The following is a 107,693-nucleotide window of genomic DNA, read 5'->3' as shown; positions in this document are numbered from 1 at the left end:
GATGGATTTTCTTTTTTTCTTAATAAATGACAAGAAATATCACTTTTGTTAAAGATTCCACCACTCTCTGAAACTCTTTGTGTTTCATTTAATTTCATTCAAATAAAAATGAAACTTCTAAGAGTGCTGTGTGCTTTGAGAATTTACACATCATTTATTTCACCACTGCTAGTTCCTTGATTCAAATTTAAATTAAAATCTGCGTGAACACTGTGTAAATTAGACTCCATCGGTATGTAAAATATTGATTAGCAGATCTTTAAAATACTGTTTTACAAAATCCTGCTGTGCTGCTGATGAAGGACCTTGTTTTAATTCATCCACATTATGAATGGATTCTTAATTTGCCGCCAGGCTTTGCACAGTTTCCTGACCCACCTGTTGATAAAATCACTTTTCCGAGCGCCTGTCTTGAGACTTAAAACTGTCCCTGTCTCTCCCTTCACTCCACCCTCCCCCACCCCCGTGTGGGTGCACACGTGGTGTGGTGAAGGGACCTCAGTTCATTCACACAATTGCAATCTAGGAGTTATCAGCTCCAAGGACAAGCAAATAAAAGCCAACCTGCCAGTCCGGGGACATTTTATCAAGACCTGCTACCCTCGATCTGGTCACAAACAAACCAAGAGCCACCTCTTCTCTAGATACTCTTTATAAAACATTCCACCAGCTGGAAAAAAAAAGTCATGAAGTGCAAATGAGAATTAATATTAACTCTTGAAGAACCGATCATAGGAAAGTTCAGACATATTTCTTTGGTTTTCTGTTGAAGATAAGACTGTTTAACAGTCTGTCCATCTCCCACAGGCCTTTGCTTCTAAGTTACATCACAACGCTGACCTTAACGAAACCCTGACGACAAGTTAAAGCAACAACCTGAGCCAAAAGTGGATGATAATAAGTTGAACACATGACCCTCCTAAATTATGTCTCTAGTCCTTTAGTAATGACAAAATTAGTTCAAGATTACTTTACTTTATTAGTATAAGATTACTAATATTTAATAAAACTGTGTTTGTATTCAGCGTCAATGTCTATGCAGACTCTATTTAATCTAATTAGACTAATTAGTCTATTTGGTCTTTTGCCTCTCAGTCTGAGGACCAGGGTTTGGGTTTTCTCATGCTTTTGAAATCTTAAATGTTTTTAAATAAGAAGTTGTCTTAACTCTGAATCCTTTTTTAGCTGGAAACTTTCTTATATTCAACTTTTTTTTTTTACATCATTATTATTATTATTATTATTGCAAATTTCAAACAAAGGGACTTCATTTTTCTCAGATTTACCAAGCTTCTCCACAGTCTTTCCACGAACCCGAAGGCGACTGCAGAAGCAGTTGGGAAGCAGCAGAAGCAGTTAATGTTGGGAGGTTTGGAGGGTGAAACCCGAGCACAGTGACACGTGTCAGACCTCCAGTTAGAGTGATGCTATTTTATCATCTGCTCTCAGTAACAAAATTCAGCATTAAGCTCATCCTTTGGGACACTGGCTTATATTGTAGCCTATCTATTAGGCATTTACTATCCATTAACTACCAAGAGCTTTCGCACATTCATTGTGTTAAGTAATTTAGAAGTGGGACACTTCACTTGAATAGAACTTGTTTTCAACTTTGGTTTTAGCCTATGAGGGTCTTTTTTTTTTACTGGCTTTAGGCCAAACTCTGGCTGCTGCTGGTTTACCTGGTTGGTAAACAACCATAACTTATTATGTCCATAACTTATTATGTAAATTTTCCAGTTTGTTCTTCTGTCATGAACCCATCACCCAGGTGTGTCACATTCAGCTCAAGGTGACTTTCAGTGAAACTTTGGTATTAAGGCCCTGTTGCCTCACAAGGGTTTTGGTCTCCCCCTCCTCCACCCCTCACCTTCTGCTTCTGGTCAGGGTCGATCAATACTTCCCCTGTAGCTTATCACTAATGTAGAACTGGCTGTTTGTCCAAACCCTGCACTGTCTACATAAAGACTTGGACGGGACAGCATCAAACCCAAATGCACCGCATACCACCTCGTGAACATGCAGCTCAGGATCATACCACTGGACTTTTAACTGTTTGGAGAGACTCTGAGACAAAGATCGCTGGTTTGAGAGGGAAGGAGCAGAGAAAAGAGAGAGTAGCTGGGAGAGTCGGGAGCAGGAGAATGACCCCCGGGTATGAATGAAGGAATCTGGAAAGAAGATCCACTTTAGGAATTTAAGGTGAGTTGGTTGTCCTGCAGTAAGCCTGAATAAGAGGTTTTTTTTTTGCTTTTTTTGTTTTTTTAACAATTAGAAAACAAAACTGCCTTTTTAAGCTCAGAGATGTTATGTAATACAAGCAAAAAGCAGAAACAATGCAGAAGAATTGAATCTAATGCGATGTCTGAACCAACTCTGTTTTTTAGCTGTGTTCAAGAAAAATCATGCAAAAATGTTTGTTGTATGGAAAGAAATGGGTATCACACAGGTGTTTTTATGTTTACACACACACACACACACACACACACACTGCACACAGCTGCAGCCATCCCCACAGTCAATCGAAAAGACATGACCGGACTTTGGACACTTTGGAAGATACGCAAGTGTTGCGTATTTACCCTGCATTATTTTCTATGTTTTTACTTTCTTTCAAAATATTGATGGGCCTTATAATTAAGAACCAAGTGAATCATAGTTTGCTGTCATATCAGCCTGACCTGAGTTTTTACAGCCCGACCAGAAAACGCACACCAACACAATTTGTATTTTAACATTATCTGTGTTTGTCTCTAATTTGTTTTCCTCTCCCACTTTACCTCTCTCTGTTGCTCTTTATCGACTTAATATGTCACCAAACTACTTTTTTTCCTTATTCCACCAGGTTATCCATCCAGTGGATCGTGTTAACAGCCCATCTGTCCACAGTCAGTGCTGTCCTCCAGAGCTGTGGAGTGTGACAATGGTGTTTGTGTCCTCTGTGTCAAACGCCATTATCACACTAAATAGCTACAGTGTGAAAAGAACCTCAGTATATTCCTTCATTTCCTGCTTTATCTTGTTGAGTTTAATTTGTTTTGCAGCCTCTGTATGATCTTTATTTGCTTTTTTTTGGAGACTTGTCATAGTTCCCTCATTCACACCTTAAAGTCTAAAAAAGGTGTCCCCGTCTGTTGGCGCTGGTGGCTGCAGAGGAGGACACATGACACCATACAGCAGGGACTTGGTGTAATGTGTCCCCGTGATCTCGAGCCTCTGAATTTGACCCACTGGCTTTTACGTTTGAGGTGCTAATTTGCTGCTGGAGATGTTTTTCTGTAAGTATAGATAAGAACAGAAGACCCATTTGTTTTCATGTTGTGACCAACTTCTTCAACATGTAAACGGGTCATCCGATTCAAACACGTGCACTGCTTTGTTTAATGATGGAACAGTTGTCTCCATCTATGCAAATAACCCCAATAAACAGTGTCTGCTTGTTGTCTGTTGCTACAGAGTGCACATTTGCAGAATAATGCCCATAAATACCTTCAGTTCTATGCACAAATGCAAACAGATATTTACATATTCGCAAGTATGGCATCGTGAAAATCACGATGCCATACTTGCATCATTGCACCCATTACAGGACATGAGAGTCGATGGTACTTCATAAAAAAAGAAATCAAAGAGCATCTTCAGCCAGCAACATCTCTTTAATTACAAAGATCCACACACTAGCTGTAGCCGCACCCCGAAGAGCCATGTCAGCAATTTGGGTCAGAGATTTAAAAGGCAACAGTGAGAGTAGGAGGCTTATTACACAGAGACCGTTGGAGCCTGCAATTAAATAGCTAGCATGCTATTGAGATCGTATGGACCATATATGTAACTATATCTGGCTCTTGGAGAGGAGCTACAGACTTGGGCAGGAGCTTACAGATCCTTGAAATGATGCCAGACCTTTGAAATCAATCTAACAAGCAGTACTGCCCCTGATAATAAAATAATAAATCAATAAATCTTCACATTTTTCAGTGAATACATTCAAAGGCATACTTTAGGTGAGCTTTATGTGTACAAAATGTTTTTGTGTTGCTTTTAGAATATAAACATGAGCACATCCTGAATCAGCAGAGTCACTTGATGAACAAACATAATCATTAAACTGAATATACACTCATCGGAAACCTCTGCAAAGCAAACACACGACAGTTACCCACTCATACTGTCATCTGAACCTAAAGCAACACACATCCTGTACTGTGTTGTATCATACAGCCTACTCGATAGACATTTCTTCCAATCAATTAATTAACAAGTTCATTAATTTAATGAACTAATGAAAACGTCACAGAAGTAGAAAAACAAGAACAAAAACTGCTCTCTTATCAATAAAGAAATCTCTAAGACATCACAGTTCACCACTAAGAACAAATTCGTCATTTTCAAGTGTTTGTTAAATCCGTCACAGTTTTCTCCAAACTAACGTTTCCTCCTGGAGATTATAAATACTCTTGCATACAGAAATCTTCACTAAAGTAAAATATATCTTTCAAATGTTCAACATGAGAAGAAGCAAAAAAAAAAAAAAAAAATCTTTTGAAACAACAGTCACTGGTTGATAGACGATAGCTTCCTTCAGATTCAAAAATGTCCGTCTGTCTCCTCCATGATCTGGCCTGCTGCAGCCCAGAACTTTGGCCACCTTTCTGATCACTCTTGACATACCAAATTCTGCTTGATGAGGTCCACTGTGAGAGAAGAAAACCACCAAAAACATTCAAGAACAATGAAACCCGTCCTCCTATTAGGACTTGCCCTTCACCGTAGGCCCGAATGTTTTCTTCTTGGGTACAGCAGAAGGTTGGGGTTTGGGTTTCAGAGAAGATGGAGGCTTTTTAGCTTTGGGCTGCAGGGATTTGAGGCCCAGGATTTCACAGAACTTGTTGCACTGGTGCAGAGCTTTGAACTGGTCAATGAAGGAGGTGGCACAGTTTCCCTTGAAGCCTTTATATCTAAAAAAGAAATACATTATTAATACATCAATTTGCATGCATAATCAATTTACTTGTATTATTGGTCTCGTAAAAATACTCACCCTTTCTTACATGTGGCTATTCCCACATCAGTGAGCTTCATTCCAACTCCTGAAAGCCATAAAAGTCAGATATTTACTACCTTAAATCATTTTGCACACATTTCAAAATATGCAATTTTTCATGTTTTTCCAACCTTGCATGTCAGTAACCAGCAGGTTGCCCTCAGTCTTATCGTAGACCCAATGCTGGAAAGCACAACATTTCTGTCCTGCCTCCGAGTCACGTCTCATCAAGTTGATCTCTTTGCCGTCCTTGACCGAATACTTGACAAAGTCACCAATCAGCTCCTCCTCCAGTGTGGCGTAAGGAATGTCATTGGATGGACGGTGAACCAGGAAGATGGGAATGATCCTAGAGGAAGAAAGAAACAAAACACCGTGAGCTATGAGTGTTTCTCATTATCATTAATTAATATGAAGGCAAATGTGCTGCAAGAGTCACTCACTCTGGGATCTCTCCGAAGGCTTCAACAGACTGGGCTGCTGTGGTGTACGCCTTGATGTATTCTCTTGCAGTGTTTTGGACCTGACACTCCTACAGAGCAAAAAAGTCAATTGCAGTACAAGTGCTTTCTGTGTTGCAAGGTTTCTGCACATGATGAGGCTGGTAATAAAAGACATATCGTGCAGCAAAAGTTTTGACAAAAGTATTGAATTAATTCGTATATTAAAACATAACCAGGTGGCTTTAGCTGTCACACTTTGTATTTTATGTATGTTTTGGTGCACAAATGCCAAAACCTTCCACACAGGTTCACTAAAATATACGTTTTAGTGGTACTTTGATCCATAATTTGTGTATTTGATGCATATGTAATGTAATTTGACTTTCATAAATCAAAATAAATTGATACTGCATGAGAAACAACAAAAAACACTGTAATTGTGTTATTCTTATATTATTTTCATCATTTCATTGTATTTCCATAATTTTGTGGCAAAAAAAGTATGTTGTATGTGATTTGAGAACTTTGATTTGAACAAGAACTTTTATGGAATATACTTTGAATGAGTAACATCAGAGTCACGTTCGCACCTCTACAGCCAGTGTAAAGTTCTTCTTGATGAGCTCTTCATTGTTCTTGGTCCCATAGCTGATAGCATTGTGTACTTTCAACACACAGGAGTGTCCAGGGAGTAGCAGGGGTATCTGACCCCCATGCAGCTTTGTCCTGAAAGCCCGCCGGTGCATCCCTTCCCCAAAGTGGATCTTTTCAGTGATGATGCTGACAGGTTGGTTCTCTCCAAAGTATTGGTCAGATATGAAATCCTCTTTGAACAGTAGCCTGGAACACTGGACATCCTCTTCTTCAGCCCCCACCTCTGCAGGTGCAGCTAGAAATAAAGAGACAGACACAATGTGCTATTGGTCAAGATCCAAAATAAAACCAAAAACTGTGACATGAAGTGGTGAACCTTCAAAACTCACTTGAGATGGTTTTTGGGGATGGAGGGATGACAATCTCACTGAGCACTGTAAAACAGAGAAGCAAAAAGATACACACCTTTTATTTAACCGTATATTTTCTTGTCCATATTCAAGATGTAGCTGTTAGCGTTAAAGTCATGTTTATACCTTCATATGTGAGCAGGTAATCCAGGCTGACTGATCCATGTAAACTGGTGAGCCGACACTGATACTTGCCCAAGTCTTTGTGAGAAGCGTTGGAGATGATCAGCGACACTCTGCTCTCGTCCCCTGCACTTCACAAAGAGGTACAGTGTCACAAAATGCATCACACAAAGGCCACCAATCAAACCAAAAGTTTTATCCACTATGACACTTAATTGTACACATTAAGGAGATCCAGAGTCCTTCCTTTTACCAAACACACCAGCTGTCTGCAGGCATTTATTTTTGTTGCTTCTCTTCTTGAAGAATGTTCATGTCGACTAGTGTTATGCAAGTGGGTGCATCTATAGATAGTTATAGACCTATGGAGAAGATACACGTTACATAATAGCAGCTATGACTGCAAAAATTTGTAGATGTAAAGGAAGCTAAATGTAAAACTCTGTTGCGGCAGTATTGCATAACAGATTTTCCGCCTACTTTTTCCGATGTCTGATGCTAAATCTTACTGCCTGCTTACAGTGAGGATTCCCAGCTAAGGTGAAAGTGGAGTTGCTCATTTCATTTGAAATAGTGAAGTTACAATTTCATTTAAAATATATATAGATATCCATATTCAGCTGTAACACCAATGTTGCAAGTGAATGTGAGAAACTCAGCAAAAATCATGAACGAACATTTCATAGAGAATAACAAGAGATACATAGTTGAATTACAAAGCTCAAAGAAATCGGAATAACATTACTGAAGTAGTCAAAAGTAGTTGTTCAGTGGTCACTAGAGGTGAAAAGATTGCATTAGGCAATGAATGTCCAGCCTCTGCCCTTCAATTTGTAATGCAGCAGCAAACCTGACCAAACTTAAATATTGACCGTATATCAGCATCTAATTTTAAATCAGATCAAATAACAAAATGATTGATGGCGCAGATGAGGAGCTGTGGGAGTACTTCAGACAGAAAAAGGCGAGGAGCCACTGCTTTAGCATCACTTAGACTGGAGGGGCATCATGGCGGTCAAAGATCATCTGATTATGGGATTTAATGTGAAACTTCTGTATTAAGGTGAGGTTAAATGAGAGAAAATGCATCGCAAAATAAGGATGTAAAATTAAACTGAATACCTTCTCTTGATCTCCGATAGGACGGCGCCGTCTCGGCTCCAGGTGACAGTGTGGCGGGAGAAGACGGCTGCAAACTGACACCACAGGCACAAACTCTGAGGGTCTCCACTCGCTGCTTCTGCCTGAATAGACTTCACCACCTTGGGCTCTGCAGACATGATCATATTCTTTTATTATTCAGTGATGAAGATTTACTTTCCAATGCAGAGACAAAAAAACTGCTTTTGTTTTGTATGGATTATTTTTCAGCAGAAAAAATGTTCAAGGTTAGTACCTTACCTTCCTTAGGTGGGATTTTCTGTTTCACCACTTCACTATACGCCTTCTTAGGAGTTGCCCCGGCATCTACTTTGGGCTCCTCTCCCTTTGCTGGGATCGAAACGTCTGGCTTCGGAAGTTTAGACTCCAAAACACTGACAATCCTCCCAAACTTATCCTTCGACAGGCGTCGTCTTTTGATATCTTCGCTCAAAGGACTGGTGAACTTTTTAGTCTGGGTGTCTTCATGATCTTTGTGATGCAGAGGTTGCTCTCTATGGGAAGCTTTCACCTCTGGTTGCTGGGCTTCAGCATCGCGTGACTGGTCACCATCTTTTTGAGCTTTCCCAGCTTTAGCAACCAGCTTGGCCTCAAACATATCAATCCTTCCTTTGGCAGTCTTTGGTTTTGCGTCATTCGTCACTTCGACTAGTGGCTCCCCTACACTTTTCACTCCTGCTGCATTCTGGGCAAGTTTCTTTTTCTTCTTGCCATGTGGCTTGCTTGGAGGCTTCTCCGTTGCCACAGCGGTCTCAATCGCCAATTTCGCTTCCTTGTCCTCAAGCCTGGTGGAAGTGTTCTCACTGGTATGATTTTCTCCAGTAAGAGAAAGATTTTCTTGCTGTTTGCAGACCTGCTGGGCTGAAACATGGTGAGACAAAGTCTCCTGTTTCCTGGAAGCAAGTGATGCATGATGATGACCCGCTGACTTGTCCTTTTTGGAGCGTGCTTTGCTCTCCGAGGTGGACTTGTGAATTCTGTGAGGCATCTTTTCAGCTGTTTCCTGATTGAACTGTACGGCTGAGGCGATGAGTTTTGGAGCCCTGGAGACGAAAGGGTCATCAAAATCTAAAGTAACAATTGCAACGTGCTTCTCCTCTGAGATGATGAAATGGTCTGCAGGGATCACAGTCAGGTTTGAAAGTTCTCTACTGAGGTCATTAATCTCCTCAGTTACTGTTTTTCTAACAGTAAAGGAACACTCTGCAGTGTTCAAGTCCAGATGTCCCTCTGGTGAAGGGACAGCAGAGTCTATTGTATCTTCACTTTTGTGAAACAGCTCCTCATCACCTTCCAGAGAGTGTTTGTCAGTAATCCCATCTGAGGTTGGCCAGGGAATGCAAGGTTGTACGTGATCACAACAAAGGTCACTGGCACAAGTTGTGACACAAGTTTGATCTCCTTTCAAACTTCTGCTTGTCCGACAGATGAGGGAGGAATCGATGCCGAGGGGAGCTAAGGGCATAATAAACTTGGGACTTCCCCACTGTGGCTCCAACTCACATCCTCTGTCAAGGTCTGGTGAAGTGTCAGACGACACGTGTGTGGGAACACTTATATGGAGGCCAGGCTGTGTGTCCACACCTGGCACGTGTGAATCTGTCGGATTGTGTGTCGTTAGGAAATGAAGATCTGTCGAATTTTCAGTTGTTTCAAGATCAACCTCAACTGGCCTTTCAGCTTCCTGCTCTGCCACCAAGCCAGGCTGGGGGATAGCATGTTCACCTGTCACTTCACGCAGTCCATCTGCAAAGGGCTGATGATGAAAATGTGCAAATATTAATAAAACTGTGACATATTTTTTAGGTAATCACATATTTCTAAGAATGTGATATTTCCTCATTAGAGTTTTGAGCTTCTTCTGCCTTGATCATGACTGCTAGACTCCACTGAGAATGTATGATAGAAGACTGTGCTGCATATATGTAATAATACTGAAAAATACAGGCTTAAACATCACTAAACAGTTAAAGACTAATTCTGTAGATACCATGTTGTACCAATCTGCCAATTCAGGTCGTGTTTTCTGTCCAACACATACCTTTCTATTGAGCCACAATGCAGAAGTTTACAAAACACCATGCTGCTATATCCAATCCCACAGTCCATATGTCCTGCATGCAACTGAAACCTATACAGTCGCTGTTATAGACAGGAGCTCCAGCTATGCCTTCCGCATGTAAGCCAATCAAAAGTAGTTTCCAGGCCCATGGACCTGTTGGTGTCCTGGTCCTGGGTTTTTAAAGGAGATGCGGTGGGAATGGGTGTGTTAAAGGGTACATACAAGAAGAGAGGCAGAGCAGGAGGAGGGTCATGTTTCAATGCTCAGCTGTGCAATCTCTCACCCCTCCACTCAGACACGCCACGGGTGCATGCTATTATCATTTAACTCTCAGCTATTATTAGATGCCATTTCTGTCCATCTGAAGTTTTCCTCTCTGGCACTCTTATTACCTTCAGCACACGCTGCTGTCAGTCTTTGAGATGAGAGCCAAAGGACTTAGCCAGTAATACAGAATCAAGCCTGGGTCACAGTCCTTGGGTGCAATGGCTCCAATCCAAAGCAAGGTGACAATACTCGTGTGGTATGATGTGTGGTGACACACATGGATTTCAGTCTCAGGACTACTAGATGCACCTCCTGACTGGCTATCAATGCTGTAGGTATGACAACACCGACAAGGGCAGGAGTGGGAATGTCTCTTAATGTCCTGGCCATGTTTCCAAAACCTGTGACTGATTTATTTTTTGGCCAGCACGACTGATATGAAGGTGATGGCTATTATTCTCTCTATCACGAAGGGTAAATCTTTCCGTTATCCCCCCCCCCCCCCTTTCTGCCACACACTTAAGAATAGGTGGTGTGTGTGTGGGGGCAAGCATACGTGTGTGTATGTACATGTGAGACAGAAAAATAAAAACATTCATTCATCTTTCATGCCCTTCACATAAAGCTGAGCACAAATGAAAAATCCACCTGCTAAACACTTTTCTGAAGTGCACGGGAAAATAAATGAATACAACTGTATATCACAAGTTATCTTACCTCCTCAGTTATTCTCTCTGCGAGGGTATTTTGTCCCTCCAAATCTGTATCCTCTGTTATTTTCAGTATTATTGGGTCTTCATTGGTGCTGATGAAAATGTCTGTCTCGAAGGACTCAACATATCCACCAAAACGAGAAAGGTCCAGATCAGCAGGAGAAGCGGGCCCAGGGATCACATCTACACTGTATCCTCCAGGAGAGGCCACTGTAGCACTGGATGATCCCATGGATGCGCACTGCTGTGTGGGGCACGCAGGCAGCTCAGCCTCCCTGCTCTGGTTTTCTTCTGGCTCCTTTTCTCCTTGTGTGGTAGGTGGTGTATCACACAGGGATTGGATGCTCTGGGAACCCTCTCTGTCTTGGAGCTCATGTCTTGTAGCTTCAAGGCACAGAGGGAGACAGCTCTGCCCAGTGAGGACGGCGCTCTCTGAGAGGTTCTGTGCCTTTAGAGGATGATCCTGGACACCCATGAGTGGCTGCGACTGTGCCCGCACTGCTGGCTCTTGATCCTCTCCGTCTTTAGATGTCTCTTTGTCTATATGAGTGTTTACCTCTTCTAGTGCCTGTCTCAAAGCATCTATCTCAGCCCCTATCTCTGTGAAGGCAGCCGTAAGGTCCTCTGGTGGAGCTGTGATGATCCCAGTCCAGTCTGACAGTGCGCTTGCCCAGCTATCTACTGATGACCACCTCTGAACTGGTGCCCCCCAACCTATAGTGTCATCGTCAGACCAGCCAATCCCTTCACTACCATCAAGTTTGTAACCTGACACTTGTGTCTCTCTTGTGGAAAAAGACAAGTCATTGGTGGCTGTGGGGCCTCCTTGCAACACAGAATGACCTGTTTTGTCCCTATCTTCTTTATCTTCACTTGCTAGATACTGACATGCATCCACCCACAGTTCAATGGGGCTGTTGCTGCGCTGTAATTGCGGGATTAAATCAATGACATCTGCTTTCCCTCGTCTAGCATCATTTACTGACACCAAGCCTGCCTCACAGGCATCCACAGCAGGTGGACTTGGCCTCTTGTGTTGGCTCACGTCTGACTCATAGTCCAGCATAGCTTGTTCCTCACTAGAGCTGTGGTGACATTGTGTCATCATATTTTCTGAATCACACATCAGGACATGTGTATCACAGTCTGCCTTTTTTCCACCTGTTTGAGATAATGGCTGGTATTCAGGGCATTTAATCTCCTGTGGATCAACATTAGGCGTCAGGATGAAGTTCTCTGTCTCACTTTCAAAGATATAAAGGTCTGACTCAGGTGCCATAGCTGTTTCACTTGCTAAACTATCTGACTGATGTGATAACGACCTTAACAGAGAAGCGGATTCAGTGTGGTCCGAACTGAAGCTGCAGCTGTAGAGAGGCTCAGTGACAAATGGCTCCATCAAACCCTGTGAAGATGCTGACATGGGACCTATAGGTTGAGGTGTACTATTTTCTTTTGTGGGAGGAAAGGACAGGTCTGGTTCTTTAAAGTAAAACTCAGATTTGGCTAAGGGGGAAATAAGATCATGAGAAAGGTGATGTAAAAGAGGTAATACAGGTTCTGATGAGCTAAAATAGCTACAAACTGTGCATTCATTATCATTTGGTGCAGGCTCTGAGCAAAGTGACGAACACTCTGACATACTGCATCTGGGTGACAAAGGCTTCACACCATCTGAGTCACTGCTGATCCCCTGAGAGGGGCTTTTGGAAGCATTTGATTCGTCAGTGGGATATGAGACAGTCTCTGTTCCTGTCTCATATGTAGACAAAGTGTTTTCAGCGGGACTGTGCAGAAGAGAAAGAGAGTCCAAATCCCCAGTTTGAGTCTCTGCAAGAGGCGGTGGTGATCGTGTTTGGTCATCTGTGCAAAGGAGAGACAGATCCACTGGGATTTCCATGCTGCTAGAGAAGGTTGTCAGCAGTAAGACTCATGGTGTAAAGTTCTGTATACACACTGTTTGTGTCTATCTTCTGTGGTGTCATTTCCACCTCGGGTCCAACTGTATCCTTGGGTTATTAGATTCAGTACCTGCAAAACGAAATGTGACATTACCGGGGAATAAAAACAGTTAAAGGCAAAAGGTCATGTGAGTGTCTTCCTTCTTGATTTGAAGTATGTGAAGTAAGGCCTATTATCTCCCTCTAGCTGTTTATTTTAGTTGCAGGCACTTAGTGAAACAGCACGTTGCATCTATTTTAGAAGCTTTTACAAGACACTTGACATACCCTATCAACAGGAAGCTTTCCTGTTGTTGTTACTTCCGAGCTGATAAAAGTGCCTGGGAGTCGTGTTGCCCCCATCTGCAAACTACAATCTCCATTTTCTATTGTCTCACACAGCACATATTACACTAAACTATTATGTGGGATTACGGTGTTTGATTCATTCAGGAATCTTATCCTGTCACTATTCACCAGATAAACAAATCCAAGAATAATGAGTTTACAAGCCCTTAAAGCTGAAAGCAGTCACACGTTGAGAGAATTAGTTGTATTTTTTCGTATTACTTGGTTCAAAGGGCCTTCATTGCAGTACATGAAGGAAGGTTAAGGATGGCTTAGTTCTTTGCTTTCATGATTCCTCGTTTTACCTTATTTGCAAAAAATATTCTTCTCTTACTTTGGACTTAAAATGAGAAATACCATAAACCACCCAGATGAAAGGATGATGTAAAGATACATGCAATGCAATTAGAAAAATATATGTATTTTGCATTTCAGGTTTTCCTGTTTCAAGTTAGCAGTTAAATTTAAGCACATTTGAAGGCCATTTGTCAAAGAATCTGGAGATCTAAAGAAATAAATTATTTGGTTCATATAGAAAGCTATCAATACTTCCCTCAGCCAAGCTCCAAACATACATAATACATAACATACATAACATAATTTGGCAAGGCATTGTTAACATCTTAAAATGTTGGTAACCCCAATGATGATACACCGGCTGAGGATTAATCCAGTTCTTTTAGATTACTACGCAATTATTTAGGGATTCAAAAACTGAAAAAGCACAGCTCTGACTTAAAAGCCCATATCTTAAAATTGCATACTACAAGACAATGTGCAGAGGCCTGACATGAGGTGTTGAAAGTGGAGGCTTCAAAACATGCGCCCTGATATACAAGATTGCAGCAGAGGAACTGGTGGCACAGACACTGGAAAAATACCAGCGCATCTTCACCCATGACCTGCATTTGTCAGATTCCTGCTGCAGTGAAGGACACCTAGCAGAGCCGTCAAACCCAAAATGTTTACTACGGAGTACAGATCCTAACTTAGTAACTCTGTTGACAAACACCTCCAATACAAACAAATTTGACACAATATTCAGGCTGCAGAAAAACAATAAAACCCAGTCAAAATACTAATTTTACAGTTAAAAGTTACTAAAGTTTTACAAACGTTTTGGTCCAAGTGTATGTCAGTAAAGGTACTCATTTTTAAATTTATGTTTATCTTAATGAATCCAGTTTCTTCGATCACATTGATGCACTACACTGACTCTAAATTTAGATTTGATTATCATATGTATAATAGCCATCATATCAGAGTTGCGACCAGACCAGATTTTACAGGCTCTTGAAATTCGAAATTGAACAGAAATCAACCTTGTTTGTAGGGTTGACTAGTGCATGAAATAGAGCTTTATCTGGACTGACATTATACAACAATAAATCTGTCTGCACATACGTGACTGAGAGCAAGAAAGTGTAATTCAATGTCATCCTGACTGTCCGTGCCAAAACATACCTAATACGGGTCACACAACAACCCAAGAGTCTCCTGAATCTTTACAGCCTCTTGTACACCACAACTTGCTTGAAAGTAAGCAAACAGAGTTAAAAAAATACTAACACAAGCTGGTTCTACATGTAAGACCTTCTCAGCACTGACAGCTGTAAATAAGCAGAGCGAAAACTACACTAATATATGCTAAAATCCATTATACTGGTAAAACACTTTAAGGAATTAATTCTGGTGCTTGACAAAGTGTATCATGCAGCACAGCAGAGTGTGTGTGTGTGTGTGGGTATGTATGTGTGTGTGTGTGTCAGCAGTGCTGTAACTGTGTAATTAACAACACTAGTCATTTCCAAAGAAAGCCATAAACAAATGCCTCGCACCTAACAGGTGAATCACACATGATAAAAGTATTATTAAAACAGTTGTCATAGCCCTCGAAGGGGATTTTCAGCCATGCAAGTAGTACGTACCCTTTTCATAGCACTGTGGTTGAGGTTAGACTTATGATGTAGGACTTCAGTGTGAGCTCAGGCAAAGCCAGAGGTCTGGGGGTGTGAGTCTATTTTTAACTGTTGTCCCCCCCGCAAGTACAAAGTCAGTAAACCTGATATTGTAGACATGTGCCGATCTCGAACATTTAACACTCTGCATCTATATTTACAGACTGTTTCGGTGATGGCCTACTTTAAAGACTGAGTTTAACTTGTGGTTGTGAAACAAAAGTAATTGGGAGACTTTTTGAGCGAAATAATGAAATGAAAAAATGCTTTTGAGTAGTAATCGGTGTTTAAACAGTAGTGTACTTCAAGAAATATATCAAATGTAAGTAAGCTTGTAAATTATAAATTAGACTTTATGTGAACACATTCAGCAGACAAATCTCTTATCCACTGGCTTTCAGTAGGTGCAATGAAGCAAATACAAATATATTATAATATATATCTAATATTTTATAATGTTTTCTAATAAAATAATGTTCAACAAAGTCAGATCGCCCTCTGACATGTTTACAGAGCTAATCTGTAAATTTGAGGGTTAAAGTTCTGGCAGCAGTAACACTGTAGTCTGGCAAAGCAACAATTCCCTGTTGTCAGTTGCTGTCAGTGACCAAAACAACATAATGAGGCCAAACCTTTCCTGGCTTTTTTTAGTAGTCAATTATCTCAATTTGACATGACGATGATTAAATGTGGCTTTGCTTCTCATTTAGTAATTACTCAGCTTGTAAGAAGTGAACACAAGCTAATCCACAATGACATGTGTGGTTGGTCGATTTGCAATCATTTAAATGGTTCAAAAATTTAGTTGAAAAGTGATGATGATTCACACGACTGTGCGATGATTTCGATTGGTAATTAAAGGAATAGTTTGACATTTTGGACATGAAGAAAATTCTCTTTCTCTTTTGGTCGGTCTTTTAGTTTACTTCCATGTGTATCTTTTAGAAAACAGTTCAATAAATGCTGTTTCATAATGAACAGTGAAGGACAGTTTCGTAACCAAGCGTAGGCCTAATTTACGGCTCTTACATAATTGCTCCTGTGACAGGTGAAGAGACCGGATACTTTCAGTGCTTTAAAATCACCACATTGTAAATAGTGGTTTTAACAACAGAGGCCCTCCAGTTAAACAGCAACATTTAAAAAAAAAAAATAACTAAATTGATAAAACTGCCAGACTATTTATGATTTTTTTACCTACTACTTCTCTGACACGCCTTTATTTTGGCTACACTGACTAATGTGAGTGTGTGAGTGTAGCAAACCAGTTTTATGAATGAACCCCTCCCCTTCCCACACACACACAGACACACACACACACACACACACGCACACTACAAAAGGTTTATAAATACAATAAACATAAGAGGATGACGACACAACCTTTTAAATGATGTTATGTCCTTTTGCTCTTTCTTTCCGTGCTTTTATGTAACACTGGTGTCAGCTCACCTGTCCTGCCTTGTAAATCTACTCAGCAACAGGGGGAATATTATTGGGCAGTTGGTGTGTGTGCCTGTGTGTGGTTGGAGTTGTTGTGCATTAATTTGCATTCAATCCTGTTGTGTTTTCTTTAGTTTAAAGATATATTTCAGTGCAGGTTTATTGTAGTGTGATTACATTGTAAGCTTTAGAAATAAATACACTGTGATTAGACCACTGAGATAAAAAGTTATTTACGGAGTCATTAAGCAGCGCTTGTACTGACGTTAATTCAGCAGAACTTGTTATGATGGAGGTATTAAATGATGTGTGTGTGTATTTGTGTCCTCAGACTTAACACATTTACTTTTTTCAAGGAGCAGCTGATAGGTGGGTCGACAGGTGGTCTGGGCAGTGGGGGAGCATAACTACTCAAGTACTGTAATCAAGGACAAATTAGAATTCCTTGTACTTTACTTGAATATTTCCACTTTGTACAACTTAATGCATCTGCTTCACTACATCTGAAAGATTTTTCATATCCTTTCTGCCCAGAGGAAAACCCTGGCTTTGAATGTTTCTGATAAACTGAAGGATTAATTGTTTTTTTTATGGGCTGAGCAAATTCCCCTACTTCTTAAATTAAACAAAGCCAAATACGGTTTTAAAAGTAATGTAATGGAGTATTTACTCGGTGTGGTAATGATACTTATAGAAACAAATAATCAGTTCAGAGATTCATTACAAAAACCTGAGGAATAACCACCTTCTGTATTCTGTATTGCTGCAGCTCTTAAATACAGCTATAAATACAGAATTATGCAACACAAAAACTTCCTGGCAGCAGCACCGATAGCATGAGTGTCTCAGCATAACTCAGTATTTCTTGAACAACACAACTAATTTATTTCTTCTTCCAGAGCAGCAGCTGAAACAGTGTTGTTGTTTAACATCTGAAAATGCTCGAACAGCCTCAGACATCTTACACCATCTTGAGCATGTTGTTGTGGGGTTTTGGATTGGACGTGTCCCAGTGGGTCTTGTAGTCATCGTCAGAGGAGTGTCGTCTTACCAAAGCACGATGTATTTTTACACCATGTTGTTGCACAGTCCACCTCAGCCTGGCGTCTGGCCTCCTTCCCTTAACGCCCCAGACAGCACCAGGTGGAAAATCGTGCAGCACATGGAAGAAGTGTGCGTCATGGCCACGTTTCTGTTATTTGAATTTGGCAGTACTCTTAGACCAATGAACGCACTGTGGCATGAAATGAAACTCAATACAATTGTTTTTTTCTTTTTAAATCTCATGCTGGTGTAAAATATGATACAAGGATGAGGTTTAAAGAATTTAAACATATTATCAACAGCTTTTAAAAACCCCAGAAGTCATTCACAGTAATAGTGTTCTATCATTTTACAGCATCATTCTGGAAGAAATGCCCACATAAGGAGTTAAGAGTAAGCAGCAGAAGATAAACAGCAGCAGAAGGTTCGAGGTATTTCTTCGAGGCTATTGAGGATTGCTTAACTAAATACAACATACGACAGAGCACATGCCCTGCATAACTCAAGTGCTGGGATGGAAATGTAGCTGGACATTTTTGCGTCATGAGAAACTGAAAACCTTTGTTATGATCTCATCAGCTGAGTCAGTGTCACTTGTAAATTCAGACTCACTTCCATGGAAAGTACAGTGAAAATGTGACCCGGGTCTTACACCAGAACGGCGAACAGGAGGGGGAGGACGGCAGAGGAATACAGTGAACTCTAAGAAGCCAATCACACTAGTTTTGTCCGACCTTTGTGTGTATATCTTTATCTATCTAAATCTAATCTAAATTGAAAATAGACTGACAAGTATGTGGAGAAACAGCATATCTTATCATGTTTATGGAACAAACACAAAATGTCTTTATTTGCTGATGACTTCATGTTACACATGTGAAACGTGAGAATCAGTCCAGTTTTCAGCTCTGCTTACCTCCTTTGTGTGATTGGTCTGGATGGAGCTGATTGGAAACTCTTAATATATTTTTCCAATATATTTTCAACATTATCAGTGTGTAGTTTAATTTTCATTAAGTTACATGCAGGGAGTTTTCTACCATTATATTATTATTGTTATTATCCACAAAAGCGAATTTTAACAGGAGCACTGGCATGTAGCTTAGAAGGTACAAGCAAATATAAAACAAGAACAAGGATGTTAATGAGATAAGTCTTTTGTGTGCTGATTTGTCTCTATCTGCTGCTCCATTTTAGCAGGAGGTAGGGCTTCTCAACCAGCACTGTAAACACATAGCTCACCACCAGCGTGAGCACCAGGTGGCCGAGGAACAGGTACATCTGAAGAAAAGAGGAGACATACAATACATTAGATTAAAAATGTGAAATGCCTCAGTGTTGGGCTTGGTGAAAGTGGATGTCTGAAGTACTCACAAAGTTAATGTCTGTGTAGTGGATTGGGGTTTCTTGCAGGCCGATGTAGAGGATGATGAAGACAGGATGGGTCAGATAGCATGCAAAGCTAATGTTGGACAGAGGAACCCAGAACCCCAGTGACAAGAAAGCCTTGATAAAACCTGGAAAATTAGTTGCGCAGAGGAACATGTTTTTTGAACATAAGAGTTTAGCTTTTACCCACAGATCACTTGACAATAAGTATGATTGCAGTTGCTGTATTTGTATCCATATTAGTTTGCTAAATCAATAATTTGGTTTGGCATAGTGTAGAAAAGTAGATGAAGGATTGCTTATGCTGAAAAGATAAAAAAGGTATAATGGGTTATTTTTCTCATATTATGAAATCATTAAACAGCAAGTTACTGTATTATGTATTAATACAAAGATACTGTATTATGGAAGCATTTTAAACAAACATTTAAACAATTCAGTTTTTCCTGGATTTACTCTTCAGACGCTGCTCTAGGTTTACCTCCATAACCCTCCTCACAGGCCAGTATGATCCAGGTCACAGCCAGGGCCCAGAGCAGCCTGTGCAGTCCCTGGTAGAGAGCATGTGGCACAGATGGATAGGCTGGGGTCTCCCTGAGGACGAAGGCCAGTCCGACCAACACAGCCATGAGTGACAGACAGCAGAACCAGCCGAGTGCTGCCTGCCACTGGAGCAACAAGAAGACAGGAGCAGCACATCAGTGTGAAGGCAGCCTAGTCGCTTGTAAGTGTACAGAGTTTGTTTGTCTTGATAATAAGAGAAGAGAGCATATTAACTCTAGTTAATATTTCTATCGACAGAAAAAGCTGTTTGTGGTGCTTGTGGCAGGTAATCAGATGTTCTTACCTTTTGCTTTATAAGCTGATCTTTCTTGGTTGTCAAGTGTATTCCTGTCAAGATCCCTATTAAAAATGGCCCGTATCGTGTGTAGGGTTTTACATAGTAGTACAAGACATAATTCTCAGATGTCCTGCAAAATAAAACGACAAACAAGAAACATCTGGAGTGGCTGGTTTACTTTTACTCTCTTCAGAGACATTCCACTGCAATAAAAAGTAAGAAAGTAAATAAACAAAAACAAAATAGTCCACATCTAAGTCACATTACATTTTATGCATTTGGTTCCTAAGGTGTTCACATTAGTACCAGTTCACCAACACCAACTCTTACAGGGTAGATGGCTGAAAGACTGGCAGCTGCAGGAGTCCAGTTATGACAGCACTGGTCGCAGTGGTGATCAGCAAGAGGCTTCCAGTAACAGCTGCAAATACACCTCTGTTTCTGATAAACCAAAGACAGTCTGATTACAGAACCACAGTTGTTAAAAATATATTTCTTCCAATGTGAAACTAAATTTAGCCTTGTTTTTTCTTCCAGAATCATATGAAAGGACATACAGTCTGTAAAAGTAGACCAACAGGGGAGTAGTGGCGTAACACTGGAAGTCCAGAGACAGGTACCATGTCCAAGGAATACACTGAGGAGAGAATAGGAAAATAAAATATTAAGAAGAGAGTCAAAATAAGTTACTGCACAACATGTAGGTCTGAATCACTGCTTGAACTTACTATCTCATGGACTGGGAGGAGATTGCTGACCAACAGTAAGTTAGCCCACCAGTAAGTCTTACAGTCCATTAAAGTATCTATAAATGGGAACCAGTAGGGTCCCCACTGAACCAGAGAGATGAGGCCAATGGTTAGACACATGATAAACAGATGCAGTGGTTGAATCCTGGAAAGACAACGAGAACCCAAATTTACATTTGTGGTTTCATATCAAACATAAGATGAAGAGCTTCTAAATACATTTTTTTTTTAAAAAAAGATCAGAACTTGATTTGGTGCATCTTTCAGTACCTTTTAATCCTCTTGAAGAAGAAGCTGGCCACCAATCTGGGGCTCAGTTGGTCTTCGGCCCTGTTGATGGAGCCCAGCAGAGACCTTGCACTAAGCAGACCCCTGCAACACAGAAGCTGCTCCAGAAACTGCTAAAACCCATAACTCACCATAGATATGATTTTATACACACCACTGTTTTAAACTTCATGCTGTTTCAATCTCACCCTAGCAGTAAAAAGGTGTCCACAGCCAGAAAAACCGGTCCGCTGATAGCCAGCACATACAGAGGGCTGCTTTCCACTGTTCTCCTCCAGTTTTTGTAGTTATCTGCGATAGAGACAACGCGGTGTGAGGACGCATAAATTACTGAATGACTTGCAAGCTGAATGAGCAAGTGAGTGTTCTCATATACCCAGGTTGTTTATTACGGGGAACTGCGCAGAGTGGCCGCATATGATCCACAACAGGCTGAGAACACGGATGCCATTCAGGAAGGAGTAGCCTCCTCCTGGGATGGTTGAGGAGGCGCTGAGGACACCCTGGCTGGTAGTTTGTAGAGAGAACGTCTGAAGGCACGGGTACACACAACTTCGAGAAAAACACTGCGAAGCATGGCTGGTGCTGCCTGCGAAATACGATATTCAACAGAGCAATGTCTGAATATTGATCCAGTCTGTGTCTTTTGCATTAGGTTTATTATTTATTCATCATCTGTCCTCTGTAGTTAATCTAGTAGCAGAGCATCATGCTGATGACGCACATCATCTGGGAAACATTTTAAACACATTTGACTTACTATTACTTTTCTCCTCCGAAGTGCTGCTAGTAATTTCACTATTGGAGGAGCCGTTGGTCTTCAAGGTGCCATAAAGGTTGAGGCTGGGGTTTAAACAGGATGACTCTGCTGCTGGACTGACCTCTCTGTTCCGCTGCCATCTTATTATTGCTGTAAACAAGGTAGCCGCAAGAGGAACTGCTACCATTACACAACACACAAACCTGCAGGAGAAAAGATATCTGTTTTAGGTAAAGAGAAGAAGGAGAGACATCAGCAGTTCAGTCTGAAGTTACAACATAAGATAAGATAAGACATAAGAGAAAGAAAAGAAGCCAAATGATATACTGACAAGCAGGTGACATCTGATGCATCAGGAGTGATCGACTTGGACAAACAGTGAGTCATGATCATCTCCTGAGCAGACTGATTGACCAAGATGTGAGGTAGAGGAGGGATGAGGGACGTCTGACCATAACGAAGTGTCCCTGTTAAAAAGGTGAAACAAGCCACAGGTTAAACAAAACAGGTATTTGACAGACTGAATGTTAATGCTGCAGTGAGTCTGGTTAAAAAGTAGATTTTAAAATCACTGACCATTCAGCACCAGCATTTGCACCTCCTCTTCTCTGCAGGAGTCAGGAACACAAATACCCACAAAGTACTGGACTGTTCCCTGCATGTAAAAAGAACTTTGTGAAAAATCAAACATTTGTCTGTCAGGATGATATTTTACTGTCTCACTTTGTTTTTTTGTTGTTACCTGCCTGAGGAACACCTGGCAGTACTGTCCAGAGAAGGTGGGACCGTGAGCAGAGCGACACTGCTGCAGCAGGCCAGGCTGGTTGGCGTTGCCTCCTTCAACATTGCTTCCCATTTTTCCAAATGCATCGTACACTGACACACAACACACACACACACACACACATTGACTATTATTGCACAAGGGTTGTGTCAATCTACTTCCTTGATTCAAGAATGATCATTTTGGGGACTTCAAAACCACATACTGTGAATCTTTCTAGTTCCCTTATAAAACTAAATGTTGCTATTTTAGATGACTTTTCGTTCCAATATTTTTACAGAACAAAATTACTCAAAGTAATTACAAAAAATATATCTTATTTTGTTCCTTGTGAAAATGTAGTTTTGTTCTAATGAAAATAGCTATCACGACAAAGATTAAATGATTTTCTAAACGACACGTTTTTTGCTCGCTTCCATATATTTTTTTTTCTCATTAAGTGAAACAGCGCCCCCGTCATTTATAATGGCAGTTCAATGATATTTGATCTGCCTGGTCAAAAACGGTATTGCACCCTTTCAGGTGAAAGGCGTCGCTGGCATCCTGTACTTGATAGTTATCATAACACAATCAGATGCGGTCACTATGATGATATTTTAGAGCAAATTATTTAAAAAACAGCTAGGATGTGAAAAACACTTTTTAAAAGTAGAGTACAAAACAATTAACAGTTTAAAAACATTTAAAATTATAAAATTAAGTAATAAATCATATGAATATCCTTAGTCTACATCTCCTTAATCTGCTGTACTGCGATACTGACAGAAAGGCCTATATATGGATCCTTGTACATTTTGTAGTACTGCACGTATTTTGTTGAAGAAAATACGTGTAAACATCAGTAAAAATTTTTATTAAAATCCTAAAAAGTTACTCACAGGTATAGTACAACAAAGCACTCATTGTGCTGTTTAACATTTACTCAGCTGGCCTGTCTAACATGGCTTCTGATGGCAAAAATGAGCACTTTGTTTAGCTAAAAAAAAAAAAAAAGTTCATGTAACTGGCCCCAGTCTGAAAAAGCCTTTCAAATCAGCAGCACTTACTGTGGACGGCATATTCCCTCGGCCTGTCCTGGTTAATTTCCCAGAGGAAAGTGTTGGTATCCTTCCCGCATCTTTCTGACACCTTCAAGGCCTGCGTGCTTTCCAGTACTACACTACATCCCGCCAACAGAATGAGGAATAACACCTTCCAACCCAAGGCCATTTTGAAGACTGTCTGAGTCTTTTTAGTGCAGCAGGTGTTTAAATAACATAGGAGGGGGACACATCATCATCAGGAAGGTAGCGTGAAATTCATCTTGCATGGGATGTACTGAAAGATTGCTTTGGCAAATGTAGGTTGTCCCCACTTGGTTTTCCATTTCAGGTGCGAACAGGATTGGGTTACATGAGGATGAGAGGACAACTAAAGTAAAAAGATCCTGGCTGTGATTTTGTTACCACACAGGATCAACATAATTAGAGTGCAAGGTTAAAAATGTCTGACCACATTGGGAAAAGAGTAAATGGAAAACCACAGCTACATATTACTACATACACACATTTACAACCATTACATTAGATTTCTCTACGGAGTTTGTTTTTACCAGAACCATGTCTCACAACCTAAAATATATGTCAATCTAGTAATTGAGATATCATCAATGGCCACTAGGGGGTAAGCTTGAAGTAAAAACCTGCATGGCTCAACCGGGAAGCAGTGAGGGGAATCAGACAACACATTCAGTATGATGAGTGTGAAAAGTTACAGTACTTATATCATTACTGGAACTTTTTTTTCTAGCTAGTTGGAGTGAAAACATACAAAGGAAACTGTGCTGTTGATGCACACTGACCAAATCACAGTCTACCAGAACTTATATTAATACACTAAATGATTTTGTTGTGAGTATATGGCAAAACAGTACTCATAGCCCTGTTTTTCCACATCGCATGGTTTCAGTGTCTAATGCTGGGGGCAAACCTTCAGGCAAAATCATCAATCAAATAGCTGTGAAAGTAATAACAACAAACAACTTAGCTGAATTAGGTATCTGCAGCCCCTGTTTGCAGTATACCCATGGATGTACAGACAAGTGGATTATTTTAAAAGTGAATAAAACCTAAAAATGATGATTATTTTATGATTTAGACTTTATCAGCAGCACAAGAATGAGCATGAGAGATCACCAAAGAATCTCTGATATGTTTCCACTGAGAAGAGCTGATGTCTAGTGCAGTCAACACCACATCTTGCCCCTGGCAGGTTTCATCATTTATTGACATTAAGAACAGCTCTGTACACAAGCATCAGAAATGTCTAAAAACAGCAGCAGCAGCAAGACACATTCTAATCGACAAACACCTCACAGACTGCTTCTCACATGCAGTTTTACAGCGCGGGGCAGTTAAATTCTTATTGTCAGAGTAGAAAAGCTCCTATCCAGAACTGAACGACATTTTGCGGAAATGTTTGGAACAACATAAGCAATGAAAAAACAATCTCAGTCACTGTTCATGTAACTGAACTGGTTGTTTTGTATGAATAATTCTCAGTTTCACAGCTACGTTTACATTCGTAGAGGTTTTTCATCAGTTCGGATGTGTTTTTTGTTTTTATTTTTCTCCAGTGTTATTCCTGTCAGTTAACATTCAACATGATTTCACATTGAACCAAAGAACAGAAGAAGCCAGACAGAAAATGATAATGTTGAGGTTAGTCATGAAATACGGGGTCATTACAGCTTTATTTTTATTGTGCTGTAACAACCGATGAACTACACTGTAAAAAAGACTGCTGTTAAATAAAAGGCAAGTGCTTTGTGTCTTATATTTTGAATATTCAGGTAAATAAACTGTTTTAGTCCAGTTGTAATTACAAAGAGCTGCCATATATATATATATATTTATATGTACGTATTAAGACAGGAATAAAACAAAAATTTGAGTCTTTTAAAAAATATATTTTAAAACTAAATTCAAATTTAGCCCATAAATTGTCCTCTAAAGCCTTTTGTCTGATATTAAATGTTTAGCATAATAATCCACAGAACTGGGAGCTTCAAACACATTCACTCTAATTCATCTACTAGTCGAAATTTGTCATTTATCTGTTTGATATGTAATAGATTGCAACTTGACAAGGTGGTATGGAGCTGAAAGCAGACTTCAGCTTTGTGTGATTGTCTGAAATCTTCTGATATATTGTGTAATTTAAAGATTATTGCAGAGATTTTGTTTGAATAGATTCAGGTTGTATTTTAAGAAGACCAGGCTTTATTGTGGAAGCTAAGAGGGACTTGGAGAGAAATATTAGATATCAGTGAAATTAAAAAACTAACATATAAGGAATGCTTTATGACAACCTTATTCTACTTTTAAGTTGAAAAAGAAAAAGAACCTGGATTTTTATGTGTGTATTTTGTCTTTCAGACATTCGCTGGACATTAGCAGCACTGAAAATCCAGACCACTGCTGAGTGTAACAATATATTCATACATTATCTAGTCCTAGTAAGAAGACAACAATGGAGACTGTTTCAAACAATTAAAAAAAACAGTTCAGTAAAAAGATCTATTGAAGCCCTATAGAAACATCTATGGTGTACAAAAAACTATCTTGTTCCACTTACTTAAAGACACATAAAGTGACTTTGACATATATTACATTTTTTGTGTGTACACTGTATACATGTTGTAGTACCCTACATGTACATTTTGTATGCAGAGTAACCACAGCCAGTGGAGATACTGAAGGTTATCTGTAGCAAAATAACAAAGTGTACAAGTTTAAAACAACAGCGTTTGCTTCAGATGGAATGGTTTAAAAGGGTTTTCCTCTCACTTCTCAGCTGCGCTCAGTCTCTTTGACTTTATGAACGCCATCCCATGTGTCCTCATGTGAGTATTCAGGTTTCCTTCCGTTTCAAACATCTTCCCACACACTTTGCATTTGGTATTTGGTGTCCCGTCATTGTTCTCGTCTGTGACGCCCAACTGGTTCTCCCTCTGATTCTCGTCATCGTCCTTGCCCCGTCCGTTGTATCGGGCGAGACCCTGCGGCTCCTTCAGCCGATGGACGATGAAGAGGTGTCGAGCAAGCGAGCGGTGGGAGGTGTAGCACAGGCCGCACTCCTGACACTGGTAGGACGAGCCATCGGACTTGTGCTGGGGAATGTGCTCGTGGAAAGCTGCGATGTCCTCGGTGGTGAAGTTGCAAACAGCACACTTGTGAACTTTGAGGATGTTCACCTTGAGCCTCTTCAAAGGCTGCGAGTCAGAGCCCCTGGAGTTCAAGCCAGGAGGTCCCTCATCCTCTTCCGGCTTTCTTTTGGGGCTGAGGGTCTGCAGAGAAGATCAAAATGATCAGTTAGCAATGACAGAAGTACCACGAAAGACGCTTCAGGAGGAGCACTTCCTTCTGATGTCAGTAGATGTGTGCCACACTACCGTTTTCTTGTCAGGTGAGGGCTCCATGTTATCAGAGCTGACGGTCTTCCCCTCTTGGTCTTTGACACCATGCATCAGCTGAATGTGCTGATCCAGCAGCACTCTTTTAGTGAAGGGCTGACTGAGAGCTGGACAGTTCCTGTCAGAGCGCGATAAAATAACGAGATGAGTTTATCTTCTACGGTTTTCATACATACTGTTTGCTTTGCGTATATAACTTTATTAAAGAGAATTAAAGATTTTCCCTTTGAACTGTGGGTGTATGCGTGTGCTCACGGGCAGGTGTAGACCTTCCGCAGTCCCTTGTGTTTGAGACGGTTGTGTCGACAAAGACTGTGGGAGGAGCTGAACGACTTGTCACACTGTCGACATGGATGTTTCTTCAGCATCTGCAATATGAGGAGAACACATAATACCCTAAAATGAAGGCAGTTATGGATCATGTTTCATGTTTCCATGACTCTCTGGACATTATCTTTTCACACTAGTACACCATGTATCCAAATTATATACAAACAGACAGTCAACTCTGTGGTAGTTTCTGCTCACAGTTGAATGCATCATTAAATAATAACGATACAACATATAATGGTTAGGGGCACTTCCCTGCGTTAGAAACTCTTACTTTTGGTACTTTATGTACATGTACACTGAACAGGACCCCTGGGAACCTGGGAGAACAGTTTCAAACATTCACCTTCCCATGTTCACGCCTCATGTGAGCCACAAAGACCTCCCTGGAAGTGAAGAGGTTATTGCAGTCTCCACATGTGTATCCTGAGCCTGGGGGGTTCTTGAGGTCCACTGAGCAGTTACTGTTTGTTTTCGTTAACGGTGAGGGTGGCGGCTTCTTTTCTCCCTTGTCTTGACCACTGGCATTTTCTCCATCTTTGTTATTATTATTATTATTGTTACCGGGGCTATTGCTGTTCGTACTGTTAGAGTTAGTGGGTTTGGTGCTGAGAGGGAGGTTGATGCCCAAGTTTGGTGGACCCTCGACGGTCTTCAGGGTTCCATGGATGGCCTAGAAACAATCCACAAAGACTCATTTATAACTTAGAAGTAGTAAATGCAAACTAAAATTCTTCTGTATTCTGCACTTTTGCACTTCTGTATTACACATTCATTAAGTCACAGCGAGAGATTTGATTTCAGAGGTAATCACAAGTAAATTTAAAAAAAAGATAGGCTTCATAAAAAAGTGGTTATTAGTATCAAGCGCTACTAAAATAAATGCTTTTTAGCCCACCTTGATATGATCCAGCATGAGCTGTTTCTGTGCGTAGTGCGTGGAGCAGTCGGGGCATTTGAACACAGACACTTTGTGATTGACGATGTGCTGGTCGAAGTGCGTGTAGAGCAGGGACTGCAACGTGAACACGGTATCACACATGGAACACTTGTAGATCACCCTGAAAAGAGGAAGTGCATGTAAATGTTTTCATATGTTTAACATGAAACTATTAAATATTATTTTTCAGGTATCTCTAAACTAATCTAATCACAGAGACAAAAGTGGTTCAGTACACTGACTACTGTCATTTATCTTTAAACTTGGAGCACAAGCAGTGCCAAACCCACCCAGTGGTACACACCTGCTCCTGACCACCTGTACCATCAGGAGTGCTAATGGTGGCCACTATGTAAGTCAGTGAAAGGTTGTCATGTGGAAAAAAACAAATCCAAGATAAGCCACCCTGTCTAAATCCCACAAATCCTGCTACTGATGAAGCAGTGAGGGCTATTTTCCTGAGAAAATGAATTGTACATGGATATTACGTTGTACTGGTGTGTGTCTGTGTGAGAGGTAGAGATTGTAGATGTGTGTTAGTGATTATTTGATAGAAAAATATCATTTGTGTATTCCATATTATTTATATATATATTCGATTTCATTTTCCATTGAATGAAATTTTGTGTACTTTTACACTTAAACAGTGTCCACGGCGTGTTTTGTGGAAACCTACTTGGGCTCTCCTGCCTTCATTCCCGGATGCTGTGTGTGCACATGAGAGTGCGTTCCAGGTGCAGACTTGAAGGCCATGGGGCAGAGAGGACATTTAAAGAAGACCTCACAGTGAGTACTCTGGATGTGGGATTTTACAGTTGCAACATCAGCGAAGATCACACTACAGTGGACGCAGCTGGAGGGAGAAGGAAGAAGAGTTACAAGATTTTAACTGGGTGAAAATCAGTTTTCCTCAGACAGAAGCACTTTGGTGTTTCTAATTTACATTGTTTTTACTCTGTACAAGAAACAGAATAACCAAATTTCCCAAAATGTCCAAATATTTCTTTAACTCATAGGTTTTCATACAAAATTTTGAATGAATGAAAGCACAGGTTTGAATTGCAAAGCTAACATCTATAACATTCTTCAAGTTGAAATTAGAGCTAAGACAGACAAAGGGCTACACACACATAATCATACATGCGTGTGTCTCATTTGTGACGTTTTTACTCATTATTGATATGCAGGGACAAGAACATACCAGAGAGGAGCACAAATATTATAACATCTCAGAATTTAACTTTGACATAAGATTTCCATTTTATAGCATACTGATAGACCAGACTCATAATTGAATCATAATTGGTCAGATACTCATTTTTTTTTAATGGCTTGTGTCTTGGCTGACTTGTGACTGTTCAATTTTTCATGGCAGCGCTTTTAAGTGATATGGGATTGTCAATCCAAGCAAACACAATGTAATAATAACTGTAATTAGAAATGACAGTGGCTTCTTGAAAGAAAAGCAATAACAAGGGACATCCAAATGTGAGTGGAGCCACAAATAAAGAGAGAACGTTGCTCACTGGAAAATGCTAAGAATCTGTTTTCTATCACATTTGACTATCCAAAAAATCAGGGTCTTAACTAAAGCAATAGTTTGGAAATAAGAAACTATTACTGAATTAATTTGCTTTCAAACTTTGGGAACCACATCCAGAGCAGACTAAAATGAAATGAATAATATGATTTTAGTCAAGGTGGACTGACCGGTAGCCGACCCTACGGGTGTAATGCAAGCAGTTCTTGGTGACATGTGATTGGAAGTGGACCGAACGGCAGCTGGCGCCACACTCAGGGCAGATGTAAGGAGACTTGTGCTGGTGGATTCGCTGGTGTGACAGAAAGCTGCACTGATTTGGGAGAAGCATTTGGCAGATGGTGCATGTTTTCTATAGGAACAGAAAAAGGGAGATGAACAACTGCATTTTATCACAGCACTGGAGTGATATTTATGTACATAAACTTGTACCTTCAGCGTTTTTAACAGGGAACCTTTTATTTTCTTCCTCAGTCGTTAATCAATAACTGGGATATTAAAATAATGGTATCAAGCTGTCGAAGTGCTCCAACTGCGTGTCACATAACATTGCTCTTCTGACCTTGCAACTCTATCACACACTATATGGTTTTAGTCACTAAATTTAGAAGAAGTAAGAACTCTTTCATATTCATGCATTTAAAAACAAATTACATGATATTTTGTAGCCGTTCACACATTGTGGACACACACCTGCTCACTGGACTCCAATGCCTGTTGATAGTGCATAGCTAGTGAGCTGTCATCCTGGAACATTTCATTACACTCCAAGCACTTTAGGTTGTGCCTGCTGAGCTTTCTAGCATCATCCTCCAAAGGCATGGCTGCCACTAGAGGAGCACTGCATGGAGATGAAATAACTGCAGTTTGGGACCCGCTGCCAGCAACTTTCCCTGGGATTTGACTAGTACGTGTTGGTGCTTGGGAGGTCGAGGTGGTGCCAGTGATGTTGTGTGAACCTGACGGGGGTGATGTGGTTATCATCTGATCTGCAGGGATAGGTTTTAGGATTAGATGTGAGCACTGCATGACGACCCCTTTGTCCTTGTGGCCCCTGGCATGAGACAAGAGGCTGCATTTGTTGTAGAACACTAGACTTTTGGCACAGTGGTTGCAGGTGACCTCGATCCGCACACTGCGACGTTCATAATGCTGTGTCAGACTCCTCTCGAGAGCAAATGAATCTCCACACTCCAGGCACTTGTAGCCATGTGAGGGTAGAGCTATACAAGCTGAGGTTGGCGGAGAGAGGTTTGGGATGTACACAGGGACAGGATTTATGCTACTCAAAACTCGATTGAAGGCGTCCACTACAGAGCTCTGAGAGCTGGTGAACACTTGAACCCTAGAGACTTTCTTTGAGGTCCGTCCAGCGAGAATTGTCTTCTGTTTGACCTGTTGTTGATGCTGTGGTTGTTTGGAGGAAGACAGGGCCTGCTGAAGATCGCAGACGGCAGATGATACAGTCTGAGGCAGAAGATTGAGGTTACTGAGATGAACTGTCTTTGGCACAAGTTTGGCATTAGCCAGACTGGAGGCAGGTACCATGACAGTCTGTTGCTGGATGGCATTAGCAGCTTTCAAGATGGCGCTGCTGGCACTTTGCACTGATGCCGCAGGGATGACTGTTGCTTTAACTGTGGTGTTGTTAGCTAGCTTCAGGTTTATGACTTGGGAGCCAGCTGTCTTGACTGCTGAGACAGGCAGGAAAGCAGTTGCCACAGGTTTAATAGTCATTTGTTTGGTTATTTCAATTGAGGGGCCTCCCGTGGTGGCTACTACTGTGGTTGGCAGAGGGTGCCTTGTGGGAGATGAGAAAATTGCACTGGTGGTTGCCATGATAGATGGGCTATTCTCTCCTTTTCTCAGACCCTCAGGATCAAACTCTGGTAGAACTCGGGTGACAGTACGCTTGATTTGGCCAGATGAGGTCTTGATTGTTTTGATCCTGACTTTTGGGATGACCGGGGTGGTGTCTGTGCTTGAGGCAGGAGAACCTTTGCTGCTGCCCTCACTGGTGACACTAGAGGGGCTGCCTGGTTGTCTTGTTAGCAGCCTCTTTGCAAACTCTAAGGCTGACTCCTGTTCGTGTGGCTTCTCTGGAGGTGTGGGACTTTCATTGGCATGGATGGATTCTTTCTGTGTTGCGGCAGAATCCAAAACACCCAAGTCTGAAGCACTAGCCTTTTTGGCACTGAGGGCAGCTATGGCAGCAATACAGGATGACAGTTTTGCAGAGGACTTGGCTTTGACTTGAGACATACTGGACACATTAACAAGCCCTAATGCTTCTCCGGCCTCCTTACAGTCCCGTACTTCAGACTTGAGGGCAGTTTCCTTGAGTTCCTCCTCAGGTACATTTGATTGATGGGGGTCATTAGACTTGGAACTTCCCAGAGTGCCATCGTTGCTCTTGTTATGATCAAGTTTTTGGTCTCCTTTTGCTCTAGGCTTTTTTTCACTGTCCACTAACACAGGAGATTTGGGATTCTGGTCCTCTTTCTTAGTACTGGACCGAAAGAATGACTGGCATCCCTGCTTGTCAGGGTCATCTACCTCAATTTTATCATCATCATCAAACTCTTCAGCGCTGGAGATGGGGCTGAACTGACTGAAGGTGGATGATTGGCTCTTAACTGATGGTCCCTCCTCCTTGGGAGCTTTCCATCCATTCTTGATATAATGAGTGCCAGGTGGTATTGTGTTCACAAGGCCATTATGAAGTCCTTTGCCAACAGAACGGGGTTGCAGATGACCATGGAAATGCCCGTCCTTCCCTGATATGGTTCCGCCATGCTCACTGGTGTCAACGTTTCGAATGTTCTTGACAATGACGCTAACGCCAACATCATGTGCCGTTGAGGGGTTGTGGGTCTCATCTTCATTGGTAGTCACTGCACCACTGGATTGCTTGAGCTGTCCATCAGGGTCATCGTGGTGGCCAGATTCAATTGCAGCTTTAGGATCCACCATGTCGGGGATGTCGAAGGCCGCCAGTAGGTCATCAAAGTCTGGCGTCTTCATATCTCCCATGGTCCTGCTCCTGCTCTGATGAGGAGAACACCTGGGGAACACAGATGAGGAATAATGAGTAATGTAACCTGTGTTCACGAGAGATTTTTTAAGTACATCTAATAATATGATGAGTTCTTCACAATAATGTGAGTGTTCTGTGTCATTTGTCGGCATCTGTCGATTAAAAGTGCTTCAAATGACATTATTGTTGGCTCAGCTGTCACAAGGAGTGACACAAGTCTAGTTTTTCTTTTTTCCTAGCAACAACACAAGACAAAAGTGCAAGCTTATTCATGCACGTAGTCTCTAACGGAGACATGAAAACAAGTAGAAATTGTGCCAGGCTACCATTCTGACTACATCAGCAGTCAGCCTTGATTTTCCCAGAAGATTTTGTACTCTGTGGCAGACAAAACTGCGTAGTGCAATCAGCATGTACTTCATAATGATACGGTGAAGCAAAAAGTTGTTGGATTGGATTGAATATTAATATTATTCAATATAATATAATAACAACAAATATAAATAATATTTAGTATTCATTAAATGACATTGAAAACCTCTCCGTAGATCTTAATATCTTAATCTTAAAAATTTCGGCGAGTCTGTCAAAATCTAAAGGTGTAATGGACTACTATACCAACTAATATCGTGCTAATCCCTCATTAGTCCCAAATGACAACAAGAAAATAATATTAATAGGCAATTCATATCGAGAGATGAATTTAAGTTTAAAAAAGAAATTGGAAATATTGTATCTTAGCCAGTAACATACGGTAAATTAAAATTAGTGGTCTCTTGTTAGTTGTTAGTTGGAAAGATTTTAACCATACATTAGTATGTTATTTTATCAAAATTTATATTAGAATATTTGATTAATAGTATGACATTATACAGATTTTTGTTTCTGTGTTATTTCCTTTCCAACAATACTGGAAAAATATCTTTTCAAAATGTAGGACAATTAAAGATCAACTTACTTGACATTTACTTTATTACATATTTATTTTATTTGGGAAGAATCCACAGAATTGAATATTAAATAGTTTTAAAAATGTCCATTTTCATGTGCTTTTATTTTGTAAATTGTCGGGGGATTGACACATAAACATTCTGTTTTGCTTTGCAGTTTCCTCTGTCACCACATGGTGTGCCAGTGCCCACATACAATACAGGCCATGAAATACCATGTTAGCCATGACTCAGTATCACTGCTTTCTGGTGCTTGATGTTTCTTCTACGCATTAGCAAGCTCTCTCCTCCCACATCTTTGAATCACAGTGTGCGTGTCTAGCTGGCATACAGCGTGCACATGTAAGTGTGCACAATTATCCCTAATTTATCCCTCATTCATCCTTGCATCAAGTAACTTTAATTGTTACTGAACTGTTTTGAAGACGAACACTGGGAACCACATGCTGATCCACACAGGGGGTAGATGTGACATTTTGATGACATTAAATGTGGATACAGGGCAATGCATTTTCCTCTCCAATCACTACATGTGCAGGATTGCTACAATTAAACAAATTAAAAAGAACAACAAGTGTGATCAACCTGCGTCATGACCTATCTATAGAGAATTTTTTTTGAATATGTATTTTCTGATATATAATCAGGAGACCAATGGATCTGGTCCAAGTATTTAATAAAATAGAGAAGATGATTGTATCTTTCATTGAACTGGTGGTTATAAGCTGATTTTGGGGTGAATAAAACATAACAACACTACTTTAGCTGAATGAAATATGAAGTATATGAATATGATGACACACTGAAAAGCTCTATGGTCCCTTTTGTCAAGCAAATGTAATTATTTTTTCAAAAATATACCAATATTTCAACATTTATACAGAAAAAAATATTGCTTTCAGTGGGTTGTAACTCTTCAGGAACAAACCAGTTTTATTATTTTTTTTTTTTTAATGAGAGCAAATAAAATATGATGGGGCTGCACCGTATCTGAATGTATGGGTGTTGGGGACGAAAGGCACAGCCAGCTGCTCTGCTTGTACAGTACGTGCAGTTAAACCAGTACTACTCTTTGATCCAAATGCACAGCAAAGAAATCTGCACACACAGAGACCCATCGCTTCGATCCTCATCAAGAAGCAGCAATTCTCAATGTAATCCAGAGGATGGGATAGTTGTAAAAACAAGGTCAACTTATATAAAATGACAGAGAGAAGAAGAAATGTCATGGAGGGAGAAGGCAGGCGAGAAATGCAGTGAGTGGGGGAAAAATGGCTGCTGAGTTGTGTGAAGCTGCAGCACAGAGAGAGAGAGAGAGAGAGAGAAAGGCCTGGTGGAAAGAAGAGCTAGTCACAACCATGACAACCAGAGCAGCCTGACATAGAGAGCAAATGAAGGTTAAATACAGGCAAAGATGAAAAATACACAACACAGAACCCCTCTCCACAACAGCGCTTTAATACACACACATCATTACCACTTGAAATGCCCACACGCAGTGTGAAAGACTGCTACAATCTCAGTGAAGTGAATGTAAAATAACAATGGTGGAAGCATGCAAGTGAATCAGCCACTCCTCACCCTCTTGCCTCCGTCCCTCTCCAGCCACTAGCCAAACCTTCTTTCCTTCCTTCCTTCCATCCTGCAACAAACACAGTCACAACACTACTAACCCACAAAAAGCCATCCACCCCACCCTTTCTGGAAAAAAACAGTCCTGTTTCTTCCCAACCAGGCAAAGGCCCAGAATACAGGGTCAGGTTACATCCAGGGATCTGATGAGTGGTGGTGGTGGTCCTGGTAAGGATCCTCCTTAGTCATTCTCTGCACCACTAGCAGCACACAGACATACAAACAGACAGATAGATCATGCTCCTGTGTTTGTGTGTGTGCGTGCGTGTGTGTCCGTGTGTAGGCTCTAATCTGCAGATTCACAGACTCCCAGCCAGCCACGTCCCACTGCCCTCGTCCCTTCCCAAATCTCCCTGCCCCCATCTTGCTGTGAACAGCGCTGCGTAGCACACCGACATCCAGCGAGCGGCGAGCAGCAGCAGCAGCAGCTGCAGCAGCAGGGTCTGTGCCATGGTAGCCAGTGACTGAGCTGTGACGGGCTGCCATGGAGTAGCCTGGGCTATCTCTATCCCTCAGTGGAGCACAGAGACGGTATTGTTCCTGTCAGCCCTCCGTCTGCCTCAAACCGGTTTCAGCTGGTTCCGGTCAGCCAACATAAAGCTCTGTGCTGCAATACGGCCTCAGAAACACACAGGCAGTAGCAGCGTTCCCACCTCCCAGGAAACACTGCAACGTTTTTTTCAGCAAACTATATTGTCATATAGACTTAGTAAAACAAGAACACATTATATTTTAGACAACATGGGTCAAGGACATTCACTAATGGGGTTGCTTGCACTGCAATGATATTGAACCAGAAAAATACACACAACAGCAACAATGCACACAAAGATAAGAGCTGGCTGAGCATAGTTATCTTGACACAAAACAGTAGAGAAAATGGTATCATACAAGCTAAACAAAAGAAGTAACATGACGAGCAAAATGATGACTGGTGACAGCATCTAAACACTTCCACAGAAAAAAGCAAATCTAGGTAACCATGATGGTAGTAGAAGTTTAATCCGGTACCTTGGCCTGTTAGTCAACCAGATCCCCCAGTGATTTCACCCCCAGACACAGTGGTAACTTTCATGCAGCCCACAGCAGCCATTATATCCAGCACTGTGACATAAAGACAGGGATGGTTAAAAAAAAAAAAAAAAAAAAGCCAACACAGACAATCTGACATGGGCAAACACAGGCCACTCATGCACCTCCCTTCCCAGATTTCCTTGCATCCCCTGCCCACATATGCCCACCACAGAGACACATATAAACATAAACATGCACGTTCCATGCATATATAGAGGTAAATGTGGCATACCCTTGTCAGAATTTTTTCCACTCTGAGAGATATTCAGGAAAAAACAGTCTTCCTGTAGAGGCCTCAGCACCTGCCTTCACTAAGCCCCAACCATTCCAGTCCCCATCCTCCTCCTCCTCCTCCTCCTCCTCCTCCCCTCCCCCTCTTCCCACTCTCCTTCACTGGGTCAGTCCTAGATTTTAGTCCCAGTCCAGGCCTCGTTTTCTCCTGAAGCCCCCGCCACCACCACCACCACCACCAGCACTACGGCCATGCATGAAGGGACGGATGGAGAAAGGGGGCAGTGTTCAGCAGGCGAATCAGGCCTTTTGTCTCTGTCTGTGCAGGGGGGTGAGGGGACTCTTCACTCTGGCTCTGGAGCAGCAGCAGCAGCTGGTGCAGAGAAAGAAGAGAGAGAGAGGGAGACGAAGACAGAGGGAGGTGGGGGAGATAGAGAGGGAAAAAAAAGAAATGAGCAAGAGAGGAGTATAATAAGGCTTGAATATGTACCATATCTTCAGGTTATAGGCCTGTGTTATGTATGACTGAGTGGAAATGTTGGTGTGATAAACAAGTCTTAATGCTGCACACTTTCCTCAAGGGATCAATAACATTAAATATTAATAACATAAGGTATAAATAGGCAAGGCTTCTGTTTAGGCCTAAATGCCAATTTGCATGCTGTGTATGCCAAGGTCAGCTGTATCTGTTTTTATTATTTAAGATGGAAGAGTCATAAACTTCAGTGGCAATACAAATACCCACATGCATTTACATATAATGCAGCAAAGAAAGTAAGAGAAGCTGAATACGTTTAACTCTAAAAGGGTAACACGTGCAGTATGATTTTCATCTGACACATGAAGATCTGCACTATTTCATAAAAGCAAACATGAGCATTCATGTAGCCATGACACATACATAACACATTAACATCAAGGCAGTCAGAAAGTAAAAAGATGAAATCACACTGCAGTGCATGTCACGGATAAAATGGTAAACAAAGTAAGATCAAACTGAGCATTATATAACCTACCTGGGGAATGCAGAGAGAGGCTTTCAGCTGAATAAGGCTGTCTCTCTTTGGCCTGCTACCAGTCCTTCATACATCTGGCAAACCTATAAAAGGCAGCCATGAATGCTGCAGCATAAACTAATTAGCCTTCATTATGATGGGCCATGCTAGATTTATTCATCAGACAATACAAATGCATTTTATACACTGCAAGGCAGTTGGATTTGTGCATATATATCATAAAAGGCCCTCGTGGTGCTTCCTGCCTCTCTACAGTGTGACAGATTCAGTGCAGGCTCAGAGGAGGCTGAGGTTGCTGTTCTCCCCACCCCAAATGGAGACACGGTCACATGACGTCACGCTGTCTCCATTCATGTCGGCTACAAGCTGCTGCAAGCTTGCCATTTCCTTTTCCGTGATTTCCACAATTTCCTGCATGAGATATGCATGAGAATTAGCAAGCATGAGAATTATTATTGAGAGGATTATTGTTCAGATTTGCAATGCTTGCTATTATTTAGCTGCACAAAAAGCACATACTCCTAATATTACCTCCATAATATCCTGTACAATCAAAGGTCACAAAATGGCCTTGCTTGGTCTTATTGTCTTTTGGCTCCATTTAAACCAGTAGTTCCCAGCATTTTTGCATTGTGATCTTAAAATGTAAAATGCAGCTATTCATCAGAAGTTATAAGTGTCGTTCGGTGTGAACATTTCCTTCTCAGAATGTTTCATTTTAAGGAGTTTATAAGTAAGAGGTGAACTTATTGAGTATTTGACAAGAAAATAAAGCAAAACTTTTGAGAAAAGTCAGAAACAAGACAGAAGTTTGCTTATTATCAGTGTATTTTTTTCAAAAATGTCTTATCCTTTATCATCTTGTGACCCCACAGATTCATCCTGAGGTCCTTTGGCTTTCAAACCCCCAGCTTGAAAACCACTAATTTAAACCTTTGAAACTCTGCGGCCTCACTGGTGGCTTAGTCATTAGAAACACATGCTGTACAACCAGTATTGCTCAGACCCACAGTACTTTACTGCAAGTGATTCCAAAGTTTCCAAAGATACCGAGATGTCAGGTTTAGGGAAAGTGTGTCCAAAATGGTGCACAAAACAACCTTCAATATGTCGCTTATATAGCTTTGATCAAGAGCAAATGTAAGAGAAAAGATGGATTTTAAGGGATTAAATCTGTAAACAAATGGAAGTGGAGGTTTACCTCTCTGGTTAAATGGATCCAGCAAGGCAATTGTTGCTTGAATATTGCACATCCTGTAATTAAACAGCCCATATGCAAACAATAGAAACAGTCATTTGTATGCTTTCTCCCTCTCCGTCTCTTGTGACACAATATCAAAGTAAGACAATATGCTTCTTTAAATCCCAGCACTGCCTTCGAGGTGTGTGATTGCACAGCTGCCGGGTGATTTTGTCAAAAACTGTGACGAACAGCAAAGGATGGTGCAAATTGTCCCTTTTTAATTGACACGTTCCGCCTGAAAGGCCTTCCTTAAATGGGTTTAAATTTTCATAAAGCTGGTGTTATTACAGTTATGACACCACCATCAGAACACTTAATGTGTCTTATGACATCTGAAAAGAATGAATAGGATGAATGGAAAATTATTTTCACAGAGATTTTCAGCATGAGACCACATATTGTTCACTTTGTTATAAATGATTATTATATTATATATTAGTTTCGGGTTATAAACATGATTATGTATATATTTCTTTAGTACCTTCTGCAAAAATTATTTATGCACGACTCATCATATAAAAACATTACGTGAGGGCTCCCTTAATTCACCCAACAGTGCCATCTGCTGTCTCTACAACGTCCTGGTTTCTGGTGTTGCAGATGGCGTTTCATTTTTAATAAAACTAATAAAATAATAAAATAAGTGGAATTTTCTCAAATGAATATAGCTTGTTAAACTTTGACAGCTCACTTTATTCAGTCAAACCCTACAATTACAAACTTGCACGTAGAAAATTCTCAATGTCAATCACACTTAATTCAAACTCTCTAACCAATTAGTTTTGGTTTAATTGTGTGGCCTGAAATGATTTCTGCAGTCTCTAGTGCAGGTGATGAAGAGCTGGCAATCAGGCATGAGTGGCTGTCAGTGAACTCATGAGTGTTTGAATGACTAAAAACTCCTTGGCTTCTCAGTGTGCGGTAACCTCATTTTCATGCTTTGTTGTGTGCCATTTGAATCTTATTCATTATTTATTTGTTCACAATGCAAGACTGAATTTTTCATCAGTGATATCCGCCGGTTTCATCATATCAAGGTAGCACGTTTAGAGGTTGTAAATGAAAACATGCTAAATCTTTATCATTGTGTTATTAAATTATTTTTAAAAATGAACTCCAACAGCATCTTTTATTTCAGTGGTACGTTTAATAATCCTGGATTTTAGTGATCCCTCAAGACATTTTCTAGCTATGTGAAAATACGGAGGATCTTGTTGGCTCACATAAAAATAAACCAACAAATATTTCACATGGCACTGCTCTGTGTCCTACCTGATTCTGCCCTTTGACCAAAGGTGACTCATCCTGTTTTGTTAAGGTCATCTCTGGATGAGGATATGATACGTTACGAGTAGGAGATATTCTCTAATATCCTGCTGGGGTGTGTTTGCTGGGCTGTGATCTGACAGAACCCAGAGGAAACCTTCAACCTTTTCAGCGCTAAATGTTACTTAACTGTACGGACTCCTTATCTGTCCTCATCTATTCTCTTCCTCCAGCAATATGTCTGTCAACACTGTCATGAAAGGGATCAGTCAAGTACGAGAATTTCACACGAGTACATGCGTAAGCGCCTCACAGTGTTTACTGACTGCTTAATTTGCACTGTTGACCTTTCCGGAGGGATAAATACACTGTAATAAAGTGGACCGATAAATGATACATATACTTCATTGTTAATTTTTTGTAACTGAGGGCACAGCAGGTGTTGTCTGCAGCAAAAACATTCATCACAATCGTGCACGGCATCTTGTTTCGCAGTTACTGTAGATCATTTTGACTTCCGCGTCATGTTCTCTGCTCTGAAAACAGGGTGATGTTTAGAAAACTGAGCGGATGCAAGTGAGTGAGTACATCTTAATTGTAGCAGCACAGCACATGTCACAATAAAAGCACGCAATCACAATATAACAAATGTCTTTGGGTTGTCTTGAAGTGTGTTATGAAGTCATTCCAGCTTTAAGGGGTTTCTCTCTGTTCTATTTTTGATATACTGGCTTTTTATCTGCAGGTTTCCCTTCATTCCTTGAATAAAAAACATTTGCTACAGTCTATGGTAGAAAACAATGGCTCCTTTAGTAGTAATGATGGCAGCAAAGGAGGAAATCAGGTGATTTGTTAGATTAATATTATAACAAGTCTGCAGAGTTAGATGGTAGATGGATTCAGGCGGATGGATTCCACAGAGAAACATGGGACTAATGGGGGACAACCAATTTAAACACCCAGTGTCGTATTTCTTTATTTAAAGCATTTTATAGTGCCCAAACCCTGACCAGGTTTTTACTGTTGTAAGCATTATGATGAAGGTTCCATAACCTTCACCGGGTACTTACATCAACCTCCAAAAATGAGTTCCCTCAACCTAACCAAGTTGTCTTTGTGCTTAAACCTAACCAAACATTAACCGACCTGCTGTCATTTCATAAAATTGATTTCCTTTCCAACAGTGAATTATAATGGTTTTGGCAGGCAGAGACTGGCAGTCATCCGATCAGAAACTTGTGTTGTTCCAGAGAAAAAACGATTAAAGCATGAGGCTATTGTGGAGTTCCCAAAACACGGGGTCGTACATTAGCCAGAGTCCAACCAACAGCATTACTTGCTGGCAAAGGCCCAGTTTGCAACACAGATTTTCTTTTCAAAATGTTAAGCTTAATGACATCCTCAGGGTTATTTTATTTGCCCCCCCCCCCAAAAAAGACACGATACAACTGACTAGTGCTAATCAGGACAAATAAACATATGAGATAAGTTGTATTAAGTATTTTGTGGCTCCAGTCTCAGTCCACTTGACCGCCTCAAGTGATGTCACTTGAGTCCGTGTCTGTTGAGTCTGAAGGTGAAAAGTTCGATAAATAAATCAATGAGCCAATAAATAATTAATAAGGTTTTCTTTAAACTGTCCATTGTGAGTCCAAAAATGTTGCAGGTATGCAATGCCAAATCTGTGGCACAGAATATTATTATATTATTTTTTTTATTTTACATTTTTTAATTGAAATTTTAAACTTTTTACTTCATAAGATTTGACAGCCTATTAAGATTTTACCTTGAAAAACATTTTATATGGTATTAACATTGCTGCAGCTGTAAAGTAGAAAATATTAGCTTCCCCATTAAATGCTCCTTACAGCATTTCTAGTTCAGTGCTAATAATGCAATTATAGAAGGCTAACCTAATAAGACTGAAAGGGGGCACACTCTGCGTGATAAACGACATAGTTTCACTCCTCATAGTTTGATAGTCGTGAGAGGATTTTTTCACTTTGGCATCACCACTTTTCCTTCAGTTAAACTTCTCCACCACTGGTCATTGCCAACATCTCCACCGATATGTTTGGTTGAGACGCACGCAATTACTCAGAAGTCCTGTCCATCGTGGCGAAATGACGCTGACACCTTCTTCAATCACTCAGCAATCTCTGGGCAAACATTAGCGAGCAATAGGCTAATAATTACAGGCCCTAGATGATAATTGGTCATCATCACTGGTACTGGCAACGTGCTACTTTTAAAAACACCCGCTGACGCACAGAGGAGGCGTTGAGAAGTTTCATCAATAGCCATTTCTATCAAAGGGCTTAGGAACTTCAACAAGTCTGCCACTGGAGCCGGTCTCTCTCGCCCTCCCTCCCCCCCCTTCTGTGATCCTGGTCCACAGCAATAAAAACTGACGATGGTGGAGATTTTTTAAAATTAGATAAAAGCTGGGAAAAAAACTGCGACTGAGGACTACCGCTGTTTAGATCTAACTTTTCTCCTCTCACAGCATGGGCGGAGTGTGCGTGTGTTATTCATGGACTTGCAGACCAGTGTGGCCAGTTTTTATTATACTGGCGGCGATCCCCTGCATGTCGTTCTGCTCAGAGAGTCCTCCAGCAGCTGTGGGCAAAATGTATCCACGAGGCAATCACTGGGCAGTAGGTAAGAGAAAGTTCAAGCTACCAATTACAAAGTCTTTGAGATTTAATTCTTGTCTTTGCCTGATTTATTTGGTGAATTTGCATTTTGTTTGGCTTCAGTGTTGACAGCAAATCATCTTATGGTTACGGCTAATATCGCATATAAATATTTCAGCCATATTTAAAAAGCTTTGAAATTCTGCATGCTTTACAGGACGGTTACTTACATTTTAATAAGGCAGCGATTTGCCTCATTTTGTGCCAGCTCTAATCACTCGTGTTACCTGTTTGTGTCATAAACAAGTAGATGTTTTCCTCAGCTTCTGTTGTGCAGGTGCACAGAAGAAAAATAGTAATTAGATTCCGTTAATTTAAATTCAACTAAATTAAACTTACATACCTCTTTTAGGCTTGCATGGTAGTTAAAAATGTGAATTTTATTTACAGTTTAACTCTTGTTAATGCATCACCCTTATGTCCCTCTAAGGTCATTTGATGGGGAAGAAGAGCATCGAGAGTCTGTCTGAACTGCAGGAGACACACAGTGAGTACCTCAGAGCCTCAGAAACACCTGGACTCACAGAGCTGAACCGGTACAGGGGCCTGATGGAGGCTCTGATGCAACGAAAGAACCAAAAACAGATGACGCCCCAAACTGCAGACAGGCAGCTTTGGAGGGAAGAGGACAGAGACAAATATCTCAGAGAGGTCAGTTTGTGGATTGTGCCTGCCCCTTTAGCTTAATCAGTGTCTGTCAGTTGTTACAGTTTTTTTTTGTTTGTTTGTTTTTTTGGAAATAAGATGTTATAGTTACATGTGTTTCTCCATTTCATCGTTGCATTGTAGATGTCAGACCTGTTTCTTCTGGCAGTGAAACTGCAAGGCGATGACTCCACCTGAATGCAAGAGGAATTCTGTTCATTATCCACCAAAAACATGGCCAGCAATCACATATCCACGCTGTATTTTATTATTTCTTTCTTTTTTGCTGCTGTAAGAATACGCTGGAAACCCAATAGAAGTTTATTTTATCGGTAATTTATTACAAATTACAGTTTTATTACAGACTGCTATGGTTATGAGTTGAAAATGCTTAATAAATTTAATGTTGTGATAACTGAATTGTGGATGTCTAATTGTGGGATTTTAAAAAAAAATCACACATTCACTGTTTTTGTTTGTAAATATGTATTGTAATGCTCTGAGACTCAACGCCACCTGTGCAGTAACCAGTTCATACCATCAGAAGGCGCTCAGCAGCCAAAACGAGAGCATCTTTACTTTTCTCTGTTATGTTTTAAATGACAGTAAAGCATGAAGAGTCGACATCATAATAATGTCGGACTGTTATTAGCTCTCAGCGGTTGCAGACAATAGGAAATCCTAATTGAAACAATTTGGTTACTGGTTAGCCGAAAGAAAGTTTTCTCTTCTGTCCCTTTCCTTCATTTGTCACGGATGATTGGCAAACAATAGAGTTACAAGCCACTTTCACCCCATCGTTATGAGTCTAATCCCAGGAGCGAATGGGATAAAGTATACAGGAGCTAATGAGGAGCAAATGAGTGGGTTGACAAACTCATTGTGTAAAACAGGAGGAGGAAGTCTGGGGGTTTTAAGCTGCCTCTTACTAACACCCTTTATTCTTATTAAACTGAATGATTAAATGTTAAGGTGGTGTGAAAAATTATACCACGAAGGGATTAAATGAAGCTGCGTTTGCAGTATGTGTGGCTCTATTTGAAGCCAATGTAAAGGGCTTTAGACCTCATTCGCAAATTCACTTCAGAATTATTTCTGAAAATTACAGCTGAAAGTGTCAACTGGTTTTCCTCATCATCAGCATTGCATTTAGTGTTAATTTTAAATTTCATTTCTTAAAAATGCTTTCCCCCTCCAAATCCTGTTAGTAGATTTCACCACTAGGGGGTGCTGTATTCAATATTTCGCCTAATTAGTGTAGGCTGAACTCAACACTCTGCAGCGAGATTAAATATTTTTATACAACTGTGATATTGGCAGATCAGCTGCAGGTCATGGACACTTTTCTCCTACACTTTTCTGCTGTGTGTGTCCCTCTGCATCACAGTCATTCCTGATGTGCACACATTTTCCCCATTTGTCTCTTTAATTTCTTTCAGACATTTCTGAAAACCCTGCATGTCTCAAATGTGACAAATTGGCCGGGAAAACTCGATCAGTCGCTGTTTTGCTCGTGGTGTTTCCATAAAAAGTTTATTGTATAGAGAAAATATTCACATCTGTTTAATCTTTCATGAAGATGAAGATCAAAAACCAGCAAGGAAGAAGAATCAAAAATGAGGAGCGCTCTATTTACAAAAGCAGAATAAATACTGAGGGGTGCTAATGGACTTCATATGTTGGTAACGTGATACTGGAAAAAATAAATGTAAAACTTTCGAGGAAGACGAAGGAGAAGAGAAACAATAGATCATCACTGTTCATCAGTGTCATATTTTACAGGAATTTCACAGATTTTCAGATTGCTGCTTATAAACGAAACACTAAGTCCACTTAGTTAGCATTTCTAAGCAGTATGCAAACATTTAATAAGTTGCAAGTAGAAGTACAGGAGTAACAATTTCTCCTGAAGACATACTTACTGCTGTGTTTTTACTATGTTGTCATTCAGCAGTTGTTTATACCTCAGTCTCAGGAAACAGGAGGAGCTGCGGTTGTTGACAAATACCTTAATAAACTCTTGTACCACAAAACTTCAATGTACCATTTATTAAATGTTTATAGCCTATACTGCTCAAAGTGTTACCCTTATAAGTGGAGCGGATGTCTCTAATCCCGGATGCCAACCGGAGATTTCGTTCTTTAATTCTTCCAAAATAAAAATCCTGTCAGCATGAAGATGAAGTCAGTTTCTCAAAAGATGCAGCATGATGTGTTCGTATCCATTTTTGACCTCTCAGCATCACCACGTCTTCCCAATCGATTGAATATGTTCCTTGGCCTTCATTCTCAGTGAGGCAATGCTGGAGTTCCTTGGATCGCCTGAGCACTGGTACACCGGGGGCGGGGGGCACATGGAGCCGATGTGGGGCAGGTGAGGGCTGTGTCCCAGGGCCGGTGAGTTGAGAAAAGAGGCCGGCAAGGAAGAGGGCATGGAAGGTGGAGGAGAAGGGGTGTAAGTACCCGGGAGGCCCTGCGAGCCTGTGATGAAGCCCGGGAGGGACTGCAGGGAGGTGGAGGTGGCGATCGGGGTGGAGAGCCAGGAGTCCAGCTGCAGACTGGAGCCCAGGGAGCTGGTGGGAGAGCGGCTGAAGGAGAGCAAGGAGGAGGAGGAGGTGTCCTGGAGCTTAATGGAACTCACCTCCAGCTTCTCCTGCCGACGCCACTTGGCCCGCCGGTTTTGGAACCAAACCTACAAAAGAAAGTTCAGCTCAGTACACGTTTGTTTCTTTATCCCTGCAAAGGCAACAGCATGCAGCAGCTCATCACCGATCAGCAGACACAGGAGGAGGAGGAGAGACACTTAAACTATAATATTATGTGCTACTATTAAAATATTGTGTGAAGGATGAGAGTGAGAGATATGCGGGTGAAGATTTCAGCTATTAAATGAAGCATTTTGCATTCAGTTCATAATTTTGTAGTTTCTTCCAGTGTTGAATCTGTAATAAAAGCCAAGCCTGAAGCAAGTTAAACATTTTGCAAAGAAATTTGTCTCTCCCTGAAACTGAAGCAGGTAAACAGAATAAGTTTTTGTAATCCAGCAGCACTTCCTCCAAACATAAAACTCGTCCTTGCTGATTGAAACAGTTTAAGCAGCTGCGGACAAAGTAAATGTGAATAATGGAGGAAATAAACGAAGAAAACGTATGATTTCCTGTCAAATATCCCTGCAAATAATACAAGCAAATGAAACTAATATGTCACATCTCTACATCTCTAATTTGATCAACTAAAATTAGATTTACCTAAAATAAATCTTTAATTTAAACCTAGATGGATGTAATTTTGCTAAGATTCGTGGCCTTCCTTCTTCTTCCGGTCTTCAACTAAACATTACAGATATTTTTTTTGTGTGTGTTAGGAGATATGACCAAAAATTGTAACCATTACTTGTTATGAAGCCATAATTAATACCTGTAGGCCTGTGAATACGGAACACATGTTTACACTAATAAAAGCAAGTCGACTGAAGAGGACTTACCTGCACTCGGACCTCCGGCAGGTTGACCTTCAGCGCCAGCTCCTCCCTGCTGTACACGTCCGGGTAATGGGACTTCTCGAAAGCCCGCTCCAGTTCGTGGAGCTGGAAGGTGGTGAATGTCGTCCTGTTTCGGCGGTGTTTCTTCTTGGGGTTTTCATCGTCGGACAGTTTGCCGTCTCGGTCCGGTGAGTCCGGGCAGACGGAGGCTTCAGCGGCGCTACTGGCGCAACACACACCTGCGCCAAGAGGACGAGGTGAGAACATTTCACGTTTTGGCCAAGTTGAAATTTCCTACTGTCAGATTCTCAAAGTTTCAAGTTAAGTATCTTGTGCTTATTTCTTGATTTGTTCATTTGTTTGTGTTTTTTTTACAGTCGCTGAACTTCATGCGCAAAATCCTCAAAATGACACAAATGTCGTTTTCTCAAGTTTAAGATTATCTAAAAGTTAAAAACTTGAAGACTTGCGCTGTACTGAAGCTGAGAAAGTAACATTGACTGATGTGATGCTGAAATATGAGGAAAAACCAAATCCACTTACTGTCAAAACTTTCTGAGGAATGACTTTTCTTCATTGGGGTCACAATTACATTCCGCTCAGCATCTTTGGCCAAAACTTTATCCGCCACGCTGTAGGAGGCTGACTTGTGGAAGACGGTGTCCTCTTTAAATCCCAGTATCGCCTCTATGCTGTGGATGGTAGACGAGTTGTCCCCCGGACTCTGGACGGAGCGTGCGGCAGGAGACAGGCGCTCATCCATCATCACTTGGGAAGTTGATCCAAGAAGCCACATTTGTTGACGAAGTCCGAAAAGAAGGCCAAAAATTACAATTTTTTTCTCTTAAATTTACCGCTGCCCTTTTGTGTTGGACAAAGTTTGAAGTTTCAAATCGTAGCCTGTCAGAGCTGCTGATAAACTTGCGCGCAAGAGACAAGTAGGACCGTCTCGCAGAGTGGACAGAGGGGGCTTTTAAAGCAGCGCCTGGTGTTGCGGGTGCTCCCCCGGCACCCCCGCCGCACGTCAGAGAGGGGACGTCCTGTTGGCCCTGGATTTAGGGGTAACTGTGCACCCATGCAGGCACCAGCGCACACACTCCCTAACTCCTCCCCATCTCAAGTGCATCAGTCAGATGCTGGCTCTAAAGCGACTTACATAAATCTTAAAACCATCTTTCCACTCCTCCAGATGTCATGTTCATGTCAGTCTGTGGAAAAAAAAAGGAGGAAGATTAGGCCCGCAGATTAAGGTACAACAAAATCATAATTACAAGATTTCTGGTCAAGACACAGATTGCAAGATGACAGCTTAATATTTAATCAAAGCGTCAAGATATTGTTGCCAAACCGAATAGACATTTCATTTATTTATTTGTTTTTGGGACATACAGGAATAAAAATCCCTCACCTGGTGCTGCGTACTGAAAAGACACTTGAATACTTTTATAGACTCATCAAAAATCAATTAAGTCACGTACTAATGAGTCATAAGGCACAGTTTCTTTAACCAGTTTCCTGTAGGTGTTTAGTCAAAGGGGGTAACAAAGCCCAAACAATAACAAATTTGGGCTATAACCACTTAACGACAAACAAAGATTGACAGCAGTGTGGTAATCCTGTTTAAGGGGATTACATTATTTTACTCAAAAGAGTTAAAACCCCTAAAACTATTTAGCTTTTCCTAATTACAGAAGGTGACTTTATCCTTTGTTTGCCCGAGAGAAGAGGGGGGGTCAGAGGGGGGAGATGCTAACTGGGCACCAAAAAAGCTGTGGGACACACACATGAAAAAACTTTATTTATGCAGAAGAGCTCTGAAGACGTTTTAATACACCACACAAAGTATGAGCTCAGATTCTTAAGCTGTACCTTATTCAGTTGTGGTGAATGAAGATACTGCAGCACTCAGCAGTGTTCACAGCACCACAATACCAACGAAGAGACGACAGAGACAGAAAATATCACGAAGGTTACTTAAAATCATTAAATTAAAAGTCTCTGTTTTTCAATCCGAGCTGTTATCCGTCCGACAAACACGAAGCTACAGCTTGCAGCTCGTTAGCTTATCTTAGTAGACAGACTTGAACTGGCTCTGTCCAAAGGTGTGAAAACAGTTCACCCACCAGCACGTTTCAGACTCATTAATTAACACATTATGCCTCTTCAGTTCAATTTTACACAAAAAGATCGTTTTGGTTTTTCTGATAGTTGTGTGCTGGACTATTTCTTGTCCTGGAGCAGCGACTCCAAGATAAAACAATGACTGAATGCTGAAACATTTGATTCAATCTTACTATGTTTAATTTAATGTTTAATGTGGCTTAAATTCAAACCTTGAGCCCCAGCACACACAACTGTGGACAGCCACACCAGCCTTTTGCTCTTCAGGAAAGTCTTTCCACAAGATTTTGTCCCTGCTTTCCCACACAGGAAAGAAAAAGAGTGATAAAACGACATGAGGGCAAAGCAAACAGAATTAGGAGAAAACATTCCTCCTATGAAAGGCCGAAACAGGAAGCACCCAGAAGCTGTTATCTGTTAACTTCCTTTCCCTGTAAAATGAAGAATGAGACATGTGACATCGCAAGACTTGAGTTTGTCCTGCTGTATTCTCATCTGGAGAGAGATAAAGATAAAGATAAAGATACAGAGAGAGAGAGAGAGAGAGAGAGAGAGAGAGAGAGAGAGCGGGGGGGCACAGGATGACAACCTTGGCTGTGCTGATCCTATTAGATGGTAATCTCCAGACTTTATAAATCCACAGCCGTTTAAACTTGGGTTCATGTGAAACTCTACATGTTGAGGATTCCCCCACCCTACCCCCCTTTTCCGTCCTTCCTAATCATCCCTAACAAGTGTTTGGATAATGCCCAATTAAATTAAGACCTTTTTTCTTTATTCACTGCATTAGCCCTGATTCAGGTAGATGGGATTAATTGTATTAATCTTAAATGTTTAATGGCTGTACAATAGAATATCAGTGCGGATGACCATTTTAAAAGCTGCTGAGGATTTGAAATGAGATATTTAATACATTTAAAAAGCGTAACAAAAATGAGGATCCTTGATAGCTTAAATGAGTAATAACTGACTTACACAAAAATATGAAGTTTGAATGACTGACATATGAAGGAATTAAGTTTGTTTTTTCGCACTCATTTTCACAGCACACACAGACAAGTTTCATGTAATCAATATACATCTTTATTTTAAACAATACATTTGTGTTCTCAGTTTGAAGTACCTACATATGTTTTATTTGTGTTTATGTACATTGTTTTAATTATATGGAATAAATAACTCAGTTTTTTGAAACTGTGATTTGTGCAAATCTGCAAATGTCTTTTGAAATGTTTCAGGCTCAAGTGTTTTATTGGGATTAAAATGTGTGTGTGGACAAATTTAAAATAAATCAACACCAAAAAAAAAAAAAGAAGCTAAATATCATAATTTATTCAAACACCACATACAAAAAAAAAAAAAAAAAAAAATCTAGAACAACCAGCAAACCAAAAGGAAAGTTGAAACACTCAGACAGGATTGAATTTTTAACTTAAACAAGGTTGGTTTTTATAAGCAAGTCTTTGTGTATTGTTATTTATTTGACTGAAAATCACACTTTTAGAGACTTAACTGTCCCGTTTTACAACAGAAAAAAAATGAACATCATATCACAAATAATCATAATTTTTGAATTAAATACATATTGAAGCCTGTGACTATGAAAAGCAATACTTGACAGGGAAAATCACATGTCTAGATAATTTATCTAAAGAAAATGCCCAAGGAGGAGAAATGGGGCACCCTGGTTTTAATTGAAAGTATTTTCAGTTTATTGCAGTGATAAGTTGTAAATGACCCATTCAGTAACTAACAGGGACACTTAAATCCTTCAGTATATGCAGACTGTGTGTGGCCAGACTTCATTTTTATCAGAGAAAGAGGATTTGCTTTTTTTTTGTGCTTATAATAAAAGTATAAACGTCGTAGGCGGTTTACAGTGTCACAGGATGCTGGAACGCTCACTCTGCAGATCGTCTTGAAGTGTTGGAATTTTCTTGGGTCCTTCCCTTCTCCCTTCCTCTTCTTCTTCTTTTTCCTCTTCGTTATTCAAACCCAGGCGACGCCGCTGGCCATTCACATGACGGAGCACTTCTCCTCCGCTTTGCTCTTCAGCTCGGTGACGGTGGCTGAGGCCTTCTCCTTCAGCTGGTCCATGTCCATGTTCTGCAAGTTTTGAAACTGGCCCATGATGGAGTCCTTGCCCTCCTCCTCTGTGGCGTCCTCATCCACCATCTTGAGCAGCTCCTCGGGCACGTCCACGTCGTCCCCGGCCATCTCGATCATGTTCTCATCCTGCTCGCTCTGCAGACGACAACATCAAGGCAGAAAGCGACGGTGAGAACGTTTTTCCATATTGAGGACAAAGAAGTCTCTGTTTTATCACTTTTGAAGTAATGATTATTTGGTACACAAAATCTTTGAAACATGAAACAGGTCAGAAAGGTTGGAAAAGCTGGTGGATAATTAAATTGAGACTTTATGACATTTACAGCATTTACTATCAAAAAAAATATTCTCCATAACGTCATTTCAGGATAATACTATAAACTTTCTAGTACCAGACATGAAGGAGGGAATTATTTTTTGTTTTCACTGGTTACAACAAAAACTGCGAGTTATTATTTACAGAAGTAAACAACATGATGTCTGACTTATAGGATTAACATACTTTCTGCCTGCCTGATTTCCACAACATACAAACATCATACGAAACACTGTTTTCTCAGAGCACATACCTCTAAACTGCCGTACATGAACCTAATTTGTTGGGTTTTGAATTCAAATCATTCACCAAGCAATCAGGCAAACTTTGAAACAAACAAAGAGATGAAGTCCAGGATCTGTCTTAATCCACATTCAAGCAGCAGGATGTTCAGCTGTCTCCGTTTTCTTCACTTTGTGAGTCTACTTCAACTTTGCTGCACTTTTCTTCACACTTCATGCACCATTGCACATACTGTATAAATGCTCAGTTTAAAGGCCTTCCAACAGACTCAATCTAATCACTTACAATCTGAAACAGTCATGCAATAGTTACCACTGTGACTACTTTAAATGTCAATCTGTGGGATTATCTCAGCCCTGCCTTAGCCTTTCCTCTCCGAATCCCAACGATAGTCTAAAGATATCTTCTATAGCTTTGCACGAGACTCTAATTCCATTAGATTAATTTCCTGTTTCTGCTCAGACGTTTAATGTTCCCTTAAAAAAATATACATACATATATATATATATTGTGTCTGACTCACACTTGATAGCATGTTTGTGTGTAGTCAGCCTCCTACCAGTTACAATAAAAGAATCAACACAACAGGATCTCTTTAGGGGCCTTATTGTTGTTGGAAACCCATTTAAAATGCACATTTCACTTCTAATAAACACACGTCATTTCATTGTCATTTGTTCTTTCTTCAAGCTGGCATGCAATGTAAACATCATTTGTTGGAAATAATTAGATTTGTATGTATGGCCTGCCATTTTCCTCATCATATGTGTGTTGGTTCAATTTAAAAGACAACTGAAAGAAGTGGGCCCTTTGTTTAAACCAGAAAAATGAACAATATGCTGAGACTATTCAAAAGGCCTCCAGCTTCCAAGGTTATCACTGCGTTCACATGAATTAAAAACAAGGCATGAGAAAAGCTGTATTAGAGTTTGCTCTTTTGACATAAAAACACAAAGTTCATCCCATGCATGTTTTCACCGGTAGGAGATACTCCACTGGTATTTATCTTTAAACAACTTCAATTAAATTCCAACATACCTTTTTTGCTCCTTCCATTACAGCTTACTTTCCTTTGACAGTCCCTTAAAATTGTGAAAATGCTCGGTTCACGTAAACTAAAGTAGATGTTGTGAGTTCCTGAAAGCCAGTTCACACAGCTTGTTGCTCCCTAATGAGCCTGGGACACCTGCTCAGTGGCATTTGGCTTTGTAAGACTCAAGGTGCAATATGGGACACACAGGCTAACGTCTCCGGGATGCTGCTTGAACGTCTTTCTCGCTAATCTGTTGGCAATGGCTTCCACCTCCTGTCGACCAAGCTGCAATTGCCAAGTGCTGCTGTTAGATAAAGATGAAGTGGCTATTGGTTGTTCTACCTGCGCAATCAGGAGGACACTTTAAAAGCCATTTTTATAAGGGCTGTCGATCATAATTACCAGTTTTAATTAAAAGACAGAGAACAGGAGAATATGATCTGATGGCAAAAAGGAAATGAAACCTAAAGCAGTTGGTAACACTTTATTTTAACACCTCTTGTTTTGTATTTATAAACACTACTTTGAAATCAGGCGTTGATAGTAACAGATTACATATAATCGGGATTATGTAATCAGATTATGAAAATAAGTAACTATAATCAGCTAAGATTACATTTGAAAAAAAAATGGGTAATTAGATTATAGTTCCTTGGCATCTCTCATGCCGTCTCATGCTGTCAGTTTTGTTAATGGTGACTATCTGCTATGTTTTTAAATTATGCTTCTGAAGTTTTTATTCCTTTTTATTGACATTGAAAAGGGAAGATGAACATTTGTAATAAATTCTCTTCTTGAGTTCTGAGTACTTTTCAAAGTAATATGACCCAATCCTGTTTACTGTAATGTTTTTGTCAACTACTGTAACCGTCTGCATCGATCCATGGATATAATGGATGACAATGTAAACAATCAAGCTAGTTTTTTGATACCTATTTAAATGCGATTCACACAAATAAAAACTGTCAAATGAAAATATATGAATTCCATGACCAGTTACATTTGAATATCACGCTACTTCATCAGATAACCTTGTTTTTCATTGTTAGCCAGCCACAATCCCACAGATACATAATACTATGAACTATAATATGAACTGCAGGGATAAAAACGTTACCTTTGGCAGCCTGTACTTTTCTCTGAGACACACCCTGAGTGTTGCCCTCTCTGCCTTCTTGTGTAAGAAATCTGCATCTCTTTCCATCCTGAAAAGAAACAGAAAAAAATATATAATCACAGCACAGTAACCCTCGATCTGTATGACATCCCCGGTTCCTTTTAATCTCTTTACTGGAAAATGCACAAGTAAAAGCCACAAGAAAATACCAGAAGGTGGAATTTTATAACCTTGTGTTTGTGCATGAGCTCTTGTCTGTCTTCAGTGCATCAGCAGCTCAATGCAGCATAACAGATTTTTCAGCATTTTGATTTTTATGAAAAACTGTCCCCGCTCCCAAAACTTGTGGCTCATTCTGTTTTGCTTTAATTGTATTTGAATCTTGCTTAGACACACATACAGGTATATTTTTGGCTTTTCATTCAACATGGACTATTATTAACCTCCCAAAACTGGTGTAAACATCAAAGAAATCTGTTTCAAAAGTATATGCGTTTTCATATGTTTAGGTGTGGTCTTATACAGCCCACCAAAGTCTATGATAGACCCACCAGTCTGTTAGAGGATGCAGTGCCAGTGCCATGTTTTGCCTCGTCTAGGTATGCAAAACACAAACCTGAATGAAGGTGCAGCATTGAACATAGTATAAAGAGTCCACATAAAGATTGGTCAAACAGAGGACGTAAAACTAGGAGACCAGGGTTCATGTCCTGCATGAAATCAAAAGCCAAACATTGATTTATTTCAACTTACGTAACCTACTTAACTTGCATGAGGTACCATGATCTTTTCCTTAACCTTCTGACTAAACCCAACCAAACTGCATCCTTCAGCTGAAATGTTTCATAGCCAGCTTTATTTGTTAAAACAAACAACCACTAACTTAACCATGGAATGATAATGAGTACTTTTCACGCCTACAGGGGCGGCAAACAAGGCGGACCGGTGGGTCTGTTGCACACTTTAGTCTGATAGCAGGTTGTCTAAGAAGTGTCTTATATTCCACTAGATGAAAACAGCTTAAATATTTGACCTCGTTTCACTTTTGCAGTTTTAACAAGGTGCATCGAAATTCATTTATCTCACAGTGACTCCAATGTTAAGGTAGTGATTCAAGTTTTTCATTTTGAATCAGTTTAACAAAGCTCATTATTTTTTTTGAGCTCTCAGTGTGTTTTCAAGAAGCTGCACTTTGTGACATCCAGGGTATTCCTGCATTTTCAAGGCGAGACTCACATACTTTCCCTCAGCCAATTAAAGATGGGATTATCAGTCCAGACTGAGTCAAGCAGATTTACAATCAAGCCAAGACTCTGCAACTTGAGCTGTAGTGAAACAACAATGCAGTGGACCGAGGTGTCTAAGACATCATCAAGAAACTATGCCATACTGTATTTGTTTAAATGCTTATTCTGCCGGGACAGATTACAGATTTACATGTACAATTTGTAGGAGGAGCATCGAGTCCTTCACATCCGTATAATGTGCATCTAACATTTGTGTGCAGCAGGATTTTGGTTGCTGTAGATCAGAATACGTTACTAGAAATCTACTGTTATGGTTATGGAGACCATTGTTATTTTGTGTTGTCTTTTAAAACAAGTAAAGTCATTTCCCAAACATTAGAGTGGGGCTGGATTAATCTTGTTATGTAATACAGACTGACTGGATCTACTTAATGCTGCAGAAATCTAAAAGAGTTCTGTGTTTGTTATATTTTAAAATAAAATATTTAATGTTTACATAATTTCTTTAAAATGCAATTTAGGAATTTAGTGCATTTTATTACTTCAGTGTCTGCTTTAGTGAAAGGAACTGGAGCCTGACACAAGACTGGTGGACCTGCTGCTTACATTTCTGTTTTAAAAAGTTTTAAAAGCCTATGAAAATAAGTTCATTAGATACTCCACAGAAAATAAACCATGAGTCACAGTATAATGTTTTACAGAAGCATCTGTGTTGATATTGTAGAAAACTAACTGTTTTTTTATGTAGACTCATTGCCACAGTAGTGGCCTCAAATGGTGATCCAAATAAAGTAAATATAATTTTGCAGGACTGTGATGATTTAAATTTGCTTTTCAGTGTTTTAGCTTCAATGTTGCAACACTGGTGTCCTTAAAGTCCTCATTTTTGAGCTGCCATTTAACAATTCCTTACTCAGTTGTTTTCAAAACCTGAAAGTACCTCAAAATGTTACCCACAAATGCTTATGACACAGATACAGATTGTGGGAGTTTATTGATCTGGTCCCACTATGACCTTTAGCCTCAGTGGGTTGTTATGTAGGATATTCAGGAAATAAGACAAGATCCAGTATGGTGGTTCTTCTGCTGTGACCTTCAGCAACAGATGCATCTCTCAAACCTTGCAGATTGTAAACTCGTGACAATTAGAAATTCCGGAGTGTTTATTGAGTTAGGTGTATATTAAAGAATAAAGGTGTGTGTAGTGTCAAACAGGTCAAAAAGAAAACAATGAACGGTTGTAATGCAGTAGAAAACAGCTGGTCAAGGTCAGATTGTACATTCTACAGCCATAAAGGTTTTTTTTTTTCAAATGGTCAGTGGCATCAATTCAAAGTGGAGAAGAGTCTGTGTTGCTACTTACTTCTCCTCCACCAACTGTTTTTGGTACTCTTCATACTCCTCCCGTGTCATCCCTGCTGCTTTGGCTGGATCTGAGGGGGTGGCCTCCTCTTCTTTGTCACCTCCACCACCAAGACCCATTCCTGACAAGGGGTTCCCGATCATGCTCTTCAGCAAGAAAGCCATCTCGAGTTGTGTGACTGTGTACTCAGCGAGGACGAGAATATTTAGGTGAAAAGGATGCTGCTCCCCTTAATGGTGCCCTCCGGTTCGCCTTCCTATAGCTGTCAAATCCAGTGGTAGCTCTCTAGCTAACCTGCTGCTTGACTATGGAGCCAAGGACACACTGATGACAAGCAACAGACACATACACACACACTGACACGCACACAACATTTTGCCTCAGCCATAATCTGGATTTAATCCTCCCTGCTCCGCTATGCTAAGAGGCAGATGGCCTGTTTTCTCTCTATTTTTAAATCATGGAGACCTTTGTAGATGTTTCTCTTCATTAAATTTGACACTTTGATGCTTTCTTTGAAGGAACTACGTGCAGTACTCATCATAAAAGTGGTTTTCGAGGTGGGTGTGCTCAGTTTGGGACCACACATATGCTGCTTCCACCCACTGGTGCTTAATCATATTAGTAAAGTACGGCCCGGCCTGTGTGCAGCTTATACTGCTGAGACCAAGCAGAGTGGAGAGAGAAAGAGGAGCGGGATTAGAGTCTTGTTTATCCCCCGTTGGAGCCACCGTTCATGCTGTGCTATTGTGTGGTGGGAGGATGATTGACGGAAGGATGAGAGGTGGGGAGGAGACAGCTCTCGTTTCATTTCACCCTATCACTGCATCACTAATACCGCTGAACCCTAAAACATTTCAGAAATACTCACCTGCAACTAAACTGCAGTATATTTTGCTAGTTTACATTGAAAAACAAAAAATTAAAAAAATTAATTAAGCTTGAGATCACTCCTAACACTGTAATTCTCTTTCCATCAACTCTAGTGTATGGATAAATAAAATACATGCAAACATGAGGGCACACATGCTAATTATCTTGAAATTATTAGTAGTATTTTGCCGTTTGATGCAACCAAGCAGCAACAACACCTCCTGTCAGCTCCTTTGATTGTGATCTACATTATTTCAAATAACTCCATGCAAAGTTATAAGTCATCAAATTTAGTTTGCAACATATGCCTGCAAAACTAATGAGATTCCCATCAACCTGAGCTGTAGTCTGTGTTGCCTGCTAATTAACTTAAGTTAGCACGACCAAGTAAGATGGCGAACACGGTAAACATTACATCTGCTCAACATTAGCATGTTGACCTGTTAGCATGGCTGTAGGCTCGTTAAAAATAGCATTTTATTTAAGCAGACTGTATTGTCATTTTAAGTACGACATTTAAGTATTTATTCATATATTTGTCAACAGCTAGAACTCTTTGTGAGGCATTCATGACTATAAAGGGTTAATAAACACCTTCTAACACACTGATACCAAATTAATCCAGCTTTTAATGTATCAGTTAGGGATGCCTCACACATACATACAGAAACTTAAAAATGTGTGCAGTAAAGTAGTCTGAATGTCCCTATATTTACTCACAACTACAAAGTGTGTTATAAATGATCTATTGTTGGTATACCTTCGAGGGTCCTAACCTGTAAAAGCAAGGAATATAATAATATTTAGGAACTTAAGGTCCTCATTTCACCTGTCACTTGCTGCTGAACTCAAACAGGTGCACTGCAGCTGCTACACATGACGCAGTGTAGCTGCTAATCATAATAGATGTACAGAAGACATTCAGTCCAGACGCACCTCGTGTCTACTTTATCTCACATGATAAAATACACAGACACAACAGTGTAATTTGTGTTTTTGGTTTATGTAAATTGTTCAGGTAGAAGATTTGTCAGAGTCTGCCACGTTTGACTCAGTCAAACCAGATAAACGGAGGCAGACTTCTGAGTTTTTATCATCAATAGTTCAGCATTATTTCATACAAAATTGCACATTTCAAAACACAGGTTTTTTTGTTGTTGTTGTTGTTGTCGTCGTCAGCTCAGTTTCATGGAATGGGACTACGGCAGGTTTCAACTCCTGAAAACAAAATCTATGGATGTGACCAACCAAAAAATACTGTAAGGAACATGACCCATGATGAGTCTCACACCAGCATTCATACACAGCAATTTACTGATCAAATTAAAAAAATCTGCAATCAATTAAAACAAACCTATTGGACAAAACCAATTTTTTCAAGTACAATAACTTACAATCTGACAGTAATCAAACCAAAAAAAACAAAACAAAACAAAACAGAAAAATTATCAAAATGGACATTCCCTCATTTACACACTTTCATTTCAGAAATTAATTTCATCAAAAGAACTTCTTTGCTGCTGCTTCTTGTTGACTCCTAAAAGAGAAAAGCAAGACAGACACAAAGCATTAGAGTCATTTTAGACCACAAGCACATGCATGGGAGAAAAGCAAAACAATGCTTTCTTACTTGTACATGATGTAGCAAAAGAACAGGACCGACTGCACGACGATGAAGACTGCAAAATGAACGGTGGATAAGCAGGAAGGCATGGCAGGCACCTCGGGGCACTTCATAACCTTCTCAGCAGGATTCTGTATGTGGAAACACGCAGAAGTGAGTTCAGTCAGCTGAATTCAGATCTGTTTTACTGACTACTCCGAGCGAGGCTGCACACCATACCTGAGCGTTACGTTGAACCAGATGCTCCACGTCCCTTCTGACTGTGTGCAGATGTTCCTTGATTTCGTTGAAGTGTTGAATTGTCTCATATGTTCCCATTCCGCCTGTGTTACCCTGGTGTTGGACTGAGCCAATCTGTTTCAGGGAGTCGTAAAAGGAGTTTCTGCAGAGACAAAGAGAAGATGCACTTTAGACGCCTGACAGCCAATAGGCCCTGTGCAAAAAAAGAAAATCAAATATACTACATATATACTACAACTGCTTCCCCAAAGGACTGAAATGAATTATCTTCACTTCAACAGCCTTTTAATGCCTAAAAAATATCTCATGAGTTGAGTGAATTTGTGTTGGGAAACATGATGTGCAGTAAATATACTGTGTGGTATCATTTATTTACAGTAATACAAATTGTCCAAAATTAATCTTTTAATCCCTATTCACTGGAGGCTCCATATTCTCAAAGTTTGAAAAACAGGAAATTACCATCTGATAAAAGAGGTCATGATTGCTAAATTAATCCCTTATAAAAACATGTTCTTACATGATTACAAGTATAAGAGGTTAAGAAAGAGACCACAGAGGAACATTATCTGAAATATGTAATCCTGAGTCCAGCTATGATGCCAAGACAGAATAAAAATGGTGACTAAAAAAGGTTAGTTTATCTTAGATTAAAGACTGGAAAAGACTGTCGGCTTGTTTCTCTTTGAGTTACTGATGGTGGTGTCAGCAATGTGCACACATCATTCCCTCAAGAAGATGTCAAAATATACAATCCAAAACCATAACTTTAACGACTAACCAGCGATAAAATTTGAAATCTGAGCATCTTTCTCATCACTTTCATTTTCATCAGTGAGAGAACAGAGTTTAAACCAAGGGAATGAAGACGCCTTCAGTCTGGATCATATTTCTCCACACAATACAATTTCTTAACGTTGATTACTCAGAGGGAGAAAGCAATAAGTTTCCCTTATCATCTTAAACACATCTAAGACGATTATAAAGAAAAAAAGTCACTGAACAAATGAAGGGAATTCCAGCAGCGTAAGTAGGAAGGCCCTGAGGGGGGATTGTGACAAGAAATCAATTGGAGGTAAATCATGTTTTTTCCTGTGTATGACAGATGTATTTAAGGAATCCTAATCTGATAAGGACAAAATGGTGCTAAGATGTGGCCTTTTCTTGCTCGGCCACATGGCTGAGGTCTGAAAGGATGGACAGGGATGACACATAAACAAAATCTAATTTGTTTCACAGAGAGGGGAAAAAAAAATCTCCCTTGAGAAAGTAAGTGAGCATTTATTAAACCCTACATCTAATCTTCATCTGCCACAAGTGACCCATTTATGAGCAGAGCGCCCTCCTTGGATGTTTGGAGAGTCTGAGATGAAGTCCCGCCGTGAACTCTGTGTGTAAATAGATGGGTCAGGATCAACTGAGGGCTTAATCTACAAAGTAATACTGCTCAGTTGTGCACATTAGCACATTAGAGGGGGCAGCTGCAGCCTTTTTCGCAGCATCTGAACTTATTCACTGTGTCAATCAGTTCACTCCTGTGCACCACCTCATCTTGGAATTGCCACTTGGATAACGTGTCTCTCTTAAAGCTGAATCATCACAGAAAATTCGTCTGTCCCTGCCATCTATACATGATATAATTCACTGAGAGAAGCATTTGGGTAGAATTAGCAAATATGTAAGTGAGAGTCCTGGTCCATGTGATGATGTCATGGGTCAGCAATATAATAAAGAAAATCGTGTATGCAAAGTCATTTGAGCATGAATGTCCTGTTGGATTTGGGGCATACAAACAGCTTGATTCTTTTATGATACATGAGGCTGAGAGATTAATGTTACATAAAATAAAATCTTTAATATCTTGTGATTCTGATTAAGTCTTAATGCAGATGGTGTGTTACAATTAAGACACACAAACTGCACCGAGAGGACAAATATGCCATGACAGAAGCTAAGCACATAAATAATAATAATAATACTAATAAAAAATCTTTAAAAAAAAGGGTGCAAAGTGCTTCAGTAAATAAGACATCTTCATTTAACAGTTAAACACACAAGTTAGAAAAGCTGACAAGATAGAAATAAACAGACTAGTTGGATAATTCATAACTTAATCATTGGTGAAATTGAGAAAAACATTTAAAATCCTCTCATCAATCTAAAAGAAGACTTTTTTTATTTAATCCCATTGCGTGTTTACAATCACTAAGCCCACAAGCACCTTAGACAAGCAGTACAAAAGCACAAATATGTTATTGACTAAATACAAGCTCTAGACATAAAAAAATTACATTCTGTACACCTAATCAGGCTTACTTACTGTTAAGTACCAAAATCGAGCAGTCATTTGAATCTTTTCCATGGAAGGCACACCATCATAAAATCTCTTAAGCTGTATTATCTTAAAATCTGTGCAGACTGAGTCTGTACTAAGGAGACCATTTTTACAATGAAAGAAGAACAAGTAGAAGAAGATTACAGCTGGATATTATATGTCTATAGATACCTATCAGTCTGAAGTCTCACAAATGATGCAATTCTTCATCACAGAGATGATAAATTTCAAAAAGTGACTTTCTTATTCAGTCACCTTTTCGGTTTCACACATAATCTTTGATAAACTGTCTGAAAATATTTGCAAACTTCAACCAGGAAGTCACGTTTTGAACTTAAGGTCGTAATTATGCAACACGTAAAACGTAATAAATCTTTTTCATTTCATCACAAGCAGAGACAAGAAATGAATAAAATGGTTTAAATCCACGATGAAGGCAGTGTGATGATTATCCCATTTGCTGGTGAGGCCTTCAGTGCGACAACGTGACTGACTGAGTGACTGTGGAGGAAGCTGCAGCTGGATTATCAGGCTGGCAGACACCTGTGATGCTGCAGCCACTGCATCCTGAGATTAAATATGAGCTGAGGGATTTAACTGCTGGGATTTCCCTTGTTTTTCTGGAGTATCACGGCTCTCTCTTTATATTAGTTGCAAAAACAACAGCTAGATTTTAAAGACTGACCAAACATCAGCGATAACGACACTACAGTTACTCACCTCAAGTCGTTCAGATTTTTGAGAACCTCCTGCTGGGTGGCTAAGACGGAGCCCAACTGTTGCTGACTGCCAGTGTCCAGCTACAAGAGAAATACAGAATAACAGTGCGACAGTTAAACACTCCAGTGCTGATGACTGATAAAGCTCTTATAAAAAGGTTTATTAGTTTCCTTAACCTGCCATAAAAAGTTCAGCAGGAGCACAGAGAAACAACGTCGTGGTGACAGCAGGGTTTTATAATCCCGTACCCATCTGGTGTGAACCCACGTCTCGACAATGACATGCTCACCTGTCCCGACGCGGCGTTTGATCCCTTTTTGGCGACCTCGTCTGTGATGACAGAAACGTATCGCCGCTGCTCGTCCAGGATCATAGCGAGCTGCCGGTGCAGCTGTTTGATCTCCAGGTGGATCCGGTTCTGACCTTCAAACACCTGACGGATTTCCCGGTCATTCACGCTCTCATACAGGTCCTCAACTGAGAATGGATAATTAACACATCCAAGATTAAATACATAGAAAAAGAAAATCACTTTTCATAAAGGCATTGCAAATGTAATGATTAGACGTGCTGAGCGTATTATGATTTATATTTTTCAAACAATTTAATTTGTTTTTTCTGAATAATACCATACAGATAACATTTTAGTATAGTACAGTTTATGGGTTTTTTTTTCTCCTTTTTTCCTTAATATGTTTTCTATAATCAATTGGAGTCTCATTAAACTAACTTGGCTCTCCTTGGACGTCTGGGTGCTCCTTCTGAAACTCCTCTTTCTTTTTGTCGAGCTCTTGCTGAAAGTTCTGAAATTCCTCCTGGTACTTGTCCTTCTCTTCTTTAGGAATCTCAGATTCAGGTGGGGGCTTCAATGGGAAAGACAAAAAAAAAAAAAAAAGAAAACCTCTCTGAACTCAATAGTGCTTAAGGCTATGTTGTGCACATGCATGCAGCACACAGAGACACACACAGCTACAGAACAGTGAACCACACACACACACACACACACACACACACACACACAGTATTGGCAACAGTTTTAGGAGTTCTAGGAAAATGTGGTTACCGGTTGCTGGCCTGGTTCTGAGAGTCTGAATAATAAGAAAGACAAAACATCGTGGTCATCTGAAGGAGGAGAGAAATTTGGAGTTAACATTTAAAATGATGGAAGCAGTTTAAATACAATGATGAGAAGGTAATGAGAGAGAGATGACGTGGGGTAATAACACAGTAATTACAGAGTTAATTTTCTGTAACAGGAACAGCAGGTTAGAAACCTGAACAACATCGCAAAGAACATCTAATGAATACCATTTTAATGGGGTAACAATGGACTTTCTATAATTACGTTTTGTCAGGCTAACAAGCAATAATAATCTGGTGATACCGATGTAAAATATCTCTACAGAGCAATATCGGAGGTGATGTTCTTCATGAGAAAGATGAGTGATAACAGAACAATAAGGTCATAGTAATCAGAAAAAAGTACTTGCCTAGCAGAATGGAAATGGAACACTGTCTCTTTCTACTTAATTTCTTCTAGTTATTTTAAATCTTTCTTTAAAATACACAGTTGTGACTGTTAAGAACCGACTGGAAACGATGTTGTGGAATAACCATAAATTAGCCTTTATTTTACCTCCACAAGTGACAGTTTAAGCTGAATAATTTTGTACATCAGCTTAAACCGACAAGAAGTCTGGTTTCCGAACAATACTCAGTACTCACACTCAATATTCCACTCACAACTTTAAGAGCAGAATAATACCTGCGAGACCACCAGTGGCAGCTGAAATGCCAAAGAAGCCCTCGGTGGGAATGATCATGTTGTCCACCTTCGTGCAGAACTCATAGTCCTCTTTGTCTGGAGTGAAGCCGTTGTTGATCATCACCTGAGGAGGAAGACGAAACAGTGACGCAGCAGAGCTAAACACGTACTGACTGGGCTGACCATCAAACCATCGCATATTTGATGCTCAGCGTGTGAGTGTTTACTGTGTCTCCTACCGTCAGTGTCTTCTTGTAGTACGTTATTTTGGCTCTGACAGGATACGGTTTGTTGCGGAAGTCTCGTAAACATGTCCCGAGGGCCTGTGTGGTGCCGTCACTGCATCGAAACAACAGGCAAACGTTAACACTCACGGGCATATACAGACAGCGTTGTTCTCCACACAGACACTCGACATGAGCGCCAAAAACTACAGTCTGATCAAAGTTTATTAGATAAATGAATAACATCAATACTTGTGTATGTTGTTGTGAATAGACACCAGACTAAGACAAACTGGAATGGCACTGAAAAAGTGATTTAAAGCTTTCACTGGCCCAGGGGTAGATTAGAAAAGATAGAGGATTATTTACTTTCCAAGCAAATATAATCATATATTCTAATCTTCTTTAAGTTGTTAAAATATGAGTTGGTGACGACATCAGAGCAGAGCAAAAGAAATGTTTACTTACTTTTGGTGGTCGTAAACAAAATTGCCATTGTTTCCCACAACAATTATAGCTGGGTTATTTTTCTGGAATGAAGACGAGGAAAGAGCATTAATCCCTTTTGTCCATCTGAAGACCAGAGGTGGCTTTGCTTTTAGGTAATCTTATTCAAAAATATCAATCCCACACCTGAGCAAAAATATTATTCAAATTCTGATATAAACAGACCTATGAAAGATTTGTTTTGCATGGCAAGTGAATCCCACGAATGAATCAACTCATAACAATATTTTTTGTTCCTCTGACTAAGCCAGTTGATAACAACCAAACAGAGGCCACGTGTGTGCTGACGTGTGGTAAGAACAGACGGAAACAAAGACTGAATACGTCTTCAGCAGTGAGTCTCTACAACCAGCCTGCTTTGAGTCCAAAACTCCCCATGAGACACTTTCAGGAAAACATTAGGAAATATAAAATCATCAGCAGTTATGGTTAAACAATTCTCGAAAGCGTGACACTGATACCAACCTTTCCGTCGTTGTCAAAAGAGTCAAAAAAGACTCCAACTCCATTCCAGCGGTCGGCGGCGCCGTACACCGGACCGTCGAGGCCTTGTGCAGCGGTGAACCACACAGCCTGTTGGGCAAAGAACATCAGTTTGTTTCAGTATCCTTCACAGAGGAAAAAGTCAAAGGCAGCAGCCATGATGATGAGAGTGATTTCTCAGCTTTCTCTGCAAGCGAACAATTTAGGTCACCGGTGAAACAGTGAATGATATTCAAGCATTTACGTGTTGTAAGTGCAGCTATGAGCGGATCTGCAGTCTTCACGTACCGACGCACTCAAGTCTTCCAGAAAGCGACTACAGAAAACATTATTATAAAATGTACACGTTGTAAAACCTATAAAACTAGTTATGCAGCAGAAAAATCTGGACTTTACACAGCAGACAGGAGAATCTTCCTCAAGATGTCTGAGCTGCTCAAAACTTTTGTCAGGTGAAGAAATGCTTGTCATCCAACCCTGCGGACATGACACACCTCCTTCAACAGGTTGTGCACCTTTCCTTCAATTCCAAATTCCTATGTCTGACATGCAGTCTAAATTGCTGTGCGCTCAGTGTCAAACAGCATAACTTATTTAAGTGTTGCAACAGGGAAAGAGAAATTCACAAATGTAAGCTTTATTTCTCACAGTTCCTACCTCAGTTTCGGGAATATTTTTCATTTCTCAAAATACGTTTTAGTCTGTTTACATAAAACATGACGTTGGACAAAAATAGGAAACGTTTACATAAGATTTAGACTGGGAAATATCTGATTTAAGCATAAAGCACAGTAAGCAGTGTACTTCTAGACTGCGCAGCCAATACCAAATGCCATAAGGAGTGGATTAAAAAGTTGTATAGTATAACACACTGCACAACTGCCTAACCACATAACTGACACTGACAAGTTTAAACTCTTCTTACCAAACCGTCGGCTCCCATTCTGCCTCTTCCAGACACTCTAAAGGTCACCTCGGCCTCCCAGTGTTCAAAGTTGACTTTGTTTTTGGTCCAAACGCTGCCCCTCTGACTCCTGAGGGATGGCGTAATGCGCACCTGGTCTGCGCTGGGAATAGCATCTGAAATGAAGAGCAGGGACGGAGAGAGTGAACAGGATTCTATTAGTCTATTCTATAAAATGTCATATAGGCAGTCTACAGTGACAGAGATTTTTTGTGTGGCTTCCACTCCAGTCGATAGCTCCTGTCTGCTAACATGGTATTGTTATTAGGAACCTGCCTTATCAGGGTGTGCCTATGAGCTAATCTTCTAAATGCTTCAGTGCCTGATTCACAAACTACAGATCATTATCTGCAGATGTCTTGGTACGGGTTTGCTCAGGGTTCAGTTCAGTTTCATATCATTGTAACTTGAATAACTTTGGGTCTTATAGAAAACAGACCGAACAGTTGCTGACTGATCAGCAAACCCTGCACTGTTCTCTTACAGTTACCTAATCTAACCGAGCTGTGGTGTACATAGATAAATGTAATCAAGAAGCCAAAAAATCTTTGGGGCAGCTGTGGCTCAAGAAGTACAGCAAACAAGATACAGAACCCCAAATTGCGTGGAAACATGATGGGGTGCTTCATCGCTTCCGATGAGCGGTCCAGCACCTTGCAAGTCATTTTGCATAAATTCCCAAAACATTATCAATACCAAGTTCCAGCTTCTCAGTCGTAAGGTTTGATTGCTTTTTTGTCTTAAGTGACAGTAAACCGAAGAACCTAAAGGCTGAAGATTTTGACCATGAAATCTCAACGTGTCCAGGTTGAATCTAGCAACAGCCTCCTGTTACTTCCTGTCATCTCTATATTGTCTTCTTTCTCTCGTACGATATTCTGTGGTGCCAGAAATTGTGACTGACTTTCTTTTTGGACTAAATGATGAATAATCTTCACTTACAGCCTCAAAGGGAATGCACTGTAATCTCCTGCTGCCCTCGTTGAACGCTCATGTCAGCAATTGGACAACTCAGTGAGTGATGCAAGAATCCAAAGGCCCATTTTTTTTTGCAGGAGGAAAGTTCAGCACAAGTTGCGTGTGTCTGCACAGAGTCCCTCTGCAGACAGGGCCTTTAACGTGCTGTCTTTAGGACACGTATAACATCAAGCTACGGCGCTAAAATATATGCATTTCCTAGTGCAGTTTTGAATGAGCGAATCACACAACTGTTACTTCTTAACATCCTGAACGGAAACACCGTCAAATGCAAACCGAAAACACGATCTACCTCAGCTGGCCCCCTTGTCATTTCGGGACATTTGAGTTGTTAAATTAAAACCAACACAACTGTCCAACACGCTCGGTGATGCTGACAGCTGGATACAAACTTACTGCCAGTGTGGATCCAAAACGGGATATTGCCGTCAGTTTGAGACAGGTGCGGTCCTTTGAAGCTGTATTTGTACTCAAACCGACGATGAGGAGACTCTTCTGCCGTCGTGGCACCCGCGGTAGTATCGGCGACACTGTGGTGAAATATTAACGCTGTGAAGAAAGTGAATATCAACACACGAGCGCTGACAGCCGGGCGCTGCGTTATGGACACCGCCATGTTTCGGTATCACTGCTGACGTAGCGCTGAGTCCACGCGCATGACGGGATGCCTGTAGGGCCAACAGGGCGTTTTCTCATTGGACGAGTTTTGGGTCCTTTTTTTCTTCTCTGTTGCTCGCTTTTCTTCTTCTTCTTCTTCTTCTTTTTCTTCTTCTTCGTTTTTGTAATAGCTGAGGTTGGCAAGAGAGACTTTTTGTACGTGTCCTGTTATCCAGTACATAAATGAAATATTGGATGGAGACATATATTTATAGCTATATACCACTTTTCTTACAACTCACTAAAAAAAACGACATTACCGTTATAACCTTTATTCACATTTTTGACAGGGTGTAGTTATATTCTATGTATACTTGCACCTTCTTTGTTATTTCATATTTGCTCGAAACAAAGGTAATTTAATCTGCCGATTATAAAAAAATTAGAAAGTAATTAAAAATGTCATATTAAGTAGAGATATTAAAAATCACAATCATAGAAAACAAATACACGTAAATTGTTTCTTGGTAATTTGGACAATAGGCCTTTTTCATAGGAGACATTCTGACATGTCACAGTGTAAATAAATAATAAAACTGATGGCTGATTCCATTAAGACGCTTCAGTTCTTGTGGTCCTGATACTTACCTGGTCTGGCTGCCCCAGATTAGATTATATGGAGGCCCAGCGTGTTAGTATGGAGTTTTAAGATATTGACATTGTGCTCACATGTTGCATATTGTCAAATGAAGCTCTTTGTAATCAAATTGATACAAACGAAGAGTAGGCAGTCAGTCAGTCAGCTTGCATCTCTAATGTGGGCAAATATCTTGGCAAATAATAAAGTTGCCATGTTGTACTGAGAAATATGAGATGACAGGATGGAAACACAAGGCACAAAACACAGAAAATCATGCAGTCAGCAGGGATGCAATAGCAAATTTTTGCCCTTGGGACACCCAATAGGTTAATCTGACATACACAATGAAAGACCCCAAACTATCCAAATAATATTTCATTATAGTATACAGTATTTGTGTAGTAGAACATGTAAGCAGATGCCAGTAATGCCAATACCAATAATACACAGACAAACATACTAATACATACTAATACTGACAGCCTAGGCTGATATTTTTAAATGCTAACACTCTGATTAACGCTAACGCTAATACTGATAGTAAAATAGTAACACTAGTGGTGATAATATTAATACTAATACTAATTTACTGTGTACAACCTTTGAACCTTATCCATATCATGACTACACCTTACACAGATTGTAACTATCAGGTTTATGGGAAACCTTATTAGATGATCTGAAATAAACAAATAATCTGAATTAATGATCAAAAGTATGCAAGCAGCAAACATATCAGGTGTGTAGAAATCCACACAGAGGTTTCAGTCCTTTCAGCTGCTGCGTCACATGTGTTGTTGTGGACCAACCTTTAAGCTGGAATGAGGTCAGTGAGAGGTTAGGTGACGCGTTTGCTTGCTGCAGGAGCTTTCACTGCAGTCTGAAAGCCTCAGTGGGAGACGGGACATGACACAATTATGTGCCACTCGCTTTCTATTTACTCCCACCAGCTTCTTCCTATTGCTTCAGGAGGTGCAGCATCACTTACTGTGAGATCCTGTGATTACGGGTTCAGGAACAAACCTCGGGACAAAACAGGTTATTGTGCTGACAAGCAATCTGGGGATTTTGACTATTCTGGCAAATGATCAGTAAATGACAAGGACTGAAGGAATGTTTTTATATGTTTATTTATTTTCTAAACACAAAATGTATTAAACCGATCATGTGAGCCTGCAGTTAAAAAGCTATCTTACTCTGTCTCAGATATTGTATGTGTGTTATTCTGATCATATTTAATGTAATAATAAAAGGCATTGCAGGCATGAAAATGTAACCAATACATAACATACGTAAAATCAAAACTGATATTTCTTCTGTCATGGCTAGATGATGGAGTTTCACATGTTGGAGGGGTGGAAGAAGAGTTTTCTTCATGGTATAGAATTTACTTGTAAACTTCCATCATTTGCTGCCCTTCATAGGAGAGAATCTGATGAGTTATGTAAGGTTAACAGGAGATAAATCTACACCAGTAATAAAAATGCATGTCAGGCACAATAATAAAACCTACTCTAGGACAGGAACATGCAGTGTTTTAAATAGCATAGTTAGACATACAGTGAATGTAGAAACACATCTCTGTCAGATGAGATTCAGGGGATACAAATCTTAAAAGTAATGTATGTATAAAAATAATCTTTATGATATCTATGGGAAAATTAAGCATAAAAGCATTTAAAGAAACACCTCTAAAAACCTCCACCAAACCACTGAGAACATCAGAAAGCACACTAGAAATTCCAAGTGGACAACATCAAATTCTAAATTAGAGGCTAACTTTTAAAAATTCATGAAAGCCAACAGGTTTGCAGTGGAATTAGAGAGTGGAGAAAATAGAAGCCTCTGTCCTTTTGTCTGAGGAAGTCCTCATTAGAGAGTTAAACTACACTCTTTGTTAGGAAATGTAGGATTTAAATAACAACAGCAATGCTAATGGGTCCATTTAGGGGGGACAATGGGAACCTGTAGGATGTTAATGGGTCACTGAGGCTGTGAATAGCCTATCGCATGAGTCAGCGCAAATATTTGGCCAGTGAATTATACGCTGCTGTAGTAAACGTATCTAAGAAGTGACAGCAAGTCTGTACTATTAATGTTCAAATAATACTGTTCAAATATTTAAAGTTTGAGCTGGTTATTTTTTAAATTTCCATCAAAATTTTGACTGCAATGAATCTCAGCTTAACATTTTCTGCCGCACCTCTGTGTATTGTATCATATTCTTTTGGATGAGTCAGTTGTGTTGTTCTTGGAGGGTTTGGGCATCTAAAGATGTTTGTATTATTCATGCCACATGAGGGGGAAAGGGAGAGTGGCTTGTCACCTCCTGGTGTGACACCAGGGCTTAGCTAAATGAAGCCTGTTGCCTCATGGTGTTTATTTATACTCGCAAAGCACAAAGCTGGCCATTATCACATGAAACAAATGTGTGCTGAGAAGACAGCATGCTAAGGAAATGTCCTGTGGTTGAACCAGCCACCATGATGCAAATCCCTAACTGGTCCTAGAGGACCAGGAAAGGTTTCTGATTCTTTGTTTAAATTACTGTCTGAGTTTTCCATATTTCTGCTATATCACGTGATGAAATCCAACGTGAAAGACACAAGCTCAGTTTATCATTTAAATCACCATCACTTCCAACAACAATGTCCAAAGATTTAACTATTACTCCACATCAGAGGTGTACAGACTGGCTTTGCCGCTGTATTATTTATTGGCTCAACTCTGCACACACAGGCCACATACCCGCCCTCAACAATGCAAAAGGACTAAACCTTTATTTCAGATTGCTTCAACACAGTCCAGTGTGGTCCAGGGAAGAGAGGGCACTTATTGTCCACTAAGGACTTTGCCACATTCATTTGAAGAGCAGCCCTCTCTCATTATTAACAGACACACTAAACGATGGGCCCCAAACAATACAGAACAGATCCCTTTATGCACACAAGTGCTCAACGTTTCGGCAACCACTGTGTGCCCTCCAACCACTCCCTCTTCTTTTCAGATACCTGCACATAAGTGAAAGATGTGGGGGACACAAAAGATATTCTCAACTTTCCTTTTCTCCCCATTCTGTGAAACAGGCCCATTTTAAAGCTTTTATTTGTGCAAAGCCTCTCATTAACTCTGCTCATGCTGTCTCCCTCGGCTTGCCATTGCTTAAGTACTGGGTGTTGTAAAAAAGCTACCAATTAGTCCCTCATCAGCTCCAATTAGAGGAGACAAAGTCTGAGTAAAGATAACTCAATGAGAGGGAGAGGTGGAAGGGTGAGGGCTGTCTACGTGCGTTTTAGTGGCCATAGGTGTGTGTGCGCTCGTGTTTGTGTACATGTGTGCGGCCCGGGCCGGCACAACATAGTTTGTAATAATTGAAGAACTTGTGGCCATTCAGTCTGACCCACTGCAGCACAGGTCCATTCACTCTCCAGGCTCCTCAGCGGACCCTTTTCTCAGGGCCAAGTGTTGTTGTGCTGGGAAGACAGGCCCCACAGGAGTCCCAGAAAGGAGCCATTCAATCCTCTCTACCTGTTTGCAGCACATAAAGCACTTAGGACCAGGCCGATCTCTCATTATTGTCTCCTTCACCCTCAATACTTCCTTAAACTTAGGCTCCGACAAGAGCAAGCCCTTTTAGAAGGGGGGGAAATAGGGGATGTATGTTAAGGGGGTGCCTTTCACCTCATTAGAATTGAATTTGCACTGTCTTGTAATTATGCCGGGGGGCAACAATGTATTTTTTTTCATCATAATCTTAGCTGAATGGGGTTTTTTGGGGCAGTTAATTTGCTGCTCGCACTAATGCATTAATTAATGAATTGGGTAACACTAATTTTCTCTATGCTGCCTCTCTCTGTTTGTTTCCTCCATCGTTTTCCAACAGTTCTGTGCAGCCACCACTAATAAAATTACCTCGTTAAGGCCTTTATTGCAGCACAGTAACTCACTCATTCACTTGCTATTAAACAATTTCTTTGGGTGGGGGTTGGGTGTGCGATGGTTCCCATTCAGTGTTGCATCTTTTTTGTGGGTAGTTCTAAATAATGAGGGGGACAAGCAGGGAGATATAATTAGGAACAAGGGGGCACTTCAGCAAATATTTGAAATCTTTTAAGGCTTGCCCTCGTATGACAGTGATTAATTACTTCCAGAAGGGATTTTAGAGAAATTTATTGCCAAGTTTTTTTCCCCTTCTGTCTTTTCCTGGACTAGATGACCCGAGCTTGTTAAAAGGATGTGCACAGGACTTTAATTTCGGCCCCTCTTTAATCAAACGCAAATCATGACATGTACTGTCCTGAAAGCGGGCTCATTGTGAAACAAATGCACAACCTGTAAACAATGACGTAGTGATTAATTAAGGTGGCCTCTGAATGTTTTGAAAGCACGTTTGGCATGCGTTGGAAACAACAAATCTGTTTTTGTTGATGTTGATGATGACGTGATGATAATATTGCTGAGCAGTCCCTCGATTTTGGTTATTGTTTCCAGAAATGAGTAAAAAAAGAAAAAAAAAACGGTGATGAAGATTGTTTTTCTTCGAGGAACTAACTATAACGATAATAACCAGTGGTTACAATACTCAGACAGAGACAGACCAAATTTGTTAAATGTGTCTGTCTCAGTTAATGTCATCACTGGTGGCTGCCAACCATCTTGTCAAACATTTTTGAGAGGAAAGACATCAATTTTTTATAAATAAGAACATCTAATTCCAGTAACTGAGTCTGAAAATAAACAAGAAAACATACTCTGAGTAAACGTCTCTACACAAGATTTATATATTATTACAACTGTGTTTTTATTATCTTCATGTGCTTCAGTGTGAACTACACCACAAAGTTCAATGAGTTTACTGAACACCGTCTGCTGAGCATCATTCAAAGGGGTGTGAGGACACAGCACGTTTTGCACGACTGAGAAGTGACTGCCACCTAGTGGATTTAAAGGGGTACTGAATGACTATTGGAGCACAGTGTTTCCTGGAAGCAAGAGGCATTTCAGTGTTGTCTCCGGTCAGTGCGGAGCTAATTTTAACTACTGTATATTTAAATTTTATCAAAGATGGTAAACATCCCCTTCAATTTCTTAGACTAAACAATATCTCAAAATTGTAGTCAAGAAATTAACCGATAATTAAAATGTTAATCAGTTACAGCCTAGTTTAATCTTTAATATTGGATTGGATAAGTATTTTTATTTCCAAATTTCAAGTAAATGTTAAATAAATGTAATGGGGTAAAATGTAGCATATTTACTTCTGAAATATAGTGAAGTAAAGTATAAAGCAGCATCAAATGAAAATACTCAGGTACAAGTATCTCTGAATTGTACACTCAGTAAATGTACAGCATAATTTGAAGTACCTGAAAAGCAAGGAACATGAAAGCCTTGGACTTCTTGACAAATGAGACTGAAGCTTTTTTGAGTGCGATGTTTTGAATTTTGTCAAACGGTTGTTCATGAAAATGAAAATGACATCACCTTGTCCTGGTCAAGATCCCGAGCTGCAACTTCTTTTCATCCAGTCAAAACAGAGAGATAAATTTAAGCTATGAGTAAGCGAGACAAGGGTGAAACAACAAAGTTTACTACTTTGGAAAAGTCTGACACCCTGCTGGACGCCCCAGTGCCAAAAAGCTCACTTTCACCTCGCAGACCAAGCACGTTCAGTCTCTTCCAGCTATGACTTCATGTGACTTCACAGCCTCAAGGATTTTGGATAAAAGTTTTCTATGCAATAAATGATTGGAGAAGAGGTTATTCTTTACAGTGGTTTTGTAATCATTTTCTCATCTAAGTAAACATCCTGACTGTCCCTAAATGCTTCACAAGTTGCTGCTGACAGGCTAACAGAATCATCATTTGAAATCTTTGTATAGCACACATATTTCAGCATACTGATATGTATTAGTGTCATTAATTTCCAATTGTTAGGATAGCACTGAGCAGAAAGCTCTCTAATAATGTAAGATGACCCAGACCTGTGGGGCCTTGGCTTTGAGGAGGTCTCCCTCTGGTGGATCAGCCTCCTATCATCCATCTGACTGCAGACTGAGAGCATCTTCGCTTTGCCAGTCTGTTAAAGCGCTATTAAAGTTCATCCTTCTATGCAGCTGACAACAGTTCTTTTTTCAATTCTTTTTTATTATTGTTTCTTAGTATTTAAGAATAGCATATGTACTGATTTCCAAATGCATCTAATCCAGAAATGATTTGAGGTTTAGACTTTAACTACTGGAGGTGAAATCATCAATCAATCAATCAATCAATCAATGGTTCAAGTTTCTTGAAAGGCAGGACTTGCTGCTTCTCTTTGTCAAATATCCTCAGCCTAAACAAGGCATTTGAAGATGTCACCTTGATTATGAATTAGAAAATAAAAAAATTTCAAGCGGCAATGCGAAATATTCGTCTCCATTTTTTGTAATTGTCATTACTCGTATTTGTGTTGTTTTAATCCCTCTGGTGACTTTATGCCTGGTTGTTTCAGCCTATTCATCTTTTGGGTATTGCACGGCTCATTTCTTCTACAATTCGTGTGAAACAGAATAATACATTGTCACAGAGTAATGAGGTAAAAACTGCGATCATGAGAGACTTGTTTAATGTGCTGTGAAGGAACCATTATGTTTCTGAATAGATTAAAAAAACATGCGTTGGCACAGTCTACTCACTTTGTTAAAAAATAGTCACACATAATCTCATATACCATACAAAAATAAACATCTGGGATAAAAAGGCATACAGTACATTCTGTTAAAAAACAGTTAAATAAAAAAGCAAAGCACTTAAATATTTACACCTATGTATTTAAACCCACCCCTCTTTAAATATTCCAGTCAAAGTCTGTTCTCTCTGGCGCCGGTTTTCTCTTCCTGTTCCTCTTGGAACCTCCGCCCGTTCGAGGTGGAGGTCCCTTGTAGTCTTCACCAGAGCCTGTGTCCAGACTGTCCTGGTTTTCTCTCCAGCTGTCAGGGACTGCAGAAAAGTCCTCCCCTGGAGAGGGCATTGGTCGGCCATACACCTTGCTCTGCAGGTCAGCGATGTCGTTACGGATGTCTGCCATCAGCAGGAGCAAGAAATCAAAAGAGCCTGGAGGACCCTGGGGGGAGTCGAGTTCATCGAAAAAATATTTTACAAATATTTCGTTTATTATCTTAGCAATTATTTGTGGACATATGTTCAAAGTTACTGTCCTTTTAAATGAAACACTGCAATTATTTGACAGATTAAATTATTTCTGTGCCGTTTTATTTAGTCAGAAGCCACAGAGAATATTATCTTTGCAGAAATCCAGCTGATCGATGGACTGTTTAGGACTGTGCACTGGCTTCTGAGCTTTAACTCATGATCTGTTAATGTTAGCATCATTAGTGTTTATGTAAGGGGATAATGCTTATACCGTCCTGGATACTATTTACTTTTGGCTTGACAGTATCATTAGCTGTGTCATTTAATGTCCACAGTGGTCTGTTTTTCAGTCATGCTTTAGTTTAACTGTCTTTGATAGTGGTAACAAGTTACAATAGTGTGGCATCAATACAGATGGCCAGGATCTTACTGGTGGTCCAACGGGCCCAGGAGCTCCTCTATCTCCCTGGGGAAACAAAACAAATATTTAGCTTAGAAAAATTACAGTGGGAGGGAAAAAAAGCATGAGAAGAATTCATATTATTCTAGTTTTGAAGAGCAAGATGAAGGGAAAAAAACTGAGATCAGGATGAGAGTAACCACAAAGATCAAGCATGTCATTTTAAAGAAACATGTATTAAAGTCAGACTAGATTTCATCTTCTTGTCTTAGCCAGTTCAAGGAATAGTTTGATGTTTTGCTTTCCTGCCTCAAGTCAGCTGAGACTTGACACAACTTACAATCAATCCCGGCTTTATGCTAAGCCTAGCTAACTGAATCCCTGCGCTTGCTTTGGTAACACACTGACATGAGAAAGGTAGTAAACATATGTACATGTAGCCTGACTGTGCAGTGCTGGTAGCCTGTTGACCTGCGGTAGCACACAAGCACACTGACCCGGTTGTTAGCCAGTCTCAGGGTCACGCCGGGGGCTGGAAGTGTTTTGGCAGATGGTTTGGATTTGTTACTCAGAGAGACAGATTATGATCACCCCCCAATCTATCCACATAAACACCACAGCTGTATTGAAAGAATACCAAGGTATTATGTCAATAAAGCAGATGCACCTAAGTTGTTCCATACGTGATCCACAAGCCATGCAAACAGAGCATAACAAGATTCGAGAACCAGTACAATACCTGAACCTCTTCAGCTTTCATACCTCGCACTTAAACCTCTTAATTAGTGTGACATGGATGACTGGCTATTATAGACCAAAAACACAATAATCCTGTGAACTACCAGCAACAGGTCACAAATCTATTGAATGGGATTTTTTTTTTAAATAATATATATATATGAGCCAAATGAACGACCTCCAGCAGCTGCTCTAAGACAGAGATGATTGAAAATAACAGCTAAACTTCTCCATTTGGGGTCGGCGTATCCTCCTCATCTGAATAAGAGAGGACTGTAGCCAAAACAACATCATGAAGGCCAAGACAACATCATCTGCAAACAGCAAACATTCCACTGTATTTTTCTGACCTTAGCCACTCTTTGATTTTCTTTTCAGGAATATTAAAAACAATGGGAGCGGGTGCTTGACTAAATCTGTTTTAATACGAAAAAAAATGCGAAAAATGCAAATACAAATCTCACTGTAACCGGGATGAAATCTGCATTGTGGCTCCTTAATCTGAGGCTTAACCGTCTGAGGGAGCCTCTTTTTTTAACACTTTGCCTTAGGCTTCCCAGGGAGCCAAAGCAAAGAGAAAAAAAATTCCACTTATCCTTTTGAAAGATGGTTACTGACAATCCAAAGGCACCGTTCACAAAATCCATGTGATATTCCAGACAACCGAAATAGCCCAGAGGTATCCAGAGTGTTCACACTGGTCAGGAAGACATTGCTGTGTTGTCACTTGTACAGACCAGCTGTTGGCCTCAGCTCCTTTCTGACTCAGGCTCTCAAAGCCTACTAAGCAACCAAAAAATTTGTCCAAGTTTAGACCTGGATGCTCTTGTACGAGGGGCAATTCTTTGAACCTATACATAGCTATTCAAATTCCAAAAAACAATACTCTGTGAAGCTCATTTGGTCTTTCTAATAATATCCCAAAATGCTTTAAAATTGTGTGAACTGCAGACCGACCCACCAGTTTTCCTCACGCAACCTGAAGCAACTTGCAAGGACAAACTCCATTTGAGGATTTGTGAGAATCCTGGCACCTGCTTTGTGGTTTTCACACCGTGTAAATCTGGTGAAGTTGAGTAACAGTTTAGCTATTGAGAAACACCATTTGACAGACATGGTGTTGGCAGACGAGCCAAAAGAATCTAGTTGATACTCCTGCTGATGAGATGAACGATCCTTCTGCCTCATGTAGCAAAAGTAGTTTTCAAAATAAATGCATATGTAGGACAAGATTAGCATCTGACCTCACCTTTAAGCCATCTTTTCCAGGTGCTCCCGGAGGACCCTGTTAAACGAGAAAAATAACTGCATTCTGTTTCAGTCGTGTTTGCACACTTTTTCCGTTCATACAAGTCAAACGTACTGGATGGAAGCCTGTTTCACAGAAAATTACTATTTTAAATCTTGCTGAATTCAAAACTGACATCTTCAGTTTCTCCTCCACCAACAATGATTATCCTAGATTAACTTTGCGCCTCCCCCCCGGGCTATTTTTGAGTGCTTTGATCTCTTTCCTGGGATAATGATCATTAAAGAAGTGTCAAGATATTGTACAGGGAGTCAGGCCAATATCCAGATCTGTTCGAAGTCTGTGAGTCACACACTATACCATTTATTATCTCCGAAAACCTAACATTGATGCAAACACGTGGGAACGGGTGGCCAAACCTCTTAATTGTGTGATGAGTCTAATCAGGTCTATGAGTGGAGAGCGGGACAACTCCCTTTGAGTCAGATCGTCCCATTAGGCGCACTGATTATTGCATCAGCAGGTCATGCATATAATGAGTTGGGAATTAAAACACACATCCAAATGTAACACACAAAGCAAAAGAGCATTTCTACTGTAAAAACAGTGTTCCAGATTTCTTGGTTTGGCATCCTGCAACTTATGATATGACTGACTGCAAATGTTGATGGTCTGATTTATCAATAACAAAACTGCATCAGTGCTAAAGCTTCAAAAGCTAGGAATATGTCTCCATGGCCTCATCCTGCACATTCTTGATTCGGATCCCACACTTGAACACGGAGGATTCACACTCCAGGCAAGGCTGAGTGCCGCACCAAGACACAGCGAGCCAAAGAAAACAACCCAAGTCGTAAATGGATTCAGTCTTCTCTGTTGTTATTGCCATTACCACGAGTCATTCTTTTTCACTCTACAAAAGTGTGTGTTTCTTTAAGAGTGTGTGTGTGATGCGATGGTTTTTGTGTCTGTCTGAAATGTATGAGTTCAAGAGACACTTGGTCGCTCCCTAAACACATCAATCAGAGCTCTCCTGGGGCCTGTCTCACAGTGCAAGATTATGTTATTATCTAAATAATTTTGGCGAGTGAGTTCCACACAAACATCTGCTACATGTACTAAAGTAGAAAGAGTCTTTCAAGATTTCACTGCATCCAGATTAACTGATGCTGCTGGGTAACACAAAGCAGAAGTGTGGAACTGAACCAGCAGAAGGCAAAGATGGACATAAGAGACTGGTGTTCTGTATCCAAGTATTACTCAAAGCAGTGGAGGTCACAGTCAGAACACACACACATTCACACTTGCTTGATTCAGAGGCCTACACTATTAAATACAAGAAATATGACAAACTCTACATAAAAAGCAGTAAAGGTAACTTTTTTTTTAGCTTGGATGAACATTGTGTGAACATTGAGTTTTACAGACAGATTTGAATAAAACACAATTATTTATAATTATGATAAAACTATGAAAAAAAGTATAGATTAACTGACCACGGGTCCTCGTGGGCCCCGTTTAATGTGGGACAGGTCTGGTGTGGGTCCAATGGGTCCCATCAAGCCTCTGGGACCAGGAGGCCCAGGGGGCCCCAACAGTCCTGTAGGCCCTGGAGGGCCCACTGGTCCTGGATCTCCTAAAACAATCAAGACTAATATTAGTGGAGTAGAGACAAGGCTCAGGCACAGGAAAAATGACGATTTTGCATGTTGGATTAAAATACTTATTACTCGTGCTGGCAGCATGGCTCTTGTGATGAAGTCTGACTGAAGTGTCTTATCAACCATAGTTGCCATGAAACTTTAAACTCCTGACTGTTAACTCTGGTCTCACAAACAAGTTTTCACGTTTTCTGTGAAATATTTCAGTCTTTTGGATACACAGGCACAGATCATGAATCCTAACCACTTTTACTTTCCTCTAGCGTCTCAGTGAGGCTGACATTTGTGGTTTTGAGTGAAATGTCTCGGCAACTAATGGACAGATTACCATGAAATCTGTTATTCTTGTCTCCCTCTGATGAATGATAATAACTTTTGTGATCCATCACCAGGTCAAAGCTTTAATTTGTCAAATACTTTGGTTTATGACCAAAAACCTGCAAAACTAATGAGTGTCCATCAACCTCAGCTTTACTTTGCCTTCAGTACACTTCACAGTATCCCTGCTGGATACTGGTCAGTTTTCTTATGCAGAATCTGACACTGTTTTGTTATTTTTAGCTTGAAGCGTTTTACCTGAAGGACCAGGGAGACCTGGAGGCCCTGGTAAAAATATGGGCGACGTCACGATTTTCTCACTGGTTGTCTGCTCAGGGACGTCAGCACTGTTTGACAGCATGGCCATCTTGAATTAGGATGCAGAAAATGATGACTATATGAACAGGTCAATGAGAGGGCGACTACAACAACTGAATGAATGATTTATCAAATCAAGCACATGGCCAACAAAAACACACGTTCTCTCACGGGATTAAAGTTTTTCTTCATATGGAGGTGATGTCAAACATCCGAATGCTTAGCTGCACATATTCATCATTTGGTTGACATCCCTAAAATGGTTTTACATCCAGTGATTTATAAAGTTCCACACTGCCGATCAGGATAGAAACATGACACACCGAGGGTCCACGTTCATCTAGAATTACATTAAAAAAGCATACCCCACATAAGATGAAAGCTGATCTCCCATCTGCACACTGCTGCAAGCTGCAACCCAGACAGATGGAAGGCCAGGCAACCCCTCTGCATTATTCAGTAAGACCAGGAGAGTTCCTGCTCTGGATGCTAAGTGGCATCCTTGAGAAACTTAGCTTTGATCTCTGTGCAATATCATGTGGATCTGGCAATCCCACAGGGAAACCCGTCAAAGACCTTGCTGTGCTGCAAGGCCCTACAAATCAGAATTCATGCACTCAGACGTAGAAGCACATGTCCACACACACACGGACACACACACGCTAGGTCATAGTTCACCTGGAGATCAGTGAGCATAAAGCAAGACTGTAGCCTGTGGCATCAGGCCACAGGTATTTGAACCACAGTGTGATCCCCTCCCTTCTCATGATCTGAATGAATGAGAATACACTTCCTCTTATACTGCAATAGTATACAGTGACCACATGTAGTATTTTCATTTTGTTTTCTTAATATATTAACATTAAAAAAAGAGTTATATGGAGTAGAGCTGCAGGAGCACCTGGACCACACAGCTGGAAGCAATATATAATGTGTTACAGTCAGGGGTGTTGAGTGCCACTGTTGACAGACTCGTGCTCAGATCAGTTCAGACGCCTGTGATTACACAGAGGGAAAAGTAACCCCACTGTTAGGTTTCACACAAATTACCCAACAACTCCCACTTAGGGAGGAAATCTAGCAACTACAGTAAAGGAAGTTTTTTTCAGACATTTTTTTAAAATTAGAAAATAAAGTGCTACAGTAAATCTCAAGAGAGCAACAACCTGCTGTTGTTTCTGAAATACAGTCAGGTATGTACTCCTCCTCGGAGATGAAGCGAGATCTTTAGGTAAAGAAACATAGCAGATATTTACATCCAGCTCAATCAAGAAGGTGCGTTTAATGCTCACTGGGGTATTTCTGCGGTTAACCACACTAGAAAAAGCACCAGTATTAAAAGGATTATGATTTAGGTTGAAGAAATAGTGTAGTGTTGCAGGCAAATCGTACAAATTCAGCGTTAACTTTGTAGGACAAAGGAGGATACGTAGGACGTGACTGAGTCTGACCTTCTGTTTCAGCTGCAGGACAGACATCTTGATCTGGAGGAAATCGTCACACGTCGCTGAGCAAGTTCCAGCATTCATCACGTTGTCAGACTTCTCAAAGAGATGCACTGTTTGGGAAAAAATGTTTCTGAGTGAGACCCCCGTGTTGTGGGTCACTAAAAATCCTTGACTTTGACAGGGAGGTGGTCTAGTAAATGTGTCAGAGACAAGAGCAGAATGTCTGAATGCTGACTCAGGGCAGTTATACCTTCAACTATTTGATCAATTTGAACAGTGGAAACGGTTTTCCCTCCATCACTAACCACTCATTCATAAACCCCAGTAAATATTTTAGGTTAAGGAAAAAAGTAACGCAATCCAAGAACAAAAGAAAGAAAAAAAACAACATGAAAAGCCCAGAGCTCACTTGGTCTCCTGTTTTTGTCTCTGGCCTGCCGTAAAATGCGCCCTACTTTGCGAATGCATATATTTTATGGATGAGTGAAAGTGTCTGGACGCTATTTTCCTCACTGTGTTACAAACCAGGAGGACATAAGGCAGGAGCGTGACCATATGCACCACAGTTTCTCACTCTCCAGCTTCTCCTGAAATGTTCTAGTAGGTAATGGATGATAAACTCATGGGAGGAAGTAGCAAATCTACAGCTCCTGATCGCATCACTGGCAACTGAATCTCGGGCAAAAAAAGGAGGACTTTGTTATCCGAACCATTTGTGATGTTTCCCTCAGACGCATCCAGCAAATCAGACAAGACCAGGAGTCACGGAGGCCAGCGGTACGTTTGAGAGACAGAACTGTTCTGACATGCACAAGGAGCTGGGATGTGTAATGGCTACCAGCTGCCTATGTCTGCAGTAACCCCAACTCATTCTGTCTCACACACACCAAATAACAACGTGTGGTCAGCCCCACATCACTGTCAGATGTGCCCTTGAATAAAGAGAAAATGTCTGAGTAAAAACGCTATTCTCACCTCTCTCTCCCTTGGTGCATGTTTTCCCATCATCTTCCAGGAAATAGCCTTTCTCACACTCACACCTGTAGCTCCCCACAGAATTAACGCAGATCTGAGAGCAGACGCTCATGTTTTTATCTGCACATTCGTCAATGTCTGTATGTTGCAGTGACAGAGAAGGGACAGCGAGAAAATGTCAACGTCAAAACGACAGTGTCCATTAAAATAACTGATATAATGATATAATGATACGATGTATAACGATACAGGAAAACTATTTCAATCAGAAATAGCAGCCTGCAGTTGACACCATCTTGGCATAAACTATTAATTATAGATTGTATGAGCTGTAGCCTTTGCCAAAAAGATTCACTGCATCTTCCATATATATAACTGACAATGTGATATATACAAATATAATACATTTTGATATTAATGCTCTCTAAATATGGGGTGATTCAATTTAGATTACAGAGAGCAAGGACAAAAAGAACAAGGATAAAAAGGAAAGATAATATAAAACAGACATCAAACAAACAATGAATTATGAGCGTGGATTGGAAGCTAAATTAAACAGAAAATGATTCACAGTCACATTTAATTACACGTACTGGTGTACTGAAGTATGGGAGACTCAAGAAATACATCAAAACAAACAAAAGACATCAGGCCAGTCTAATCTTATATTCTGCTGTGGTTCATTCCATCTGAACGAAGCCAGACTTAAAGGCTTTATGCCAAGCTCACCTTTCACCAGACCAAGACATTTTAGATACAGGAGAGGGCAAACCACATCCTGGTACAAGTGACAGTGATGACTTTTAGCACTTTCACCTGCGGCAAATCTGAGAATGTAAAGCATCTCCTCATTTCTAAATATAATGACTTGATGTTGTACGAGGTGTTACCCAGACAGTAGGGCTTCTCTCGGTTTCTGTGGCGCTCACGGTCGTAGCGGTAGCCGGGGTAACAGGTGCACACCACTCGGCCAAAATGGTCTGTGCACTGTTGCTCACAGGGGGCGCCGGTACACACATCATAATCTACAGGAATGAATGAGGCATTTTCATCGTTGTGAACACAAGACAACACAAGAGGGAATCTCATATCCATCTACAGTGTCTTTTTATTCCAAATCAAAACTTCAGGGAACATGTCTGTCATGGGTTGTTGGACTTTCAGTCAGGTTAAAACACGAGAAAATAAAGTGAGGCATGTTTAGTAACTGAAGACCTTATGGGGGACGATGGGAGAGAAATCCAAAATAATCACAAACACGAAAGACAAGACGTCCAGACGGTTTTACCTACCTTCAGGAATGCACTGGCCCAGTACAAACTTGAAGCCCTTGCAGCACTTCTTTCTGCAAAGTATCAAATGGACATGAATCCAAAACACTCAAACAATCACATAATCGGTCCCATATTTCCATACAACATGCATAATGTCTGACATGTAACATTAAAGGATCTGCAGGATTCATCATGACCCAGTGATTTGGTCTGCTTTTACAATTTTGCTTGTTAATGTGGGAAACATCTTTATGAGGATTAATGTGGCCAGACTACACACACCCACACACACACACACACACACAGCCACACACACACACACACACACACACACACACACTGACTGCTGTCTGCAGGTCTCATCGCTGTGTCTGGTGTTGCGTGTTAATTCATGTCTGATGACGCTCCTCTGAATTAAAGTTAAAACCTAAACCATCAGGCTGACTGAATGTGCTAACTGTATGGTTCTCACTTCACATTAAAAATATCCCTTTTGAATCTATTTGACCTGAATACTGGAACTTCACTCTTCTTTTAATTTGTTACATTTTCCATTTAAACACCTGCACTGATTTTATGCCTCTATTTTCATCATGGTAAAAGAAATCACTCTTCATCCAAATGGTTTACATCTGTGTTTGTGGGTGAGCGGGAAAAACAACGTGATGAAACTAATGAGCTTTCCTTTAACATCTCCAGTGTTGCATCATTTCTTCCCCTCATCTGTGTTAAGTTTTAGTCGTATCATCTCCATGCTAACATATTGTTGCAATATATATATAAATTTTTTTTTTATCAGCACGACTCACATCATCACGAGGTACAAATTCGCTCCTTGCTCGCGCTCTGCTCTCAGTAAAAGAGCGACCAGGTGTGACTTTCAAACGGGAGGCGATAAAAAATCCAATTACATCATGAAGTCATGGCAATATAGCGCACACACACTCACTTTGGTAGCGGTACTGAAAAAAGATGACCCCGTAATGCTCTACAGCTTTCATTCAGGAGCTATGATGATAGGGGCAATCCGCTGTGCCTGTCTGGTATGTTCATATAATGAAAGCTCTCCCTTTTTTTCTCACCAACATTCAAACACAACTAATGCAGCTGATGTATTGATTTGATTGATGATCAGCCAGGTTAAACATCTGCATCTACATCTGTGCCAGCAGCTATGTGTTCTTATGATAATATTAACATGCTGATGTTTAGCACTTATAATGTTCACTGTCTTGGTTAGGTGTGTAATTGTGCTAACGTTTGCTAATTAGTGCTAAACAAATCATGAGGCTGACGTGTTTGTCATTAGCTTTGCAGCTATCTGGTCATAAACCAAACTGAAAATTTGGCCTGATGATGACACTAGATGAAAAGCTGTGGGATCACTAAAGTTACCTGAGGCGAACATGAATGCGTCTACCAACTTTAATGGCAATTCATCCAAACATCAAGACATTTTGCTCAGATCCACAAATATGAACCTCATGGTGGTTCCAGTAGTAGGATTCAGCCTCTGGGGGACCATGAATCTCTGCAAAATTTCATAGCTATCCATCCAATTGCTGCTGAGATGTTTCAGTATAAAACCACATCACGGCCACTGCAGTGTGGCTTAAAACTGAATTCCAGCTCCTAACCCCACGCTACAGACGAAACGAAGAGATGCACAAGGAAATCATTTGAGGAAATGATGCGAAAAAGGAAGCAAAGCAGACTATGTAATCTGAAGACAGTTGAAATGATGGATGGCAGATGATGATGATGATAGATGATTTCTGATAGATTGGTCTATTACAGACCTGGAACAGAATGAATCTTACTTCTTAAGATTTTCCTTCTGCTACTTCCACTTCTATTTAAGAATCCAATGATCCATCTTCTAAAAAAGGTCACACTTTTTTCCATCAACGTCACAAAAATACGATCCTGCTAAAACAAAGTAAATTGCTGACTCTTCACCAGTGCAATCTAATGGGTCTACTGTCTACAGTTGACTGCTTTTACAGTCATTTTCATGGGTACAGAATATAAAAATCACCCACACAACAAAATATTTACAATCTAAAGACCCATAAGAGACTTCCTCACTGCACATGATGCTAAAGATTATTAACGTGGAACAATCTCATCTCAATTATTTATGTGAGGTTTAATGCGTTTGCTGTGTTTCATGGCGGTTTGCTAGTTACGGTTAGCCCTTATTTAGGCAAAGACAATGTGATAAAATGAGTGAATGTCAAACTGTAGAAGTTGTTTCCATGTCTGTCCTTCAATTTGTGTGAGTTAATCACATTTCAACATACATTGTGGTGTGTGCGGGTGAGAGGATACCCTGAGAGAGCTGATCTGAGGACAGTTTCCTGTGTGACCCAATACTTCATGTCACAACAACAAGCCCATGAGGACAGAAGGCGCTTATACCAAATAACCAGCTTAGCAAAATAACCACGGTTAGCTGAACATCCATGAGAAAACAAACATCTATGTCTGACTCCAGAAGATCATGAAAGAGGCGACAGCATCCCATGGAAAACTGGATCCATCTGGATCTGTGCTGAAGTTCAGCTGTGTCTTTATTAAATTATTCAGAGAAATGCTTATGAGCCCTATAATATTCTTTCTTTCTCTCATTGTATCATTGTATAAACAAGTCTGAATTCTAAGGGATATTTGGTTACTTTGCAGATTAAAGCACTTTTAAAACACAATTATTGTTTTATCTGCCATTTTCCATTTAAATAAACTGATTTAATTTAAAATTGTTGATTTCTTCTGTTGTCCCTCTGATAACCTTATTTTTTAATTTTGACACATGGGCGTGAAAACAGGCAGACCAGGAGACGTAGACACCCAGAACTGAGATGGTAATGATATGACCTGTCTACAAGTTAAAACAACACGCCAAGCACACGACTCTGGCTGACAGATACGAAGCCGGAGGTCAATGGACTAAAGCGATAAAATAAGCTCAAACCGAATGCGTGATTTAAGGCCTGGGGAGTGGAAAATCTGTCAAGTCTTTGATATGGAGGTTCTGAAGAGATAAACTGCTGACACATGAAAATAACATTATCATCATACCCCCACATCTAAAGCTACGCTGGAAGTATAATTATGAGCTCTACGTGGAGTTCTCCATGTACCAAAAATCTGACAGTTAAAACTCTCAATGTTTGACATTTGTTTTTTACTGCTTGGTTGAAAGTGTTGTTGTCACATAAGACTGTTCAGGCAGTACAGTAAGAGTCGTTGCCTGTTTTAAAGAGATTTTTGTCAAATGACATGTTGTAGCAATAATTAAGGCCACAATTAGTGTTTGCAGTCCAAATGCACCTTTCCAGAATAATAAGTGTTTAAGTCGCTTGGGATAAAATCATGATGCTTTCCCATGATGAGGGCCAAGTTAACTCTTTAGAAAGTCCTTCTTTCTATAAATGCAGTCCAGGCTCTGCTAGAAGCACAGCATGCTAACGCTTAAACCGAGAAGGATATAATTTTTTCCAAACAGCTCTGTCTATATTTAAGCAACTGTCTGAGTCAATATCTGGCCAGCGGCTCTCAAAAAAAGCTGTTTAACAGTCCACCTGAGCTCCTCTCAAACTATTTGAACAGCAGGAAGAGCTCAGATTTAAATCACTCTCCACAGTGACACACGAAGGCACAGTCAAAGAGCAGGACAGGAATGTGTCTTTGTTGTTTTAACTACTGTAAGTATGAAGAACGGGTAATTAAAAGTTGATGCCCTTCGTAATATTCAGCACACTAAACGAGAACGCGCTGAGGGATGACGCACAGCGCGTTTAGCACCTTCCGTAAGCAACGGCAAAGAATACAATCCTGTGCAAGCTTTTAGTTGTGTCTGTTCTTAAGGCAGATTTGCAAACAAATTCAAAACACATGTGGTTTTCATTCTTATTCATGAATGCGAGAACAAGAAGGGAAAAGATATTCCAAACACATTCATGACACTTTTCTGCATGAATATCCATGAGCACAGTTTGCAGAGTCACAGAGTCTCACACACACAAAGTACCAGCTCGGTGATTGATATTTAACCTGAGACACACTACATCGGAGTCCTGCACTTGTTCAGAATGAGCAGGACATCACGGATTGTTTTGTCACCTGTGCCTTTTCCCACCTAAAGGTTATTTCATTTTGGCAGTGATCCATATCATTTTACAAGGGCGCCCCTGGAATCTAGACATAGATTAGTCTGACCTCAGTTACCCGGGGTGAACCATAAGCACTCTAATTACCTTCTAAGCAGCAGACCTCCCCTGAACCAACATGGTGGACCAGCCTTGCCTGGCTTTGTCTTAAAGGTGATGATACACACGAATTCACACCGACGCATGAACTGAAGTGGGAGCAAACAACAGTGTGAGTCTGTCAAAGTAAAAAATAAAAAAAAACCCAAAACAATAAATGGAAAAATGTGCATGGAGGATCACATACATGTGCAGCTTCACACGAGAGCCTCCACCCTCCATCACAATCCTGTTCTCTCCAACAGGGGAAACAATTGCAAAACTAAAAGGGTATCGCACACAAATACGCACACAGCTGTGAGACAACACATGCAGTCTGCTTGGTGGATGTTTATTTGTCTAGCATTGCTGCCAGTGATATACAATAACAAGTCTGCATTCCACTCAAGCGAAGATGTTTGTTAAAGTGGAGGACATGCCTTCTGCGCTCACACTAATCAGCCTGCTCATGCATAAAAGAAACACTGATTCAATAATTCTGATAATATAATGACCGCCCTTAATCTTTTTTTGACCTATCAGCGTGAGGTATCAATGATCTACTTTGTGCCATTAGCACACCATTTAGCTCTGAAAACCATAAAATCATTCAAAGCTTCAATCTTACTTGTTCCTAGTATGAAACAAAAAAATAGCATCTATGGGAAACAGACATATGCAGCCACTAAAGACCAGTACACAACTAAAACAAGGTGTTGCTGTCCAAGTTGCCGATAACCTTCTTGCTCTAACTACCATAACCCCAGAGAACCTCTTGAAAATCCATATGCCATAATCAGTGGCTGCAGACTCTGATTATTTGACTGAAACAACACTCTTCAGTTTGTCCTCAAGAGTCCTCTACAGCTCACACTTTGCTCCTTCTTCTTTTTCTTCTCCCTCAACATCACTCTTTGGCTTTAATGTCTCATCTTTTGTTATCAGCTTCTTTTCATCCAATATTTGTTACATCAAAGTCATTAGTATCTGCCCGTCACCTTAGACTTGATCTGGCCAGAAGCTAACCCCACCCCCCCAGTAAAGTTATATCCTCCACAAGATGTCATCATCGACAACACCAAGGTCAAGGAGTGTTTACACAAACCATCTGTTCATCAGATCTTTCCTCATCAACAGTACCTGTGTCCAAATTCTTTTTCACTTCACGTTCTCTCTCTAAACTGCAGCAGTTCCCTCCAGCTCATCCAGATGTACTTGACTCATTGAATTCTCGCTCTCTTTTTGGCTGCTAGTTTCACATCCAAAACCCCAGCACTAGCATTCTGGACTGTATAATAATCCACAACACAACTGTTCATCTTTTCAAGTATTCGGCAGATATGCTGCAGACTTCTGCACTCTCCTCTAGCAGGCGTCAAGGCTCCATTCACTCCGCATGGCAGGATCATTTGTTATCGTCTTTTGTGGACTCACATTTTTGAGCGCTAACTTCATATGTTGCCGTACATATATCACAACTCACCCTGCTGTCAAAACACTTTAATCGTAGTTCTCAGTGGCCATTTTTAGTTATCTGAAATTGATTAAAGTATGTCCAAGGCACGTCCTGTCCTGAAGAAACTCAAAGATGAGAGATCAAATCCCAAAAACAAAAACAAGTGAGTCAATGGTCAGGAAAACAGGACAACAAAGGGACAGCGACTCCCAGGATGCTCACAGGTATTGTGAATATAAATAACAGACCTGTGAGACATATGTGTTTTCTGTTTGACATTTCTCTTTGCTTGGAACGACCCTGTTGTCCTTGCAGTTTTCTCTAAGCAGCTCAACGATGTTGACATTTGCAGCCACCAGCGCCCTCACACTCAAATGTAAGTGTCAGTCAATTGTTAAAGCTGGTTGTTCGATGAATATGAATAAATATCTGTACTTTAAGGAAGGATAAGGGAAAGAGAGAAAGGGAGAGATGAGGGGAAAAAACTAAATTTATTGGATTCTATCTCTGCCCAAGTAAAAGGAATTCTTTCCTCTTCTTCGAGCCAGAGATCAGTCAACACATGTACTATAATGTTTGACCCTGGTTTCCATTTTTATGGCAAAGATACAGTTTAGTAGCTCCTGATGCTGTTGCATATATGCTCGGATACATACTCATCTGCAAACCATGGTCACTAAACTACAGGAAGGAGAAAAATAATTTGCATCTATTCTGATAATTGACTGATCCTTTGTACTTTTGGTCTGACAAAATGAGACATTAGAAAATGTAAACGTGAGCTCTGGGAACTCGAAAGGAATTTTTCGCAGGTTTATGACCAGCTATATACAATATAACTCTGGAAATTCAACAATTGCTGATGTTGTTCTAGTTGGGATAACATGATTTAATCCGGGAATATCTTAAGAGTTTTCTTTCAGTGGTTGTGCTTTATAATGCCTGCAGTCTTCAGACTGCCTCTCTGCAGCTTTAGGGTCACCACAGTGCAGTTTGGAGGGCCTCCTGGTTTGGAAATTTGTTCTGAATATTCACATTATGTCATTTACAAATAAAACTTCAGCATGTCAAAATGTGTCCTTCTTCTGTAAGAACACACTGGTTGTCACATAAACAGAAGATAAAGTGAAGTAACACATTAGCTATTCCACATCTAGACAAAACTACAGTATATTAAGAGTGACAGTTAGGTCTGCTAGTGACGTATCCCATCATAAAACAACCCCCGAAGGAGAACAGGTTTGTAGGAACACATTAAAAAAAGGAAAAAATACAGAGAGTATGTCTTCAAAATGCCTGAATACCTTTGTGTTTTCCAAACCTCCAGGCTGAAAAAAAAAATTTTTGGAAAGGTCATCATTTCTGCTAAAAATACTACACTCAGAAAGGAAGGAAACAGACATCGGGGATTGTTGCAGACCATAATTTTCTCTATACTGGCAGACATTTAGTCATGATTCTTAATGCACTTAACATTCCTCCTCCAAATGTGTTGCTGTTACTTCGGCTATGCTAGCTTATGTCCTATTAATGTCTCTAATTATAATGTAATTGCAGACGGTTGTTTGGAGATGCCATAAAAGGTAAACGATGTTGGAGATTTATATGTTTTTCCACAAGCTAATATCTGTGTGTTGGAGGGAGGCCATTACAGACACCCGTTGCAGCATTATAACCCCAAACCACTTAGCAGTATAACTCAGTATGAAGACTAAAGGGACGTATCTGGAGACTGAGAGGTCCAACAACAACTTCATGCGAGTACTAAAATTTAGAAGAGAAGGGTGGAATGGGCTTGTTATTACTGGCACCATACTTCTACAACACAAACAAAAGTTGTTTCATATTTATTAGTATCTGGTGTAGTGCTAACACGGCATCATGCAGAATATTTACAGACTGAAGACAGAAGTATTGATAAGCGTGGAAAAGTGATTTTTGTTCACTACTTTTAACCATACACCACATAGCAACAAAGTTCACATGCAGCTTTCTCCACCAGTTGCTATTTGAAGAGTCACTTGGAGAAAGTGGAAGCCAAAAGAGAGCAACTGAAAGGGGAAAACTGCATCCCAGAGGAATGGGAAATGACAGGTCATATCACTTCCTCTGGAAAACAATTTTAGTTGGACTTTTACATGACAAATAACTGCTTGAATAAAATCCTCTCTCTTCCATTTAAAATGAATTTCTCTCTGCAGTGTTGCTTCTATTGGTATCCATGGCGAGTGCATAAATGTGTCTACCCAGAGAAATAATGGGGCCCCATTTGATGACTGACATGGTACATTAACATAACCTATTGGTTAATGACTGTTTGAAATCAGTGTTCACAGTCCATGACAGTCACACCGTTTTGATACAATAACCCCCCGGCCCCAAGTGGTCTGGTTTGAAGATTGTACAAATGTGTCGCTCAATTTCATGTCTCTAATTCAAAACTCAGCTTTTAATTCTTGCCCTTTTGTTATCATTTCCTCTCCTGTGACAAAGCAGTAAAATAAAGGCCTGGTAACTGGTTAAAAAAAAAAAAAAAAGTATTCAAATATGCTGTCGGCAACCGACACAATATTGTCATGAGTTAAAAGCAAACTCTTTCTGCTAGTAACACAAGTCTGTCATCATGGTAACTATAATAGCTTAATATTTTGAGCATTCTTCCTGCAGGTTCCAGTATGTGAAAACTGATACCACATTAGTATCTCAATATTCATTATGAAACTACAGCCAGGAGCCAGTTAGCTATCTCAGCATGAAAACAAAACTCTCAGCACCTCTAAAGCTCACTAATAAACATGTTACATTTCATTAAAGTACAAAAATATGCTTATAAAGAAGTTACACTTATGTTCTTTTTTATTTTTTTTAGCCTTTGGACTGAGCCAGACTAGCTGTTAGCTGTTTGTCCCTGTTTCTAGTTTTTATGCTAAGCCAAACACAAAGCCTCCACCTCCTCCAATAAAACAAATATGTGTATTTCCCAAAATGCAACACTTTTCCTTTAAACACAACCACATTCCTGCTCCAGAAATATTAAAATCATCCCAATCTGTATTCTGTTCTGTTGAGAAAGCGTCCAACAGTGACGCCCTACATTAACAGCCCAAAACAGAAACAGGAAACGTGTTTCTGTCTGCCCTCCTATAAGCAGCCATATAAGGAATGAATTACTGCTATGATACAAATGAACAACAGCTACTTTTTGTACTGCTGAAAAGGGTCACTTGAAATAAGGACCACTCTCCATATTACATGTGCTGTTAGCGGCCACTCTCATATACAGCACTCCTGCTGTGCTGGCATCCGCAACATAATCCAACAACACTGTCAGTTTTTCAATGAGACTCACTGCAGAAAAAGCATTTCAGCTTCCCTCAGCTTTGGCAGACAGCCGGGGTGAAAATACTTCCACTCGACTCTAAGAGCCCGAGCCCGAGCCTCTGCCTCTCTTTGTTGCATGTCCTCAGCGGTGTACGAGGCTCAAACAAATCGGATTTGACTCTGACCACATGTTATAAAATGTGAGATAATCCATAATGAAATCTTTTTGCTTTTATGTTACATTTTGAGTTGACAAACTAAAAGTTTCATTTATATAAACTTTTACTTAAAAAGCTGTGGACAAGTGCAGAAGAGTGTGTGATATCTCTGATACTGACACTTCAGGAAATTATACAGAGCATGCCCGTCTGTGGCCTGTTACAGTAAACCGTCATCAGCCCTTCCATGTGTTTCTAACTCAAACCATTCTGCTGGACACAAGCCAGATATTACCAATCCCCCTCAAACACCGGGGTTACTGTGAAAGCATGCAACTTCCACTTCTGAGAAATGTTAAAAGATTCTTGAAGAGATTATTAGTCATGTAATTCCTTTGTTATTATTCACAGGTTTAACAGCTCATTACATCAACATTGTGGAAAAATATGCAACAAAAGAAGCACCAAACTATGTATAGACACAGGATTTTAAGGACAGATGATCCCTGTATCATAGGCTTCCTTAAAGGTGAAATAAAATCAACAGTACTTTCTGATTTTTTCCTTTAAAAGGACTATCTTTCATTCAAATGTGACAAAGTAAGGTTGACTACCATGTCTCCTGCTCCAGATGAATTAACAAGCAACATGCAGGATGAAGTACCATGAAAAAGTGCTCTAAATTAATCAGTCAAAATCCATTCAAGCCACTTGACAATGGGGTTTCAAGCCGGTACTGCTGAGAGACAGAAATCAATACAGTTCGTTTACTGAGGATATAGAAAAGGCTTATCAGCAATCCCACTTGGGAGCATTAAATGAAGTGTTCTGGGGCCTCTTAGTGACCAACAAGGATTGTGCTGGATTCCTGCTTCTACAGCTCACATTTTGGCAGTGTGCTTTTGTCTAGACTGAAATATCTTAACAACTACCGGATGGACTGCCACATGTTTTTTGAACAGACATTCATGGTCTTCAGAGGATGAATCCCAATGACCTTGGTGATCCCCCTGCCGTCTCCTGTAATGCCACCAACTGGTCAAATCTTTCACTTGCTGGAACCCTTTCTATCTGCTTTCATGTCTCCAATTACAGGCTAAATGGATAAAGAAACTCACACTTTTGCCCCGTGTTGCTGGAAGCTGCTACAAAGATGCTCTGGTTGCCACTCTGGGGAAAACATAATGTAATCTAGTGGTTTCTGCAAGAGCAGTGGCAGCAATAATACCACTTTGAAATGCTGAGGGTGGGGGATGTGAACACCTACTGTATGTATATTTCACACCACTTCAACTTATGAAATGCAAAGCATAAAAGACACAAGAAAGGAGAGATAGAGAGGATGTTTGCTGTCGCTTGTGCTCCACATCCATCACTAAGGAATGCTCCTCAAGACTAACATGTCCTCCCCTGCTCTCACTGTGATAACTTACACTCCATCGTATCTTCCTCTGAGGAACAGCTTACGGAACAGGATTCATTCTTTACCTAATAGGGTATATCACCACTTTGGCTGAACTGTTGACAAGACTGTGGATAATCAGCTCTTTTACATCTCATCTAAACCAAAATACTTAAGATACGCTGTTAAAACGCATTGTAAAGTATCACCTCAGTGGGAGCACAGACGGATGACAAATGTAAATCAAACTTGAAAAACCTGCTTCTGCCTCCCACTCACAACACAGTTCAGCAGTGACTGTGAGAACTTCCAGCACCACGCTGACATATTAATGACAGAACCTGTAGATATTACTCACGACCAACTGGCTCCACTTCTATCACAATATTCGAAATGTGTTGTGAAGTGCGACACCATTAAAGTGACACACAATAATGGCTGGCTCGAGGGCGTACGTGCTATGAATTATTAACATCAGTATAAATAATATTTCTATTGGGCAGAAAATCAAACAAAAGTGACTAATAAATGATGTGTCTGGGCACAGGCATTTGAGAAAAGCAAGTGATAATCATAAATAATGTCAATGTACAAAAACAATCCATTCCTTCTGTTAAGTGCTTCTATTCTCCGCTCAATAGGAACATAGAAAGGAGTTCTTGGTCTATTTTAAAGGAATGATATTGCTAAGTCCTGTATATTTTGCATTGCGAAATACTTTGGAGGTGTTCTGCAACATTTTTACGACCGGAAAATAATTTATGCCAAGCACTTTAGTGCTGTTAAGTTTTTCCTCTGACAGATGATCATTTTGTGATATTAGTACAGAACATAATCTGCACCAACTTGGATTCCTAATTTATTAACAATCACTGGATTAAAGCTGAATAACATTTAATAACGTTTGAAGCATCTCGTTGCTGTCTTGACGGAGTTTAACTTAAAAAGGAAAAAAATTAGCAATTTCAAATGAGGTCTATAGGCTCAGAACTGCACATGCAGGTGCAAATAATCCCACCTGTGCAGGGTTTTCACTGAAGTGGGGAATGCACTTGAGCACAAAGGCTGACAATCAATCAAATGTGTAAATGAATCAAATGCAAAAGCGCCAAACACTCCAGTAATGCACACAATAACCCAACTGGTGCAATTTTCCCTGTAGTAAACATGGTGACATTAAAAAAAGAGCACTCATGTCTCATGAGGAGGTAAACCTAAACCAAACATCCCATGAGAAGAGCCTCTGATAGGAATATTAATGGTGGGAGAGCTAAGAGATACATTACAGTGAATACAGAAAATGTACTATTGCTTCAATTTGTTGTCTGTCCTACTAAGAACAAAATATGCTGGAAAAATGACACTGACCTCACGAGGAATGCGAGTACCAGTTGTTTCAGCAGGTGTTCCAAAACCAACATGTGTTTGCAATGAAATTACAAATCCCTGACGTAGATGTAATCATGACTCTTGTCTGAGTGGGTCAACAAAACATGGGACTTTGCCACAGACAGTCACTAGTGGTTTCTTTTGACCATCAAACCATTCTACCACTTTGAACAAGTGGTTATTACTGCAACGACGATGACGAAAATCACCTAACCTCATTGAAGGAATAATTTTAACCCAAACAGACTTCCCCTAAGTCTGACCAAGTTCGTGCTTTAACAAAACCAAACCGGAACCACAGCTCTGTCAAATTTTAAGAAGGATTTATTTTTCCAACAGGGATTTTTGACAGTTTAGGAAGGCACAGACAAATGCTTCCAACAAAGAACACCGGATCAGAAAACTCTTATAAGGTATTATAACTATTATTAGCTATTATTTTATTGTATTTTTTACAGCATCTTAAATCAGACAGATTAGGATCATTAGCTTAATCCAGCTGCTGACCTTGTCCTCTTTGCCTTTTGATCCTTTTAATGTCCATCAGTGTGGGAGCTGCCATTAAACAGGAACACCAAATGTTCATGTCAACTCCTTGAATCCACAGCACAATCTCTGTAATACAGCAGTCTACTTCAGTTAACAGGCCACATATCCCCTTCGTGAATATTGATAGAAAACAGATGTTAATGCCTTTTCTTTCACAGGAAATGTTATGTATCATTTGAAAGATTGGGTTTATGATTTATAGAGGGATATCACACCACAGTCTGACATAATTGTGTCAGTTATTTAACAGACTTAGCTTGTAAAAAGCAAAGTTTTATCACCCTCCCCCTTTTTTAAAAAAATAGAATTGCTTGTGTACCATAATGTTATACATTACATGTTATTGCTCAATGCAAAGAATTCAAATGGTAGAAAACAGTGCGAGGTACTGTAGATCATTTCAGGTATTTTTGTTTGGCATGATTTTCAGCACTCTTATCTGATTCTACATCTACCGAGGTTAATTCCGGTAAACTTCACTCAAAGGGCTCTTGAGAAACTGGTTGGATTCATTCCATGCTTATTCCTGAGTCAACTTATTTCCTTTATCATCATGCATTTTTATCTTTTCAACTGCTCCACTGCAACCGAATGCTCCAAAAAAAGTAACGTGCAGTTTAAAACTAAAAATTCCAGGTGTGGTTTCAATAAATCAAATATGGAAACCTTTAAGTGGAAACCACAAGAACATTGTTTACAACAGAACAGAGCCATGCTATTGGTCTGCTGTTTTTTTTTTGATGCCATCTTCCAAAATCTCTTTGACATGAACTGTGTCACTGCTCTTTTCTTCCGTAACAAACAAGAAGGCAAGACTTGACAAGTACCTTTATAAAGTCTACTAACTGGTTCTCTGATGCAGATCCAGTAGCGTACATGAAGTGGATGATAACGGGCTTTGTAAGTCATAAAAACACATTGAAGGAGATTGTCTGACACTGATAGCAATCATTTTAAAATTTCCTATGATATTTTCCTACTCCCTCATGTGAAGTCACAATGATCCAATAATCACTGCACTCTGAGACTAAACACACCGTATCAGAGTAAGTGCAGTTTTGGCTAGAGTGTCAGTAAGAGCACAAACTGAATAAAGAATTATGTTTGCCATATACTTAAAGGCTAAACTAATAGATCAGACTATTAAATAACTACTCAACAATCACGGATGTGTTCCTGTGCTACATAATTTTCCACAAATCCAAAATTCTCCCAAAAAGATGCCACTTGTATCCAGATTCTGAGCCCTGCTGAATTCCCCAAGTTATCCAATAATACACCCCTCATGGAGTTGTGATCACTGGAGGGATCACAATATGGCAACAAAGAACCCCCACGTGTTGTAAGCTATTTGAAATGGGAAAGGGAACAACTGAGAGAACTTTTCCAAGGAGCAGAATATATTTAAATTTGATGTGAAAACCAGACTTGTGAACTAAGGAAACAAGAGAGACTTAAAGTTTTATAGCCCAACTGAAAAATCAGAATGAAGTGATCGTTTCTCTGGAACTGAGCAGTGCCCTCACTGTATTTGACAATACAAAGCAATTACTCATTTTGAAGTCAATGGAAAATCTATCCGGCTCTTTCTGACAGACTTCTGGGCAGCTCGATCCGCTCGAATACCCGCATGAAAGGAGTAAGCAAATGAGATGTGTAAGACAGACAGTCTAACAAAATTCCACTGCGTTTCACTGACATGAATTGATGGTGACATTTACAGCACATAAACAATGCTGTTTGGATGGACCAAGTGCATGAGAAGTATCATGGCTATCATGTCTCACAGGGGGGGGGGGGGGCTGAAGAAATGTTATCCTCAGTTTCCTTACTTACTTACTGCGTAAAGCAGAGTTTCCCCTGAACTCCAGAACAGAGGAGGAGGAGGAGGAGAGAGCAGAGGAGGGGAGGGTGAGGGTGAGGGGGTGGGGGTTACAAAATGCTCAGTACCACCAGAATTATTTGGAAAAATAACAAAGCAACAATTACACATGCCACACATCAATTATGTGTAACTGTTGCAGCTGTAGAGTGGAAAGGCTCACTCTGCCTGTGTTCTGCTTCTTTTCCACAGAAGCATTTCCTTTGGTAGGTAAGGCCGACATTGTATACACAATAAATCAAGCCAGTGTAATCACTGTTTCATGTACCCTCTTGTCACCTAAGAAAAGTTCTAAACAAGGATTATGGATGCGTCTCCATCCCATTATGGTGTACAGATCGGATCTGGTTCTCATCTAAAGATATGTAATCTCAGCAGGTGAAAAATGTCTAAACATCCACAGAATTTTAAGCGTGAAAAAAATGAGTCTTTAGTACATAATCCTTCACTTTTTTCCTCTGTCACTTCCTCTGTCGCAGCCTAATTTCATGAAAGCTCAAACATTTGCTTTTTCTCCCCCTGAGAGTCAGTCTCAAAAAGCAGGATTATGAACTTAGCTGGATAACTACTGAGTGAAACCAGTAATTGTGACACAAGATACATGAAGAAAATTCTCTGGAAACAGAAAACTACTGGTTTATGTCTTCAGCATCAACTGTGCTTTTGGGAAACAAAGTAATACAAAGTATAAAGATGGTGGTTAGCATGACTTGTGACTAGTGACTGCCAAACACCACAGCGGTGAACAATTAACACTAAAGAAGGTGCCAAATTGGAACAAGCAGCTCACACCTTATCAGCTTAATCAAATCCTCCTTCGGTTTTTAGTAAAGCATTAATGGAGCAATCACATGCATTCATAAATTAAGTGCAACTTCTGGAACGAGAACGCTGCACACTTTTTCACATCTTATTATAAGCCAAGCAAATTTTTGACACCCGAAAATGCTGAATCCTGAGACACTAATCCTTTGAGCACAAATAAGAGAACTCAAATATGACAATCTCCACATGAAACAACCCAGAGAAACAAATGTGGGTTAACTGACAGTGAGACAGATATGGTCAGAGTCAGCTGAGGCTCTGGTACTTCTCTCCGGGTCTCTGTTGTCTCCCCTGGTGCTGTTTCACAACATGATAAATGCTGCAAAGATGAGCGTTAAACTGTGCACAAAAATGCCATGGCCAAAAGAGGCTTCTTTCCAAATTCCTTCATGTGGTCCTCATCCCGCCCCCTCGGCCCAACAGAAGGCTCATGGCCTCCAAAATGTTCGACATTTTGAGAAATACGCTTATTTTACTTTCTTGATGAGAAGTGGATGGAATGGTGGTCATTACTCTCCCAATCCTCTGTTAAATAAGAAGCTAACGCCAGCAGCTGATCATCTCATGGCAAGAGTGAGCCCGGCTTGGTCCAAGTGTAACAACATCCACCTGCCAGACCCTTCAATAAATCCCCTCAATAATTAACATGTGATACTTCAAGTGTTTAATCCGTACAAATACTTAAATGTAAAAACAAAAGTTTACGGTGACTAAGAGCAGCGACTTCCCTGGAGTCTCGGTTGTTGGCTGTGCAACTGCCCCTTGGCATCAGTCTTCTCATATAACATCTGGCCGGAAGGCAAATAAGCACATTTCCAAAAAGGTTGATTTAAAAAGCAAAGCAAAATACGTCAATGCGTCTCCACTTTCATATCTGTGATTCTCTGTTTGTGACTTTTCTGAGCTGATAACAACAGCATTGTCAATTTTTCCAAATTACTGTCAAAAACAAAATCCAGGGTGATGTTTGCATTTATAACACTTTTCAGTAAGATTTTAAACATCCACAAACTGATGCCCAACTTCTACATTTCTACACATTGTTGACATGTGACTTGCACCTATGTGTAGAAGTCTTTTACACAAGTAGCTCTTATGACAGTGTTAAAAAATGTTAATTACAGTAATAAAATGTTCTGAGATGTGCAGAGACACTCGCAGTCTACAGAACTCCTAATGAATGCCATAAGTCTACGTTTTCCTTTGGCAACTGAATCCTGCCAACTTGGTTCCCTTTGAACTCCATCTCAGTCATGCCAAGGCACAACTGTACTGGTCTATGACTGCAGTCTGGAGAAAAAAAATGCAGCATGCAAAAACCACATTCATCTTATCAAATTCAGATCATCAATCTTAATATTTGGCATGACGACAAAACTTCAATAGTAACCATTACAGGGCTGAGGGCTAGTCATCAGCTCACATTGTGCAGGTGAACTGAAACGCACCCAGGACGCATTATCTCGGCTCTTAGCTGAAACAGTTTTTCTTCTTTAAATAAACTTTGTGGGAAACAACTGTGGCCGCAGCCAATAACCATAAACCAACATAATTATGTTAAGAATGTGTTTGAGATTTGAAGATCAAACAGGATGTCACAGTGTGCTTGAACCACAGCCAGCAGTTTGTCAAGTGATGCCGAGATGAACCCTTACAAAGTCTACATTTGGAGGATTTCTCAGGGAGGATATTCAACAACCTGGCTTTTTGTTAGTTCTCGATGTGCTTTCCCAGAAAAAGATAAAATAAATCTGCCGCGAATCCAGATCATCATCACATAAAATGTTTAAAATTAATTCTCTGAGTAATTTGCCTGCATCTCAATGATCATGAAAGAGGAAAATGACATTCAAAATACTGTTTGAGCATTTATTAACTGTCCATTTTTTTTAAAAAAAGTGCATCTTAAAGAATGACCGTGAGGAGCGTGGGGAGAGTAGCATGAATCTCTTCTGTCGTCAAACTTTGCTGGTGTAAAGTGTATTTTCCTAACGTGTAAACCGTGCACATTAATGAAATGCCCTTAAAGGAAAAGCAGGATGAATATCTAAATGCACTTTTGACTAAAATACCTCTTTGAAGTCAGCAGTTACAAGTGTTTTCATTATGTCTGTGAGGTGGCCCCTTGCAATGAAGACGGATTAGGTTCTAACAGCTTAATCCGTAGCTTCTGACAGGAGTTTTGCTGAGAGCCGCTGCTGTGTCCACTGTGTCTGCGAACTGTCATAATTAAAGGCAGTGTCAGAACACAACGGGCCAATCTGGAGCCTTGTGGATATTTAGATTGCTATGATCCCTTAAGCTCACACATGATGATTATGAGGAAAATCCAAATTGGCCCATCGGTCCCCAGAAATTCCAACATTTCAACACATTTGACATGTTAATAAATTTTAAAGGTTCACGAGGTTTTGTGATGTCTGTAACTGTAGTCTTGGCTGGGAAGCAGATATTTTACAACTCATTTTACAACATTTGATTGCAGTAGAATCATTGAAAACAATAATTAAATCACATGCACGATAGAGAAGAACACAGGAGGATAATTAACAGCCTATTGAATGTTTTTAAAAGCTATTAGCAGCCTCAGGCAATAAGATTTTGTGATTGTCATTTAGATTTATCTTTTACTTGGTGCTTCATAAAGCAGAACAGCGTCATACAAAGTAAAACTGTTTTCCATTTCATTGACATTTCAACCATGCACCATTTAAACCGCTTTAGTGCTCCGAATAGTGAATCCGATTTTACATCATTTTGCAGTCACTTTCATTGGCACAAAACACACTGGACTGCACTGCCATAATTTCATTGTGTTGTAATCATTTTCAGTCGCACGACAACACAATCTGAACAGCATCCAATCAAGTGCTTTCACTCCACTGTACCTGTAACACGTCGTAACTTCTCCAGTCGACTTCACGCAGGGGTACTTTGTTGTGGAAATGTTATTTTCAGAGCATTCTCCACTGTGAAAGACAACATTTTGGGGCAAAGTAAGCTTTTCTCTCTCTCTCTCTCATTCCATACATACAAGTGGTCCTCGTGTCATTTAACGTGTCCTACAAGTTACCCGTCACTGGCATCCTCCTCTTGGTAGGACCACAGCAAGCCTCCTGAGAAGCACATGCAGCTGATGGTGAGCAGGAGAGGACTGCTGTTGGGCTTTAGGATCATCTCACCACCGGTCCGGTCAGCCGGGTGCTGTCAAGTAATCCACACTTGTAACGATGACTTCCTAACGGCCACAACTTCAGGGCGTTAAGTTGTGCAGCAGCACAGCCACAGACCCTCCCACTCACCCCGTGCATGTGAGCAGCTTCACGTGAATGAAGAAGTGGTGTCACAGCAGAGGAGATCTCAACTTTCCCTCCTCTGCACCTTTGGCAGGTCACGTCAAGAAACCGAGTGAGCTGGTCTGCTTGGTTTTCTTTTACTTTTTCATAGTCAGATATGTCTCGACTTCCCTGACACCTGAACACATGTTTCGTTTAACGCTTTCTCTGCAGTGTAAACTTTGTATACCGACACGACCAGACACCGCTGTGTCCCATCATACACACACACACACACACACGCGTACAAGAGCGCGTTACGTGCGTCATGGCGTCAACGTCTTTGCTACCACCGCGCGGCTGGTACTGAAACAACAACTAGTCGATGATGAATATTAAAAGAAAAATATTTAAATAATAATGAATTAAATGTCAGTGCATCATTCGGTGGATAAAAGTGTGTGTTTCGTTGGGTATCAATTAATGTGATACTCTAGTGGACGCTCACACTTTAAGTAATTTGTTTGTTTGTTTGTACCTCTATTTGAAGTTGTAAACATGCTTAAAGGACGGAGTAAAGGGTCACATGAACACTTGAAGTACAGTTTACCTCCACTGTGAAAACATTTGTTTGGTCTAACTATGGGTCTCTGGAGGCAGCCTTTCAAAGTTTAAACAAACAACCCTGATTACGTCATCAGGGTTATTGAAATTACCGCTGAGTTGCGTTACTTATGAGAAGTGAAGGATCCTATGTGTGTTTTTGGAGCTTGTTCCATATGAGGAATCAAATTGAGGTTATCTCTGCCTCTGCTGCTTCACTTTTCAGTGTTTTGAAGTTTTTCTAGATGGTTTTTAATTATTCACCTGTGAAGAAGTTGAATTTGTGTCTCTAAAATGCATGTTTTTTTTGGGTTTTTTTTTGGTGTTTTTTGTTTTTTATTTAAATCATGTCTTACAAATCAAGCAAACTTTATGGAAGTGCAATTCCAAATCCCTGGTGCACCACGTTAAGAATTTAATAGGAATTTACTGAATCAAATCTGTTGAAGATTTAATATTCTTTTGAAATATGTAAGCCTCGCAAAACATTTCAAAATTAATTGGACTGCATCTCCTAATCAGTGAAATTTTCTGCAGAAACATGCAAATTTTATTCGACTAAACAAACACAGCAGAAAATGTTTACTGGTTAGCATAATGTCCACAAGGAGAAGTCATTAGTCAAATGAGATAGCATTTACTTACATTTTCTCAAGGCAGTCTGCTGCCTTAAATCATCAGAATGCTCCTTTGCTGTACTTTCTGTGTATGTCTTTATACTGTGTCAGAGCACCGGAGGTTCATGGTGTAAAAGTTCATTAAAACCATCTCAAACAAATCTGAGAGGCATTTTAAACAAGAAAGGCAGAGTTTGTAGATTAACTGAGCATCTAGAAAAAAAAATATCAACTGAAGAATTACAGCATGACATGGGCCCAGTACAGCATGTACTTCATTATATCATGTCTACCAAGTATTTGTAAGATTAAAACTCAAGCATCAAAACAAAATCTCTGACCAACCTGTAACATAAGTCATGAGTTAAACAGTACTGAGTACAACAAGTACCTCAGAACAGTACTAATTAGACAGCAGTTACTTTCCACTGCTGGACTCCAGTTAGCACCATAACATGAAGCTTGTCAGCGCAGCCATGTACATCAACAGGAGCTAAGCTGTAACTTACATGCTCCGTTAACCCAAACTCATCTCACTCATCTCTCTTCTCATTACTTGAGTCAAATGATCTCAGGGAAGTTGATTCAGAGAAACCTTAATGTTCTGGTGACTTTTGTTCCCTTGCCCTCTGTGTGACCTCTACCAGCAGGCCTGATTTCAGCGCAAACACTGTTCACAGGCACCTGCCGAACCCAGGAGTTCTTCAGTTTCTCAGGAATGCAGTGTGGCGTTACAGGGAGTTGGATAGCAGAGCCACTGAGGAGCCTGTAAAGGATATCCCAGTGAAACAAGAGGACTGTGGTGTCACTTACAGCCACCGTGGTAGCTTTTCAATCTGTCAGGTCAGTCAGGTATGATTTAACTTTTATTCAGCAATATGACATTAGTCAGAATGGCTGTTGAGGTGACGTGAAATACAATATTTCCTATCACAATAATGTTTTATTTTTTCCATTGAAGAGTGAGAATCATGGCTCTTACAGCACAATTTAGCAGAAAAAGACACCTTGAGCCTGCATCAAAAGACCTGCTCAAGCATGGCCATTTCGATTCGAGGGAAAGGAGTGTTTCACTGGTCTTCTTGCTTCATTACAACAGAACCTCAGTGGCTCAGCAATCAAATGAAGGTGCAGTTCAACTTCTAGCCACTTGATGGCCCTTTCAGCCAAGAGATCCCACCCCCTCCCGCCCCTCTTTCGCCACTATCGTCATCATTGCCCACAAAATGGATGACAGCTTTTAGAAATACCAGGGTGCGTCACGACTCTGAGGTGCACATGCTGTGCCATTTATGTTCCACCTGTTTTGATGCCTCAGCAACCCGAGGCAGAGAAAAATCATGCCTGCAACAGCACAAGTAGCCAATTGGTGTTACAGGCTGGTACTGTATCAAAGCTACAGGGCTTATAACCTCACTGTAATATCTGGCAACATCCTCTGCCTTAGAGACACGAAATAATTATCTGGGACCTTTTTGCCATGTCATCAATTTCCAGAAAACAACACAAAACAACAAAGGAAGCATTTTACCCTTACTCTGTACTTTATTGTCTCTTTCAAATACACAACTGTTTTATTATGTTGTTTTTGTTTCTGGGAATAAGTAGTTAAAGCTTGCTTGCTTGGACCGTTGGCATGCTCGCTTTAATCAGTTCTCTCTCTGTTCATGTGTGCGTCCATCTGGTTGCCACATTACAAGCTGATGATCTCACTGTATGTTTCCTTTTCTTTTTCCATAACAGTGTCATTGTTGTTGATCTGTGCTTAGTGTTTCCTGACCTGAGAGGACTGATTAGTACACAGGTGGGTCATTTTGTTTTTAACACTTAACAGTGCAACACCGAGTGAAACTCTGACAGAGAAAGAATCTGCACCACTAAGAGAACAAATGGACCCAAAATAAAATCCGATGAAAGCAAAGTGATCCGAGGACAAAGGACACAGGTGGTAAAGGTTTGGGAACAAACAAAAGCCGATAAAGACTGAAACTGTCTGTGATGGGACTTGGTTGTTTCTCTTGATTAAGGAGCTGTCCTTGAGGTCTGTGCAGGGGAAAGGGAGCAGAACTACACTCCAAATCTAAAATGTGATTGTTTGGTTGTTTTTCAAGAGAAAACCTGAAAAGAAACAAGTTCTGGCACCCTAACGAGAGCTATCCACTGTGAACATGTGCCATGAAAACCATCAGTAGGCTGCTGACATCAACATATACCGTTTCATGCTTAATGGAAGCGTCACAATGTGTGGCTGCAGCAGTGGACGAGACTGAAATATGGTCTTTTTCATCTCTCTCACAGACAGGATGGCAGCAAGAATATTGCAGCATCCCACCGTCAAAACTCCCCTCTCTCGCTCTGTCTTTCTCTCTTTTCACAGTGCAGCACTGCAGTGCTTCTCTGCACATGCCCAGACAGACTGGGAGAGAGCCACAGCAAGTTTGAGCTCACTAGAAACATTAAGAGTCTGCATCACAGAGACACCCATGTACTCCTTGCAAGCTGTGTTTGCATTAGGAACAAAAGTCTTGTTTAACACAACTGAAAATTAATTCCACGCTGACATTTTGAAAGGTTAAAATGCATCGACGAGGTAACATTTGCTGTCATAAGAGTCAAACCTGTGACGTTACAGGGCTTCCTTTTGTCTCAAGGTCACACTGCCTCCCACGAGCTTTTTACTCAAACTGTTCAGTGCAGAAAGAACACAGTCCACACAGCGTTAATATACAACTTCACGCTGCATCTCTCTAGTCAATAATCGCATCATTAATTAGTTTATCTTCCGTCACCCTCCTTACTACAATGCTTTAACTTACTGCTATATTTAAACCTCTCCATAAAGTGCTTTTTATCAGCTTAGATCTCAGTATGGTTCCTTTTTATGGTTCCTTTTCCTTTTAGTCTGTTGACTTTGTAACTCTGATGACCAGGTTTACCTTTTAGAGAATTTTCTGCAGTTGCATGTTGTACTCCATTCAGCTGGTTTGCCATGGCAATAGACAGACCATTATTTAGTTTTATTTTTTTAATGTAGCTGATTAAAAGAAATAGACCGATGAGCAATCAAGGCAAGTACAAAATGTGATTCATAACTCATCAGAAGACAAAATAAATGGTAGAATAAGGAGGAGAAATGACATCAAATGTACTCTCATGGTGAAAAAGTAAAAAGTAATGGAAACACATGCTGATAGGTTTGAAAAATAAACACAACAACAAATCAGCAACACAGGGTAGACATAGAACACATAGATTTCAAGTGGAAGAGAAATAGCCTCCAAATGGTCTTTAAGGATGTTTAAGTCCTTTTTACGGGTTTCTCGATAAATATCATGAGTAGATGATGCAGAGAATCCCAATCAGGAAGGCAAGCAGAGCAAATGGAGCATAGCCATCATCATCATCACTCTGGCTCTTACTCCTTCACTGTACGGTTATGGAATTTTATTCCTGTCATTGCAGTGAGCGTGATTTCCTCCATGTCACTGTTATTCTCTCTCTCTGTCTGTCTGTTCACTTGCACCAGCTGATCAAAGTTCACTGGTGAGTCACACAAGGTGCAAAGAGATGTGATGTGCGAAGACGTCTGGTTGTTAACATGCCCCTCCACACAGAAGTGATCCTGGAAAAGCAAGCCCTACATGAACACAAGGAAGATAATGGTTGTCCTTAGCCACAAGAGCATCTGGACTGCAACAGCACATCCATGAGTTCATATTTGCTAAAACCCTACAAGTTCAATCTAACAGATTCGCTGTGGAAACAATCAAAATGTGGACTAAGCCGATTTAAAGCACTTCCCCCTCCTTGATTACTACAGTATACAAAAAAAAATGGTAAGAGTTACTATGAGGACTGTATTGAATTTACTTCTACTACAGTACATGTTACCGCCCGTGTTCCCTCAACACTGCTGCGATCAATAAATCTAACCTCAGTGCAGTGTCCTTGGGATGGCCACGATTCATTGCCTCTCCCTGCCATTATGTCTCTCCTTCTGCACAAAATGCACACACACACACACACACACACACACACACACACACACACACACACA

The 107,693-nt window shown here is 40.2% G+C and overlaps 8 protein-coding genes across 9 annotated transcripts; 1 reads left to right on the top strand and 7 right to left on the bottom strand.

The window, feature by feature from the left end:
• Positions 1 to 3,637: 3,637 nt before the first annotated feature.
• Positions 3,638 to 12,198, bottom strand: alpk2 (alpha-kinase 2). Its single transcript, XM_046375841.1, has 10 exons — positions 10,822 to 12,198; positions 8,016 to 9,531; positions 7,737 to 7,884; positions 6,618 to 6,745; positions 6,471 to 6,515; positions 6,078 to 6,376; positions 5,488 to 5,576; positions 5,176 to 5,393; positions 5,042 to 5,090; positions 3,638 to 4,958 (listed from the first exon to the last, which is right to left on the bottom strand). Exons 1-10 carry the CDS (start codon positions 12,094 to 12,096, stop codon positions 4,751 to 4,753), a joined length of 3,975 nt encoding a protein of 1,324 aa, XP_046231797.1. The 5' UTR covers positions 12,097 to 12,198; the 3' UTR covers positions 3,638 to 4,750.
• A 6,316-nt stretch (positions 12,199 to 18,514) lies between these two features.
• Positions 18,515 to 23,594, bottom strand: oacyl (O-acyltransferase like). The gene is made up of 15 exons (XM_046376129.1): positions 23,408 to 23,594; positions 22,320 to 22,453; positions 22,154 to 22,232; positions 21,909 to 22,044; positions 21,578 to 21,780; positions 21,194 to 21,406; positions 21,006 to 21,108; positions 20,800 to 20,901; positions 20,509 to 20,674; positions 20,338 to 20,417; positions 20,111 to 20,221; positions 19,787 to 19,910; positions 19,421 to 19,607; positions 18,925 to 19,067; positions 18,515 to 18,831 (listed from the first exon to the last, which is right to left on the bottom strand). Exons 1-15 carry the CDS (start codon positions 23,568 to 23,570, stop codon positions 18,727 to 18,729), a joined length of 2,049 nt encoding a protein of 682 aa, XP_046232085.1. The 5' UTR covers positions 23,571 to 23,594; the 3' UTR covers positions 18,515 to 18,726.
• A 1,014-nt stretch (positions 23,595 to 24,608) lies between these two features.
• znf532 (zinc finger protein 532) lies at positions 24,609 to 36,335 on the bottom strand. 2 transcript variants are annotated; one of them, XM_046375863.1, is made up of 9 exons: positions 35,193 to 36,335; positions 30,318 to 32,688; positions 29,795 to 29,976; positions 28,761 to 28,937; positions 28,043 to 28,205; positions 27,491 to 27,817; positions 27,070 to 27,182; positions 26,794 to 26,932; positions 24,609 to 26,688 (listed from the first exon to the last, which is right to left on the bottom strand). In XM_046375863.1, the coding sequence occupies exons 2-9, from the start codon at positions 32,655 to 32,657 to the stop codon at positions 26,185 to 26,187; spliced, it is 3,945 nt and encodes a 1,314-aa protein (XP_046231819.1). In that variant the 5' UTR covers positions 32,658 to 32,688; positions 35,193 to 36,335; the 3' UTR covers positions 24,609 to 26,184. The 2 variants fall into 2 exon arrangements, with proteins under 2 accessions (XP_046231819.1, XP_046231820.1); XM_046375864.1 differs by lacking the exon at positions 35,193 to 36,335 and having other exon boundaries at positions 30,318 to 32,726.
• Positions 36,336 to 41,921: 5,586 nt separating this feature from the next.
• LOC124051850 (gastrin-releasing peptide) lies at positions 41,922 to 43,824 on the top strand. The gene is made up of 3 exons (XM_046375584.1): positions 41,922 to 42,734; positions 43,200 to 43,420; positions 43,559 to 43,824. The coding sequence occupies exons 1-3, from the start codon at positions 42,581 to 42,583 to the stop codon at positions 43,610 to 43,612; spliced, it is 429 nt and encodes a 142-aa protein (XP_046231540.1). The 5' UTR covers positions 41,922 to 42,580; the 3' UTR covers positions 43,613 to 43,824.
• Positions 43,825 to 44,232: 408 nt separating this feature from the next.
• On the bottom strand, positions 44,233 to 48,070 carry rx3 (retinal homeobox gene 3). Its single transcript, XM_046376083.1, has 3 exons — positions 47,439 to 48,070; positions 46,899 to 47,134; positions 44,233 to 46,106 (listed from the first exon to the last, which is right to left on the bottom strand). Exons 1-3 carry the CDS (start codon positions 47,689 to 47,691, stop codon positions 45,657 to 45,659), a joined length of 939 nt encoding a protein of 312 aa, XP_046232039.1. The 5' UTR covers positions 47,692 to 48,070; the 3' UTR covers positions 44,233 to 45,656.
• A 2,598-nt stretch (positions 48,071 to 50,668) lies between these two features.
• cplx4a (complexin 4a) lies at positions 50,669 to 56,608 on the bottom strand. Its single transcript, XM_046375598.1, has 3 exons — positions 56,445 to 56,608; positions 53,835 to 53,922; positions 50,669 to 51,260 (listed from the first exon to the last, which is right to left on the bottom strand). The coding sequence occupies exons 1-3, from the start codon at positions 56,606 to 56,608 to the stop codon at positions 51,033 to 51,035; spliced, it is 480 nt and encodes a 159-aa protein (XP_046231554.1). The 3' UTR covers positions 50,669 to 51,032.
• A 1,693-nt stretch (positions 56,609 to 58,301) lies between these two features.
• On the bottom strand, positions 58,302 to 67,833 carry lman1 (lectin, mannose-binding, 1). The gene is made up of 13 exons (XM_046375767.1): positions 67,554 to 67,833; positions 66,141 to 66,295; positions 65,198 to 65,305; positions 64,694 to 64,755; positions 64,241 to 64,340; positions 64,002 to 64,125; positions 63,300 to 63,358; positions 62,967 to 63,099; positions 62,526 to 62,713; positions 62,237 to 62,316; positions 59,161 to 59,323; positions 58,948 to 59,072; positions 58,302 to 58,854 (listed from the first exon to the last, which is right to left on the bottom strand). Exons 1-13 carry the CDS (start codon positions 67,771 to 67,773, stop codon positions 58,818 to 58,820), a joined length of 1,554 nt encoding a protein of 517 aa, XP_046231723.1. The 5' UTR covers positions 67,774 to 67,833; the 3' UTR covers positions 58,302 to 58,817.
• Positions 67,834 to 74,984: 7,151 nt separating this feature from the next.
• ccbe1 (collagen and calcium binding EGF domains 1) lies at positions 74,985 to 102,731 on the bottom strand. Its single transcript, XM_046375484.1, has 11 exons — positions 102,215 to 102,731; positions 102,030 to 102,110; positions 83,928 to 83,980; positions 83,526 to 83,660; positions 82,636 to 82,773; positions 81,664 to 81,770; positions 80,153 to 80,261; positions 79,412 to 79,551; positions 77,916 to 77,951; positions 75,959 to 75,994; positions 74,985 to 75,499 (listed from the first exon to the last, which is right to left on the bottom strand). Exons 1-11 carry the CDS (start codon positions 102,316 to 102,318, stop codon positions 75,224 to 75,226), a joined length of 1,215 nt encoding a protein of 404 aa, XP_046231440.1. The 5' UTR covers positions 102,319 to 102,731; the 3' UTR covers positions 74,985 to 75,223.
• Between the last annotated feature and the right edge of the window lie 4,962 nt (positions 102,732 to 107,693).

Source organism: Scatophagus argus, chromosome 20, assembly GCF_020382885.2.
Source record: "Scatophagus argus isolate fScaArg1 chromosome 20, fScaArg1.pri, whole genome shotgun sequence".
NCBI classification, from domain to species: domain Eukaryota; kingdom Metazoa; phylum Chordata; class Actinopteri; family Scatophagidae; genus Scatophagus; species Scatophagus argus.
Note: the sequence above shows the minus strand (reverse complement) of the source record. Positions and strands in the feature narration are given on the sequence as shown.

What these genes read in the sequence shown, in the direction of transcription:
- rx3 (XM_046376083.1), bottom strand. Translation starts at nt 47,691, where the DNA reads ATGTGGCTTCTTGGATCAACTTCCCAAGTGATGATGGATGAGCGCCTG. An exon ending in TTCCTCAGAAAGTTTTGACA is followed by an intron (nt 47,135 to 47,438) that starts GTAAGTGGATTT and finishes CTCTTGGCGCAG; the next exon opens with GTGTGTGTTGCGCCAGTAGC. An exon ending in TGCCGGAGGTCCGAGTGCAG is followed by an intron (nt 46,107 to 46,898) that starts GTAAGTCCTCTT and finishes TTTCTTTTGTAG; the next exon opens with GTTTGGTTCCAAAACCGGCG.
- znf532 (XM_046375863.1), bottom strand. Translation starts at nt 32,657, where the DNA reads ATGGGAGATATGAAGACGCCAGACTTTGATGACCTACTGGCGGCCTTC. An exon ending in ACCCGTAGGGTCGGCTACCG is followed by an intron (nt 28,938 to 29,794) that starts GTCAGTCCACCT and finishes TTCTCCCTCCAG; the next exon opens with CTGCGTCCACTGTAGTGTGA. An exon ending in TGAGGCGTGAACATGGGAAG is followed by an intron (nt 27,183 to 27,490) that starts GTGAATGTTTGA and finishes CTCATATTGCAG; the next exon opens with ATGCTGAAGAAACATCCATG.
- cplx4a (XM_046375598.1), bottom strand. Translation starts at nt 56,608, where the DNA reads ATGGCTTTCTTGCTGAAGAGCATGATCGGGAACCCCTTGTCAGGAATG. An exon ending in AAACAGTTGGTGGAGGAGAA is followed by an intron (nt 53,923 to 56,444) that starts GTAAGTAGCAAC and finishes GTTTCTTTTCAG; the next exon opens with GATGGAAAGAGATGCAGATT. An exon ending in AAAAGTACAGGCTGCCAAAG is followed by an intron (nt 51,261 to 53,834) that starts GTAACGTTTTTA and finishes TGTCGTCTGCAG; the next exon opens with AGCGAGCAGGATGAGAACAT.
- alpk2 (XM_046375841.1), bottom strand. Translation starts at nt 12,096, where the DNA reads ATGGCACCTGAGTCAGACCTTTATATCTTTGAAAGTGAGACAGAGAAC. An exon ending in TTACCTGCTCACATATGAAG is followed by an intron (nt 6,516 to 6,617) that starts GTATAAACATGA and finishes TCTGTTTTACAG; the next exon opens with TGCTCAGTGAGATTGTCATC. An exon ending in GCCTTCGGAGAGATCCCAGA is followed by an intron (nt 5,394 to 5,487) that starts GTGAGTGACTCT and finishes TTCTTCCTCTAG; the next exon opens with GATCATTCCCATCTTCCTGG.
- oacyl (XM_046376129.1), bottom strand. Translation starts at nt 23,570, where the DNA reads ATGGCCTTGGGTTGGAAGGTGTTATTCCTCATTCTGTTGGCGGGATGT. An exon ending in TCCTCCCAGTCCATGAGATA is followed by an intron (nt 20,418 to 20,508) that starts GTAAGTTCAAGC and finishes TTCTCTCCTCAG; the next exon opens with TGTATTCCTTGGACATGGTA. An exon ending in ATCAGCTTATAAAGCAAAAG is followed by an intron (nt 19,608 to 19,786) that starts GTAAGAACATCT and finishes TTGTTGCTCCAG; the next exon opens with TGGCAGGCAGCACTCGGCTG.
- lman1 (XM_046375767.1), bottom strand. Translation starts at nt 67,773, where the DNA reads ATGGCGGTGTCCATAACGCAGCGCCCGGCTGTCAGCGCTCGTGTGTTG. An exon ending in TTTGTTTACGACCACCAAAA is followed by an intron (nt 64,341 to 64,693) that starts GTAAGTAAACAT and finishes GTTTCGATGCAG; the next exon opens with TGACGGCACCACACAGGCCC. An exon ending in TGGTTCAACGTAACGCTCAG is followed by an intron (nt 59,073 to 59,160) that starts GTATGGTGTGCA and finishes TTCCACATACAG; the next exon opens with AATCCTGCTGAGAAGGTTAT.
- LOC124051850 (XM_046375584.1), top strand. Translation starts at nt 42,581, where the DNA reads ATGGGCGGAGTGTGCGTGTGTTATTCATGGACTTGCAGACCAGTGTGG. An exon ending in AGGCAATCACTGGGCAGTAG is followed by an intron (nt 42,735 to 43,199) that starts GTAAGAGAAAGT and finishes TGTCCCTCTAAG; the next exon opens with GTCATTTGATGGGGAAGAAG. An exon ending in GAGACAAATATCTCAGAGAG is followed by an intron (nt 43,421 to 43,558) that starts GTCAGTTTGTGG and finishes GTTGCATTGTAG; the next exon opens with ATGTCAGACCTGTTTCTTCT.
- ccbe1 (XM_046375484.1), bottom strand. Translation starts at nt 102,318, where the DNA reads ATGATCCTAAAGCCCAACAGCAGTCCTCTCCTGCTCACCATCAGCTGC. An exon ending in ATGCACCAAGGGAGAGAGAG is followed by an intron (nt 81,771 to 82,635) that starts GTGAGAATAGCG and finishes TTTCCCAAACAG; the next exon opens with TGCATCTCTTTGAGAAGTCT. An exon ending in CTGGAAAAGATGGCTTAAAG is followed by an intron (nt 75,995 to 77,915) that starts GTGAGGTCAGAT and finishes TTGTTTCCCCAG; the next exon opens with GGAGATAGAGGAGCTCCTGG.